The 119,346-nt window shown below is 36.7% G+C and overlaps 4 protein-coding genes across 6 annotated transcripts; all 4 read right to left on the reverse strand.

The window, feature by feature from the left end:
- Nucleotides 1–27,439: 27,439 nt before the first annotated feature.
- On the reverse strand, nt 27,440–39,153 carry LOC102955468 (NKG2-A/NKG2-B type II integral membrane protein-like). Its single transcript, XM_042993677.1, has 5 exons — nt 38,855–39,153; nt 38,452–38,529; nt 37,946–37,999; nt 37,311–37,462; nt 27,440–27,556 (listed from the first exon to the last, which is right to left on the reverse strand). Exons 1-5 carry the CDS (start codon nt 39,039–39,041, stop codon nt 27,440–27,442), a joined length of 588 nt encoding a protein of 195 aa, XP_042849611.1. The 5' UTR covers nt 39,042–39,153.
- A 1,143-nt stretch (nt 39,154–40,296) lies between these two features.
- LOC122240515 (NKG2-A/NKG2-B type II integral membrane protein-like) lies at nt 40,297–68,328 on the reverse strand. Its single transcript, XM_042993679.1, is given in 8 exon segments — nt 40,297–40,304; nt 41,260–41,401; nt 64,395–64,546; nt 65,081–65,134; nt 65,623–65,700; nt 66,090–66,284; nt 67,625–67,703; nt 68,164–68,328. Coding segments are annotated over 8 exon segments (873 nt in total).
- A 2,871-nt stretch (nt 68,329–71,199) lies between these two features.
- On the reverse strand, nt 71,200–96,682 carry LOC122240296 (NKG2-A/NKG2-B type II integral membrane protein-like). Of its 3 annotated transcripts, XM_042991757.1 has the most exons (9): nt 96,667–96,682; nt 93,534–93,610; nt 87,388–87,488; nt 84,309–84,386; nt 83,800–83,853; nt 83,167–83,318; nt 76,096–76,199; nt 75,745–75,845; nt 71,200–71,277 (listed from the first exon to the last, which is right to left on the reverse strand). In XM_042991757.1, coding segments are annotated over exons 3-9 (513 nt in total). In that variant the 5' UTR covers nt 87,410–87,488; nt 93,534–93,610; nt 96,667–96,682; the 3' UTR covers nt 71,200–71,275. The 3 variants fall into 3 exon arrangements, with proteins under 3 accessions (XP_042847691.1, XP_042847689.1, XP_042847690.1); XM_042991755.1 differs by lacking the exon at nt 71,200–71,277 and having other exon boundaries at nt 75,383–75,845; XM_042991756.1 differs by lacking the exons at nt 71,200–71,277; nt 96,667–96,682 and having other exon boundaries at nt 75,383–75,845; nt 93,534–93,639.
- Nucleotides 96,683–103,754: 7,072 nt separating this feature from the next.
- On the reverse strand, nt 103,755–113,501 carry LOC102954604 (NKG2-A/NKG2-B type II integral membrane protein-like). The gene is made up of 5 exons (XM_042993680.1): nt 113,315–113,501; nt 112,911–112,988; nt 112,403–112,456; nt 111,745–111,934; nt 103,755–103,854 (listed from the first exon to the last, which is right to left on the reverse strand). The coding sequence occupies exons 1-5, from the start codon at nt 113,499–113,501 to the stop codon at nt 103,755–103,757; spliced, it is 609 nt and encodes a 202-aa protein (XP_042849614.1).
- Nucleotides 113,502–119,346: the final 5,845 nt, after the last annotated feature.

Genomic DNA, 119,346 nt, shown 5'->3' on the forward strand with positions numbered 1-119,346 from the left:
TTATAATGTCCTTTGTTACATGGAGAAATATGGGTACCCATTTTTGGCTTTTAACTCTAATGAAATCTATGCTTATCAGTATAAAAAACACACCCAAAATTACTCAAAATAATATGGATAGTTAGAATTTACATTTTATGATATAAAGGTATATATTTAACTGCCTATTTCTAATAATGGCAAACCAAGTGACCTAAGAGAGATGGATAAATTGGAAGTCAAAAATAGTGAAAATATATTTGAAATATGATGGTAAAGTGAATTTGTTTCCAAGGATTATTTTTTATTTATTTATTTTCTCTCTCTTTTTAGTATTTATTTATTTATTTATTTATTTATTTATATGAAATTTATTGTCAAATAGGTTTCCATACAACACCCAGTGCTTATCCCAACAGGTGCCTTCTTCAATGCCCATCACCCACCCTCCTCACCCTCCCACCCCCCCCCCAACCCCCCATCAACCCTCAGTTTATTCTCAGTTTTTAAGAGTCTCTTATGGTTTGGCTCCCTCCCTCTCTTTTTTTTTTTCCCTTCCCCTCCCCCATGGTCTTCTGTTACGTTTCTCAGGATCTACATAAGAGTGAAAAAGTATGATATCTGTCTTTCTCTCTATGACTTATTTCACTTAGCATCCCACTCTCCAGTTCCATCCACGTTGCTACAAAAGGCCAGATTTCATTCTTTCGCATTGCCAAGTAGTATTCCATTGTGTATATAAACCACATCTTCTTTATCCATTCGTCAGCTGATGGACATTTAGGCTCTTTCCATAATTTGGCTATTGTTGAGAATGCTGCTATAAACATTGGGGTACAAGTGCCCCTATGCATCGGCACTCCTGTATCCCTTGGGTAAATTCCTAGCAGTGCTATTGCTGGGTCATAGGTTAGGTCTAGTTTTAATTTTTTGAGGAACCTCAACACTGTTTTCCAGAGTGGCTGCACCAGTTTGCATTCCCACCAACAGTGCAAGAGGGTTCTCATTTCTCTACACCCAAAAAACAATAATCCAGTGAAGAAATGGGCAGAAAACATGAAAAGACACTTCTCTAAAGAAGACATCCAGATGGCCAACAGGCACATGAAAAGATGCTCAATGTCACTCCTTATCAGGGAAATACAAATCAAAACCACACTGAGATACCACCTCACGCCAGTCAGAGTGGCTGAAATGAACAAATCAGGAAACCATAGATGCTGGAAAGGATTATTTTTTTTAAATAAACATATTTATTTTGGTGAGGGAAGAGGCAGAGATACTGGGAGAGAGATAAAGGAAGAGAGAGAGTATCCCAAGCAGTCCCTGTGCTGTCAGTGCAGACTCAATACCATGAACCATGAGATAATGAACTGAGCCAAAATCAAAAGTCAGACACTAAAGTGACTGAGCCACCTAAGTGCCCTTGTAGTTTTATCTCCAACCTTACACCCATTAATTACCAGAAAACAAAATTTTTAGATTAGTAAATTTGGTACAAGAGATTAGGGATACACAGCCTAGTCCTTCCTGCATTCTCCTTGGCAATAGCTGCCTGCAAAGAATACATTTTCTGCTCTGTTTCAACAATAGTAGGTTTTAAAAAGGCACCATCTTTCTCTGAATTTAGCACTAAATGGGTACTATTTACTTCTGGGATCCAAAATAACAAGTCCATTATGTTAGATACCTATGGATATTCTCACAAAGGAAGACACAGAGAAAATTACCAATTTGATCTTTAGAATAAGGGAAAGAACAGTACCTGCAACTTGATTTCAAGACAGCAAACACATATACAGAAAAAATTACTCTAGTGTCCACACATGACGTGTATTGAATTTCTCCCCTTTTTAAAATGCAAATTGCTTTGATGTATGTGATCAAAATGGTTGCCAGATAGCATTTCTGATGCCTGGCTATTTCACTGTGTGAAAGGAAGATGACAGTTATAGGGCTTTGGTTTAGCTGGAAAATGGCCTTTATTGAATATTGGCAAAAGCAAAATATGAAGAGATCACAGACAGCAAGAAGTTCATGCAGTTGGGCTTTATTATAAGGATCTTTAGGCATTATATTATTTATTGTTATTTATTGCTCAGAAAAACCCTATGAAGTTGCTACAATTAAGATCATAATGTCACAGGTGATGGCACAAAAGCATCAATTTCTTAAGCCCAGACCACTGAAATCTAGTGACTACTTGTGCCAAGAGGTACTGTTCAAATACTCTTCAAGTAACTATGAATAAGATACTATTTCTACCATATATTCCAGCAAAGGAAACAGCCAGAGCAGTTATGTAACTAAGCCAACTAAGCCCCAGGGCTAAGAGTGGCACTTAGAAATTACATGAAGTGACCAGTTTCAGGGGATCCTGGGTGGCTCAGTCAGTTGAGCATCTGACTTTGGCTCAGGTCATGATCTCACTGTTTGTGGGTTCTAGCCCTGCGTCAGGCTCTGTGCTGACAGCTCAGAGCCTGGAGCCTGCTTCGGATTCTGTGTCTCCCTTTCTCTCTGCTTCTTCCCTGCTTGCTCTCTGTCTCTCTGTCTGTCTCTCTCTCTCACTCTCTCAAAAATAAATAAACATTAGAAATTACATGAAGTAACCAGTTTCAATGCCAACGTCCTTTAACATTATACCTTCTGCTTATGCCTTATTTGATCAAGAACCATGGTGAAACCATCATGTTTGTCTCTATACAAAACTGCTTTACAAGGATTTTAGGCACACAAGAAAAAAAACAGATGGGAAGTTAAGAGAGTATTAAATTTTTAATCTATTTCCAAATAATTTTCCTTTACAAACTTATCTATCTCATGAAATATTATAAAAATATTCTTATGGCTACAATGGTAGATTAGGTTATTTTCAGTGAATCTACATTTCTTCCCTCTGACCACTTTGAGAAGAGTATAATCTACAGACAACCAATGATTTGCCATTGTGACTTGTTTTCACAATATAACGTGTGGGTAATGTGATAGGATATGAGTTCAGAGGCACTAAGTTCAGGCACTAAGAAACACATTTCTGCTAGTTGCTATCTCTGCCATGCAAGATCATATACCAGGATCTGAGCTGCATCTGTATGTAGTCTGGAGTCAAGTCCGTAAATGCCCAGACTTGATCAACCCTAACAGAGCCAAACCACAAACAGGTGAATGAAAATTAAATGCTTAATTTTTAATGTCATTGCAATCTTGGGTTGTATGAAACACAACTTTAGTAATTAGTTACAGCTACCATAAACAGTTATATTCAATTCATTTTGAATATTCATGTAATTTTTCTATAAGATAATAAGGAATATGTAGAGAGAATATAAAGAATATGTCTATCTTCACAGAAAAATGAATATGAGATATGAATGTATTTTGCAAATAATAATCGAGTTTAAACTCCTTCCCTCTTATAATTGAATTAGGGTAGGAATATTTCTGATTCATCTAATTACTCAAGTTTGCCTTGAATTCTGTCAATAACTAGCTGTTTGACCCACACAAATATCTGTACATTTTAATTTTTGGTTTTCTTCATTATTTAACATTTTATTTTTTTGCATCAAAGTGTTTTTTAGCCTGGCTGTAAAGACTGACAGAAGTGGGCACATAAAAAATTGAAAAAACTAAATGTCATCCAAAATATATGAGCCCAGTTGAGGAAAACAACATATAAGAAAGGGTATCAAAGGACACTGGTTATTATCCAATTAGAAACCAATCTCTACCTTGAAATAAATCTAATTGTTGATAGTGCTGCACTAAGAGAGATTCAGAAAATACACTAGAGTTCCATTCTTGGAGGAAGTGGGGCTGATATGAGTGGCTCTTATGCAGAAACCCTGTGGTTGTTCCATGTTAACCCCGAGGGGCCGTTCATTTAGTACTCTCATCTCCAAATCCACCCTCAGTGCCCTGTTCTCAGATAACGGTGCAAGATCCTATCCATTTTCTCTCTTTTCATCTCACATGAAGTTGACTTTTGTCAGTAAAAGACAATGGAGAGCCAGTGCAGCAGAAAGGGCTCTTCTTCCTGGCTTCATGGTGTTTTCTCTCCTTTGGCTGCCATGGTTTGATTGCCAGTTGCAGTCTTGCAAGAAGTCCTGTGTATTTGTCCTCCAGCAACTTTTTGTAGCCAGTCTGTCAGTTTCCTGTCTTCTTGTCTTGCCTTCTACTGCTCTGACAAGGAGTTCTTACTGTCTGCCAGTCACAGCCTGAGATCCTTCCTCACCAAGTTCAGCCCGAGGAGTGTGGAGCTGCTCTGTCCCAGGCCAGTCCAGTGAGCATGTCTGCCATGAAGCTGTGTGTACCCACATCATCTTCAACGACATCTGAATCCCATCTTTCGAGAGTAGACCTAGCTTCCCAGTGATCCCTCCTTTAATTCTAAGATATTCTTTGTAATTTTATTTACTTAGTAGCCTTTCCCCTTAGTAAGCTTTCCCTTATAAGTAGATAATAATTGTTTACCTCAACTTCCTTCCTTGTTTCTGTCTCCTGACTCAATTCTGACCGATACCCTTGTCACCCTGGAGTGTTCAATCCTCATTGAGGCCCTTAAAGGGCTAGAACAAATCAGCTAATTTGGAAATATAAATGAAATTATTCACTGTATTGAGAAGTTTACACTATGTTATGATTTGTAATTAATACATATTTTATTCTACTAAATAGCAAAGCATAAGAAATAAATAATATATACCGAGTATATTTTTTTACACTAATATAATTACATTTGAGAATAGTTCCATAACACCAAGAATGAAGCCTCAAGTACTATTTGGACTTTGGGCGATATATATGCATTGATGCGGATTCATCCTTGGTAAGAAATGAAACATTCTAGTGAGTGATGTTGATAATGGGAGAGGCCATGCACATGTGCAGACAAGGACAATCCAGGAAATCTCTGGAGCTTCTTCTTAATTTTGTTGTGAGCCTAAAATTACACTAAAAAATATTATCTTAAAAATTGCAAAGAATATAATCATATCGCTTTTGAAATAATGAGAGATGTATTCTTTATAAATGGTGAAATAACATTACACCAAAATGAGGTAACTAAAATGCCTGGTGCTTACAAACATATGGTCTTATTACTGAGCAGGGTGCAAAATAAGTTTTTCTTATTTGAAAATTGAAATATGGACACTTCTTGTCACTCTCTGAAGATGCTGACAACCTGAAATACAGAGAATTATACCTCATTAATCTTGCCATAAGATTGCTTATATCTCTTACTAGGGACCATAGTATTTTGAGGAATGAACCATCCATTTTGACTCATACTTAAATATCTCAATCTCAATATTTCTCATACCATTTTTCTCTGGAAAAACTTCAACTACTGTGTTTATCCGATTGTTCACACATTGCTCTTTTTGTTTCTAAGAACAATTCTTGTGAGGCATAAAATAAAAAGTTGTCAGGAGACTTACACTTTGGGAGAAAATGTTAAGGCTTTTGGCTGCACAGATGAACTATGATGGCTTCTCGGGGATCCTCTAATCCATGTAGTAGTAGAGACTAAATTCCACAAAAACTATGAGAAAACAAATTTTATTGGGAGTCAAATACAAGATCTTATACTCATTTTAATTCTGTAATAACACATAAAAGTTCATCCTTTCTTCCTTTATAAACACGTTCAAAGTATAATATAATGTTACACAGTGGACACGAAAGTATAAAATTATCTTAGTAGGACTAAGTGAAGAGGACAAACTGACCGTGAAAACAATTTCAGAGTTTAGAAAATGGATCACAGGTTAATAACTTATGAAATAGGTACATTGGAAAAAATCCTGGAGGTTCAAGGCAAAAGCACATTTGTCATCTACTCGCCTAGGATGCTCCCGTGACTCCCACCTGCCCACCCCTGGATCAGTGATAAGAAGACTGAAGCTGTTACAACTGGGAGAAGCTGCAAAGAGCAAGGGTGCTGGTGCCATAGGTGGAGACTTGATCAGCAGTAATTAACATCAAAGGTAAAAGTCACAAGGTCATAAAAATAAGCAATAAGAATTTGGAAAAAATGAACAAAACTATCAGCAGACAGACTGTAGTAGAGAAGATTCTGCCATAAATGTTTGGCAACAAAAAATAGTAAATCTAGGAAAAATGACATACAATGCATGTTTACTGAAGTATATTTTTAAAAAGTGTCTCCCTAAAAGGTAAAAAAAAAATATGAAGAGAAATTTAAAAAATCTTCCAATGAAAGGAAAGCGTAGGTCAATAGAAACATCTGCTGGGATAAGTTGTTGCACATATTAGAACAAAAGTACTTAAAAGTCATATTTAAGGGCACCTGGGTGGCTCAGTCAGTTGGGCGTCTGACTTCAGCTCAGGTCATGATCTCACAGGCCCGTGAGTTCGAGCCCCGCATCTGGCTCTGTGCTGACAGCTCAGAGCCTGGAGCCTGCTTCCCAGTCTGTGTCTCCCTCTCTCTCTGCTCCTCACCTGCTCATGCTCTGTCTCTATCTCAAAAATAAATAAAAGCATTAAATTTTTTTTTACATAATAAAAATAAAAGTCATATTTATACACATATGAAAACTATAAAGAAAACTTAGTTCAAAAATTTGCATGAATATGTGATGGCAGCAATTTAGCAAGTAGGAAATATCAATAGAGAAACAAAACTATATGAAGAAACCACAGAGAATCTGAGTGCATCATTCCATACTGGAAATGGAAAATCCACTCGAGTAGAAAAAAAAAAAAAAAAACTAATGAAAGTGAAGGAGTAACAAAATTTATTTATACCTTAGGATGAGAGAGAAAAAAGAGAACCACTTACAGAATTCAGACACTTTCAAAACAGTATCAGGAAAGCCAGCATAGGTCTAAGGAGAATATGAGAAGAACAACAGAGGCAGAAAAATACAGGACAACAATGTTAAGGCACGACGAATGAACTGCGCACTAATATAATGTAAAATATTTATAGACACCAGAGACTTAGCAAACTGCTAACAGAATGAGCACATACAAATCCACGTCTCATGACATCATAATGAAATGACCAAAGAACACTGGCAAATACAAAGAAATAGTCTTGAGGGAAGAGAGTGGATTGTGAAGTGACTTAAGTCAGCATGAAAATCAGGGATGGGTGATGCATCTTCCATCTCCATCAGCCTTACACCACATTATCTACCACAGAATCCATATCCCTGCCCTGCACACTAGTTCCGACTGAAACGGGATACAAGCAGCAAGATGAAGGAACAGAAAGACACAGACCCTAAATCCCCCATGGAAACAATACCTTAAAAATATCCAGACACAAACCGAGGTATAATCGGTCTAACCAGCTTTGATAAAGGTGCCAGGGCCATTCAATAGGGAAAGACAGCATCTTTCACAAAGGGTGTTGGGAAACTGACTTCCCTCCCACATGCAGAAGATTGAAGCTGGATGTTTCCATTTACACCGTATACTAAAATTAACTCAAACTAGACGAAAGACATAAATGTAAAGTGTAGAAGTTCCTCAAAGAAAAATTAGGGGCAAAATAAACAACACTGCATTTGGCAATGATTTCTTGGCTCTGCCACCAAAACCAGACCACAAAGGAAAGTCCATTGTAGACAAATGGGCTATATCAACCTAAACATTTCTTTGCATTAAAGGGAATGATCAACAATGAAAAGACAGAGTGGAAAAGACACTTGCAAATCATATATCAAACAGGGAATCATGTCTAAAATATATAATTAGTCTACAACTTAGTATCGACAACAACAAACACCAAGAACACAATGAAAAAATGGGCAAAGAAATTAAACAGACATATTTCCAAAGACAATATAAATTGTGAAAATCATATGGAAAGATGCTCAATATCGCTAATGATCAGAGAAAAGCAAATCAAAATCATGATTACTTATCACTTCATACTCATAAAGATGGATGGCACACAGCAGAAAATTGTTGAGTCGCCTGGTGGCTCAGTTGGTTAAGTGTCTGACTTTCAGTTTTGGCTCAGGTCATGAGCTCACAGTTTTAGGTTTGAGGCCCGCGTTGGGCTCTGTGTTGATGGTGCAAAGCCGGCTCTGGATGCTGTCTGTCTCCGTCCCTCTGCACCTTCCCTGCTTGCTCTCTTTCTTTCTCTCTCTCAAAATAAATAAATAAACCCTCTTTAAAAATGTTTCAGTGAGGAGGTCAAAAAGAAGGAGACTTACACATGGTGGTTGGGAATGCACATCGGTCAGCCGTTATGAAGACATGGATGGAGCTTCCTCCAGTGATTAAAACTACAGTTACCACAGGAGTCAGCAATCCCACATGTAAGAAACTATCTACAAGAATTGAAAGCAAGATCTCGAGGATACGTGCACACCCATGCTCAGTGCAGCAATACTCCTAAGAGCCACAGGGTAGAAGCAGCCCAAATGTCCACTGATGGATGAATGGAGAAAGAAAGTGTGGTATACACCTACCAGTGTAATATTATTCAGCCGGAAAAAGGAAGGAAATCCTATTAGAATAGCCATTTCTTCTCACTTATGGTTAGTTTGTAGGATATATCTTGGGTATGTATTAGAAGGAACTGAAATCAGTATCTCAAAAGGATATCTGCACAGCCATGCTCACTACAACTTTACTTACAATAGCCAATCTATGAAAGCAACCTAAGTATCTGCCACCCGAGAAGTGGTTACGAAGATATGTATAATGACTATAAATGTGTATATAATGTATATGTATAATGACTATGCATATATACAAATGCTATTCAGCCAAGAGAAAAAAGGAAATCTTGCCATTTGTGACAAATAGATGTCCCTTCAAGGCATTTTATTAAGTGACTTAAGTCAGAGAGAGATACACAAATACTGTATGATCTTACTTACATATGGAATCTCAAAAAACTGAACTTGTAAAGAAAACATATAGCCAAATGTTGTTTCCTGAGCCTGAGGGGTGGGGGAACTGGGGAAGTGTTGTTTAAGTTTACAAACTTGCAACTAACAGATAAAGAAGTTCTAAAGATCTAACGTACCATATAATGAAATGGTCAGCATTACTGCATTATGAATTTTGAAGTTGCTGAAAAAGTAAATCTAAATAAATAAAAACTAAAACTAAATACATATGTGACACGACAAAGGTGTTAGCTAATGCATATTACCATAGTGACCATACTGTAATGTATTAGGCAGTATTGTATGTTAATTATATGTCACGAAACACAAACAAAAGATATATTTGTTATACTTACAGCAACTACTAAGTACATAATTTAAAAACATAGCTAAGACATCAACAGAAGATTTAAAAGGGAATACTAAAATATGTGTTTAATCCAAAAGATGTCAGGTAAGGTGGAAGAAGAAAATAACACAGACATCGAGAACATTCAGCAAATGACAGACCTAAATCCAAGGATACAAATAATTATCTTAATTTGAATGAAATAAATATTATAATCAAAGTTAGAAATTGACATTCTGAATCAAAAACAAGTAAGATCCATCTATATGTTCTCTACAACGAACGAATATTCATGGGAATTAAATAAGTATTCCAAGTATAAGATAGTGTCATCCTGAATAAAAGAGTAGTATCCATCTATATGCTCCCTGTAACTGACACACTGTAGATTCAAAGGCATACATTGGTGAAAATAAAAGGATAGCAAAAAAATAGACCCTACAGACAGTAACCAAAGAAGAGAGTAGAAATGACTGTTTTAATAACAAAGTAGCTGTTAAAACAAGAAATGTTAGCCAAAATTAAAATAAACATTTCAAAATGTTCAGGCTGTCAATATAAGAGGAAGATAAAACAATTATAAACATATGTTAATCACCTAACAATAGAACCCTTAAACACATGAAATAGAAACTGACAGAATTAGAAGGATAAATAAACAATTCAATGAGTGTACTTGAAGATTGAAATCTCTTCCTTCAGTAAGTAAGAACAGATAGTCACAAAATCAGAAGGACTATGGAAGACTGTCAAAACACTAGGAATCAGCTTGATATAACTGACATGTATAGAAAGTGTTCTAGATCATAAATATGGATCAAAAATTTTTTTTAACGTTTATTTATTTTTTTGAGACAGAGAGAGACAGAGCATGAACGGGGGAGGGTCAGAGAGAGGGAGACACAGAATCCGAAACAGGCTCCAGGCTCCGAGCTGTCAGCACAGAGCCCGACACGGGGCTGGAACCCACGGACCCGAGATCATGACCTGAGCCGAAGTCGGCTGCTTAACCGACTGAGCCACCCAGGCGCCCCATGGGATCAAAAATTTAAGGATGGAAATATTCAAAGTAATTTCTCTGAAGAATAAGAAATGAGAAGAAACAATGGAAAGAAATCCAGGAAATTTCCAACGTGTGGACAGTGATACACTTCTGAAAAATTCACAGTTCAAATATGAAATCTTTGAAAATCTTATACTGGATGATAGAAATTACCTTGTACTGGTTGACAATAAACTGAGAAACATCAAAGCTTTTAGGATGAAACTAAAGTAGCGTTTAGAGACAGTTTGTACCTTTGTCAATTACACTCAAAGGGAAGAATGTTATCAATACATGATTTAAGTTGCTACCCTCTCAAAAAGCAAGAAGAGAGGAGCCAGTAGTTAAAATATGAAACACATACGTTTAGCTAAAAGTTGATTGTGGAGTATGTATAATAGAATAACTCAAAGTAGCCCCAAATGGACCAATACCCAAACATCCAAGAGCATCCGCAACAGAATTGGTGAATACATTGTAGTAGAATCCAACAACAGAACAACAAAGAGATGTGGACAATTTGCAACTGGTGCAGCTATCGGGATGAATCACACAAGTTTACCTTCACCTGACAATGCCAAAAATACAATATGCATACTGTTTGATTTCATGTATACAAACTGTTTTTAAAATGCAGAAAAGAACTTGATAGTGGCATTTTGCAGTGCTGGTAATATTGATTTTCTCATTCCATACAATGGTGACACTGAAAACTCAGCTGTCTGTTGGCATTTATAGCATATGATCCATGTGTATGTACATTATACCACAATAAAAACTATCAAGAGAATATTATGAAGAAATGCAAATATATGTAAATGTGATTTCTCTGATGCAGAAGGCACCTGAACAAAGTAATATTTATTCTTATTTTTAAAAAGCCTTTTGAATGGGGCACCTGGGTGATTCCATTGGTTAAGCACCCGACTCTTGATTTTGGCTCAGGACATGATCTCAGTGTTTGTGAGTTTGAGCTCCGCATTTGGCTCTGCACTGACAGTGGGTAAAGTGTTTGGAATTTTCTCTCTGTCCCTCTCTCTGTCTCTGTCCCCCTCATTCACTTTCTCTCTCACAGAAAATAAATAAATAAAAATAAACTTTATAAAAACCTTTGGAAGATAGAAATGAATAGGAAATATACATGCAAAGATCCTGAAGACATATAATAACTCTGAAAATGAACTTGTATAAACTCCCTGTTTAACAAAGGACAATGTTGGGGACACCTGGGTAGATCAGGCAGTTGTGCTTCTGCTCAGGTCAGGAAAGGATTGCTTCTGAAATGGAGCCCCAAGGCAGGCTCTGTGCTGACACCATGGAACCCTCTTGGGATACTCTCTCCCTCTCTTTCTGCCCCTGCCACTGTTTGCATTCCCACTGTATCAAAATAAATACATACATATTTAAAACAAAAGGAAGGTCTTTAAAGTAGAAAGCTGACATTAAAAAAAAAACATAAGGACATTAATTAAACACATAGGAAAGTGCAAAATTTGTACCCACACAATATGAAATGCGTATTTCCAAAAAATGCAGTCATTCATTGGAAAAGTATAGGCCTTTGAAAAAATGTTGTGGAAACAATGGGGTATCAAATATTATTAATAATTATATACTTCAACTATATTAAAATGCTCAAAATTAAGCACACATACATGAAAAAAAATTGAAGGTGTATTATAAAATGTGCGAGACCTACAGTTTGACAGAGATATTTTTAGACAGAATATCAAAAGCACAATCCATAAAAGAAGAAATTGATGAAATGTAGTTCATCAAGATAATATCTGCTCTTTGAAGAGAAAAGAAAGTCATAAACTTGTGAAGAAACATTTACAAATCATACATCTAATAAAAAAAAAACAAAAAAACTTGCCACCTGGGTACATAAATATTTGTCAAAATACAATGAAAAAAAGTAAAAATGTTAGCAAAATATTTCAGGAGATACTTCACCAAACACCATGTATAGATGGCCAATAAGTACAGGAAAAGATGCTGAACACTATTAACTTTAGGAGCATTCAAAATAAAACCACCCCCAGACCAGACTTCCTGTTCTGGAAAGAAAGAGTGGATAGACTTTTCCCTGTTCCTCCCACCAATGCAGCTACAATCCCTGGGCATTATACAGAAGATGACATAAGATTCAGAAAGCTAATGAGAAAGCTGACAGATCCCAGCCCTGGAGACCCAAGGAATGGCATGGTGGTGAGCTTCCTGGAATTTCCCTCTACCTCACATAGACTGGTGTCAGAGAGCCTAGCAAACCACAGACACCAACAGGTACATACCCAAGTCTCCAAAATGTTTTTTCTCTCTGCTCAAAATAACAGATAAAAGGCATGCTAGAAAGACAGGAATGTTTTAGACACTAATTGCGTGATTCTAATAAAAAACCATTGACTATCCACCAAAAAAAATCAACAGGCATGCAAGGGAAATTAAGACTTTGTCTGATAAAGGAAAACTAAGAAAATGTATCACCACCAGACCCACTCTGAAAGAACTCCTAAAGGCAATAAATGGCAAAAGAAGGCATCTTGAATCATCAGGAAGAAAGAGAGAACAAAAGAATGAATAAAACTCTCATAGGTATAATGGACTTTCCTTCACTGTGTTCTCTAAATTGTTTGATATTTGAAGGAAAATTATCAGTTGCAGCAAAATTATAAATTCCATGTGATTCTCAAAGTAAGTAGAGAAACATTTAGGACACAGTATAATTGGGACACGGTAACGGGCCATAAAGGCAAGTAAGTCTCTACATTTTACTCCAACTGCTGTGGGTTGTGACAGACTGTATAGACAGTGATCTGTGAATATATAATTATCTATATAAAGATATATAATATCCATATATTTATATAAAGGAGATTAGAGCATATGTGTACATATATAACTTCACGTATATAAAGTTATTTATTGTGCTTGCTTCGGCAGCACATATACTAAAGTTATTTATGAAGATGAGACCTACTTTGCTATAAATGATGCTCCGTCACAGAGGTAATGATGTAGAAAACTATAACCTTCACTTTTATCTCACAGCATCAGAAATATAGCATCACAAAAAATAAATTCTAACTGGATCATAAACATAATTAAAAGTTAAAAGATAAAGAAATAAAGAAAAAGGTGAGTCCAGGAAAATAATATAGGAAATAATATTCATGAACTATCAGTAACTTCTGAAATAGGTCCATAGTAATGATTGTAACACACCAAGTGCTAAGTAGGACTATGGTAACATTAAAATTCTGATCATTCCAGAGAGAGAGAAAGGGAAATAAAGAAGGAGGTGGGGATAAAGAAAAGAAAAGAAGATAGACCAGACAAAGTAACTATATGGCTTAAGGTATTATGCTGAGTGAAATAGTCAGAGGAGTCCAGATATCATATGTTTTCAATCATACTTGGATGTTGAGAAACTTAACAGAAGACCAAGGTGGAAGGGAAGGGGGAAAAAAACAGTTACAAACAGAGAGGGAGGGAGGCAACCCACAAGAGACTCTTAAATCCAGAGAACAAACTAGGGGTGGATAGAGGGGTGCGGGAGAGAGGAAAACGGGTGATGGGCATGGAGGAAGGCACTTGCTGGGATGAGCTCTGGCATCAATCAAAGGAATCTACCCCCAAAACCAAGAGCACATTGTATACACTGTATGTTAGAAACTTGACAATAAATTATATTAAAAAATAAATAAATACAATTCTGATCATTAAAAGACTCCATTATGAAAGTAAAAAATGCATGTCACAAATATTTTCATCTTAAAAACTTGAGAAAGAGCTCATATCTAAAATATGACAAAGGCTTCTAAGAGGTGAAAAAAAGGCACCATCCTGGAGAAATGGGCAAGAGACACAGCCCAGTACTTCTCTTTCTCACAAAAGAGAATGGCCTTAAGATTTACAACACAGAAAAATGGTACTGTGTATAACCATCAGAAATTATTAATTACTTTTACTGAGACTACTGAGATTTGGGTCAAAAGACTAGTTGGTACAATGGATATTTACACAATACAATAAAAGATGTAGGGAACATTTAATATATTGAAATTTCCACATGTCAATGAGTGTGCAATTTCAGACTAACGCTTACAGGGAAGTGTATTACAATTATACATAAATATAATTATGTTGTATTTATAGGTTATTTTATTATGAACCATAACATTTATATTACATAAATATGCTCTGTAAGATGTAGTTATATATAATAAAGGATTATAAATATGATATGTGGAGGAAGATATAGGAAAGAATTTTCATAACACAATTATTCATAATACCCACATAATAAAAAAGAACTATTTTACTGAGAATGGTTTGAAACTGTCATATTCATATAAGAGAGTAGTGAAATTTCACAAACTATAGACAAATGTGTTAATATAGATGGATTACAAATACCATCTGCCAGAGAAAGGAGACACATATAAAAATGCACACTGAATGATTCCATTGATATAAATCCCCCAAATAAGCAGAAATATTTCATAAAATGAAAATGGGCAGGCCTGATAAAGACTGTAAACTTCTGTCCCATGATGTGATTGGTATTTGTGTGATACTATATATTTTATAATCAATGTGCACAAATGCATAGTTTCCTTGATGTGTTGTAAAATTAAATGTGAAGTTTATTTCAGGAAAAAGAGCATTTCTAGAGAGACAGGTTTCTATGAAAAGTAAGAACTGGAAATTATCAAATGTACATTCAAGGTATAAGCATATAAATAATGTGTCATACAGTCAACATGTGGAGTATTAAAGACTTTAAAATAAATAAACTGCAAATACATATGTCACTATGGATGAACTCTACAAGCATAATATTCACTCACAAGGTTTTAATAGAATCTGGAAACATCTAAAATCTTACCTTGTCCTCTTCATCATCATAGTAGAGCAGGTTAGAATTCTTAGAAGCACAGGACGTCAAACTCTCCTTCCACGATTTTCTCTCAGTGCTAATGTAATAGCAATTGTTGGAATATGTAAGCCACTCTTTCAGACAATGACAACAGAGACATGATGGAAAGAGATTACGAGGTATTATCCAAAAAGCTTTGACTATTACAAAATGAAACTTTACATACTGTATATGTGTACACATATGTGTACATAACATATTCATATACCCTCACAAGCTGGTAAAATTAAAGTAACACACACACATACACACACACACACACACACACACACACACACTCAGAGAAGAGTCAGACTTTCATCCCCTAATTTATGTGCCCATATAAAGCAACCACAGAAATGTCCACCTCTACATGTCCTGAGAATCACTGAACACAACCATCTTTATGGAACGATTTATCTTTTATCATGTTATAGGAGGAGAAAATGTGAGGCAATTGTTAACAACGGGTACGGTGATTTTAAATGAGCATTTCTTCATATTGTTGCCTAAGAAGTAATAGTCTCCTAGAATCATTATTTCTGAAAGTTCATTAAGCGATTTTCTAATTCACTTTTTCCAAAAGAGTCTGTTATCATCTTTGCCTACTTGGAGATAGAGCTAAAATAGACAGTAGACTAATAACAGATGTTTGCAAGTGATGTTGTACCTTTCTGGATCTTTGTTTCCAGGGACGTTTTGTTCTGCTCTGGTCCTTCAGTAGCTTGAACATTAAAGTAATCTTCAAGAAACATAACATTAAATTAAGTGGATCGCAATAATTTGAATTTCTTAGTTTGAAATTTGGTATATTATTTAGAATTAGAAAACGCTGCAATAAAATTGATTTTACCAGTAAAATTTTAATAAAGTAATGAACATGAGAGGGGGAAAAGAATTCAAATGCTTAATGAACCAAATTTCACCATCTCTTACAGTATTTGGTTTAACCAATCTCAAGAATTCATTTGTATATATCAATAAAGTCTCTCATATAACTTGACTGTGAGTTATAAAAATTCTGAAAAATGTTTAATACTTCCTACAATTATGTGTAATTTCTACTTTAGATAAATTAAGAATAACTATTCCACATTTAGAGCATGCATCCATCAAAATGGGATAATAAAATTCCATATGTTATATAATATTTCAAGGAACTGATGATATTAAAGTGAAAAACTCCCTATTAGTCATTCAAACGCTGACTTACAGGGAATAACGTTTATGTTTACCACAGTGGACATCAAGACAAGGCAGATGATTCCCAGAATCTCAGCAATGTACCTCCCTGGACACAAGAGAAATGAAAACACTGACAAAAGATGCATGGAAATAATCATTAGGAAATTTACAAACAAGAGAAGCAACAACCTGCAGGGAATCAAATGTAAACCCTTGGACCCCAAACCCATATCTACAATTGTAATCTTCTCTTAGAATATACCATTGCATTGGCAGTCAACATACTACTCCATGACAGGTTGGTAAACACTCCGGATTGTAACACTGGAACAAAGTGAGTCCCCAGACTTCAAGGACACTACCATATTCCAACTTCCAGTTCTGATCCTCACAAATGAAAACTACGTGAGATCATTTCCTACTCTTTCCCTACACCTCTGCACCCCAACATCACATCCTGGAACAGATATACATGTCTGTTAAATATTTTACCTTTGCAGTGGTAGTTCTTGTCAGTCCCTTGAAGCTCCTGAGAAGCAACTTGAAGATTGAATTCCGCATGGGCCATTTCCTGCTCAGTTATTGAAATGGATCTATTAATGCTCTTAGGTTTCACTCGCCCTCTTTGTGACTCCTTAACCTGACTGAGTTCTGCCTAAGTTAGTCTTGGGTTATTCGTCTCTGCAGCTGAGTAGTGTCAGGAACAGTGCTGAATGGAACTGCCCTGAAGGTCTTGATCAAGAGTGTATGTCATGTGCTGACGACATTGAGTACAGTGACACTGAGTGGGGTGCAGGGTGAGGGATACTGCTCATTTGAAGTGGAACAATGCAAAATCTAGCTCCACTTCCCTTAGAGCTTAAATAAGTATTTCGTGACAGAATAACAGGGTTTTACAGTGACACAATGTTTGACACTGTAGTAATGGTTGGGAAAGTGTAAACAATACATGAGTGAAGAAGAAAATAATTCAAGAATAATACTGACCTCATTACAGTAAGGTCAGATCCAGGGAAACCTTTCTACACTATTAGACTAGCCAGATTAAAATTAAAGGCTGTATTAGAGAAATCCTGTTGCACCAATTTTTGTGATGGTGAAAATCCATTATTGCTTAAAAATAAAGTACTGTGAGACTAGGGAATACTAGTTTTAGCATATATAGGAATTTCCTATAATAAGTGACTTTTCTTTGGGGATTTAGATTTCTTTACTAAAAGGTAATACAATGCTATCAAGTGATATTTTAGGCTGAAACCTGTGGAATTCTGAGTTTTGTTGATTTTAAAAGGACTATTTTATATGTTGCAAAACATTATGTGACACACTAAACTTATCCAAAGCATGAACAATGGTGAAAACAAACAAACAACAACAACAAAACCCATATTTTTAAAAAACACTTATTTAACATCTGAAAATGGCAATTGATTTCATGGCAAAAATATGAAAGTATAGAATGATAAATAAAAGTGTAAATCATTTATGGAAGAATACACTTGGTGCAAATTTCTGGAAAGATCTATGATTTCAAAGGCAGTGAGAGTAGCTTTATTTCTAGAGGAATGGTACCAAATCACATAAATGAAATTTCATACTTCAGTCAATGAGGTCTGCAGTCCATGAACTCTGTAATTACTCCTGGCTCTCAAACTTACAAGCATCACCTTCTAAAAGTTACTTCATGGGTGGGAGGAGTTAAGGTGTTGGAATGGCATGGAGACGCTAATTTTGTCTCCTCCCTGTAAGGCAGCTAGAGAAGCACCAGACCATTTGGAACACCTAGGAAATTGATCTGAGGAGTGTAGCAACAACCTGCAAAACCTGAGGCATAGATGTTGGCGGTTATGCAGGGCGAGAGGTGAACTGAGGGGAGAAAAGATGAAGAGAGTAGGGAGCCATTTTCATGCAGAGAAGACAGAGAGAAAGAAAGGGGGAGAATGTGGTGCATTGGGATCCTGCAAGAAAAGCACTCCTTCCTGAAAGCAGCTGGAAAAAAGAGACAGAAAGAGTGAAAATACTCGTAGGGGACTGAAGAAGAAATCTGTCCCCCAAAACCACTGACAGGGGGAAAGGAGAGGTAGTCAGTACTGCCAGGTTTCTATAAACAGTAGAGCGGAGTCTGTTGATTCAGAGCACAGAGGTTGGTGGTGCTCTGGTGAGGAAGTGGGGCGAATCCCCAGGAGCAGGCAGTGCTGTCTGAACCGTCTATGTGCTGTAGAGAGAGAAGCTGTTCCCTGCTTGGAGTGCAGTTGGTAGTGGCCATATAGCTTCACAGTGGGCAAAGGTCCGAGCAGACCCCAGAGAGCAGCTACATTTGTTAGTAATGGGACAAAGATGCCAGAGTGCAACAAAACTGGATCTAGCTGTGTGTTGTGATTTCCTATAATCTCTGAACCTCTGCCACTGTGCAATCACATGAACATTTTCTGAGGCAAGACTGCACCTGGCCACTGCTCAGCAATACCCTCCCCAGAGAGTCAGTGCATATCGAAGCAAGCGGTCTCTGAAATGTGGGGTTCTGAAACACAACACTGTCTGAGATAAAACTCTGGAGAGAGGTTTCACCTGGAAGGTGGACAGCTTAGACATGGACAGGGTAGAGGTGTAGAGTGGGCAGAGGACTGCAGCCAAGGAGGGGTGCTTGCTGGTGGGGCAGTGAGAGCGCAAGTCCCTGTGCCAAAGACTAGGACACTGGGTGAACCCATTTCCACCTCTCCCATGCAAGCACATGGGTGCCACGCTGATCCATCACCGTAACCTAAGCACGGCCACCTAGTGAGGAATGGAGCCATTACACCAAGCCCTGCCCAACTGTGCCCTCCAAGCACACCCCCCAGAAGACCAGCACAAGTCACTCCACCTGCTTAGTGCATGAAATAGAGGAGGCTTCATCGTTTCAGTTCTAGGGGAAACTGGATGTCCCTTCATTTGGGTTTCATTGTGTTTGCTGGTTCACTTATTTGCTCATTTATGTTGCTTTTGTTATACCTTAAATTATTCCCCCCCCCTTAATTTTCTTTATTTTCTTGGATACAGAAAAAAATGGTTTTATTTTTAACTTGTTTTTTTTTATTTTTTAAGTTCCTATTTCAGATCATTTTTGTATTTTATTTTATTCTACTTTATTATATATATTTTTAATTTCTAAAATTTTTTCTTAGTTTTTCTCCTTTCCTTTCCTTTTCCTCTCTATTCTACCGAGATTTTTTTCAATATGCAGATCAAAACACTCCTAGGATCTAGCTTCCTTTATTTGATTTTTTGTTTTCTTTTCAAATTTTAATTTTTTATTTTCTTATTTTTTTTCTTCCTTCAAAACGACAAAACAAAGGACTTAACCCCAAAAGAGAGAACAGGAAGATATCACAGCCACAGACTTAGTCAACACACACAAAAGTAAGATGGCTGAACTAGAATTAATAACCACGATAATGTGAATACCAGCTGGGGATGAAAAAGCACAGAAGGCACCTGACAATCCCTTTCTGCAGAGATAGAAATAAAATCTCTTCAGGCTGATAGTAAAAATGCTACAACCAAGATTCAAAATGAATGCATGCCATGACGGCAAGGCTGCATATGGCAGTGAAGCGAATCAGTGACATAGAAGATAAAATTATGGAGAATAATGAAGCAGAAAAAAGAGAGAACAAAGGCAAAGAGCAGGATACGAGACTTGGAGAGCTCAGTGACTTAGTAGAAAGGAAAAACATCCAAAACAGAGGTGTTTCAAAAGATGAAGAGAGAGTGAAAGGGGCAGAAAGTTTAGATGAGCAAAATACCAAAACATTTTCCTAATCTGGGAAGGACACAGATGTCAAAATCCAGGAAGCACGGAGACCTCCCATTAGATTCCCCCAAAACTGACCATCACCAAGGCATATCTTAGTAAAATTCACCAAATACACTGACAAGGAAAGAATTGTGAAAGCAGCAAGGGAAAAAAGTCCTTACCCTATAAGAGAAGACACATCAAGTTTGCAGCTGATGTATCCACATAAACTTTGCAGACCTGGAAGGATATATTCAACGTGCTGAATCAGAAAAATATGCAGTCAAAAATTCTTTATCCAGCAAGAATGTCATTCAGAATAGAAGGAGTGATTAAGAGTTTCCCAGAGACACAAAAAATAAAAGAGTTCATGACGACTAAACCAGCCCTGCACGAAATTTTATGCAGGACTCTTTTAGTGGAGAAAAGACAAAACAAAACAAAAAAGACCAAAAGCAACAAAGACTAGAAAGGACCAGAGAACACCACCAGCAACATCAACTCTAGAAGGAACACAATGGTACTAAATTGATATCTTTCAGTACTCACTCTAAGTGGAAAAGGACTAAATGCTCCAATGACAAGACATAGGGTATCAGAATGGATAAGAAAAGGTATATGCTTCTTACAAGAGACTCATTTTAGACCTAAAGTCATCTACAGATTAAAATAAGGGGATGGGGAACCATCTATCATGCTAGTGGCCATCAAAAGAAGCCTGGAGTAGCTGACTTATATCAGACAAACTAGATTTAAAAATAAAGACTGTAACAAGAGTAAAAGGGCATTAAACCATTATTAAGGGGTCTATCCACCAAGAAGTTCTAACAATTGTAAATGCATATTCCCACAATGTGTGAGCACCCAAATATATATATCAATTAATTACAAACATAAATTTCATTGATGATAATACCATAAGAGTAGAGGACTTCAACACCCACATCTTACAGTAATAAACAAATCATGTAAGCAGAAAATCAACAAGGAAACACTGGCTTTGAATGACACGCTGGACCAGATGGACTTAACAGATACATTCAGAACACATCATCCTAAAGTAGCAGAATACACATTCTCTCGAGTGCACATGGAACATTCTCCAGAATAGATCACATACTGGGTCACAAATCAGCCCTCAACAAGTACAAAAACATTGAGACCATACTGTGCATATTTTCTGACCACAACTCTATGAAACTTGTAATTAATCACAACAAAACTTTTAAAGGGACCATAAATACTTGGAGATTAAAGAACATCCTACTAATATATGGATGGGCTATCCATGAAATTAAAGGGGAAACTAAAAAGTACATGAAGGACAATGAAAATGAAAACAAGATATTCCAAAACCTCTGCGATGCAGCAATGGTTGTAAGGAAGTACATAAGAATCCAGGCCTTCCTGAAGGAGGAAGAAAGGTCTTAAATATACAACCTAAAGTTACACCTAAAAAGGCTGGATAAAGAACAGCAAATAAAGTCCAAACGTAGCAGAAGAAGGGAAATAAAAAAGATTAGAGCAGAAATCTATGATATTGACATAAAAAAAAAAAAAGAACAGATAAAGGAAAGCAGGAAATTGTTCTTTGAAGTATTAACAAAATTGATAACCCCGTAGCCAGACTGGTCAAAAAGAAACACGGAAAGAACCCAAATATAATCACAACTGGAAGAGGAGATATTACAACCAACACCACAGAAATATAAACAATAATGAGAGAATATTATGAGCAATTATATGCGAACAAATGGGACAATCTAGATGAAATGGACAAACACCTAGAAATATTTAAACTACTAAAACTGAAACAGGAAGAAATGAAAATTTTGAACAGACCCATAAGCAGGAAAGAAATTGCTTCAGTAATCAAAAATCTCCCACAAACAAGATTCCAGGACTGGCTGTCCAGGGGAATTCTGCAAAACATTAAAGAAGAGTTAACCCTTATTCTTTTGAATCTGTTCCAAAAAGTAGAAATGGAAGGGAAACTTCCAAACTCACTCTACAAGGCCAACATTACTTTGATTCCAAAACCAAAGACCCCTCTAAATGAAGAAATACCAACCAATTTCCTTTGTGAACATGGATGCAAAAACTCTCAACGAAATACTAGCAAATTGGATCCAGCAATACATTAAAAGAATTATTCACCCTGATCAACTGGGATTGATTCCTGGATGCAGGTCTAGTTCAATACTGCAAGTCAGTCAATATTTTACATCACATTAATAAAAGAAAGGATAAGAACTGCAAGATCCTCCCATAGATGCAGAAAAAAAAAACCTTTCACAAAATGCAGCTCCCATTCTTGATATAAGCCCTCAAAAATATAGGGATAGAAGGAACATAACTGAAAATCATAAAGGCCATATTGGAAAGACCCACAGGTAATATTGTTGTCAGTGTGAGAAAAACTGAGACCTTTTCCCCTAAGGTCAGGGAGACGACAACAATGTCCACGGTCACCACTGTCATTCACTATAGTGTTGGAGGTCCTAGCTTCAGCAATCAGACAGCAAAAAGAAGTAAAATCATCCAAATAGGCAAAGAGGAAGTTAGACTTCCACTCTTCTCAGCTGAAATGATACTTTCTGTGAGAAATCCAAAAAATCCCACCAAAAAACTGCTAGAACTGATACATGAATTCAGCAAAGTGGCAGCGTGTCAAATCAATGGATCTCTAATATATTGCATATTCATTCTGCTTTGTTACCCTGAGTTGTTGGACTAAAGATACCAATTTCTCTGTGATGGGATTGCTGATTAGTTGTGCCTCAGGTGCATCCCACCAGCATGTATAATCTCCCACTCACTAGAGAGACAGGACAGTGGTGACACATGCCTTCTTATGGGTATAGGTAATAATTTTTGCACTGTTTTTTGTATGTATTTAGAAATGTAAAATATACTTGGGGAGAAATGGTAGGTGTTCTACATCAGAATGCATTTAGCAGCATCTCTCACTTTTCTCCATTCTTTATGGTAACAGATGCATATGTGTAGATGGGATATTCCAACATTGGAAGGGATAGGGCATTTCAGTCCCTTCTTCACCCTGGACCCTGTAGGATCCCCAAATCTAGAATTCAAACAGCCTATCTTGTCACAGCTCGACAATCCCCTGTGTATTCTTCAATTCCAAAGACACAGCCTATACAGATGCCCAAATAACACACTTTGTGAGGAGACTGGGGTTCTTGAGCAATAAGGGAAAGGACAGTAATTGCAATTTGATTTCAAAAAAACACAAAACACAGACATAGAAAAAATTACTGTAGTGTCCACACATGATGCGTATTGAATTTCTCTCCTTTTTTAAAAGCAAATTTCTTTAATGTATATGATCAGAATGGTTGCCAGATAGCATTTCTGATGCCTGGCTATTTCACTGGGTGAAAGAAAGAAGACAGTTATAGGGCTTTGGTTTTATGTAAAATGGCCTTTATTGGACATAGGGAAAAGCAAAATATGAAGAGATCACAGAAAGCAAGGACTTCATGTGCTTGGGCTTTATTTTAAGGATCTGTGGGCATTATATCATTTATTATTATTTATTCCTCAGAACAGCCCTATGAAGTTGCTACATTTAAGACCATCATGTCACAGGTAATGACACAAAAGCATCAATTTCTTAAGCCAAAACGACTGAAATCTAGTGACTACTTGTGTCAAGAGGTACTGTTCAAATACTCAAGTAAATATGAATAAGATACTATTTCCATCATATATTCCAGCAGAGAAAACAGCCAGAGCAGTTATGTAACTGAGTCCCAGGGCTAGGAGTGGGCACTTAGAAATTACGTGAAGTGACCGGTTTCAATGCCAATGTCCTTACACTTTATAATTTTCTGCTTATAACTTATTTCCTCAAAGACCATGGTGAAAACATCTATACTATCGTGTCTGTCACTGTATAAAACTGATTTACAAGGATATTTGGCACAGAAGACAAAAAAAAAAATGGGAAGTTGAGAGTACTAAATTTTTAATCTATTTCCAAACAATTTCCTTTACAAACTTATCTATCTCATGAAGTATTATTAAAAAAAATTCCTATGGCAATAATGGTAGATTAAGTTACTTTCAGTGAATCTACATTTCTTCCCTCTGACCACTATGAAAAGAATATAGTCTACAGACAACAAATGATAAGTTTGCCCCGTGACTTGTTTCGCAATATAACGTGTGTGGGAATGTGATAGGTTATGAGTTTAGAGACCAGGCACTAAGAAACACATTTCTGCTAGTTGCTATCTCTGTTATGCAAGATCATATACCAGGATCTGAGCTGCATCTGTATGTAGTCTGGAGTCAAGTCCATAAAGGCCCAGACTTGATCAACCCTAACAGAGCCAAACCACAAACAGGTGAATGAAAATTAGATGCTTAATATTCAATGTCATTGCAACCTTGGGTTGTATGAAACACAACTTTAGCAATTACTTTCAGCTACCATAAACAATTATATTCAATTCCTTTTGAATATTCACATAATTTTTCTAGAAGAGTGTAGGGAATATGTAGAGAGAATACAAAGAATATGTCTATCTTCACAGATATAAGTGCATATGAAATATGAATTTATTTTGCAAGTAATAACCGAGTTTAATTTCTTTCCCTGTTATAATTGAATTAGGGTAGGAATATCTGTGAATCATTATCTGATTACTCACGTTTGTCTTGAATTCTGGCAATAACTAGCCATTTGACCCAAACATATATCTATACATTTTTAATTTTTGGTTTTCTTATGCAACATTTTATGTTTTGCATCAAAATATTTTTTTCATTTATTTATTTTTATTTTTTTAATATGAAATTTATTGTCAAATTGGAAGCTAAGTGAAATAAATCACACAGAGAATGACAACAAATTGTTTTTTAGCATGGTTGTAAAGACTGACAGAAGTGGGTACATAAAAATTTGAAAAAAACTAAAGGTCATCCAAAATATATGAACCCAGTTCAGGAAAACAACATATAAGAAAAGTATCAAAGGCCACTGGTTATTAGCAATTAGAAACCAATCTCTACCTTAAAATAAATCTAATCTTTGATAGTGCTGCACTAAGACAGATTCAGAGAGTACACTTTGGTTCCATTTTCGGAGGAATTGGGGCTGATCTGAATGGCTCTTACACAGAAACCGTGTGGTTGTTCCATGATAACCCCAAGGGGCCATTCATTTAGTACTCTCAGCTCCAAATCCACCCTCAGTGCCTTGTTCTCAGATAACGGTGGAAGATCCTATCCATTTTCTCTCTGGTCATCTCACATGAAGTTGACTTTTGTCAGTAAAAGACAATGGAGAGCCAGTGCAGCAGAAAGGGCTCTTCTTCTTGGCTTCATGGTGTTTTCTCTCCTTTGGCCGCCATGGCTAAGTTGCCAGTTGTAGTCTTGCAGGAAGTCACATGTGTTCGTCCCACAGCAAATTCTTGTAGGCAATCTGTCAGTTTCCTGTCTTCTGGTCTTTCCTCCTGATGCTCTGACAGGGAGTTGCTCCTGTGTGCCAGTCACAGCCTGAGATCCTTCCTCACCAAGTTCAGCCCATGGAGTGTGAAGCTGCCCTGCCCCAGGCGAATCCAGTGAGCATGTCTGTCATGAAGCTGTGTGCACCCACATCGTCCTCGATGACATCTAAATCCCATCTTCAGAGAGCAGACCTGGCTTCCCAGTGATCCCTCCTTTAATTCTAAGATATTCTTTGTAATTTTATTGAACTTAGTAGCCTCCCTCTTAGTAAGCTTTCCTTTACAAGTAGATAATAACTGTTTACCTCAACTTCCTTCCTTGTTCTGTCTCCTGACTCAATTCTGACTCATACCCTTGTCACCCTGGGGTGTTCAATCCTCATCTGAGGCCCTTAAAGTACTAGAACAAATCTGCTAATTTGGAAATCGAAATGGAATTATTCACTGTATTGAGAATATTACACTAATATTATGATTTGAAATTTATATATAATTATTTTACTAAATAGCACAACATAAGAAATAAATAATATATACCGAGCATATTTTTTTTACACTAATATAATTAAATTTGAGAACAGTTCCATATCACCAAGAATGAAGCCTCAATTACTCTTTGGACTTTGGGTGATATATGCGTTGTTGTGGATTCATCCTTGGTAAGAAATGAAACATTCTAGTCAGTGATGTTGATAATGGGAGAGGCCATGCACATGTGCAGACAGGGACAATACAGGAAATCTCGGGAGCTTCTTACTTTTGTTGGGAACCTAAAATTACAGTAAAAAATGTAATAATATTTTTATCTTAAAAATATGCAGAATAAATAATCATAGCGGTTTTGAAATAATGAGAGACGTGTTCTTTATAAATGGTGAAATAACATTATACCAAAATGAGGTAACTAAAATGCCTGGTGCTTACAAACATATGGTCTTCTTACTGAGCAGGGTGCAAAATAAGGTTTTTTTCGCACGAAAATCGAAATATGGACAATTCTTGTCACTCTCTGAAGATACTGACAACCTGAAATACAGGGAATTATACCTCATTAATCTTACCATAAGATTACTTACGTCTTTTACTATGTACCATAGTATTTTGATGAATAAACCATCTATTTTGACTCATACTTACATATCTCAATCTCAAGATTTCCCATACCGTTTTTCTCTGGAAAAACTTCAACTACTATGTTTATCTGATTGTTCACATATTGCTGTTTTGTTTCTAAGAACAATTCTTGTGAGACATAAAATAAAAAGTTGTCAGGAAACTTACACTTCGGAAGAAAACGTTAAGGCTTTTGGCTGCACAGATGAACTATTATGGCTTCTATCGGAGCCTCTAATCCATGTAGTATCAGAGAGTAAATTCAACAAAAACTATGAGAAAACAAATTTTATTGCAAGTCAAATACAAGCTCTTACACTCATTTGAATTCTGTAGTAACAAATAAGAGTTCTTTCCTTCTAACTTTATAGAAACTTTCAAATTATAATATAATGTTACACACTGGACACGTAAGTATAAAGTTATCTTAGTAGGACTAAGTGAAAATGACAAACTGACCGCAAAAACAATTTCAGCGTTTAGAAAATGGATCAAAGCTTAATAACTTATGAAATATGTACCGTGGAAATTCAAGTCAGAAACACATGTGTAATCTTCTCGCCTAGGATGTTCCAGTGCCTCCCCACCTGCCCACCCCTGGCTCAGTGATCCAGAAGATTGTAGCTTTTACATTTGGGAGAAGCTGCAAAGAGCAACGGTGTTGGTGCTACAGGGAGAGACCTGATCAGCACTGGGGATGGGGATGGGTACCCACTGATGTTTCAGCTCCAAGTGCTGATATCGCTCGGTAATGATGAAGAAAACCCATACTTGTGCTGTTCAGAGGTTGTAGTGTTTGTGTCAAGCACTGTGACCCCCATAAATATAATGGAAACATACTGGATATGAGAATATAACGGAAGAGTTGATATTAGCTCTCCAACACTCTTAGCTTATGGAAAAAATATACACACATGGAGAGGAGACCAAGAGGAAGCCAGGAGAAAGTAAGAATACAGGAGACCTGAGAACTCTTAGCAACATTATGAACAGTCCCTCTCACAATCACAGACACAGGCACAGATGTCACACTGCAGAAGGTGAGTCCATACTGACTTGCAGTATTTGAACATATTGTTTCTAAAAAAAATAGTAACTAACATCAAAGGTAAAAGTCACAAGGTCATAAAAATAAGCAATAAGAATTTGGAAACAATTGAACAAAACTATCAGCAGAGAGATTTAGTGGAGAAGATTCTGCCATAAATGTTTGGCAAAAAGAATAGTAAATCTAGGAAAAATGACAAACAATGCATGTTTCTGAATTATATTTTTAAAAAGTGTCTACCTAAAAAGTAAAAAAATATGAAGAGAAATTTAAAAATGTCTTCCGACGAAAGGAAAGCATAGGTCAATAGAAACGTGTGCAGGGATAACTTGTTGCACACAGTAGAACAAAAGTATTTAGAAGTCATATTTATAAATATATGAAAACTATAAAGAAAACTTAGTTGAAATAATTGCATGAACATGTGATGGCAGCAATTTAGCAAGTAGGAAATATCAATGGAGATATAAACCTATATGAAGAAACCATAGAGAATCTCAGTGCATAAATCCATACCGGAAATGGAAAATCCACTCAAGTAGAAAAAAACTGATGAATTTGAAGGAGTAACAAATTTATTTACACCTTAGGATGAGAGAGAAGAAAGAGAACAATTTACAGAATTCAGAGACTTTCAAAAGAGTATCAGGAAAGCCAGCTTAGTTCTAAGTAGAATATGAGAAGAACAACAGAGGCAGAAAAAAAAAAAAAAAACAGGACAACAATCTTAAGGCACAACAAAGGAACAGCTTACTAATATCATTTAAAATATTTATAGACACCAGAGACTTGGCAAACTGCTAACAGAATGAGCACGTACAAATCCACGTCTCATGACATCATAATGAAATGACTAAAGAACACTGGCAAATACAGACAAAGAAATACTCTTGAGGGAACAGAGTGGATTGTGAAGTGACTTAAGTCAGTGTGAAAATCAGGGATGGGTGACACGTCTTCCACCTCCATCAGCCTTATGCCACATTATCTAGACAGAATCCATCCCTGCCCTGCACACTAGTTCTGAATGGAATAGGATATAAGCAGCAAGATGAAGGAACAGAAAGACGAAGACTCTAAATCCCCCATGGAAACAATACCTTAAAAATATCCAGACACAAACCGAGGTATAATTGGTCTAACCAGCTTTGATAAAGGTGCCAGGACCATTCAGTAGGGAAAGAGAGCATCTTTCACAAAGGGTGTTGGGAAACTGACTTCCCTCCCACATGTAGAAGATTGAAGCTCGATGTTTCCATTTACACCGTATACTAAAATTAACTCAAAGTGGACTAAAGACATAAATATAAAGTGTAGAAGTTCCTCAAGGGAAAATTAGGGGCAAAATAAACAACACTGCATTTGGCAATGATTTCTTGGCTCTGCCACCAAAACCAGACCACAAAGGAAAAGTCCATTGTAGACAAGTGTGTGATATCAACCTAAACATTTCTGTGCAACACAGGGCATGATCAACGATGAAAAGACAGAGTGGAAAAAACACTTGCAAATCATACATCAAACAGGGAATCACATCTAAAATATAAAATTAATCTACAAGTTGGTACCAACAACAACAAACACCAAAACAAAATTAAAAAATAGGGCAAAGAAATTAAAAAGGCATATTTCCAAAGACAATATAGTGAAAAATCATATGGAAAGATGCCAATGATCAGAGAAATTCAAATCAAAATCATGATGAGTTATCATCTCATACTCATTAGGATGGATGGTGTAAAAAAAAAAAAAGCTCAGGTGCCTGGGTGGCTTAGTTGGTTAAGTTTCCAACTCTTGGTTTCGACTCAGGTCATGATCGCACATTTGTGGGTTTGAGCACCGCATCAGGCTCTGTGTTGACAATGCAGAGACAGCTTCAGATGCTGTCCCTTTCCCTCCCTCTCCACCTCCCCTGCTTGCTCTCTCTCTTTCTCTCTCTCAAAACAAATAAATAACATTTTTTAAAAAAGGGTCAGTGAGGAGGTCGACCAGGAGGAGACTACACACTGTTGTTGGGCATGTAAATCGGTCACCGTTATGAAGAAGAGAATGGAGCTTCTTCAAGAAATTGAAAATACAATTACCACATGAAGCAGCCATCCCACATGTAGGAAACTATCTAAAAGAATTGAAAGCAAGATCTCAAAGATATATATACGCCCATGTTCACTGCAGCATTATTCATTAGAGCCATAGGGCAGAAGCCACCCAAATGTCCACTGATGGATGAATGGAGAAAGAAAGTGTGGTATACACATAACACTGTAATATTATTCAGTTGTAAATGGAAGGAAATCTATCACCTGCTACAACATGCATGAAATTCCAGGACATTATGCTAAGTGAAATAAGCCAGTCATACACATGAAAAAAAAAAAAAAAAACCTGTTCGATTCCACTTATAGAAAGTATCCAAAGTAGTAACAGTGATAGAAACAAGTAGAATAGTGGTTGCTCAGGTTGAGGGGAAAGTGTTGAAGGAGAATTATTGTGCAGTGAGTTGAGTTCCAGTTTTACAAGGGGAGAGCTCTAGATATCCTTTGCAACAATGTGATAGTTAGCACTCCTAACTTAAAGTGGGTGCTTCAACTGGTTACGATGGATGATCTAGTTAAATGCAATGTAAGATGTGCGAGAGTATAGGATTCCTCCTATATGACACTCTGGAAAAAGCAAAATTATGGAGACAGTAAGGTGATCAGTGGTTGTCAGGGTTTAGGGGGAAGGAAGAATGGATAGGGGGAGCACAGAGGATTTTGAAGGATGGGAAACTATTCTGTAGAACTCCATAATGTTTGATACATGTCACTATCTACTTTTCCAAACGCATAAAATGCCCAACCTCAAGAGTAAGCTTTGTAGTAAACTATGGTCTTTGGCTGAAAAAGATGTGTCAATACAGGTGTATCAGTTGTAGCAAGTGAACCACCCCACTGAGGGCTTTTGAAATTGAGAGAGTCCATGAACTGCTCCTGCATTGACACATAGACAGGAGGGGAATAGGGCATATACCGGTGCTATGTCTGAGTTTTGCTATGAACCTAAAACTGCTCTAAGACACTAGGCTATTTTTTTTAACATGGGTAATGTGTTAAATTCTATGTTATGGGGTCAAGGTATTTTCTGCAACAGCTTAAAAAATAAAATCAAAGTCAAACCCACAAAAAGAGGTGATCTTGACAAGGGCAGGAGAAAAGCAACTCATTATATTTAGGTAAATAACAATATGATTAAAAGATGAGCTCTCACTGGAAAAATAGTGAAAAAAAAAAAAGAAAGAAAGAAACCCACTACCTGTGCGCGCGCGCGCGCACACACACACACACACACACACACACACACACACACACAAAACAAATATACAAACAACCAAAACAAAGCAAAAATACCTGTCAAACAGGAATTATACATTCAGAAAATAGTTTTTTACAAAACAAGATGCATAAAGACCCCACATCAGGCACAAAAACAAACAGAATTTATTCTTACTACACCTGCCTTTCAACAATGTTCTTCAAACTACAATTAAAATGACACTAGATGGTAATGCATATCCGTAAATAGCATTAGAGATCACCAGAAATGATAAATAGGTCGGTAAATGTTTAGAACTGCGTGTGTATTTTCCCCTCTGAATTTCTTGAAAAGATAAGATAATTTGCAGCCATAATTATAACACTGTATGGTGGGATCTATACTATAAACCTTATGGTTTTTAGCATTTGTTAATGTGTGTGGTACAAAGTCTCCACGAATGCTTCCCTTCAGGTTTCCAATGTGAAAGCATGAAAGCAGAGAAGGTAAAGAGATGCATAGTTTGTGTTCAGAAACCAGTGCGAGCTGGCTTCAGTACAGCACTGTTAGAAGTACAGATTTCCACTCTCTCTGACAGTAGGTTGTTCCTTTGAAAACTTGCCTAAGCTGAAATAGTGTAAATTGAGGAGGCAAATAGCATTAATTTACATGAAAAAATTGCTGAGCATCCCTGTTCCAAAAATTCACCACCACCCTCAAAACACAAAACACAAAAAATAACGTCACTTAGGCTTTTCTGATACATCAAGACATGCCTTGTGAATGGAGAGGTACAGAAAATAAATTGAGATGAAGCACAGACACTCAATACAGTTCAAACCTACGCCTGATACTGATATACAGAGTGGATTGTTTTTTGAGAAATGAACTTGACAGGAACAGTCTTGCTCCTCGGGCTGTGAGCTGCTTCTCTAACATTAAACTAGCCCTGAACACAATGAAAGAATTGCTATGGAGAATACATGGTAAAAGAAGGCATTTTGGATCATAAGGAACAGAAAGACACAAACCCTAAATCCCCAAAGAAACAATCCCTTAAAAATATCCAGACACAAACCCATGTGTATTCAGTCTAATCAGTTTTGATAAATGTGCCAGGACCATTCAATAGGGAGAGACAGAATCTTTTACAAAAGGTGTTGGGAAACTGACTTCCCACATGCAGAAGAATGAAGCTGGATGTTTACATTTACACCTTATACTAAAATTAACTCCACCAAAACCAGACCACAAAGGAAAAGTTCATTGTAGACAAATGGGCTATATCAACCTAAACATTTCTGGGCACTAAAGGGCATGATCAACGATGAAAAGACAGAGTGGAAAAAACACTTGCAAATCATATATCAAACAGGGAATCACATCTAAAATATATAATTAGTCTACAATTTAGTACCAACAACATCAAACACCAAAACACAATTAAAAAATTGACAGAGATTTTAAAAAAACATATTTCAAAAGACAATATATATTGTGAAAAATCATATGGAAAGATGCTAATGATCAGAGAAATGCAAATCAAAATCATGATGAGTTATTACATTATACTCATTAGGATGGATTTTATAAAAAAAAAAAAAAGCTTGGGGTGCCTGGGTGGCTTAGTTGGTTAAGTTTCCAACTCTTGGTTTTGACTCAGGTCATGATCTCACATTTGTGGGCTTGAGCCCCACATGAGGCTCTGTGTTGACGATGCAGAGCCAGCTTCAGATGCTCTCCCTTCCCTCCGTCTCCACCTGCCCTGCTTGCTCTCTCTCTTTCTCTCTCTCTCACAGCAAATAAATAACATTTTTTAAAAGAGGGTCAGTGAGGAGGTCGAGAAGGAGGAGACTACACACTTTTGTTGGGAATGTAAATGAGTGAGCCGTTATGAAGACATGTATGGAGCTTCCTCAAGAAATCGAAAATACAATTACCACATGATTCAGCAATCCCACATGTAGGAAACTATATAAAAGATTGAAAGCAAGATCTCAAAGATATATATACATCCATGCTCACTGCAGCATTATTCATTAGAGCCATGGGGCAGAAGCCACCCAAATGTCCCCTGATGGATGAATGGAGAAAGAAAGCGTGGTATACACATAACACTGTAATATTATTCAGTTGTAAATGGAAGGAAATCTTATCACGTGCCACAATATGCATGAAATTCCAGGACATTATGCTAAGTGAAATAAGCCAGTCATACACATGAAAAAAAAAAAAAAACCTGCTTGATTCCACTTATAGAAAGTATCCAAAGAAGTAAAAGTGATAGAAACAACAAGTAGAATAGTGGTTGCTCAGGTTGAGGGGAAAGTGTTGAAGGAGAATTATTGTGCAGTGAGTTGAGTTCCAGTTTTACAAGGGGAGAGCTCTAGATATCTTTTGCAGCAATGTGATAGTTAGCACTGCTAACTTAAACTGGGTGCTTCAACTGGTTACAATGGATGATCTAGTTAAACGCAATGTAAGATGTGCGAGTATAGGATTCCCGCTATATGACACTCTGGAAAAAACAAAATTATGGAGACAGTATCGATCAGTGGTTGATAGTGTTTAGGGGGTAGGAAGGATGGATAGGGGGAGCACAGAGGATTTTGAAGGACGGGAAACTATTCTGTAGAACTCCATAATGTTTGATACATGTCACTATCTACTTTTCCAAACGCATAAAATGCCCAACCTCAAGAGTAAGCTTTGAAGTAAACTATGGTCTTTGGCTGGTAAAGATGTGTCAATACAGGTGTATCAGTTGTAGCAAGTGAACCACCCCACTGAGGGCTTTTGAAAATGAGAGAGTCTATGAACTGCTCCTACATTGACACATAGACAGTAGGGGAATACAGCATATATCGGTGCTATGTCTGAGTTTTGCTATGAACCTAAAACTGCTCTAAGACACTAGGCTATTTTTTTAACATGGGTAATGTGTTAAATTCTATGTTATGGGGTCATGGTATTTTCTTCAACAGCTTAAAAAAGAAAATCAAAGTCAAACCCACAAAAAGAGGTGATCTTGACAAGGGCAGGAGAAAAACAACTCATTATATTTAGGTAAATAACAATATGATTAAAAGATGAGTTCTCACCAGAAAAATAGTGGAAAAAAAAAAGAAAGAAAGAAACCCACTACCTGTGTGCACGCGCGCACACACACACACACACACACACACACACACACAACAAATAAACAAACAACCAAAACAAAGGAAAAATACTGGTCAAACAGGAATTATACATTCAGAAAATAGTTTTTCAGAAAACAAGATGCATAAAGACCCCACATCAGACACAAAAACGAACAGAATTTATTCTTACTACACCTGCCTTTCAACAATGTTCTTCAAGCTACAATTAAAATGACACTAGATGGTAACGCATATCCGCAAGAAGGATTAGAGATCACCAGAAATGATAAATAGGTTGGTAAAAGTTTAGATCTGCGTGTGTATTTTCCCCTCTGAATTTCTTGAAAAGATAAGATAATTTGCAGCCATAATTATAACACTGCATGGTGGGATCTATACTATAAACCTTATATTTTTAGCATTTGTCAATGTGTGTGGTACAAAGTCTCCACGAATGCTTCCCTTCAGGTTTCCAATGTGAAAGCACGAAAGCAGAGAAGGTAAAGAGATGCATAGTTTGGTTTCAGAAACCAGTTGAGTTGGTTTCAGTAAAGCACTGTCAGAAGTACAGATTTCCCCTCTCTCTGACAGTAGGTTGTTCCTATGAAAACTTTCCTAAGCTGAAATAGTGTAAATTGAGGAGGCAAATAGCATTAATTTACATGAAAAAATTGCTGAGCATCCCTGTTCCAAAAATTCACCACCACCCTCAAAACACAAAACACAAAACACAAAAAATAACCTCCCTTAGGCTTTTCTGATACCTCAAGACAAGCCTTGTGAATGAAGAGGTACAGAAAATAAATTGAGATGAAGCACAGACACTCAAAAATACAGTTCAAACCTACGCCTGATACTGATAGACAGAGTGGATTGTTTTTTGAGAAATGAACTTGACAGGAACAGTCTTGCTCCTCGGGCTGTGAGCTGCTTCTCTAACAGTAAAACTAGCCCTGAACACAATGAAAGGATTGCTATGGAGAATACATGGCAAAAGAAGGCATTTTGGATCATAAGGAAGGAAGAGAGGACAAACGTAAGAACAAAATTCTTACCAGGTCTAATGGACTTTCCTTCACCTCCTGTGTTTTTGAAATTGTTTGATATTTGAAGCAAAAGTATCAGTTGAAGCAAAGTTATAACATGCATGTGATTCTCCATGTAAGCAGAGAAATATTTAGGACACTTACAGTATAAATGGGACATGGTAACGGACCTTAAAGGCAAGTAAGTCTCTACATTTTACTCGAACTGCTGTGGGTTGTGATAGACTGTGTAGACTGTGATCTATGAATATCCAATCATCTATATAAAGATATATAATATCTATATTACTTATATCAAGGAGATTAGAGCACATGTGTACATATATATAACTTTATGTATATAAAGTTACAGATGAAGAAAAGACCTACTTTGCTATAAACGATGCTCCGTCAATGAGGTAATGATGTAGAAATATACAACTTTCATTCTTATCTCACAGCCTCAGACATATAGCATCACAAAAAATAAATTCTAATTGGATCATAAATCATAATGGAAAGTTAAAATATAAAGAAATAAAGAAAAAGGTAAATACAGGAAAATAATATAGGAAATTCTATTCATGAACTTTGGCTAACTTCTGAAATAGGTCCAATAATACTCATTGTAATGTACAAAACACTAAGTAGGACCATGGTAACATTAAAATTCTGATCATTAAAAGACTCCAATATGAGAGTAAAAATGCAGATGCAGGTATTTGCATCTTAAAAGCTCAAAAAAGAACTCAGGTCTAAAATATGACAAAGACTTCTGAGAAGTGAAAAGAAGACACCGTCCTGGAGAAATGGGCAAGAGACACACCCCAGCACTTCTCATTCTCACCAAAGAGAATAGCCTTGAGATTTGCAACCCAGGAAAATGGTGCTGTTTCTGACCATCAGAGCCTTTAATTAATTTTCCTGAGACTGCTGAGTTTTGGATCAAAGGCCTATTTGGTACAATGTATTTTACACCATAAAATAGAAAAATGTAGGGATAATTTAGTATAGTGAAATATACACATATCTATGACTGTGCAATTCCATACTAATGCTTACAGAGAAGTGTAGTATAATTATACATGAATACAATTATGTTACATTTATACATTATTATTTTATTATGAAAACCATACATTTATTTTAGATAAATATATTATATAATATGTCGCTATGTGCAATAAATGATTATCAATATGATATGTGGAGGAAGACATAGAAAAGACTTTTCGTAACATAATTATTCATAATAACACTTACAAAAAAGGAACTAAATTTCTGAGAATGGTTTTTAAAATGTCATATTCATATGAGAGCAGTGAATATTCACAAACTGTAGACAAGTGTGTTACTATAGATGGATTACAAGTAGCACCTGGGAGAGAAGGGAGACACACAAAAAAATGTACCCTGAATGATTCCATTGATATACAGCCCCAAAATAAGCAAAGATATTTCATAAAAGGAAAATGGGCAGGCCTGATAAAGGCTCTAAACTTCAGTCTCATGATGTAATTTAGAATTGTGTGATTCTAACTACATTGTAATCAATGTGCACAATCATATGCCTAGTTTCCTTGATGTGTTGTAAAATTAAATAGTAAAGTTAATTTCAGACAAAAGAGCCTTTCTAGAAGCAAAGGTTCCTATGAAAAGCAAGAACTGGAAATTATCAAATGTACATTCAAGGTATAAAAATATAAATAACGTGTCATAGAGTCAAACCATGGAATATTAAAGACTTTAAAAGAAATAAACTACAAATACATATAAAACTATGGATGAATTCTACAAGCATAATATTAATTGCAAGCTTTTCCTTTTTAATTTTTTTAACATTTATTTATTTTTGGGACACAGAGAGAGAGCACGAGCAGGGGAGAATTAGAGAGAGAGGGAGACACAGAACCTGAAGCAGACTCCAGGCTCTGAGCTATCAGCCCAGAGCCCCATGTGGGGCTCAAACACAGGAACCTTGAGATCATGACCTGAGCCGAAGTCGGAGGCTTAATCCACTGAGCCACTCAGGAGCCCCATTTAATGACAAGCTTTTAATAGAATCAGGAAACATTTGAAAACTTACCTTGTCCTCTTCATCATCATAGTAAGGCAGGTTAGATTTCTTAGAAGTACAGGACATCAAACTCTCCTTCCATGATTTTCTCTCAGTGCTAATGTAATAGCAATTGTTGGAATATGTAAACCACTCTTTCAGACAATGACAACAGAGACATGCTGGAGAGAGATAATACGAGATATTATCCAAAAAGCTTTGACTATTACAAAATGAAAATTTACATACTGTATATGGATACACATATGTGTACCTACCATATTCATATACCCTCACAAGCTGATAAAGTTAAAACAAAACACACACACACTCAGAGAAGAGTTAGCCTTTCATTGCCTAATTTATGTGTCCAAATAAAGCGACCACAAAAATGTCCACATCTACATGTCCCGAGAGTCAGTGAAGAAAACCATCTTTATGAAATGATTTACCTTTTATCATGTTATAGAAGGAGGAAATGTGAGGCAATTTTAACAGCATGTACGATGATTTTGAATGAGTATTTCCCCATCAGTTCTGAAAGTTCATTAAGCGATTTTTGAATTCACTTTTTCCAAAAGAATCTGTTATCATCTTTGCCTACTTGGAGATAAAGCTAAAATAGACAGTAGACTAATAACAGATGTTTGCAAGTGATGTTGTACCTTTCTGGATCTTTGTTTCCAGGGACGTTTTGTTCTGCTCTGGTCCTTCAGTAGCTAGAACATTAAAGCAATTCTCAAAAAACATAATATTAAATGAAATGAATCATAATAAGTTGAGTTTCTTAGTTTAAAATTGGGTGTGCTCTTTTACCAGAAAAATTTAATACAGTAAGGAACATGAGAGAGAAAATAATTCAAAAGTAAGAAACCAAACCTCACCATCTCTTACAATATTTGGTTTAAGCAATCTCAAGAATTAATGCGTATTTCACCATAAAGTCTCTTCTATGACTTGCCTTTGAGTTATTAAATCCAAATATATGTTTAATTCTCCCTAAATTTATTTTCTTATGTCTACTTTAGATAAACTCTAAATAATCATTGCACATTTAGAGCACACATGCATTAAAATGAGACAATAAATTCAAAGTGTTACACAATATGTTGAGGAACTAATGATCAGTAAGGTGAAAAATTCCCTTTTAGTCATTCAAACACGTACTTACAGGGAATAACAGCTATTGTTACCACAGTGGACATCAAGACGAGGCCGAGGATTCCCAAGATACCGGCAATGAGCTTCTCTGGACATGATGGTGAGTAGTAGGAAGAGAAATGCAAACGTTGAGAAGGGATGCCTGGAAACAGTCATTTAGGAGATATACAAGGAAGATAACCGACAATGCACTGGGAATCACATACAATAACCTGCACCTCAAACCCATCACTATCATTGGAATCTTCTCTCAGAATATACCAATGCATTCAATTACAATACCATATTCCAACCTCCAGCTCTGGTCCTCACAAATGAAAACTATGTGAGATCACTTCCTACTCTTTCCCTACACCCCTACACCCCAACTTCAAATCCTAAAACAGACATACCTGCTTGTATTAAATGTTTACCTTTGCAGGGAGAGTTCTTGCCATTCCCATGAAGGTCCCGAGAAGCATTTTGAAGATTTAATTCTGCATAGGCTATCTCCTCCTCAGTTACTGAAATGGAACTTTTCGTGCCCTTAGGTTGCACTTGCTGTCTTTTTGAGCCCTTAGCATGATGGAGTTCCGCATAAGTCACTCCTTGGTTGTTCATGTCTGCAGCTGAGTAGTGTCAGCTACAATGTGGATGAAACTGCCCTGAAGGTCTTGATCAAGAGTGTGTGTCATGTGCTGACGACATTGCTAGTACAGTGACACCGGGTGGGGTGCAGGGTGAGGGATGCTCCTCATTTGCAGTTGAACAGTATAAAGTCTGGTACTAACTTGTGTAGAGATTGAAATAAGTGTTTCATGATAGAATAAATGTTTTTTATTTACAATAATAGCATAATAATGCTGATTGGAAAACATGTAAAGCACTAAATTAGTGAAGAAGAAAGGAATTCATGAATAATAGTGTCCTCATTAAAGTAAGGTCAAATTCCACAGACATATTTCAACACTTTTAGAATAACCAGAGTAATTAAAATACTGTATTAGGAAAAAAGTGTTGTATCAATTTTGACAATGTTAAAACCCATTACTGTTAAAAATTAAGTCCCCTAAGATGGGAGAATATAATTTTTAGCACATATAGGAATTTCCTGTTGCAAATGACTTTTATTTGTGGTTTCAAATTGTGTTTCTAAAAAGTAATGCAGTGCTATCAAAGTGATATTTTATTTTGAACATCTGGGGAGTTCTGAGAATTGTTAAATTTAAGAAGAAATGTTTCATATGTTGCAAAATGTTACATGACACACTAAAATTGCCCAGAGCAGGAACAATAGCGAAAACAAAAAGAAACAAAGCATTTTTTACAAGAGGACTTAACATCAGAGTGACAACTGATTTAATGGCAAAGATATGAAACCATAAAATGATAAATAATAGAGTAGATCATTTATGGAAGAACACAGTTGTTACAAACTTCTAGAAAGATCTATGATTTCAAAGGCATTAGGGTAACTCTAGTTGTATAGTTATACTAAAACTCACATGAATGTAATTTCAGACTTCAGTCAAGGAGCTATGCAGTCAGTGATCTCTGGAATCATTCCTGTCTCTCCAAGTACAAAGTATCACCTTCAGAAATTATTTCGTCGGGCACCTGGGTGGCTCAGTCAGTTGAGCGGTTGGTCGAGCGACCAACTTTTGCTCAGGTCATGACCTCATGGTTCGTGGATTCGAACCCCACGCGGGGCTTGTGCTGACAGCTCATAGTCTGGAGCATGCTTCAGATTCTGTGTCTCCCTTTCTCTGTCCCTCTCCTGCTCTTTCTGTGTCTCTCTCTGTCTCTCAAAAATAAATAAACATGAAAAATTAAAAAAAAAAATTAAAAAGATTTATTTCATGTCTAGCTATCTGGTTTAGTAATCTAAAATAGGAATTAAAAGACGTACACTATAACGCATATAAAGCACTTAAACTCAATCTGAGTGGTCTAAGTTCTCAATAATGTGTTAGTGATTTTAATTATTTTTATTAAAAAATTGTTTTGTTTCCTTTTGAGAGAGAGAGAGACAGAGAGTAAGACAGACCGTGAGTGGGGAGGGTTAGATAGAGTAAGACACAGAATGTGAAGCAGGCTCCAGGCTCCGTGCTGTCAGCGCAGCATCTGATGTAGGGCTCGAACTCACAGTGAGATCATGACCCCCGCCGAATTTGGACGCCCAACCGACTGAGCCACTCAGGAGCCCCAATTTTAATTATTTGTAACACAGTACCCATTTATCATTACTGATTCATATCATTTAGACCATGTAACAATTCATTGCATAACAGTGACTTTCAGTATTGAATATCTTTCTTGGCTAAGTTTTGTTTTATTTTATAAAAAGTCTTTGGATTGTTTATAGTTAAGTTTAAATTAGCATTTTTACACAAGGTACCTCATCTTGTGTTTTATGAATAATCAAACTGCTTTCATTTATTGAAATAAATGTATGAGGAATACCATTTGACCTTTATGGTATAATGGATTAATTTTAGGGATTTATGTTTAAAGACTGGACCAATGTCGAATATATATAATATATTCTTGATGACAACTGATGACAAATCCAAATCATGTGTTCTTTGTCCTGATGCTTCTGTGATCTCACCTGAAATTATATTGATTTGCAAACCTATGCATAGGTATATGCATGTGTTGTTAATGACTTCTCCACAGGCAAGAATTTGAATATTGTAAGATCTCTAATGTATCTCATACTCATTCTTGTTTGTTACCCTGAATTGTTGGAATGCAGATACCAATGTTCTCTGTGATTTCATTGTATATTGGCTGTGCCTCAGATGCATCCCACCAGCATTTATAATCTCCCACTCACTGGGGTGACTACTAGAAAGGCAGGACCGTGGTGACACATACCTTCTGTTGGCCAGACAGTCATGCAACGTCCAGAGGGAACCAGGTTCCTCTCGTGACCAGACAGTGTCTGTGGTCTTCACAGCCTGCCGGCCCTGTGAGAGCTGAGAGTGAAGCAATAGTGGAAAAAGTAGATTTCTCATCAGTGTGTCACTTCAAATTTGAACAGGAAATTCTTACCCTTGGGCTATTTTGAAGACACTTTATCTCCTCACACACCTCTAGAATGTAGAGGCTTTGAGCTTGCAGTGTGGCATTTAGTTTGTGCCTCAGCAAATGCCTCTGACAAATTTTATGTTCCACAAGATGCTGGGGTCAGAGACTTAACCACCCAGGCTGTTCACTTACTTCCATCTGAATGACAAACACTGAGGACTTAGGCCTTGTGTAAAATATCTTATAGGTTTATGTTTTACTTTTAGGCAAATTTGCTACATCTACATATTATGTATTTCTTTTTCTTTTTTTTTAAATTTTTTTTTAACGAGCCACTCAGGGGCCCTGTATTTCTTTTTTTTATGCCCTTGATATGTCATTTCTATTTCACTGAAAATATTCTAAAATCAGCAACCCGTCGACGGGTGTTTAATTATATTTGACACTAAGAGTGAAAAATGACTACGTTTTCAATTTTTGTGTAACTGCCATAAAAACATCAATTTCTGAATGGATCTTCTCAAATTTTACCTTCATTTTTAACATACCTACATTCCATTTGTATTATTTGTAAATAGGTGATTAAAGTTTCTGCTGGAAAAAATAAATGCCTGAGGGAAGGATAAAACATTGAATAATACTGAGCCATAGCACCATTCCAGAGATTTGAATGTTAAATAATTATTCATGCTATATACTTATTCACTCTCCAATGGAAACTACGTGTCTGTGTTTAAATAGGAATATTTGCTATAAACAAACAAACAAACAAAAAACCTAAGTCTAGCTGTATAGGGGGAAAATTAATGAATGTTTAACAATTTCACTTAACTCGAAATATTGGTGTAGGGCAGAGAACGTACTTTTAAAAGACAATTAAATAACATGAACATCCAAGCAATAAAACTTTACCTCTAATTATATCTAAATTACCCACTTTGCATCAATGGAATTCTTTTCCTTTGTTTTCATTGTTGGATTTGATTTGCTAATAATTTTGGACATATCCATGTGTATGTTTCCTTTCGTGTGTAGTTCTGTTTTTTTGTGTGTGTTTGGCAAAATGGGTTGACAGTACTATTTTCATTTTCATGTATTTATTTTTCCAGATGTATAGTTGACATGTGATATTACATTAAGTTCAGGTGTAGACATAATGATTCATCATTTATACACGTTATGCTATGATCATCATGATAACTCATCGTGATCACCCATCACCATACAAAATTCATACAATGGTATGGACTCTATTCCTCCTGCTGTAATTTACATCTCTTTGAATTATTTATTTTACAACTGAAAGTTTATACCAGTTACTTTCTTTCGTTTCTTTCAGCCATCCCTCGTCCCCACTCCCCTACAGAAATCACAGCGTTGGTCTCTCTGTATATGAGTCTATTGTTTTGTTTTTTTATTTCTTGGTTTGTTTTTGTGTCAGCATCATTAGGTAAATCATATGGTATTTGCCTTTCTCTGTCTGACTCATTTCATTTAGCATAAAATCCTCTAGATCCATCAACTGTGTCAAAAATGAGGAAAACGTTTTGAGAAACCTCCATCCTGTTGCCCATTGTGACGACACCAATTTAAATTCTCACCAACAGTGCATAAGATTTCCTTTTCTCCACATGCACACCAATATTGTTATTTCATGTTTTTTGGATTCAGACATGTGGCAGGTGTTATCTCATTGTGGTTTTGATTTATGTTTTCCTGATGATTAGTGATACTGAGCATCTTTTCACATGTCTGTTGGCGATCTGCATATCTTCTTTCAGGAAATACCTATTCAGGTCCTTGGTCCATTTTTTAATCACGTGTTTGCATTCCTTTTGCGTTAAGATGTAGGAATTCTTCATATATTTTGGATATTAACCCCTTGTCGCATATATCATCTCCCATTTGGTAGGTAGCCTTTTTGTTTTGTTGACGGTTTCCTTGGCTGGGGAAATGCCTTGTGGTTTGTCATATTGTTTATTTTTCATTTTGCTGCCATTCTCTATGAAAACTGATCCAAAAGAATACCGATGAGAACGATCTCCATGAGTTTATTGCCTATGCTTTCCTTAAGAGATATTGTTTCTGGCCTTACCCTTACCTCTTTAATTCATTTTAGGTTTCTTTTCGGTTTGGTATTAACAAGTAGTCCAGTTTGATTCTTTAACACATAGTTTTCCAGTTTTATAAACACCATTCACTGAAGACTCTCTCTTCCCTTGTGTCCCTTCTTGCCTTCTTGTCACATAGCAATTGACCATAGGGCACAGATTAATTTCTGGGCTCTCTATGCCTTTCCTTTGATCTGTATGTCTACTGTTTTCCCATACTGCTTGGATTGCTAGAGCTTTGTAGGAGTTTGAAATGTAAGAGCATGTTTCTTCCAGTTTTGTTCCTGTTTCTAATGATTGCTTTGGGTATTCAGAGTTTCTTGTAGTTCCATACAAAGTTTCAGGTAATTTATTCTAGTTCTGTGAAAAAGCTATTGGTATTTTCATAATGATTACATTGAATCTATAGGTCATTTTGCATCATTGGGATATTTTCACAATATTATATTTTCCATTCCATAAGCACAGTATATATCTTCTTATTTATTTATTTGTGTCATCCTCAAATTTCTTCTAACAATAGCTTAATTTTCAACATGTAAGAATTTCACCTCCTTGATTGAAATATTCTTTGGTAATTGATTCTTATAAATGTAATTATAAATGCGATTGTTTCAATTTCTCTTTCTCACAGATTATTACTACTGTATAACATCCAAAAGATTTCTATATATTAATTTTGTTTCCTGCAACTTGACTGATTTCACCTATTATTTCTAATAGGTTACTTTGGTGTAGTGTCCCATTTTTTTTTCCAGAAAATTAAGTCATCTGTCAATAGTGACTGCTTTGCATTTTCTTTATTAGCATGGATGTCTTTTACTGATTTTTCTTTCCAGATTTCTGTGTCTAGGACCTCCAGGACTGTGTTGAATAAATGGTAAGTGTGGACTTCCTGGTCTTGATCCTGATCTGAAAGGAAAAGCTTTTGGCTCCTCACTGTTGAGAATGATGTTAGTTGCGGGCTTGTAACATATGAACTTTATTATATGGAGGGAAATTCCTTCTCTGCACACTCTGGGAAGTTTTTTCTATAAATGGATATTTAATTCTGTCAAGTGCTTTCTCTGCATCTCTTGAGACGACCACATGATTTTGATGTTTCAGTCAATTAATGTTGTGTGTCAAGTTGATGGATTTGCAGGTCTTGAAGCATCCTTGCATAAGTGGAATAAACCCATGTAATCATGGTGTTTGAACCTTTTCTTGTATTGTGAAATTCAGTTTGTTAATATTTGAGTGAGGATTGTTGAATGTTGATTAGGGATATTGGCGTATACTGTGGGGTGTGTGTGTGTGTGTGTGTTTGGTATCCTTGTTTGGTTTTGATTTTGGGGTAACTCTGTCTATATGGAATGAATTTGGTAACTTTCCATTGTCTCTGCACTGAGTGTGGAACCTGCTTGAGATCCTCTTTCTCTCTCTCTCCTGTTCCTCTCCCTTTTCAAATGCTCTCTCTCCCCAAGATAAAAATAAATAATTAAATAATATAAAACTAATGTTTTCTTGTTGTTCTGCTTGCATGATTTCTACTACCTGTCTTCCAGCTAGTTGATCCTTCTGCATCACCTAATCTGTTACTGATTCATTCTAATGTCATTTTAAATTTCCATCGTTGTACTCTTCAGGTCTGATTGTTTGTTTGTTTGTTTTTAATTTACCATTTCTTTCTTGAAGTTCTCACTGTGTTCATCTACCCTTCTCTTGGGTTTGGTGAGCATGTTGATGACCATTACTTTGAACTGGTTATCAGGTAGATGGCTTTTCTCCATGTTATGTCCATCTTTTTCTGAGATTTTATCTTTTCTTTCATTTGGAACATATTTCTCTATCTCCACATTTTGTTTGACTGCTTCTTTCTATATATAGGTAGGATTCATACAAAGCATTAATCAATGATGCCAAATAATGTAAAATTCACTATGTCTTCTAAAGTTGGAGGTACTTATATCTATTATTCCTGCATTTATTCACATTTATGTTTAAATTAAATAATTTATATTATCCTTTGTTACACAGAAAACATGGGTTCCCATTTTTGGCTTTTAACTTTAATGAAATCTATGCCTAGCACACCACTCAAAATGACTCAAAATAATATGGGTACTTAGAATTTACTTTTTATGATATCAAGTATCTAACTATTTCTAATAATGGCAAACCAGGTGACTTAGGAACGACGGATGAATTAGAAATGAACAAAAAGTGAAAATATCTTTGGAATATGATGGCAAAGTGAATTAGTTTTCAAGGACTCTTTTTAAAATAACTTCATTTATTTTGAGGGTGAGAGAGGGAGAGAGAGAAAAGAGGGAGAGGCAGAGAGAGGGAGAGACAGAATCCCAAGCAGGCTCCATGCTGTCAGTGCAGAGCCTGATGTGAGGCTCAGTGTCGTGAACCAGGAGATAATGAACTGAGCAAAATCAGGAGTCAGACACTAAACCGACTCAGCCACCCAGGCGCCCCCATAGATTTACCTCCAACTTTACACCCATTAATTACCAGAAAACAAAATTTTAATATTAGTAAATTTGGGACAAGAGAATCTGGATACACAGCTCCGTCCTCTCTGCATTCTGGGAGCCAAAATAACAAGCCCAATATGTACAACACCTATGCATATTCTGACAAGGTAGACACAGAGAAAATTACCAATTTGATCTTGATATCCCTGACTTCTGTGTGATTCTTTCTACTCTCAATTTATTCTTAATGATCATCTCCCTAATAATGTTCCATATTTATATATCTCCAGTGGTGTTGGTGGATCCCCTAACCCAAGCTCATAAATAATTTCCATGGCTTCTTATGGGTATAAGTAATAATTTTTGCACTGTTTTATGTATGTATTAGAAATGTAAAAAATACTTTGGGAGAAAACTGGGAGGTGTTCTACATCAGAATGTATTCAGCAGCATCTCTTATATTTCTCCATTCTTTATGGTAACAGATGTATATGTGTGGATGGGATACTTCAACAATGGAAGGGAAAGGACATTTCAATCCCTTCTTCACTTTGGACCCTGTAAGATCCCCAAATCTACTAATCAAACAGGCTATCGTGTCACAGCTTGAAAATCCCCTTCAAATTCTTCAAATCCAAAAGAGACAGTCTTTACATATGTCCAAATAACAGACTTTGTGAGGAGACTGGGGTTCTTGGCCAATAAGGGAAAGAACAGTAATTGCGACTTGATTTAAAAATATGAAACACATATATGGAAGAAATTACTCTAGTGTCCATACGTGATGTGTCTTGAATTTCTAACCTTTTTGAATGCAGATTTCTTTGGTGTATATGGTCAAAATGGTTGTCAGATTACATTTCTGATATCCTGCTATTTCACTGGGTGGAAGGAAGAAGACAGAACATCAGTTTTATTGGAAAATGGCCTTTACTGAATATTGGGAAAAGCAAAGTACAAAGAAATCACAGACAGGAAGAACTTAATGTTCTTAGGCTTTATTTCAAGGATCAATAGGCATCATATTGTTTATTTTTATTTATTCCTACATAAGTTGTTACAATTAAGATCATCATATCACAGGTGATGGCACAAAAGCATCAAGCTCTTAAGCCAAAACGACTGAGATCTAGTGAACACTCATGGGCCAAGTGGAACTGTTCAAATACTCTTCAAGTGACTATGAATAAGATACTATTTCTTATATTCCCTCTTATATTTGAATTAGGGTAGAAATATCTCTGAATCATTATCAAATTACTCAAGTTTGTCTTGAATTCTGGCAACAACTAAACATTTGACTGACACTGATTTCTGTACACTTTAATTTTTTGTTTCCTCTATTACTGAACATATTTTTTTTTGCCTCAAAGTATTTTTTAGCACGGTTGTAAAGACTGACAGAGGTGTGTGCATAAAAACATTAAAAAAATAAATCTTTTCCAAAATATCTGAATCCTTATGAGGAAAACAACATGTAAGACACTGGTTATTATCCAATTAGAAACCAATGTCTACCTCGAAATGAGTGTAACCTTTGATAGTGTGGCACCCAGAGAGATTCAGAGAGTGCACTTTGGTTCCATTCTCGGAGGAAGTGGGCCGATCTGAATGGCTCTTACACAGAAACCCTGTGGTTGTTCTATGATAATCCTGGGGGTCCGTTCATTTAGTACTCTCAGCTACAAATCCACCCTCTGTGCCCTGTTCTCAGATAACAGTGGAAGATCCTATCCATTTTCTCTCTTGTCATCTCACAGGAAGTTGACCCTTGTCAGTAAAAGACAATGGAGAGACAGTGCAGCTGAAAGGGCTCTTCTTCCTGGCTTCATGGTGTTTTCTCTCCTTTGGCCGCCATGGCTTGGTTGCCAGTGGCAGTCCTGCAGGAAGTCACGTGTATTCGTCCTCCAGCAAGTTCTTGTAGGCAATCTGTCAGTTTCCTGTCTTCTGGTCTTGTCTCCTGATGCTCTGACAGGGAGGTGTTCCTGTGTGCCAGTCACAGCCTGAGATCCTTCTTCACCAAGTTCAGCCCGTGGAGTGTGGAGGTGCTCTGTCCCAGGCCATTTCAGTGAGCCTGTCAGCCATGAAGCTTTGTGTAGCCACATCATCTTCAATTACATCTGAATCCCATCTTCAGAGAGTAGACCTGGCTTCAATGATCTGTCCTTTAATTCTAGGATATTCTTTGTAATTTTCTTTAACCAATATCCTTTCCTCTTTGTAAGCTTTCCCTTGTAAGTAGATAATTGTTTACTTCAAGTGTCCCTTGTTTCTGTCTCCTGACTCATTTATGGCTGATAAACTTGTCACCCTGGGTGGTTCATTCCTTTTTTGAGGTCCTTTAAGGGCTAGGACAAATTAATTAACTTGGAAATACAAATGGAATTATTCATTTTGTTGAGAATTTTTACAGTAATATTATGATTTGTATATATATATATGTATATATATACATATATGTAATTAATTTTACTAAATAACAAAAGCTTAAGAAATAAATAATATATACCTGAGTATATATTTTTTAGTTTAATATAATTAAATTTGAAAAACAGTTCTATAACACAAAGAATGAAGCCTCAGTTACACTTTGGACTTTGGGTGATATATATGCATTGATGCGGATTCATCCTTGATAACAAATGAAACATTCTAGGGAGTGAGGGTGATAATGGAAGGGGCCATGCACGTGTGCAGACAGGGGCAATAGAGGGTTCTCTGGAACTTCCTTTTAGTTTTGTTGTGAATCTAAAATTACACTAAAAAATATTATCTTCAAAATGTGCAACGAAAACAATTGTATGGTTGTTGAAGTAATGAGTGATGGATTCCTTATCAATGGTAAATAGCATTATCCCGAAATGAGGTAACTAAAATGCCTGGTGCTTACACACATATGGTCTTATTACTGAGCACGGTGAAAAATAAATTTTTTTTAGACGAAAATCGATATATGGACAATTCTTGTCAATCTCTGAAGATACTGACAACCTGAAATACAGAGCATTATATCTCATTAATCTTACCATAAGATTACTTATATCTCTTACTATGTACCACAGTATTTTGAGGAATGAACCATCCATTTTGACTCATACTTATATATCTCCATCTCAAGATTTCCCATACCATTTTTCTCTGGAAAACCTTCAACTACTGTGTTTATCCGATTGTTCACACATTGTTGTTTTTGTTTCTAAGAACAATTCTTGTGAAGCATAACATCAAAAGTTTTCAAGGGACTTACACTTCGGAAGAAAACGTTAAGGCTTTTGGCTGCACAGATGAACTATGATGGCTTCTATTGGAGCCTCTAATCCATGTTGTAGCAGAGAGTAAATTCAATAAAAACTATGAGAAAACAAATTTTACCGGAAGTCAAATACACGCTCTTATACTCATTTGAAGTCTGTAATAACAAATAAAAGTTCATCCTTTCTTCCTTTATAGAAACTTTCAAATTATAATATAATGTTATGCCCTGGACACGAAACTATAAAATTATCTTAGTAGGATTAAGTGAAGAGGACAAACTGACCGTGAAAACAATTTCAGAGTTTAGAAAATGGACCAAAGGTTAGTAAGTTATGAAATATGTACAGTGGAGATTCAAGTCAGAAGCACATTTGTCACCTTCTCGCCTAGGATGCTCCCGTGTCTCCCCACCTGCCCACCCCTGGCTCAGTGATAAGAAGACTGAAGCTGTTACAATTGGGAGAAACTGCAAAGAGCAAGTGTGCTGGCGCCACAGGGGGAGACCTGATCAGCACTGGGGATGGGGACGGGTACCCATTGAATTTCAGCTCCAAGTGCTGATTTCACTCGGAAATGATGAAGAAAACCCATACTTGTCCTGGTCAGAGGTTGTGGTGAATGTGGCAAGCACTGTGACCCCCATAAATATAATGGAAAGACAGTGGATGTGAGAATATAACGGAAGAGTTGACATTAGCTCTCCAACACTCTTAGCTTATGGAAAAAATAGACACACATGGAGAGGAGACCAAGAGGAACCCAGGAGAAAGTAAGAGCACAAGGAGACTTGGGAACTGAGAGTAAAGGTCTGAACAGTCCCCTCCCGCATTCACACACAGGCACTGAGGTCACACTGCAGAACGTGGAAGCTGTACTGACCTGCAGTGTTTGAACACATCCTTTCTTAAAAACAAAACAAAAACAAAAAAACTAGTAATTAACATCAAGGATTCAAAGTCACAAGGTCATAAAAGAAAGCAGTAAGAACATGGAAAAGTTGAAGAAAACTATCAGCAAACAGACTTTAGTGGAGAAGATGCTGCCATAAAGTTTTTACAACAAAACAATATACTAAATCTAGGAAAAATGAAACAATGCATATTTACTACACTACTTTTAAAAATGTCTACATAAAAAGTTAAGAAATGTGAAGAGAAATTGGAAAATGTCTTCCAATGAAGGGAAAGCATAGGTCAATAGAAACTTCTAATGGGGTGATTGTTGCACATATTAGAAAAAGCATTGAAAAGTCCTATTTATAAAGATATGTAAGCTCTACAGAAAACTTAGTTGAAATAAATACATGAACATGTGATGTCAGTAATTTAGCAAGTAGGAAAAATCAATAGAGAAATAAAAGTATATGAAGAAACTACAGAGAATATGAGTGAACAAATATATATCTGAAATGGAAAATTCACTAAATTTTCTAGGCAGAAAATTTGGGATGCGGTAGAAAAGAACTGATGAATTTGGAGGTGTAAAAAAATTTATTTATACCTTAAGATGAGACAGAAAAAAGAGAAGAATTTACAGAATTCAGAGACTTTCAAAACAGTGTCAGGAAAGCCAGCATAGGTCTAAGTAGAATATGAGAAGAACAACATAGGCAGAAAAAAAAAAAAGGACAACAATCTTAAGGCATGACGAATAAACAGCTTACTAATATCATTTAAAATATTTATAGACACCAGAGACTTAAGGAACTGCTAACAGAATGAGCACATACAAATCCACGTCTCATGACATCATAATGAAATGACCAAAGAACACTGGCAAATACAGACAAAGAAATACTCTTGAGGGAACAGAGTGGATTGTGAAGTGACTTAGTGTGAAAATCAGGGATGGGTGACATGTCTTCCACCTCCATTAGCCTTACCCCACATTATCTAGGACAGAATCCGTATCCCTTCCCTGCACACTAGTTCCGACTGGAACGGGACACAAGCAGCAAGATGAAGGGACAGAAAGACACAGACCCTAACTCCCCCATGGAAACTTTACCTTAAAAATATCCAGACACAAACCCACATATAATCGGTCTAATCAGGTTTGATAAGGATGCCAGAACAATTCAATAGGGAAACAATGGATCTTTTCTGAAGGGTGTTTGGAAACTGTCTTCCCACATGCAGAAGAATGAAGTTGGATGTTTACATTTACACCGTATGCTAAAATTAACTTGAAATGAACTAAACACATAAATGGAAGATGTAAAACTATAAAGTTCCTCAAAGAGAAAAAAGGGGGGGGGGGATAATAACCAGCATTGTAATTGGGAATGATTTCTTGGCTAGGCCACCAAAACCACAGAACACAAAGGAAAGGTCCATTGTAGACAACTGGGCAATATCAACCTGAAACATTCTTAGCATTAAAAGGCATGATCAGCAATGAAAATACAGAGTGGAGAAAAACACTTGCAAATCATATCTAAAACAAGGGAATCATATTAAAATATACAAGGAATCTACAAGTCACCTTCTCGCCTAGGATGCTCTCGTGTCTCCCCACCTGCCCACCCCTGGCTCAGCAAACACCAAAAATCACAACGAAAAAGTGGGCGAAGAAATGAAATACACAAACTTGCAAGGAATATATACAAATAGTGAAAAATCATATGAAAAGATGCTCAATATCGCTAATGAGCAGAGAAATGCAAATCAAATTCAATATGAGTTATCACCTTATACTCATTATGATGGATGCAACACACACACACACACACACACACACAGAAATGTGTCCGGGCGCCTGGTGGCTCAGTTGGTTAACATCTGAATCTTGGTTTTGGTTCAGGTCATGATGTCACAGTTTGTGGGTTTAGCCCCGCATCGGGTTTTGTGTTGATGGCGTAGATCTGGTTTCAGATGCTCTCTCTCTCCCTCCTTCGACACCTCCCCTGCTTGCTCTCTCTCTCTCTCTCTCTCTCTCTCTCAAAATAAGTAAATAAACATTTCTTAAAAATGTGTCAGTGAGGAGGTCGAAAAGGAGGAGACCCACACATGGTTGTTGGGAATGTAAATCAGTCAGCCGTTATGAAGACATGTATGGAGTTTCCTCAAGAATTAAAGATACAATTACCACATCATAATCAGGAATCCCACATGTAGGAAACTATCTAAAAGAATTGAAATAAAGATCTCAAAGATTATATATATATATATATATATATATATATATATATATATACCAATGCTCACTGCAGCAATATTCATAAAAGCCACGTGATAGAAGCAGCACAAATGTCCACTGATGGATGAATGGAAAAGAAAGCATAATATACACATAACACTGTAATATTGTTCAGCTGTAAAAAGGAAGGAAATCCTATCACCTGCTACAATATGGATGAAGCTCGGGGAGATTATGCTAAATGAAATAAGCCAGTCATACATATGAAATAAAAAATAAAACTCTATGATTCCACTTATATGAAGTATCCAAAGTAGTAAAAGTGATAGACAGAGCAAGTAGAATAGTGATTGTTCAGGGTTGAGGGGAAAGAGGAAAATGGGAATTATTGTTCAGTGCGTTGAGTTCCCGTTTTACAAGATGAAATTTCTAGATATCTTTTGGGCAACAATGTGATAGTTAACACTCCTAACATGTGTGCTTACGTTGGTTAAGATGCATGATCTAGCGAAATGCAATGTAAGTAGTGAGACTGTATGATTCCCACTATATGACCATCTGGAAAAAACAAAATTATGGAGACAGTAAATAGAACAGTGGTTGACAGGGTTTAGGGGGGAAAAGCATGGATAGGTGAAGGACAGAGGATTTTGAAGGACGGGAAACTATTCTGTATAACTCCATACGTGTCCTTATATATTTTTGCAAACTTTAAAACGCACAACATCAAGAGTACCTGAAAGTAAACTATGGATCTTGGGTGATAAAGAGGTGTCAGTACAGGTTTATCAGTTGTAGCAAGTGAACCACCCACTGAGGGATTTTGAAAATGAGAGAGTCCATGAACTGCTTGTGCATTGACACACAGACAGTAGGGGAATGCAGAAAACCTCTGTGCTATGTGTGAGTTTTGCTATGAAACTAAAACTCTTCTAACAAAGTAGTCTATTTTTTTAACATGGGTAATGTGGTAAATGTTGTTTTGTTGTGTTTTGTTTTCTTTGCAACAGCTTAAGAATAACATGAAAGGCAAACCAACAAAAATAGGTGATCATAGCAAGAGAAAGAGAAAAACAACTCAGTATATTTAGGAAAATAACAATATGATTAATAGATAAGTTTCACCAGGAAAATACTAAAAATAACAAAACAACAACAACAACAACAACAAAGGCAACTCCCCACACAAACACATAAAAACCCAAAACAAAAGAAAACAAAGCAAAAAGACCTGTCAAACAAGAATTATAATTCAGCAAAGCTGTCTTTCAGGAAGAAAAGATGCATAAAGACCCCACATCAAACACAAAACTTAACAATTTTTCTTAGTACACCTGCCTTTCAGAAATGTTCTTCAAGCTAAAAGTAACTGATAGATGGTAATGCATACCCACAAGAAGGAATAGAGAAACGATAGATGTGTCAGTAAATTTCAAAACCTGTGTATTTTTCTCTCTAAATTATGTTGAGAAAGAAGATTATCAAGGCCATTATTATAACACTGTATAGTCGGATGTATACCATATGCCTTATATATTTTAGCAGTTACTAATATTTGTGTTGCAAAGTCACCACGAATGCTTCATTTCAGGTCTCTAATGTGAAATCATGAATGCAGAGAAGGTACAGTTATGAATAGCTGGTGTTGGGCAACCAGTGCTAGCTGGCCTCATTACAACATGGGTAGAAGGATGGATCTTCCGTTCTCTCTGAAAGCAGATTGTTCCTATGAAAGCTTTCCGAAGCTGAAATGGTGTAAAGTGAAAAAGCAAATAACATTGATTTACATGGTAAAATGATTGAGCATTTCCTGATACAGAAAGCAACCACCCCCCCAAAACCCATAACACATATAACCTCCTTAGGCTTTTCTGACACCTCAAGACATGCCTTGTGAGTGAATACAAAAGATAAATTGAGATGAAGCACAGTCACTCAAAAATACAGTTCCAACCTATGCTTGATACTGATATACAGATTATATAGTTTCTGAGAAATGAACTTGACAGGACGAATCTTGCTGCTTGGGGTGTGAGCTGACACTAAACAGTAAAACTAGCCCTGAACACAATTTTCACTTTTCGCCTTTTGTCCTAAACGCAAAAATCCCCTTCAGATTTCTGTTGTTCAGCAAAAACTGGTATTGGTGTAGGGCTTTCAGAGAAGCAAAGTGAGATAATCCAAATTTTTGGAAAGTTGAGGCATACCTATAATAGGTGGTGGAAAGGAGCTTGTTAGTGCTAATTTAATATATTTTATCAGAAATTAGTCAGGATTCATGGGGCGTAGATGACAATCAGTTAACTGTATATGTGTAAAGAGTGCCATGAGCAAGATGGAGACTAGGAGGTCATAATGCTCATCTGCCCACAAAATCAGTCAGAACAGTAACTAAACAACTCCAAACTAAAAATGGCTCAGGGAAAGCTCTAGACAAGAAAGAAACACCAACAATCTGGTGCCGATCAAAAATCCAGGATGGTCCCATGGAAAGAAAAGGAAGCATTTGGCCTGCATGACCCAACCCTGCAGCTGAGAGCCACTTGGCACCTGGAGGAATCCCCTCATGGAGAGTCACCTCATGGAAAGAAGGGGAGCAGGAGAACACACTAAGCTTCAACTATGGGGATGTCTGCAGCTTTTGCAACAGAAGGGGCCCGTCAATTCTAATCCCAGTTGTTGGAACAGCCCAGATTGTGCCCTCTACACATCCTCCCAGAGGCTGGAGGTGTTGCTATGATGAGACCTGCCTTCAAGGGCTCCAATTCTGCTCTTAGGGATTGGTGGCCATAGCACATCATGTATACAAGACTAGAACTGCGTCTGATTTTTGCCCTCTCTTGGTCCCAGGTTAGGGCATTGTGTCACATTACTGGGGCTGTTTCCTGAGACCTGACCCCAGATCCTAAGATGTGCCTTAACTGCCACTACGGGTGCAGATATTTGCTGCCTTGAGCCCCACTCACCATGTTCCATTTAATGACCCTGTGTATTCATTGCAAAGGATGCTCTTGCTATTTGGAACTCCAAAACCTCCCAGGCTTAGACTCTGAACTGCCATGGCTAACACCTGAAGACTTTTCTCCACCTATGGTAGCTCAAGGCGCTGACCCTTCATTGGTAGGCCAGGTCACCACTGCCTTGAGTCTCTTCTCTCCGGTCCAACTGTAGGGTTCTGAATCCTCATTGCTGCTGCTATACTGCTACATCCCCAGACACACTTTCAGCGTCCACTGAAAGCCTTAGCTGTCATTGGAGACCAAGAATCTAGAGGTCTGTGTCCAGATCCCTGGGTCCTGACACATGGCTCACAAGCCACCACTGGATCGTGCTACTGCCACTTGGGAAAGAGTGGAAACTTGGACTCCCCGTCCCCAGCGTATGCTACTACCACACACTGCCCATGGCCCCAGTCACCAATGAACCTTGTCATCCAGGGCCTCTGTACTTGCTACAATCCTCTGCTAGCCAGAGTCGCAATGGTGAGCCCCTGATACACAGGTACAGTGCGTGGAATATCTACACATGTCTCCAAATGAGACCCCAGCGCCACAGCTACAACAAATGAACCTATGCACCAAAAGCCAGTTGCTTTGGTAGTTCCATCTGTGCCGATCTTGGGCAACAGATCCAATACTGTTATGAAGGCTCTGCCGTCAGCTTGCCATACCAGACCCCAAAAAGGATCATCTCACAAGATCTTCTTCCTGTAGAAAGCAGGAGACAATGGGATGACATTCTGAAAGTGGTCAAAGGGAAAAAAAAAATATCAACCAAGAATGCCTTACTCAGCAAAGCTGTCATTCAGAAATGAAGAAGAGATAAAGACTTTCCCGGCATCCTAGAGGATGGTGTATCAAAGTTTCAACTTTCGCCACAGATGGCAGTCAGGGGAAAGCAGCAGCATGACTCCAGTGGTGGTTTTTAAAGCCATGTGTCAGAAGAAATTAGATGTGCCCTACAGAAATGCTAAAAGGAATTATTCAATTGAAACAAAAAGACAAAAATTGGTAACATTAAAATATATAATAAATAGAATATCACTGTTATAGGCAAAAGGAAAAAGACCCTTGACTTTGGTGCAGGTAATGATTTCAGGGATAAGTCAGAAAAATCACAGCAAAAGAAACTAAAAAAGAAAAGAGGAACTGCATTAAACTAGAGAACTTCTGCCCAGCAAAGGAAAGAATCAAATAGTTGAGAGACATGGAGAGAAGAGAAGAAAATATCTGTAAACCAATATCAGATAAATGACTAATATCCAATATATATAAAGAACTCATACAACAGAATAAAACAAAGAGAGAAATCCAATGTAAAAAAATGGGTTAATTGCCTCAGTATACATTTTTTGAAGACATACAAATGGCCAATAAGTACATGAAAGTTGTTCAATATCAAGAATCATGGAAATGCAATCCTTTGGGATTCCAATTCCTCCAGTCTTTTGGAGGAAATGTAAATTGGTTCTGCCCCAGTGGAAAATAGTACGTCACTCTTACATATGTGTTTACAGGAAGTGATCAATGGGGCACCTGTGTGGCTCACTCGTTTGAGTGTTCAACTTCAGCTCAGGTCATGATCTCCTTGTTCATATGGATGAGCCCCACATCAGGCTCTGTGCTGAAAGCTCAGAGCCTATAGCTTCCTTTAGATTCTGTGTCTTCCTCTCTCTCTGCCCCTCCAGACCTCAAAAATATTAAACATTAAAATTATTTTCAAAATAAACAAAGTAACTGATCAGCATCTCAAAGGTATAGCTGCACACCCATGCTCATTGCAACATTATTTGCAATAGCCAAGAAATGGAAGGAGCCTGAGTATCTGGCAACCGGCATAAAGTCAAAGAGTGTGATATATATACACGTACAAACACACAGACACACACATACACTCACAGTGAAATATTATCTAACCTGGTGAAAGAAGGATATCTTGCCATTTGTAACAAATGGATGGACCTTGAAGGCATTATGGTAAGGGACGAAAATCACACAGAAATAGACAAATATTGCATTTTCTTTCACATGAAATCTGATAGACTGAACTGGTAAAAACAAAGATTAGAATGCGTTTATCAGGGACTGTGGGTTGGGGGTTTGTGAAGATGTTTAAGAATACAAATTTACGGGACTCCTGGGTGGTTTAGTCAGTTAAGCATCTGACTTCGATTCAGGTCATGATCTCATGGCTTCTGAGTTTGAGCCCCACGTCAGGTTCTGTGCTGACAGCTTAGAGCCTAGAGCCTGCTTCAGATTCTGTGTCTCCCTGTCTCTCTGAACTTCCACCGCTCCTGTCTGTCTCTCTCCCTCTTTCTCAAAAAAGAAATAAACATTGAATTTTTTTTAAAAAGAATACAAATTTATATACAATAGATAATTTTTGGAGGTGTAATGTACAACATATGATTACAGACATTGCTGTTATAAACTTCAAAGTTGCTAAGACTAATTCTTAGCTTCTCTCAACACATACAAAAAATGATAAATATGTGACATGAAAAGGTGTTATCTAACATGGCCATAGTAATCATATGCCAATACATCAATTTATCAAATGAACAGATTGTCAGCATTACATGTATGCAATGTGAGATGCCAATATCATCTCCACAAAAACAAACAAAAGATAGATTTGTAATACCTACAACTATTGCTAAGGAAATAACTTAAGAATATACTAAAGACAACAGTAGAGGAAATAAAATGGAACACTAGTGTAGCATATGTTCAATACAAAAGCTATGATGTTAAGTGGAAGAGGAAAGCAAGACATAAGCATAGAATAAATAGCAAATGGGATACCTAAATCCAAATATCCCAGGAATTATACTCATGTGAATTAAATAAATATTCCAATTATAAGATAGAAAGTGTCATCCTGAATAAAAGACTAATACCCACCTATACGCTGTCTGTAACAGACACACTGTAGATTCAAAGACACAGATAGGTGAAAATAAAGGGATAACAAAAAGTAGACCCTGCTAACAGTAAGCAAAGATGTGAGCAGAAATGGCTGTTCTAATATCAAAGCAGCTGTTAAAACAAGAAATATTAATAGAAAGTACAAGAAACATTTCCAAATGTTAAGCCTGTCAATATAAGAGGAAGATCAAACAATTATAAACATACATTATTTACCTAAGAACAGAACCCTTAAACACAGGACATAGAAACTGACAGAATTAGAAGGGTAAATAAACAATTCAATGAGTATAGCTGAAGACTGAACTCTCTTCCTTCAGTAAGTAAGATCAGCTTGTCACAAAAGCAGGAGAACTATGGAAGACTGTCAAAATAGTGGAACCAGCTTCACATAACTGGCATATATAGAAAGTGTTCTAGGTCATCCATAGGGATCAAAAAGTTTAAGGATGGAAGCATGGAAATATTCAAAGTATTTCCTCTAAAGACAAGGAAACAAATGAGAAGAAACAATGGAAACAAATCTGGGAAATTTCCTAACATGTGGGAAGTGAGAGACTTCTGAAACATTTACAGTTCAAAGATGAAATCTTGGAAAGTTATCTTGTCCTGGATGAGAGAAATCACCTTGTACTGGATGATAATAAACTGAGAATACATCAAAGCTTTTAGGATGAAGCTAAATTAGTGTTTACAGACAATGGGTACCTTTGTCAATCACACACAAAGGAAGAATGTTATCAATGCACGATCTCAATTGCTTCCCTCTCAAGCAGCAATAAGAGAGGAGCCAGGTAAGGTTACAGAAGGAAGAAATGACACACATACATTTAGCTAAAAGCTGATTGTGACGGATGTATAGTAGAATAACTCAAAGCAGCCCCAAATGACCAACACCCAAATATCCAAGAGCATCCGCAATAGAATGGGCGAATGCAACCTAGGACAATCGGACAACAGAACAGCAAAGAGATGTGGACCACTGACAACTTCATGCAGCTACATATGGATGAACCACACAAGTCTGGCTTCGCCTGAAAATGCTAAAAACAAAATATGCATACTCTCTGATTCCATTTCTATAAAGTGTTTTTAAAAGACAGACAAGAAATTGATAGGGGCATTTCGCAGTGTTGGTAATATTCATTTTCTCATTCCATGCAGTGGTGACACTGAAAACTCGGCCATCTGTTGGCACGTGTACCATGTGACCCATCTGTATGTGCCTTGTACCACAGTAAAAGTATGAGAGGATGATATATGAAGAAATGCGAAAATATTTAAAACAAGATGGAACATTGGGAAAAAATCCTACCAAATACAATCCTACCAAATCCTACCAAATACAATCCCACCTATACAAAGAACTAGAAAAAAAAATATCAAAAGTGTCTTAAAATTTCTAATGCAAGGCGCGACTGGGTGGCTCAGTCGGTTAAGCGTCCGACTTCGGCTCAGGTCGCGATCTCGTGGTGCATGAGTTCGAGCCCCACGTCGGGTTCTGTGCTGACAGCTCAGAGCCTGGAGCCTGTTTAGGATTCTGTGTCTCCCTCTCTCTCTGCCCCTCCCCCGTTCATGCTCTGTCTCTCTCTGTCTCAATAATAAATAAACGTTAAAAAAATTAAAAAAGATAAAATTTCTAATACAAATTTGTCTGTAATTCAGAAATCTTTTCACACTCAGTTAGAGAGTATTTAGATGTTTATGAATAAAGAAAAATGTAATGCCAGTTTAAAAAGCAAAAATAAATCATTGTAGGGTCAGAAAAGGAGGCTAATGAAATATGTGTCATATACATTTTGATGGGAATACTAAAAAAAGAAGGAAATTACATATCAGGACAATGATCAGTAGATTCATTGAAGTAGTGCCATTTGTATTTACATTTGAAATGCCATAAAGAATCTTCATTTATCACATTAGCAAAGAAGATCAATTGATGTGATTTCCATGATACAGAAGGTAAATGATAAAACTAATATTTCTTTTTATTTTTAAAAAACCTTTATAAAGGGGTGACTGGGAGGTTCATTGGTTGATTGTCCAACTCTTGATTTGGCCTCAGGTCATGATGTCAGGGTTTGTGAGTTTGAGCTCCACATTGGGTTCTGCACTGACAGAGCAGAACCTGCTGGGAAGTTATTCTGTCTCCATCTCTCTCTCTCTCTCTCTCTCTCTCTCTCTCTCTCTCTCTGTGACCTTCTCCCATGCACTTTCTCTCTCACACAAAATAAATAAATAAAAAATAAACATTAAATAAAACCTTTAGAAAGATAGAAATGAATAGGAAACATCCATGCAACAATCCTGAATAGGTAGCATAACTCTGAAAATGAACTTGAATAAATTCACCATTTAAAAAAGGACAATTTTGTGGGCACCTGGGTAGATCAGTCATTTATGCCTCTGACTCTTGATTACTGTTCATGGAACCTGAGATGGAGCCCCAGGTCAGGCTCTGTGCTGACACCATGGACCCTGCTTGGGATTCTCTGCCTCTCTCTCTCTGCCCCTCCCTCTGCTGGCATTCTCACTCTCTCAAAATGAATTAATAAACATTTAAACAACAAAGATGATCTTTCAAGTACAAAACAGACATAAAAATACATAAGGACATTAATTAAACAGATGAGAAAGGCAACATTTTTACCCACACAATACAAAATGCACAATTCCACCAAAATGCAAAGTCATTCAGTGGAGAAAGTAGAGTCTTTTCAACAAATGTTCTGGAACCATGGACTATCAAATATGATTAATGATTATATACTTTATACTACATTAAAGTGCTCAAAATTGATCACACATAAAAACGTTCAAATGTTTTATAAAAAATGCATGACCTACAGTTGGTGAGAGATTTTTTAGACAGAATGTCAAAAGCATAATCCATAAAAGAAGAATTGATGAAATGTAGTTCATCAAGATAATATCTACTCTTTGAAGAGGTAAGAAAGTCATAAACTTGTGAAGAAACATTTACAAAGCAAACATCTAATAAAAGACTTGCCGCCAGGGTACATAAAGAATGCTCAAAATACAATGAAAAAAGGTAAAATTATTAGCAAAAATTTTCCTTAGATACTTCACCAAATACCATGTATAGATGGCAAGTGAGTACAGGAAACGATGCTGAACACTACTAACTTTAGGAGCATTCAAAATAAAACCACCACAGACAAGATTCCTGTTTGGAAAGAAAGAGTGCGTAGACTTTTCCCTATTCCTCCCACCAATGCAGCAACTGTCCCTGGGCATTATACATAAGATGACACAAGATTCAGAAAGGTAATGAGAAAGCTGACAGATCCAAGCCCTGGAGACCCAAGGAATGACATGGAGGTGAGTTCACTGGAATTGCCCTTTACCTCACATAGACTGGTGTCAGAGAGCCTAGCAAACCACAGACACCAACAGGTACACACTCAAGTCTCCACAATGTTTTTTCTCTCCAGGCAAAATAACACAAAAATGGCTGCTAGGAAGACAGAAAAGTTGTAGACACTAACTGCATGATTCTAAAAACAAAACAAAACAAACACAAACACAAAAACAAAACATTGTTTTTTGATAAAAAAAAAAAAAAACCCATTGAGTATCCACCAAAAAAATCAACAGGCATGCAGGGGAAATCAAGACATTCTTCGATGAAGAAAATTGAGAAAATGTATCACCACCAGACCCACTCTGAAAGAACTCTTAAAGAGAAGAAAAGGCAAAAGAAGGCATCTTGAATCATCAGGAAGAAAGAGAGAACAAAAGAAAGAATAAAACTCTCATAGGTATAATGGACTTTCCTTCACTGTGTTCTCTAAATTGGTTGATATTTGAAGCAAAACTATCAGTTGGAGAAAAATTATAAATTCCATGTGATTCTCAAAGTAAGTAGAGAAATATGAGGACACAGTATAATTGGGACACGGTAAGGGGCCATAAAGGCAAGTAAGTCTCTACATTTTACTCCAACTGCTGTGGGTGGTGACAGACTGTATAGACAGTGACCTGTGAATATGTAATTATATGAAGATATATAATATCCATATTTTGTATATAAAGGAGATTAGAGCATATGTGTACATATAGAACTTCATGTATATAAAGTTATTTATGAAGATGAGACCTACTTTGCTATAAATGATGTTCCGTCACAGAGGTAATGATGTAGAAAACTATAACCTTCACTTTTATCTCACAGCATCAGAAATATAGCATCACAAAAAATAAATTCTAACTGGATCATAAACATAATTAAAAGTTTAAAGATAAAGAAATAAAGAAACAGGTGAGTCCAGGAAAATAATATAGGAAATAATACTCATGAACTATCAGTAACTTCTGAAATAGGTCCATAGTAATGATTGTAACACACCAAGTGCTAAGTAGGACTATGGTAACATTAAAATTCTGATCATCCCAGAGGGAGAGAAAGGGAAATAAAGAAGGAGGTGGGGAAAAAAAGAAAGATTGACCAGACAAAGAAACTATGTGGCTTAAGGTATTATGCTGAGTGAAATAGTCAGAGAAGGACAGATATCATATGTTTCCACTCATACTTGGATGTTGAGAAACTTAAGAGAAGACCAAGGTGGAAGGGAAGGGGGAAAAAATAGTTACAAACAGAGAGGGAGGGAGGCAACCCACAAGAGACACTTAAATCCAGAGAACAAACTAGGGGTGGGTAGCGGGGTGGGAGGGAGAGGAAAATGGGTGATGGGCATGGAGGAAGGCACTTGCTGGGATGAGCACTGGGGGGTTGTATGTAAGCAATCAATCGCGGGAATCTACCCCCCCAAACCAAGGGCACACTGTACACACTGTATGTTAGCAAACTTGACAATAAATTATATTAAAAAATAAATAAATACAATTCTGATCATTAAAAGACTCCATAAAGAGTGTGAAAAGGCATGTCACAAATATTTTCATCTTAAAAGCTCGAGAAAGAGCTCGTATCTAAAATATGACAAAGGCTTCTAAGAGGTGAAAAAAGGCACCATCCTGGAGAAATGGGCAAAAGACACAGCCCAGTACTTCTCTTTCTCACAAAAGAGAATAGCCTTAAGATTTACAACCCAGAAAAATGGTACTGTGTATAACCATTAGAACTTATTAATTAATTTTACTGAGACTACTGAGCTTTGGATCGAAAGACTAGTTGGTACAATGGATATGTACACAATACAATAAAACATGGAGGGAAAATTTAATATTGAAATTTCCACATGTCGATGACTGTGAATTTCAGACTAACACTTACACGGAAGTGTATTACAATTATTCATAAATACAATTATGTGATATTTATACGTTATCGTTTTATTATGAAAACCATAACACTTATATTACATAAATATGCTCTGTAATATGTAGTTATATATAATAAAGGATTATAAATATGATATGTGGAGGAAGATATAGAAAAGACTTTTCATAACACAATTATTCTAATACCCACAAATGTAAAAGGAACTAGATTTCTGAGAATGGTTTTTAAACTGTCATATTCATATAAGAGAGTAGTGATATTTCACAATCTATAGACAAATGTGTTGATATAGATGGATTACAAATACCATCTGACAGAGAAAGGAGACACACGTAAAAATGCACACTGAATGATTCCATTGATATAAAGCCCCCAAATAAGCAGAAGTATTTCATAAAATGAAAATGGGCAGGCCTGATAAAGGCTCTAAACTTCTGTCCCATGATGTGATTGTTATTTGCGTGATTCTATATGTTTTGTAATCAATGTGCACAAATGCCTAGTTTCCTTGATGTGTTGTAAAATTAAATGTGAAGTTTATTTCAGGAAAAAGAGCATTTCTAGAGACACAGGTTTCTATGAAAAGTAAGAACTGGAAGTTATCAAATGCACATTCAAGGTATAAGAATATAAATAATGTGTCATAGAGTCAACATGTGCAGTATTAAAGACTTTAAAATAAATAAACTACAAAAACATATGTAACTACGGATGAACCCTACAGGCATAATATTCACTCACAAGCTTTTAATAGAATCTGGAAACATCTAAAATCTTACCTTGTCCTCTTCATCATCATAGTAGAGCAGGTTAGAGTTGTTAGAGGCACAGGATGTCAAACTCTCATTCCATGATTTTCTCTCAGTGCTAATGTAATAGCAATTGTTGGAATACGTAAACCACTCTTTCAGACAATGACAACAGAGACATGCTGGAAAGAGATTACGAGGTATTATCCAAAAAACTTTGAATATTACAAAATGAAAATTTACATACTGTATATGGATACACATATGTGTACATAACATATTCATAGACCCTCACAAGCTGGTAAAATTAAAGGAAAGCACACACACACACACACAAACACACACACTCAGAGAAGAGTCAGACTTTCATCCCCTAATTTATGTGCCCATATAAAGCAACCACTGAAATGTCCACCTCTACATGTCCTGAGAATCACTGAACACAACCATCTTTATGGAATGATTTATCTTTTATCATGTTATAGGAGGAGAAAATGTGAGGCAATTGTTAACAACAGGTACGGTGATTTTAAATGAGCATTTCTTCATATTGTTGCCCAAGAAGTAATAGTCTCCTAGAATCATTATTTCTGAAAGTTCATTCAGTGATTTTCTAATTCACTTTTTCCAAAAGAATCTGTTATCATCTTGCCTACTTGGAGATAGAGCTAAAATAGACAGTAGACTAATAACAGAATTTTCAAGGGATGTTGTACCTTTCTGGATCTTTGTTTCCAGGGACGTTTTGTTCTGCTCTGGTCCTTCAGTAGCTTGAACATTAAAGTAATCTTCAAGGAACATAACATTAAATTAAGTGATCACAATAAGTTGAGTTTCTGAGTTTGAAATTTGGTATATTATTTAGAATTAGAAAACGCTGCAATAAAATTGATTTTACCAGTAAAATTTTAATAAAGTAATGAACATGAGGGGGAAAATAATTCAAAAGCTCAATGAACCCAACTTCACCATCTCTTACAGTATTTGGTTTAACCAATCTCAAGAATTCATTTGTATCTATCAATAAGGTCTCTCATATAACTTGCCTTTGAGTTATACAAATTCTGAAAAGTGTTTAATACTCCCTTAAACATTATGTGTTGTTTCTATTTTAGATAAATTCAGAATAACTACTCCACACTTAGAGCATGCATGCATTAAAATGAGATAATAAAATTCCATATGTTATATAATATTTCAAGGAACTGATGACATTAAAGTGACAAATTCCCTAGTAGTCATTCAAACACTGACTTACAGGGAATAACGTTTATTTTTACCACAGTGGACATCAAGACAAGGCAGATGATTCCCAGAATCTCAGCAATGTACCTCCCTGGACACAAGAGAAATGAAAACACTGACAAAAGATGCACGGAAATGATCATTTAGGAAATTTACAAACAAGAGAAGCAACAACCTGCAGGGAATCAAATGTAAACCCTTGGACCCCAAACCCACATCTACAATTGTAATCTTCTCTTAGAATATACCATTGCATTGGCAGTCAACATACTACTCCATGACAGGTTGGCAAACACTACGGATTGTAACACCGGAACAAAGTGAGTCCCCAGACTTCGAGGACACTACCATATTCCAACTTCCAGTTCCGATCCTCACAAATGAAAACTACGTGAGATCATTTCCTACTCTTTCCCTACACCTGTGCACCCCAACTTCACATCCCGAAACAGATATACCTGTCTGCATTAAATGTTTTACCTTTGCAGTGGTAGTTCTTGTCAGTCCCTTGAAGCTCCTGAGAAGCAACTTGAAGATTGAATTCCGTATGGGCCATTTCCTGCTCAGTTATTGAAATGGATCTATTAGTGCTCTTAGGTTTCACTCACCGTCTTTGTGACTCCTTAACCTGACTGAGTTCTGCCCAGGTTAGTCTTGGGTTGTTTGTCTCTGCAGCTGAGTAGTGTCAGGCACACTGCTGAATGGACCTGCCCTGAAGGTCTTGATCAAGAGTGTATGTCATGTGCTGACGACATTGCTAGTACAGTGACACTGAGTGGGGTGCAGGGTGAGGGATACTGCTCATTTGAAGTGCAACAATGCAAAATCTAGCTCCACTTCCCTTAGAGCTTAAATAAGTATTTCGTGACAGAATAACTGGCTTTTACAGTGACACAATATATGACACTATAGTAATGGTTGGGAAAGAGTAAACAATACATAAGTGAAGAAGAAAATAATTCAAGAATAATACTGACCTCATTAATGTAAGGTCAGATTCCAGGGACACCTTGAAACACTATTAGAATAGCCAGATTAAAATTAAAGGCTGTATTAGAGAAATACTGTTGCACCATTTTTTGTGATGATTGAAAATCCATTATTGCTTAAAAATAGAGTGCTGTAAGACTAAGAAATACTAGTTTTAGCACATAGAGGAATTTCTGTAATAAGTGACTTTTCTTTGGGGACTTATATTTCTTTACTAAAGAGTAATATAATGCTATCAAGTGATATTTTATGTTGAAAATTGTGAAGTTCTGAGATTTGTTGAATTTTAAAAGGACTATTTTATATGTTGCAAAACATTATGTGACACACTAAACTTATCCAAAGCATGAACAATGGTGAAAAAAAAACAAACAACAACAACAACAAAACCCATAGTTTTAAAAGCACTTATTTAACATCGAAAATGGCAATTGATTTCATGGCAAAAATATGAAAGTATAAAATGATAAATAAAAGTGTAAATCATTTATGGAAGAACACACTTGGTGCAAGTTTCTGGAAAGATCTATGATTTCAAAGGCAGTGAGAGTAGCTTTAGTTCTAGAGGAATGGTACCAAATCACATAAATGAAATTTCATACTTCAGTCAATGAGGTCTGCAGTCCATGAACTCTGTAATTACTCCTGGCTCTCAAACTTACAAGCATCACCTTCTAAAAGTTACTTCATGGGTGGGAGGAGTTAAGGTGTTGGAATGGCATGGAGACGCTAATTTTGTCTCCTCCCTGTAAGGCAGCTAGAGAAGCACCAGACCATTTGGAACACCTAGGAAATTGATCTGAGGAGTGTAGCAACAACCTGCAAAACCTGAGGCATAGATGTTGGCGGTTATGCAGGGCGAGAGGTGAACTGAGGGGAGAAAAGATGAAGAGAGTAGGGAGCCATTTTCATGCAGAGAAGACAGAGAGAAAGAAAGGGGGAGAATGTGGTGCATTGGGATCCTGCAAGAAAAGCACTCCTTCCTGAAAGCAGCTGGAAAAAAGAGACAGAAAGAGTGAAAATACTCGTAGGGGACTGAAGAAGTAATCTGTCCTCCAAAACCACTGACAGGGGGAAAGGAGAGGTATCAGTACTGCCAGGTTTCTATAAACAGTAGAGCAGAGTCTGTTGATTCAGAGCACAGAGGTTGGTGGTGCTCTGGTGAGGAAGTGGGGCGAATCCCCAGGAGCAGGCAGTGCTGTCTGAACCGTCTATGTGCTGTAGAGAGAGAAGCTGTTCCCTGCTTGGAGTGCAATTGGTAGTGGCCATGTAGCTTCACAGGGGGCAAGGGTCCCAGAGAAGAGCTACATTTGCTAGTACTGGGACAAAGATGCCAGAGTGCAACAATAATCTGGAGCTAGCTGTGTGTTATGATTTCCCATTATCTTTGAACCTCTGACACTGTGCAATCACATGAACATTTTCTGAGGCAAGACGGCACCTGGCCGTTGCTCATCAACACCCTCCCCCAGAGAGTCAGTGCAGATTGAAGCAAGGGGTCTCTGAAACATGGGGTTCTGAAACACAACACTGTCTGAGATAAAACTCTGGAGAGAGGTTTCACCTGGAAGGTGGACAGTTTAGACATGGACAGGGTAGAGGTGTAGAGTGGGCAGAGGTCTGCAGCCAAGGAGGGGTGCTTGCTAGTGGGGCAGTGAGAGCGCAAGTCCCTGTGCCAAAGACTAGGACACTGGGTGAAGCCATTTCCACCTCTCCCACGCATGCACATGGGTGACACACTGATCCACCACGGTACCTATGCACTGCCACCTAGTGGGGAATGGAGCCATTACACCAAGCCCTGCCCAACTGTGCCCTCCAAGCACACCCCCCAGAAGACCAGCACAAGTCACTCCACCTGCTTAGTGCATGAAATAGAGGAGGCTTCATCATTTCATTGATGTCACTTCATTCGGGTTTCATTCTGTTTGCTGGTTCACTTATTTGCTCATTTACGTTGCTTTTGTTATACCTTAAATTATTCCCCCCCTTAATTTTCTTTATTTTCTTGGATACAGAAAAAAATGGTTTTATTTTTAACTTGTTTTTTTTATTTTTTAAGTTCCTATTTCAGATCATTTTTGTATTTTATTTTATTCTACTTTATTATATATATTTTTAATTTCTAAAATTTTTTCTTAGTTTTTCTCCTTTCCTTTCCTTTTCCTCTCTATTCTACCGAGATTTTTTTCAATATGCAGATCAAAACACTCCTAGGATCTAGCTTCTTTTATTTGATTTTTTGATTTCTTTTCAAATTTTAATTTTTTATTTTCTTAATTTTTTTCTTCCTTCAAAACGACAAAACAAAGGACTTAACCCCAAAAGAGAGAACAGGAAGATATCACAGCCACAGACTTAGTCAACACACACAAAAGTAAGATGGCTGAACTAGAATTAATAACCACGATAATGTGAATACCAGCTGGGGTTGAAAAAGCATAGAAGGCACCTGACAATCCCTTTCTGCAGAGATAGAAATAAAATCTCCTCAGGCTGATAATAAAAATGCTACAACCAAGATTCAAAATGAATGCATGCCATGACGGCAAGGCTGCATATGGCAGTGAAGTGAATCAGTGACATAGAAGATAAAATTATGGAGAATAATGAAGCAGAAAAAAGAGAGAACAAAGGCAAAGAGCAGGATACGAGACTTGGAGAGCTCAGTGACTTAGTAGAAAGGAAAAACATCCAAAACAGAGGTGTTTCAAAAGATGAAGAGAGAGTGAAAGGGGCAGAAAGTTTAGATGAGCAAAATACCAAAACATTTTCCTAATCTGGGAAGGACACAGATGTCAAAATCCAGGAAGCACGGAGACCTCCCATTAGATTCTACAAAAACTGACCATCACCAAGGCATATCTTAGTAAAATTCACAAAATATACTGACAAGGAAAGAATTGTGAAAGCAGCAAGGGAAAAAAGTCCTTACCCTATAAGAGAAGACACATCAAGTTTGCAGCTGACGTAGCCACATAAACTTTGCAGACCTAGAGGGATATATTCAACAGCTATTTCAGAAAAATATGCAGTCAAAAATTCTTTATCCAGCAAGAATGTCATTCAGGATAGAAGGAGTGATAAAAAGTTTCCCAGAGACACAAAAAATAAAAGAGTTCATGACGACTAAGCCAGCCCTGCACAAAATTTTATGCAGGACTCTTTTAGTGGAGAAAAGACAAAACAAAACAAAAAAGACCAAAAACAACAAAGACTAGAAAGGACCAGAGAACACCACCAGCAACATCAACTCTAGAAGGAACACAATGGGACTAAATTGATATCTTTCAGTACTCACTCTAAGTGGAAAAGGACTAAATGCTCCAATGACAAGACATAGGGTATCAGAATGGATAAGAAAACAAGGTATATGCTTGTTACAAGAGACTCATTTTAGACCTAAAGTCATCTACAGATTAAAATAAGGGGATGGAGAACCATCTATCATGCTAATGGTCATCAAAAGAAGCCTGGAGTAGCTGACTTATATCAGACAAACTAGATTTAAAAATAAAGACTGTAACAAGAGTAAAAGGGCATTAAACCATTATTAAGGGGTCTATCCACCAAGAAGATCTAACAATTGTAAATGCATATTCCTACAATGTGCGAGCATCCTAATATATATATCAATTAATTACAAACATAAATTTCATTGGCGATAATACCATAAGAGTAGAAGACTTCAACACCCACATCTTACAGTAATAAACAAATCATGTAAGCAGAAAATCAACAAGGAAACACTGGCTTTGAATGACACGCTGGACCAGATGGACTTAACAGATACATTCAGAACACATCATCCTAAAGCAGAATACACATTCTTCTTGAGTACACATGGAACATTCTCCAGAATAGATCACATACTGGGTTACAAGTCAGCCCTCAACAAGTACAAAAATATTGAGACCATACTGTGCATATTTTCTGACCACAACTCTATGAAACTTGAAATTAATCACAACAAAACTTTTGAAAGGACCATATTTACTTGGAGATTAAAGAACATCCTACTAAAATATGGATGGGCTATCCACGAAATTAAAGAGGAAACTAAAAAGTACATGGGAGACAATGAAAATGAAAACAAGACATTCCAAAACCTCTGCGATGCAGCAATGGTTATAAGAAGGAAGTACATAACAATCCAGGCCTTCCTGAAGGAGGAAGAAAGGTCTTAAATATACAACCTAAAGTTACACCTAAAAAAGCTGGATAAAGAACAGCAAATAAAGTCCAAAAGCAGTGGGAAAGGGGAAATAAAAAAGATTAGAGCAGAAATCCATGATATTTACATTTAAAAAAAGAACAGATCAAGGAAAGCAGGAAATTGTTCTTTGAAGGATTAACAAAATTGATAACCCCGTAGCCAGACTGGTCAAAAAGAAACTCGGAAAGAACCCAAATAAAATCACAACTGGAAGAGGAGATATTACCACCAACACCACAGAAATATAAACAATAATAAAAGAATATTATGAGCAATTATATGCAAATAAATTGGAGAATCTAGACGAAATGGACAAACACCTAGAAATATTTAAACTACTAAAACTGAAACAGGAAGAAATGAAAATTTTGAACAGACCCATAAGCAGGAAAGAAATTGATTCAGTAATCAAAAATCTCCCACAAACAAGGTTCCAGGACTGGCTGCTTGTCCGGGGGAATTCTGCAAAACATTAAAGAAGAGTTAACCCTTAATCTTTTGAATCTGTTCCAAAAAGTAGAAATGGAAGGGAAACTTCCAAACTCACTCTACAAGGCCAACATTACTTTGATTCCAAAACCAAAGACCCCTCTAAAATGAAGAAATACCAACCAATTTCCTTTGTGAACATGGATGCAAAAACTCTCAACGAAATACTAGCAAATTGGATCCAGCAATACATTAAAAGAATTATTCACCCTGATCAACTGGGATTGATTCCTGGATGCAGGTCTAGTTCAATACTGCAAGTCAGTCAATATTTTACATCACATTAATAAAAGAAAGGATAAGAACTGCAAGATCCTCCCATAGATGCAGAAAAAAAAACCTTTCACAAAATGTAGCTCCCATTCTTGATATAAGCCCTCAAAAATATACGGATAGAAGGAACATAACTGAAAATCATAAAAGCCATATTGGAAAGACCCACAGGTAATATTGTTGTCAGTGTGGGAAAAACTGAGACCTTTTCCCCTAAGGTCAGGGAGATGACAACAATGTCCACGGTCACCACTGTCATTCACTATAGTGTTGGAAGTCCTAGCTTCAGCAATCAGACAGCAAAAAGAAGTAAAATCATCCAAATGGGCAAAGAGGAAGTTAGACTTTCACTCTTCTCAGCTGAAATGATACTTTCTGTGAGAAATCCAAAAAATCCCACCAAAAAACTGCTAGAACTGATACATGAATTCAGCAAAGTGGCAGCGTGTCAAATCAATGGATCTCTAATATATTGCATATTCATTCTGCTTTGTTACCCTGAGTTGTTGGACTAAAGATACCAATTTCTCTGTGATGGGATTGCTGATTAGTTGTGCCTCAGGTGCATCCCATCAGCATGTATAATCTCCCACTCACTAGAGAGACAGGACAGTGGTGACACACGCCTTCTTATGGGTATAGGTAATAATTTTTGCACTGTTTTTTGTATGTATTTATAAATGTGAAATATACTTGGGGACAAAATGGTAGGTGTTCTACATCAGAATGCATTTAGCAGCATCTCTCACTTTTCTCCATTCTTTATGGTAACAGATGCATATGTGTAGATGTGATATTCCAACATTGGAAGAGATAGGGCATTTCAGTCCCTTCTTCACCCTGCACACTGTAGGATCCCCAAATCTAGGATTCAAACAGGCTATCTTGTCACAGATTGACAATCTCCTTTGTATTCTTCAATTCCAAAAGACACAGCCTATACAGATGCCCAAATAACACACTTTGTGAGGAGACTGGGGTTCTTGAGCAATAGGGGAAAGGGCAGTAATTGCAACTTGATTTCAAAAAAAAACGAAACACAGACACCGAAAAAATTACTCTAGTGTCCACACATGATGCGTATTGAATTTCTCTCCTTTTTTAAAAGCAAATTTCTTTAATGTATATGATCAGAATGGTTGCCAGATAGCATTTCCGATGCCTGGCTATTTCACTGGGTGAAAGGAAGAAGACAATTATAGGGCTTTGGTTTTTATGGAAAATGGCCTTTATTGGACACTGGGAAAAGCAAAACATGAAGAGATCACAGACAGCAAGAACTTCATGTGCTTGGGCTTTATTTTAAGGATCTGTGGGCATTATATCATTTATTATTATTTATTCCTCAGAACAGCCCTATGAAGTTGCTACATTTAAGACCATCATGACACAAAAGCATCAATTTCTTAAGCCAAAACCACTGAAATCTAGTGACTACTTGTGTCGAGAGGTACTGTTCAAATACTCAAGTAAATATGAATAAGATACTATTTCCATCATATATTCCAGCAGAGAAAACAGCCAGAGCAGTTATGTAACTGAGTCCCAGGGCTAGGAGTGGGCACTTAGAAATTTCATGAAGTGACCACTTTCAATGCCAATGTCCTTACACTTTTTAATTTTCTGCTTATAACTTATTTCCTCAAAGACCATGTTGAAAACATCTATACTATCATGTCTGTCACTGTATAAAACTGATTTACAAGGATATTTGGCACAGATGGCAAGAAAAAAAAACCAAATGGGAAGTTAAGAGTACTAAATTTTTAATCTATTTCCAAACAATATCCTTTACAAACTTATCTATCTCATAAAGTATTACTTAAAAAAATATTCCTACGGCTCTAATGGTAGATTAGGTTATTTTCAGTGAATCTACGTTTTTTCCCTGTGACCACTGTGAAACGAGTGTAGTCTACAGACAGCAAATGATAAGTTTGCCCCCGTGACTTGTTTCACAATATAACGTGTGTGAGAATGTGATAGGTTATGAGTTCAGAGACCAGGCACTAAGAAACACATTTCTGCTAGTTGCTATCTCTGCTATGCAAGCTCATATACCAGGATCTGAGCTGCATCTGTATGTAGTCTGGAGTCAAGTCCATAAAGGCCCAGACTTGATCAACCCTAACAGAGCCAAACCACAAACAGGTGAATGAAAATTAAATGCTTAATTTTCAATGTCATTGCAATCTTGGGTTGTATGAAACACAACTTTAGGGATTAGTTACAGCTACCATAAACAATTATATTCAATTCCTTTTGAATATTCACATAATTTTTCTAGAAGAGTGTAGGGAATATGTAGAGAAAATACAAAGAATATGTCTATCTTCACAGATATAAATGCATATGAAATATGAATTTATTTTGCAAGTAATAACCGAGTTTCATTTCTTTCCCTCTTATAATTGAATTAGGATAGGAATATCTGTGAATCATTTTCTAATTACTCACGTTTGTCTTGAATTCTGGCAATAACCAGCCTTTGACCTACACAAATATCTGTAGATTTTAATTTTTGGTTTTCTTATGTAACACTTTATGTTTTGCATCAAAGTTGTTTTTTATTTTTTTTATTTTTTAATTTTTTAATGTGAAATTTATTGTCAAATTGGAAACTAAGTGAAATAAGTCACACAGGGAAAGACAACAAAGTGTTTTTTAGCATGGCTGTAACGACTGACAGAAGTGGGTACATAAAAAATTGAAAAAAACTAAATGTCATTCAAAATACATGAACCCAGTTGAGGAAAACAACATATAAGAAAAGGTATCACAGGACACTGGATATTATCCAATTAGAAACCAATCTCTACCTTGAAATAAATCTAATCTTTGATAGTGCTGCACTAAGACAGATTCAGAGAATACACTTTGGTTCCATCATCAGAGGAAGTTGGCCAATCTGAATGGCTCTTATACAGAAACCCTGTGGTTGTTCCATGATAACCCCGAGGGGCCATTCATTTAGTACTCTCAGCTCCAAATCCACCCTCACTGCCCTGTTGTCAATAATGGTGCAAGATCCTATCCATTTTCTCTCTGGTCATCTCACATGTTGACTTTTGTCAGTAAAAGACAATGGAGAGCCAGTGGAGCAGAAAGGGCTCTTCTTCCTGGCTTCATGGTGTTGTCTCTCCTTTGGCCGCCATGGCCTGGTTGCCAGTTGCAGTCCTACAAGAAGTCCTGTGTACTGGTCCTCCAGCAACTTTCTGTAGCCAGTCCGTCAGTTTCTTGTCTTCTGGTCTTTCCTCCTGATGTTCTGACAGGGAGTTCTTCCTGTTTGCCAGTCACAGCCTGAGATCCAGCCTCACCAAGTTCAGCCCGAGGCGTGTGGAGTTGCCCTGCCCCAGGACAATCCAGTGAGCATGTCTGCCACGAAGCTGTGTGTAGCCACATCGTCCTCGATGACATCTAAATCCCATCTTCAGAGAGCGGACCTGGCTTCCCAGTGATCCCTCCTTTAATTCTAAGATATTCTTTGTAATTTTATTGAACTTAGTAGCCTTTCCTCTTAGTAAGCTTTCCTTTACAAGTAGATCATAATTGTTTACCTCAACTTCCTTCCTTGTTTCTGTCTCCTGACTCAATTCTGACCGATAGCCTTGTCACCCTGGAGTGTTCAATCCTCATTTGGGGCCCTTAAAGGGCTAGAACAAATCAGCTAATTTGGAAATAGAAATGGAATTATTCACTGTGTTGAGAATTTTACATTAATGTTATGATTTGTAATTAACATATTTTATTCTAATAAATAGCAAAGCATAAGAAATAAATAATATATACCGAGTATATTTTTTACACTAATATAATTACATTTGAGAACAGTTCCATAACACCAAGAATGAAGCCTCAAGTACTCTTTGGTCTTTGGGTGATATATATGCATTGATGCGGATTCATCCTTGGTAAGAAATGAAACATTCTAGTGAGTGATGTTGATAATGGAAGAGGCCATGCGCATGTGCAGACAGGGACAATCAAGGAAATCTCAGGAGCTTCTTCTTAATTTTGTTGTGAGCCTAAAATTACACTAAAAATATTATCTTAAAAATATGCAAAGAAAATAATCATATGGGTTTTGAAATAATGAGAGACGTATTCTTTATAAATGGTGAAATAACATTATACCAAAATGAGGTAACTAAAATGCCTGGTGCTTACAAACGTATGGTCTTCTTACTGAGCAGGGTGCAAAATACATTTTTTTTTCATGAAAATTGAAATATGGACAATTCTTGTCACTCTCTGAAGATGCTGACAACCTGAAATACAGAGAATTATATCTCATTAATCTTACCATAAGGTTGCTTGTATCTCTTACTAGGTACCATAGTATTTTAATGAATAAACCATCCGTTTTGACTCATATATCTCAATCTCAATATTTCTCATACCATTTTTCTCTGGAAAAACTTCAACTACTGTGTTTATCCGATTGTTCACACATTGCTGTTTTTGTTTCTATGAACAATTCTTGTGAGGCATAAAATAAAAAATTGTCAGGAGACTTACAGTTCAGAAGAAAATGTTAAGGCTTTTGGCTGCACAGATGAACTATGATTTCTTCTCTGGGAGCCTCTAACCCATGTAGTAGCAGAGAGTAAATTCAACAAAAACTATGAGAAAATAAAATTTATTGGGAGTCAAATACAAGCTCTTATACTCACTTGAATTCTGTAATAACACATAAAAGTTCATCCTTTCTTCCTTTCTAGACACTTTCAAATTATAATGTTACACAGTGGACACGAAAGTATAAAATTATCTTAGTAGGACTAAGTGAAGAGGACAAACTGACCGTGAAGACAATTTCAGAGTTTAGAAAATGGATCACAGGTTAATAACTTATGAACATTGGAAAGATTCCTGGAGATTCAAGGCAGAAGCACATCCATCATCTTCTCACCTAGGAGGCTCAGTGTCTCCCCACCTACCCACCCCTGGCTCAGCGATCAAGAAGACTGAAATGTTACAACTGGGAGAAGCTGCAAAGAGCAAGGGTGCTGGTGCCACAGGGGGAGACCTGATCAGCAGTAATTAACATCAAAGGTAAAAGTCACAAGGTCATAAAAATAAGCAATAAGAATTTGGAAAACATTGAACAAAACTATCAGTAGACAGACCTCAGTGGAGAAGATTCTGCCATAAATGTTTGGCAACAAAAAATAGTAAATCTAGGAAAAATGACATACAATGCATGTTTACTGAAGTATATTTTTACAAAGTGTCTACCTAAAAAGTAAAAAAAAAAAATATGAAGAGAAATTTAAAAATGTCTTCCAACGAAAGGAAAGCATTGGTCAATAGAAACGTCTGCTGGGATAAGTTGTTGCACATATTAGAACAAAGGTACTTAAAAGTTATATTTTGGGGTGCCTGGGTGGCTCAGTTGGTTGGGCGTCTGACTTCGGCTCAGGTCATGATCTCACAGTCCGTGAGTTCGAGCCCCGTGTCTGGCTCTGTGCTGACAGCTCAGAGCCTGGAGCCTGCTTCCCAGTCTGTGTCTCCCTCTCTCTGCTCCTCACCTGCTCATGCTCTGTCTGTCTCTCTCTCTCAAAAATAAATAAAAGCATTGAAATTTTTTAAAATAATAAAAATAAAATTGATATTTATAAATATGTGAAAACTATAAAGAAAACTTAGTTGAAATAATTGCATGAACATGTGATGGCAGCAATTTAGCAAGTAGGAAATATCAATACAGAAATAAAACTATATCAAGAAACCACAGAGAATCTGAGTGCATAAATCCATACTGGAAATGGAAAATCCACTCAAGTAGAAAAAAACGGTGAATTTGAAGGAGTAACAAAATTTATTTATACCTTAAGATGAGAGAGAAGAAAGAGAACAATTTACAGAATTCAGAGTCTTTCAGAACAGTATCAGGAAAGCCAGCTTAGGTCTAAGTAGAATATGAGAAGAACGACAGAGGCAGAAAAGACCAGGACAAAATTTAAAATACTTATAGACACCAGAGACTTAGTCAACTGCTAACAGAATGAGCACGTACAAATCCACATCTCATGACATCATAAATGAAATGACCAAAGAACACTGGCAAATACAGACAAAGAAATACACTTGAGGGAAGAGAGTGGATTGTGAAGTGACTTAATTCAGTGTGAAAATCAGGGATGGGTGACACGTCTTCCACCTCCATCAGACTTACGCCACATTATCTAGGACAGAATCCATATCCCTGCCCTGCACACTAGTTCCGAGTGGAATGGGATACAAGCAGCAAAATGAAGGAACAGAAAGACACAGACCCTAAATCCCCCATGGAAACAATACGTTAAAAATGTCCAGACACAAACCCCCGCATAATCAGTCTAACCAGGTTTGATAAGGGTGCCAGGACCATTCAATAGGGAAAGACAGCATCTTTTACACAAGGTGTTGGGAAACTGACTTCCCACATGCAGAAGAATGAAGCTTGATGTTTCCATTTACACCGTATACTAAAATTAACTCAAAATGGACTAAAGACATAAATGTAAGGTGTAGAAGTTCCTCAAAGAAAAATTGGGGGGGGGGGAATAAACAACACTGTATTTGGCAATGATTTCTTGGCTCTGCCACCAAAACCACAGAGCACAAAGGAAAAGTCCACTGTAGACAAATGTGTGATATCAGCCTAAATATTTCTGTGCACTAAAGGGCATGATCAACGATGAAAAGAAAGAGTGGAAAAAACACTTGCAAATCATACATCAAACAGGGAATCGCATCTAAAATATAAAATTAATCTACAAGTTAGTACCAACAACAACAAACACCAAAACACAATTAAAAAATAGGGCAAAGAAATTAAAAAGGCATATTTCCAAAATCAATAAAAATTGTGAAAAATCATATGGAAAGATGCTAATGATCAGAGAAATGCAAATCAAAATCACGATGAATTATCACCTCATACTCATTAGGATGGATGGTATAAAAAAAAAAAAAGCTCAGGTGCCTGGGTGGCTTAGTTGGTTAAGTTTCCAACTCTTGGTTTCGACTCAGGTCATGATCGCACATTTGTGGGTTTGAGTCCTGCATCAGGCTCTGTGTTGACGATGCAGAGCCAGCTTCAGATGCTGTCCCTTTCCCTCCCTCTCCACCTCCCCTGCTTGCTCTCTCTCTTTCTCTCTCTCTCTCAAAACAAATAAATAACATTTTTTAAAAAAGGGTCAGTGAGGAGGTCGACCAGGAGGAGACTACACACTGTTGTTGGGCATGTAAATCGGTCACCGTTATGAAGAAGAGAATGGAGCTTCTTCAAGAAATTGAAAATACAATTACCACATGAATCAGCAATCCCACAGGTAGGAAACTATCTAAAATAATTGAAAGCAAGATCTCAAAGATATATATACACCCATGCTCACTGCAGCATTATTCATTAGAGCCACGGGGCAGAAGCCACCCAAATGTCCACTGATGGATGAATGGAGAAAGAAAGCGTGGTATACACATAACACTGTAATATTATTCAGTTGTAAATGGAAGGAAATCTTATCACCTGCCACAATATGCATGAAATTCCAGGACATTATGCTAAGTGAAATAAGCCAGTCATACAGATGAAAAAAAAAAACCTGTTTGATTCCACTTATAGAAAGTATCCAAAGGAGTAAAAGTGATAGAAACAAGTAGAATAGTGGTTTCTCAGGTTGAGGGGAAAGTGTTGAAGAAGAATTATTGTGCAGTGAGTTGAGTTCCAGTTTTACAAGAGGAGAGCTCTAGATATCCTTTGCAACAATGTGATAGTTGGCACTCTTAACTTAAAGTGGGTGCTTCAACTGGTTACGATGGATGATCTAGTTAAATGCAATGTAAGATATGCGAGAGTATAGGATTCCCGCTATATGACACTCTGGAAAAAACAAAATTATGGAGACAGTAAATTGATCAGTGGTTGACAGGGTTTAGGGGGAAGGAAGGATGGATAGGGAGCACAGAGGATTTTGAAGGACGGGAAACTATTCTGTAGAACTCCATAATGTTTGATACATGTCACTATCTACTTTTCTAAACGCATAAAATGCCCAACCTCAAGAGTAAGCTTTGAAGTAAACTATGGTCTTTGGCTGATAAAGATGTGTCACTATAGGTGTATCAGTTGTAGCAAGTGAACCACCCCACTGAGGGCTTTTGAAAATGACACAGTCTATGAACTGCTCCTGCATTGACACATAGACAGTAGGGGAATACAGCATATACCGGTGCTATGTCTGAGTTTTGCTATGAACCTAAAACTGCTCTAAGACACTAGGCTATTTTTTTAACATGGGTAATGTGTCAAATTCTATGTTATGGGGTCATGGAATTTTCTGCAACAGCTTAAATAAGAAAATCAAAGTCAAACCCACAAAAAGAGGTGATCTTGACAAGGGCAGGAGAAAAACAACTCATTATATTTAGGTAAATAACAATATGATTAAAAGACGAGTTCTCACTAGAAAGATAGTGGGAAAAAAAAGAAAGAAACCCACTACCTGTGCACACACACACACACACACACACACACACAAAACAAACAAACAACCAAAACAAAGCAAAAATACCTGTCAAACAGGAATTATACATTCAGAAAATAGTTTTTTAGAAAACAAGATGTATAAAGATCCCACATAAGACACAAAAACGAACAGAATTTATTCTTACTACACCTGCCTTTCAACAAAGTTCTTCAAGCTACAAGTAAAATGACACTAGATGGTAATGCATATCCGCAAGAAGAAATAGAGATCACCAGAAATGATAAATAGGTCGGTAAATGTTTAGATCTGCATGTGTATTTTCCTCTCTGAATTTCTTGAAAAGACAAGATAATTTGCAGCCATAATTATAACACTGTACGGTGGAATCTATACTATAAACCTTATGGTTTTAGCATTTGTTAATGTGTGTGGTACAAAGTCTTCATGAATGCCTCCCTTCAGGTATCCAACGTGAAAGCATGAAAGCAGAGAAGGTAAAGAGATGCACAGTTTGTGTTCAGAAACGAGTGGGAGCTGGCTTCAGTACAGCACTGTTAGAAGTACAGATTTCCCCTCTCTCTGACAGTAGATTGTTCCTATGAAAACTTTCCTAAGCTGAAATAGTGTAAATGAGGAAGCAAATATCATTAATTTACACGGAAAAATTACTGAGCATCCCTGTTCCAAAAATTCACCACCACCGCCAAACACAAAACACAAAAAATAACCTCCCTTAGCCTTTTCTGATACCTCAAGACAAGCCTTGTGAATGAAGAGGTACAGAAAATAAATTGAGATGAAGCACAGACACTCAAAAATACAGTTCAAACCTACGCCTGATACTGATAGACAGAGTGGATTGTTTTTTGAGAAATGAACTTGACAGGGACAGTCTTGCTCCTCGGGCTGTGAGCTGCTTCTCTAACAGTAAAACTAGCCCTGAACACAATGAAAGGATTGCTATGGAGAATACATGGCAAAAGAAGGCATTTTGGATCATAAGGAAGGAAGAGAGGACAAACGTAAGAATAAAATTCTTACCAGGTCTAATGGACTTTCCTTCACCTCCTGTGTTTTCGAAATTGTTTGATATTTGAAGCAAAAGTATCAGTTGAAGCAAAGTTATAACATGCATGTGATTCTCCATGTAAGCAGAGAAATATTTAGGACACTTATAGTATAAATGGGACACGGTAATGGACCATAAAGGCAAGTAAGTCTCTACATTTTACTCGAACTGCTGTGGGTTGTGATAGGTTGTGTAGACTGTGCTCTATGAATATACAATCATCTATATAAAGATATATAATATCTATATTACTTATATCAAGGAGATTAGAGCACGTGTATATATATATATATATATATATATATATATAAAACTTTATGTATATAAAGTTACTGATGAAGAAAAGACCTACTTTGCTATAAATGATGCTCCGTCAATGAGGTAATGATGTAGAAAAATACAACTTTCACTCTTACCTCACAGCCTCAGACATAAAGCATCACAAAAAATAAATTCTAATTGGATCATAAATCATAATGGAAAGTTAAAATATAAAGAAATAAAGAAAAAGGTAAATACAGGAAAATAATATAGGAAATTCTATTCATGAACTTTGGCTAACTTCTGAAATAGGTCCAATAATACTCATTGTATGAACAAAACGCTAAGTAGGACCATGGTAACATAAAAATTCTGATCATTGAAAGACTCCAACAGGAGAGTGAAAATGAAGATGCAGGTATTTGCATCTTAAAAGCTCAAAAAAGAACTCAGATCTAAAATATGACAAAGACTCCTGAGAAGTGAAAAAAAGACACCGTCCTGGAGAAATGGGCAAGAGACACAACCCAGCACTTCTCATTTTCACCAAAGAGAATAGCCTTGAGATTTACAACCCAGGAAAATGGTACTGTTTCTAACCATCAGAACCTTTAATGAATTTTTCTGGGACTGCTGAGTTTTGGATCAAAAGCCTATTTGGTATAATGTATTTTGCACCATAAAATAGAAAAATGTAGGGATAATTTAGTATAGTGAAATATACACATATCTATGTGCAATTTCCTGCTAATGCTTACAGAGAAGTGTAGTATAATCATACATGAATATGATTGTGTTACACTTCACACATTATTATTTTATTACGAAAACCATACATTTATTTTACATAAATATATTATATAATATGTCACTATGTGTAATAAATGATTATCAATATGATATGTGGAGGAAGACATAGAAAAGACTTTTCCTAACATAATTATGCATAATACCCACTTACAAAAAAGGAACAAAATTTCTGAGAATGGTTTTTAAAATGTCATATTCATATGAGAGCAGTGAATATTCACAAACTGTAGACAAGTGTGTTAATATAGATGGATTACAAGTAGCACCTGGGAGAGAAAGGAGACACATAAAAATGCACCCTGAATGATTCCATTGATATACAGCCCCAAAAGAAGCAGAGATATTTCATAAAAGGAAAATGGGCAGGCCTGACAAAGGCTCTACACTCCTGTCTCATGATGTAATTTAGAATTGTGTGATTCTAACTACACTGTAATCAGTGTGCACAATCATATGCCTAGTTTCCTTGATGTATTGTAAAATTAAATAGTAAAGTTAATTTCAGACAAAAGAGCATTTCTAGAAGCACAGGTTCCTATGAAAAGCAAGAACTGGACATTATCAAATGTACATTCAAGGTATAAAACTATAAATAATGTGTCATAGAGTCAAACCATGGAATATTAAACACTTTAAAAGAAATAAACTACAAATACATATAAAACTATAGATGAATTCTACAAGCATAATATTAATTGCAAGCTTTTTCTTTTTAATTTTTTTAACATTTATTTACTTTTGAATCACAGAGAGAGAGCACAAGCAGGGGAGAAGCGGAGAGAGAGGGAGACATAGAATCTGAAGCAGGCTCCAGGCTCTGAGCTGTCAGCACAGAGCCCGATGTGGAGCTCAAAGTCACGAACCTTGAGATCATGACCTGAGCCGAAGTCGGAGGCTTAATCCACTGAGCCACTCAGGAGCCCCGTTTAATGACAAGCTTTTAATAGAATCAGGAAACATTTGAAAACTTACCTTGTCCTCTTCATCATCATTGTAGAGCAGGTTAGAGTTGTTAGAAGCACAGGACGTCAAACTCTCCTTCCATGATTTTCTCTCAGTGCTAATGTAATAGCAATTGTTGGAATACGTAAACCACTCTTTCAGACAATGACAACAGAGACATGCTGGAGGGAGATAATACGAGATATTATCCAAAAAGCTTTGAATATTACAAAATGAAAATTTACATACTGTATATGGATACACGTATGTGTACCTACCATATTCAAATACCCTCACAAGCTGATAAAGTTAAAACAAAACACACACACACTCAGAGAAGAGTTAGGCTTTCATCTCCTAATTTATGTGCCCAAAAAGGAACCACAAAAATGTCCACATCTACATGTCCTGAGAGTCAGTGAACAAAATCGTCTTTATGGAATGATTTATCTTTTATCATGTTATGGAAGGAGGAAATGTGAGGCAATTGTTAACAGCAGTTACGGTGATTTTGAATGAGTATTTCCCCCTCAGTCCGGAAGATCATTGAACGATTTTTGGTTTCACTTTTTCCCAAAGAATCTGTTATGATCTTTGCCTACTTGAAGATAGAGCTAAAATAGACACTAAACTAATAACAGAATTTTGCAAGGGATGTTGTACCTTTCTGGATTGTCGTTTCCAGGGATGTTTTGTTCTGCTCTGGTCCTTCAGTAGCTATAACATTAAAGCAATTCTCAAAAAAACATAATATTAAATTAAATGAATCATAATAAGTTGAGTTTCTCAGTTTAAAATTGGGTGTGCTATATTACCAGAAAAATTTAATAAAGTAATGAACATGAGAGAGAAAATAATTCAAAAGCTTAAAAAACCAAACCTCACCATCTCTTACAATATTTGGTTTAAGCAATCTCAAGAATTAATGCGTATTTCACCATAAAGTCTCTTCTATGACTTGCCTTTGCGTTATTAAATCCAAACATATGATTAATTCTCCCTAAATTTATTCTCTTATTTCTACTTTAGATAACCTCTAAATAATCATTCCACACTTAGAGCACACATGCATTAAAATGAGACAATAAATTCAAAGTGTTACACACTATGTCGAGGAACTAATGATCAGCAAGTTGAAAAATTCCCTTTTAGTCATTCAAACATGTACGTACAGGGCATAACAGCTATTGTTACCACAGTGGACATCAAGACGAGGCAGAGGATTCCCAAGATACCGGCAATGAGCTTCTCTGGACATGAAGGTGAATAGTAGGAAGAGAAATTCAAACACTGAGAAGGGATGCCTGGAAACAATCATTTAGGAGATATACAAGCAAGAGAACCGACAATGCACAGGGAATCACATAAAATAACCTGCACCTCAAACCCATCACTATCATTGGAATCTTCTCTCAGAATATACCAATGCGTTCAATTACAATACCATATTCCAACCTCCAGCTCTGGTCCTCACAAATGAAAACTATGTGAAATCCTACTCTTTCCCCACACACCTGCACCCTACCTTCACATCCTAAAACAGATATACCTGCTTGTATTAAATGTTTACCTTTGCAGGGAGAGTTCTTGCCATTCCCTTGAAGGGCCCGAGAAGCATTTTGAAGATTTAATTCTGCATAGGCTATCTCCTCCTCTGTTACTGAAATGGAACACTTCGTGCCCTTAGGTTGCACTTGCTGTCTTTTTGAGCCCTTAGCATGATGGAGTTCCGCATAAGTCACGCCTTGGTTGTTCATGTCTGCAGCTGAGTAGTGTCAGCTACAATGTGGATGAAACTGCCCTGAAGGTCTTGATCAAGAGTGTGTGTCATGTGCTGATGACATTGCTAGTACAGTGACACCGTGTGGGGTGCAGGGTGAGGGATGCTACTCATTTGCATTTGAACAATATAAAGTCTGGTACTAACTTCCGTAGAGAGAGAAATAAGTGTTTCATGATAGAATAAGTGGATTTTCAGATGGATGCAAAGTTCCTGGTTTTGAAGATGGGACAAGAAAGCCATAGCAGGGAAATACGGGTGGTCTTTAGAAGCTAGAATATGTAGGGAAATGGATTGTTTCTTAAAGCCCCCAGAAAGAAATTCAGCCCCGCTGACTCCTTGATTTTAGACCACTGAAACCTGTGTCAGGCTTTTGACCTAAAAAACTATAAGTAATAAATTTTTATTGTTTAAAAAAAAAGAATAAGTGGATTTTTACGATAATAGCAGAATAGTATTGGTTGCAAAACATGTAAAGCACTAAATTAGTGAAGAAGAAAGGAATTCTTGAATAATAGTGTCCTCATTAATGTAATATCAGATTCCACAGACATATTTCAACACTATTAGAATAACCAGATTAATTAAAATGCTGTATTAGAAAAAAAGTGTTGTATCAATTTTGACAATGTTAAAACCCATTACTGGTTAAAATTAAGTCCCCTAAGATGGGAGAATATAATTTTTAGCACATATAGGAATTTCATGTTGCAAATGACTTTTATTTGTGGTTTGAAATTGTGTTTCTAAAAAGTAATGCACTGCTATCAAAGTGATATTTTATTTTGAACATCTGCAGAGTTCTGAGAATTGTTAAATTTTAGAAGAAATATTTCATATGTTGCAAAATGTTACATGACACACTAAAATTGCCCAGAGCAAGAACAATAGTGAAAACAAAAAGAAACAAAGCATTTTTTACAAGAGGACTTAACATCAGAGTGACAACTGATTTAATGGCAAAGATATGAAACCATAAAATGATAAATAAAAGGGCAGATCATTTATGGAAGAACACAGTTGTTACAAACTTCTAGAAAGATCTACGATTTCAAAGGCAGTTAGGGTAACTCCAGTTGTTTAGTTATACTAAAACTCACATAAATGTAATTTCAGACGTCAGTCAAGGAATTGTGCAGTCAGTGAACTCTGGAATATTCCTGTCTCTCCAAGTACAAAGTATCAGCTTCAAAAATTATTTCGTGGGGCACCTGGGTGGCTCAGTCAGTTGAGCGGTTGGTCGAGAGACCAACTTTTGCTCAGGTCATGATCTCATGGTTCGTGGATTCGAACCCCACGCGGGGCTTGTGCTGACAGCTCACAGTCTGGGGCATGCTTCAGATTCTGTGTCTCCCGCTCTCTGTCCCTCTCCTGCTCATTCTGTGTCTCTTTCTGTCTCTCAAAAATAATAAACATGAAAAATTAAAAAGAATAAAAATTAAAAAGATTTATTTCATGTCTAGCTATCTAGTTTAGTAATCTAAAATAGTAATTAAAATACGTACAATATAACGCATATAAAACACTTAAACTCAATCTGAGTGGTCTAAGTTCTCAATAATGTGTTAGTGATTTTAATTATTTTTATTAAAAAATTGTTTTGTTTCCTTTTGAGAGAGAGAGAGACATAGACAAAAAGACAGACCGTGAGTCGGGAGGGTTAGAGAGAGTAAGACACAGAATGTGAAGCAGGCTCCAGGCTCCATGCTGTCAGCACACAGTCTGATGTAGGGCTCGAACTCACAGTGAGATCATGACCCCCGCCGAATTTGGACACCCAACTGACTGAGCCACCCAGGAGCCCCAATTTTAATTATTTGTAGCACAGTACCCATTTATCATTACTGATTCATAGCATTTAGATCATGTAACAATTCTTTGCACAAGAGCGTCTTTCAGTATTGAATATCTTTCTTGGCCAAGTTTTGTTCAATTTTATAAAAAGTCTTTGGATTGTTTATAGTTAAGTTTAAATTAGCATTTTTACGCAAGGTACCTCGCATTTTATGAAGAATCAAACTGCTTTCATTTCTTGAAATAAATATATGAGGTATTACATTTGACCTTTATGGTATAATGGACTCATTTTAGGGATTTATGTTTAAAGACTGGACCAATGTCGAATATATATAATATATTCTTGATGACAACTGATGACAAATCCAAATCATGTGTTCTTTGTCCTGATGCTTCTGTGATCTCACCTGAAATTATATTGATTTGCCTATATTTATAGGTATATGCATATGTTCTTAATGACTTCTCCACAGGCAAGAATTTGAATATTGTAAGATCTCTAATGTATCTCATACTCATTCTTGTTTGTTACCCTGAATTGTTGGAATGCAGATACCAATGTTCTCTGTGATTTCATTGTATATTGGCTGTGCCTCAGATGCATCCCACCAGCATTTATAATCTCCCACTCACTGGGGTGACTACTAGAAAGGCAGGACCGTGGTGACACATACCTTCTGTTGGCCAGACAGTCATGCACCGTCCAGAGGGAACCAGGTTCCTCTCATAAGCAGACAGTATCTGTGGTCTTCACAGCCTGCCGGCCCTGTGAGCGCTGAGAGTGAAGCAATAGTGGACAAAGTAGATTTCTCATCAATGTGTCACGTCAAATTTGAACAGGAAATTCTTGCCCTTGGGCTATTTTGAAGACACTTTATCTCCTCACACACCTCCAGAATGTAGAGGCTTTGGGCTTGCAGTGTGGCATTTAGTTTGTGCCTCAGCAAATGCCTCTGACAAATTTTATGTTCCAGGAGATACTGGGGTCAGAGACTTAACCACCCAGGCTGTTCACTTGCTTCCATCTGAATGACAAACACTGAGGACTTAGGCCTTGTGTAAAATATCTTAGAAGTTTTTGTTTTACTTTTAGGCAAATTTGCTACATCTAGATATTATGTGTTTCTTTTTCTTATGCCCTTGATATGTCATTTCTATTTCACTGAAAATACTCTAAAATCATCAACCCGTAGACGGGTGTTTAATTATATTTGACACTAAGAGTGAAAAATGACTACATTTTCAATTTTTTTGCGACTGCCATAAAGACATCAATTTCTGAATGGATCTTCTCAAATTCTACCTTCATTTTGAATATACCTACATTCCATTTGTATTATTTGTAAATAGGTTATTAAAGTTTCTGCTGGAAAAATAAATGCCTGTGGGAGGGAAAAAACATTGAATAATATTGAGCAATAGCACCTTTCCAGAGATTTGAATGTTAAATAATTATTCATGCTATTTACTTATTCATTCTCCAATGGTAACTAGGTGTCTCTATTTAAATAGGAATATTTGTTATCAACAAACAAACAAACAAAAAACCTAAGTCTAACTTTGTAGGGGAAAATCAATGAGTGTTTAACAATCTCACTTAAGTCAAAATATTGGTGTAGGGCAGAGAAAGTACTTTTAAAAGACAATTAAATAACATGAACATCCAAGCAATAAAACTTTATATCTCAATTACCTACTTTGCATCACTGGAATTCTTTTCCTTTGTGTTCATTGTTGGATTTGATTTGGTAATAATTTTGGGCATATTCACGTGCATGTTTCCTTTGGTCTATAGTTTTGTTTGGTGTTTGGCAAAATTGGTTGACAATACTATTTTCATTTTCATGTATTTATTTTCCCAGATGTATAGCTGCCATATAACATCACATTAAGTTCAGGTGTAGACATAATGATTCATCATTTACACACATTATGCTATGATCATCATGATAACTCATCGTGATCACCCATCACCATACAAAATTAATACAATGGTATGGAATCTATTCTCCATGTTGTAATTTACATCCCTGTGAATTATTTATTTTATAACGGAAAGTTTGTACCACCTACTTTCTTTTGTTTCTTTCAGCCACCCTCGTCCCACTCCCTTACAGAAATCACAAAGTTGGTCTCTCTGCATGTGAGTCTATTGGTTTGTTCATCTGTTGGTTTGTTTTTGTTTTGACATCATTAGATAAATCATATGATATTTGCCTTTCTCTTTCTGACTCATTTCATTTAGCGTAAAACCCTCTAGATCCATCAACTGTGTCAAAAATCAGGAAGATGTTTGGAGAAACCTCCATCCTATTGCCCATTGTGATGACACCAATTCAGATTCTCACCGACAGTGCATAAGATTTCCTTTCCTCCACATGCACACCAATATTTGTTATTTCATGGTTTTTGGATTCAGACATGTGGGAGGTGCTATCTCATTGTGATTTGATTTATGTTTTCCTGATGATTAGTGATACTGAGCATCTTTTCACATGTCTGTTGGCGATCTGCATATCTTCTTTCAGGAAATACCTATTCAGGTCTTAGGTCCATTTTTTTTTTTTTCAACGTTTTTTGTTTGTTTGTTTGTTTTTTTTTTTTTTTTAATTTTTGGGACAGAGAGAGACAGAGCATGAACGGGGGAGGGGCAGAGAAAGAGGGAGACACAGAATTGGAAACAGGCTCCAGGCTCCGAGCCATCAGCCCAGAGCCTGACGCGGGGCTCGAACTCACGGACCGCGAGATCGTGACCTGGCTGAAGTCGGACGCTTAACCGACTGCGCCACCCAGGCGCCCCTTAGGTCCATTTTTTAATCATGCGTCTGCATTCTTTTTGTGTTAAGATGGAGGAATTCTTCATATATTTTGGATATTAACCCCTTGCCGGATATATCATTTGCAAATATCATTTCCCATTCAGTAGGTAGTCTTTTTGTTTTGTTGATGGTTTCCTTGGCTGGGGAAATGCCTTGTGGTTTGTTATATTGTTTATTTTTCATTTTGCTGCCATTCTCTATGAAAACAGATCCAAAAGAATACTGAGGAGAACTATCTCCATGAGTTCATTGACTATGCTTTCTTTAGGAGTTGTTGTTGCTGGCCTTACCCCTACCTCTTTAATTCATTTTAGGTTTCTTTTGGGTTTGGCGTAAACATGTAGTCCAGTATTATTCTTTAGCATATAGTTTTCCAGTTTATAAACACCATTTACTGAAGACTCTCATTTCCTTTTTGTCCCTTCTTGCCTTCTTGTCACATTTAATTGTTCACATAGACACACATTTATTTCTGGGCTTTTTACTCCATTCCTTTGATCTATGTGTCTATTGTTGTCCCATACTGCTTGGATTGCTAGAGCTTTGTAGTAGTCTTTGAAATGTAAGAGCATGTTTCTTCCAGTTTTGTTCCTCTTTCTAATGATTGTTTGGATATTCAGAGTTTCTTGTAGTTCCATACCAAGTTTCAGGTAATTTTTTCTAGTTCTGTGAAAATGCTATTAGTATTTTTATAATGATTACATTGAATCTATAGGTCATTTTGCATAATTGGGATACTTTCACAATATTATATCTTCCATTCCGTAAGCACAGTATATATCTTCCTATTTATTTATTTGTGTCATCCTCATATTTCTTCTGACAATAGCTTAAATTTTCAGCGTGTAAGAATTTCTCCTCCGTGGTTAAAATATTCTTTGGTAATTGATTCTTATAAATGCGATTATAAATGGGATTGTTTAATTTCTCTTTCTCACAGACTATTACTACTGTATAAAGTCCAAAAGATTTCTATATATTAATTTTGTTTCCTGAAACTTGACTGATTTCATGTATTCGTTCTAATATGTTACTTTGGCGTAGTGTCTCATTTTTTTTCTAGAAATTAAGTCATCTGCCAATAGTGACTGCTTTGCATTTTCTTTATTAGCATGGATGTCTTTGACTGACTTTTCTTTTCAGATTTCTGTGTCTAGGACCTCCAGGACCGTGTTGAATAAAGTGGTAAGTGTGAATTTCCTGGTCTTGATCCTGATCTGAAAGGAAAAGCTTTTGGCTTTTCCCTGTTGAGAATGATGTTAGTTGCGGGCTTGTAATATATGAACTTTATTATATGGAGGGAAATTCATTCTCTACACACTCTGGGAAGTTTTTTCTATAAATGGATGTTTAATTCTGTCAGCTACTTTCTCTGCATCTCTTGAGATGACCACATGATTTTGATGTTTCAGCAGTTAATGTGGTGTGACAGGTTGATGGATTTGCAGGTCTTGAAGCATCCTTGCATAAGTGGAATAAACCCATGCAATCATGGTGTTTGAACTTTTTCTTGTATTGTGGAATTCAGTTTGCTAATACTTGAGTGAGGATTGTTGCATGTTGATCAGGGACATTGGCATATACTGTGGGGGGTGTGTGTGTGTGTGTATGTCTGTGTGTGTTTGTTTGGTTTCCTTGTTTTGTTTTGGTTTTGGGGTAACGCTGTCCATATGGAATGAATTTGGAAACTTTCCAATGTCTTCAGTTTTGAGACTAATTTAGGATGCAGAGGTGTCAACTCCCTTGAAAAATTTTGTAGAATTAGGACGCCTGGGTAGCTCAGTCAGTTGAGACTCTAACTCGTGATTTCCACTCAGGTCATGATCCCAGGATCAAGGGTAGGAGCCCCACGTCCAGCTCTGAACTGAGTGTGGAACCAGCTTGAGATCCTCTTTCTCAATCTCCCCTGTCCCTCTCCCTTTTCAAACTCTCTCTCTCTCTCTCTAATATAAAAATAAATAACAATAAAATAAAATAAAACTAATGTTTTCCTGTTGTTGTTCTGCTTGCATGATTTCTACTACATTGTCCTCCAGGTAGATGATCCTTCTGCATCACCTAATCTGTTATTGATTCATTCTAATGTAGTCTTTAATTTCCATCATTGTACTCTTCAGGTCTGATTGTTTCTTTGGTTACATTTTCCATTTCTTTGTTGAAGTTCTGTGTTCATCTACCCTTCTCTTGGGTTTGGTGAGCATGTGGATGATCATTACTTTGAACTGTTTATCAGGTAGATGGCTTATCTCCGTGTTATGTCCATCTTTTTCTGAGATTTTATCTTTTTTTTTCATTTGGAACGTATTTCTCTATCTCCTCGTTTTGTTTGACTGCTTCTTTCTATATATAGGTAGGATTAATCCAAAGCATTCATCAATGATGCCAAATCATGTAAAATTCACTAATGTCTTCTGAAGTTGGAGGTACTTACATCTATTATTCCTGTACTTATACACATTTACGTTTTAAATTAAACAATTTATATTGTCCTTTGTTACACGTTTAAACATGGGTTCCCATTTTTGGTGTTTAACTTTAATGAAATCTATGCCTAGATGTATAAAAAACACCACACTCAAAATTACTCAAAATAATATGGGTAATTAGAGTTTACTTTTTATGATATCAAGTATCTAACTATTTCTTTTATAAACATTTTTTTTTCAACATTTTTTTTATTTTTTTATTTTTGGACAGAGAGAGACAGAGCATGAACGGGGGAGGGGCAGAGAGAGAGGGAGACACAGAATCGGAAACAGGCTCCAGGCTCCGAGCCATCAGCCCAGAGCCTGACACGGGGCTCGAACTCACGGACCGCGAGATCGTGACCTGGCTGAAGTCGGACGCTTAACCGACTGCGCCACCCAGGCGCCCCTCTAACTATTTCTCATAATGGCAAACCAGGTGACCTAGGCACGATGGATGAACTAGATATGAAAATATCTTTGGAATATGATGGCAAGGTGAATTAGTTTTCAAGGACTCTTTTTAAAATAACTTCATTTATTTTGAGGGTGAGAGAGAGAGAGAGAGAGAAAAGAGGGAGAGGCAGAGAGAGGGAGAGACAGAATCCCAAGCAGGCTCCAAGCTGTCAGTGCAGACTCTGATGTGAGACTCAGTGTCATGAACCAGGAGACAATGAACTGAGTCAAAATCAGGAGTCAGACACTCAACCGACTGAGCCACCCAGGTGCCCCTAGAGATTTGTCTCCAACTTTACAACCCATTAATTACCAGAACAGAAAATTTTAATATTAGTAAATTTGGGACAAGAGAATCTGGATGCACAGCTCAGTCCTTTCTGCATTATGGGAGCCAAAGTAATGAGCCCAATATGTACAATACCTATGAATAATCTCACAAGGTAGACACAGAGAAACTTACCAATTTGATCTTGATATCCCTGACTTCTGTGTGATTCTTTCTACCCTCAATTTATTCTTAATGATCATCTCCCTAATAATGTTCCATATTTATATATCTCCACTGGTGTTGGTGGATCCCCTAACCCAAGCTCATAAATAATTTCTATGGCTTCTTATGGGTATAAGTAATAATTTTTGCACTGTTTTATGCATGTATGTAGAAATGTAAAAAATGCTTTGGGAGAAAACTGGGAGGGGTTCTACATCAGAATGTATTTAGCAGCGTCCCTTATTTTTCTCCATTCTTTATGGTAACAGATGCATAGGTGTGGATGGGATACTCCAACATTGGAAGGGAAAGGACATTTCAATCCCTTCTTCATGTTGGACCCTGTAGGATCCCCAAATCTACTAATCAAACAGGCTATCGTGTCCAGCTTGAAAATCCCCTTCAAATTCTTCAATTCCAAAAGAGACAGTCTTTACTTATGTCCAAATAACACACTTTGTGAGGAGACTGGGGTTCTTGGCAATAAGGGGAAAGAACAGTAATTGCAACTTGATTTCAAAATATGAAACACATATATAGAAGAAATTACTCTAGTGTCCATACATGATGTGTATTGAATTTCTCACCTTTTTTGAGGCAGATTTCTTTGGTGTATATGGTCAAAATAGTTGTCAGATTACATTTCTGATATCCTGCTATTTCACTGGGGGGAAGGAAGAAGACAGAGCATTTTATTGGAAATTGGCCTTTATTGAATGTTGGGAAAAGCACAGTACGAAGAGATCACAGACAGGAAGAACTTAATGGACTTAGGCTTTACTTCAAGGATCTATTGGCATCATATTGTTTATTTTTATTTATTCCTACATAAGTTGTTACAATTAAGGTCATCATGTCACAGGTGATGGCACAAAAGCATCAAGCTCTTAGGCCAAAATGACTCAGATCTATTGAACGCTCATGGGCCAAGAGGTACTGTTCAAATACTCTTCAAGTAACTATGAATAAGATACGATTTCTTCCATAATTTCTAGCAGAGGAAACTGAGTCAGAGCAGTTACATAACTGAGCCCCAGGACTACAAGTGTGCACTTAGAAATTTCATGAAGTGACCGCGTTCACTGCCAATGTCCTTACTTTACACCTTTATGCTTATACCTTATTTGTAAGTTGTTCAAGGACCGTGGTGAAAGCACCTATACCATTATGTCTGTCACTGTAGAAAACTGCTTTTGAGGATTTTCAGCACAGAAGAAAAAGACCCAGTTGGGAAGTTAAGAAAGTACTAAATTTTTAATCCATTTCCCAATCATTTTCTTTTGCAAACATATCTTTTAGAAACTATCCATATTTTCTTTTACAAACTTATCTAAATCAAGCAATATAATAAAAAAACATTCCTATGGCTATAGTGGTAGATTAGGTTATTTTCAGTGAATCTACATTTCTTCCCTCTGACAATGTTGAAAAGAGTATACTCCACAGACAACCACGAGAAGTTGGCCCATGTGACTTGTTTTCACAATATAATGTAAGGATGTGATCACTTGTTTTCACAATGTAATATGAGTGGGAATGTGATAGCTCATGACTTCAGAGACCAGGCACTAAGAAACACATTTCTGTTAGCTGTTATCTCTGCTATAAAATCATAGACCAGGCAGCCCGATCTTCTCAAAATGAAATCTATACAGGGATCTGAGCTGAACGTGTATGCAGTCCGGAGTAAGGTCCAGCCTTGATCAGCTATAACATGTAGTCTGGAGTCAAGTCCAGCCTTGATCAGTTATAACATAGCCAAACCGCAAACAGGTAAATGAAAAATTAATGTGTAATTTTCAATGTCATTGCAAACTTGGGTACTATGAAACACACTTTAGTAATTACTTACAGTTCCCATTAACAACTATTCAATTCATTTGGAATATTGATATAATTTTTCTAGAAGACTATAAGGATTATGTACAGAGAATATAAAAAATATGTCTCACTTCACAGATATAAATATGTGTGAAATATGAATTTGGTTTACAAATAATAATCAAGGTTAATCTCTTTCCCTCTTATAATTGAATAAGGGTAGAAATATCTCTGAGTCGTCAACAAATTCCTCAAGTTTGTCTTGAATTCTGGCAATAACTAAACATTTGACCCAAACTAATTTTTGTACATTTTAATTTTTTGTTTTCTCTATTACTGAACATTTTATTTATTTGCCTCAAAGTATTTTTTTGCACGGTCGTAAAGACTGACAGAGGTGTGTGCATGAAAACATTAAAAAATAAATCTTTTCCAAAATATATGAATCCATGTGAGGAAAACAACAAATAAGATACCGGTTATTATCCAACGAGAAAGCAATCTCTACCTCAAAATGAGTTTAACCTTTGATAGTGTGGTACCAAGAGAGATTTGGAGAGTACACTTTGGTTCCATTATCGGAGGAAGTGCGCCGATCTGAATGGCTCTTATACAGCATCCCTGTGGTTGTTCTATGATAACCTCAAGTGGCCGTTCTTTTAGTACTCTCAGCTCCAAATCCACCCTCTGTGCCCTGTTCTCAGATAACGGTGGAAGATCCTATCCATTTTCTCTCTTGTCATTTCACATGAAGTTGACTTTTGTCAGTAAAAGACAATGGAGAGCCAGTGCAGCAGAAAGGGCTCTTCTTCCTGGCTTCATGGTGTTGTCTCTCCTTTGGCCGCCATGGCTTGGTTGCCAGTGGCAGTCTTGCAGGAAGTCACGTGTATTCGTCCTCCAGCAAGTTCTTGTAGGCAATGTGTCAGTTTCCTGTCTTCTGGTCTTTCCTCCTGACGCTCTGACAGGGAGCTCTTCCTGTCTGCCAGTCACAGCCTGAGATCCTTCCTCATCAAGTTCAGCCCGTGGAGTGTGGAGCTTATCTGTCCCAGGCCAATCCGGTGAGCCTGTCATCCGTGAAGCTGTGTGTAGCCACATCGTCTTCAATGACATCTGAATCCCATCTTCAGAGAGTAGATCTGGCTTCAGTGATCTGTCTTTTAATTCTAGGATATTCTTTGTAATTTTCTTTAACTACTATCATTTCCTTTTAGTAAACTTTCTCTTAAGTGGATAAATGTTTACTTCAAGTGTCCCCTTGTTTCTGTCTCCTGACTCATTTCAGACTGATAACCTCATCACCCTGGGTGGTTCAATCCTCATTTGAGGTCCTTTAAGAGTTAGGACAAATTAATTAATTTGGAAATACAAATGGAATTATTCACTTTGTTGAGAATTTTTACAATAATATCATGATTTGTAAAATATATATATATATATATATATATATATATATACAGACATATACATATAATTAATGTTACTAAATAGCAAAAGCTTAAGAAACAAATAATATATACCTCAGTATATATTTTTTACATTAATATAATTAAATTTGAGAAACAGTTCTATACCACAAAGAATGAAGCCTCAGGTACACGTTGGACTTTGGGTGATATAGATGCATTGATACGGATTCATCCTTGATAAAAAAGGAAACGTTTTAGTGAATGATGGTGATAATGGAAGACCCCACGCACGTGTGCAGACAGGGGCAATAGAGGGTTCTCTGGAACTTCCTCTTAGTTTTGTTGTGAATCGAAAATTACACTAAAAAACATTATCTTCAAAATGTGCAACGAAAACAATTGTATGCCTGTTGAAGTAATGAGTGATGGATTCCTTATCAATGGTGAAACTGCATTATACCAAAATGAGGTAACTACAATGCCTGGTGCTTACAAACATATCGTCTTCTTACTGAGCATGGTGCAAAATTAATTTTTTCTGTACGAAAATCGATATATGGACAATTCTTGTCGATCTCTGAAGATACTGACAACCTGAAATACAGAGAATTATATCTCATTAATCTTACCATAAGATTACTAATATCTCTTACAATGTACCACAGTATTTTGATGAATTAACCATCCATTTTGTCTCATACTTATATATCTCAATCTCAAGATTTCCCATACCATTTTTCTCTGGAAAACCTTCAATTACTGTGTTTATCCGATTGTTCACACATTGTTGTTTTTGTTTCTAAGAACAATTCTTGTGAGGCATAAAATCAAAAGTTGTCATGGGACTTACACTTTGGAAGAAAATGTTAAGGCTTTTGGCTGCACAGATGAACTATGATTGCTTCTCTGGGAGCCTCTAATCCATGTAGTAATAGAGAGTAAAGTCAACAAAAACTATGAGAAAATAAAATTTATTGGGAGTCAAATACAAGCTCTTATACTCATTTGAATTCTGTAATAACACAAAAAGTTCATCCTTTCTTCCTTTGTAGACACTTTCAAATTATAATATAATGTTACACAGTGGACACCAAAGTATAAAATTATCTTAGTAGGACTAAGTGAAGAGGACAAACTGACCGTGAAAACAATTTCAGAGTTTAGAAAATGGACCAAAGGTTAGTAAGTTATGAAATATGTACAGTGGAGATTCAAGTCAGAAGCACATTTGTCACCTTCTCGCCTAGGATGCTCCCGTGTCTCCCCACCTGCCCACCCCTGGCTCAGTGATAAGAAGACTGAAGCTGTTACAATTGGGAGAAACTGCAAAGAGCAAGGGTGCTGGCGCCACAGGGGGAGACCTGATCAGCGCTGGGGAAGGGGACGGGTACCCATTGAATTTCAGCTCCATGTGCTGATTTCGCTCGGAAATGATGAAGAAAACCCATACTTGTCCTGGTCAGAGGTTGTGGTGTTTGTGTCAAGCACTGTGACCCCCATAAATATAATGGAAAGACACTGGAAGTGAGAATATAATGGAGGAGTTAACATTAGCTCTCCAACACTCTTAGCTTATGGAAAAAAAAGACACACATGGAGAGGAGACCAAGAGGAACCCAGGAGAAAGTAAGAGCACAAGGAGACTTGGGAACTGAGAGTAAAGGTCTGAACAGTCCCCTCCCGCATTCACACACAGGCACTGATGTCACACTGCAGAACGTGGAAGCTGTACTGACCTGCAGTGTTTGAACACATCCTTTCTTAAACAAACAAACAAACAAACAAACAACTAGTAATTAACATCAAGGCTTCAAAGTCACAAGGTCATAAAGGTAAGCAATAAGAACACCGAAAAATTGAAGAAAACTATCAGCAGACTTCAGTGGAGAAGATGCTGCCATAAAGTTTTACAACAAAAAAACATAGTAAATCTAGGAGAAATGAAACAGAATGCATATATACTAAGCTGTATTTTAAAAAGTGTCTACATAAAAAGTTAAAACATCTGAAGAGAAATTGGAAAATATCTTCCAACAAAGGGAAAGCATATGTCATAGAAACTTCTAATGGGGTAATTGTTGCACATATTAGAAAAAAGCATTGAAAAGTCCTACTTATAAAGATATGTAAACTATACAGAAAACTTAGTTGAAATAATTACAGGAGCATGTGATGGCAGTAATTTAGCAAGTAGGAAATATCAATAGACAAATAAAAGTATATGAAGAAACCACAGAGAATCTGAGTGAACAAATACATACATGAAATGGAAAATTCACTAAATTTCCTCTACAGAAAATCTGGGATGCAATAGAAAAGAAATGATGAATTTGGAGGGGTAACAAAATTTATTTATATCTTGGGTTGAGACAGAAAAAAGAGAAGAATTTACAGAATTCAGAGACTTTCAAAACAGTGTCAGGAAAGCCACTTTCAGGCTAAGTAGAACGTGAGAAGAAAAGAGGCAGAAAAAAAAAACAGGACAACAATCTTAAGGTACGACGAATGAACAGCTTACTAATAATATTTAAAATATTTATAGACACCAGAGACGTAGCAACTGCTAACAGAATAAGCACGTACAAATCCACATCTCATGACATCATAATGAAATGACCAAAGAACACTGACAAATACAGACAAAGAAATAGTCTTGAGGGAACAGAGTGGATTGTGAAGTGACTTAAGTCAATGTGAAAATCAGGGATGGGTGACACGTCTTCCACCTCCATCAGCCTTACGCCACATTATCTACCACAGAATCCATACCCCTGCCCTGCACAATGGTTCCGACTGGAACAGGATACAAGCAGCAAGATGAAGGAAAAGAAAGACACAGATCTTAAATCCCCCATGGAAACAATCCCTTAAAAATATCCAGATACAAACCCACGTATAATCGGTCTAATCAGGTTTGATAAGGATGCCAGAACGATTCAATAGGGAAACAATGGATCTTTTACAAAGGGTGTTTGGAAACTGACTACCCACATGCAGAATAATGAAGTTGGATGTTTACACTTACACTGCATACTAAAATTAACTCCAAATGAACTAAAGACATAAATGTAAGATGTAAAACTATAAAGTTCCTCAGAGAAAGAAGGGCGGATATTAAACAGCATTGTATTTGGCAATGATTTCTTGGCTATGCCACCAAAACCACAGAGCCAAGAGGAAAAGTCCATTGTAGATAAGTGGGCAATATCAACCTGAAACTTTTCTGTGCATTAAACGGCATGATCAGCAATGAAAATACAGAGTGGAAAAAAAACACTTACAAATCATATATCAAACAAGGGAATCATATCTAAAATACGTAAGGAATCTACAAGTCAGTAATGACTACAGCAAACACCAGAAACACAATTAAAAAATGGGTAAAGAAATGAAATACACAAAGTTCCAAAGAATATCTACAAATGGTAAAAAGCATATGAAAAGATGCTCAATATACCTAATGAGTAGAGAAATGCAAATCAAATTCACGATGAGTTATCACCTTACACTCATTGTGATGGATGCAACATGCACACACACACACACACACACACATACACACACAAATGTGTCGGGGCACCTGGGTGGCTCAGTTGGTAAAGTCCGAATCTTGGTTTTGGTTGAGGTCATGATCTCACAGTTTGTGGGTTTAGCCCTGCATCGGGCTTTTGTTGATGGCGTAGATCTACTTTAAGATGCTCTCTCTCTCCCTCCTTCGGCACCTCCCCTGCTTGCTCTCTCTCTCTCTCAAAATAAATAAATAAACATTTCTTTAAAATGTGACAGTGAGAGGGTCTAAAAGGAGGAGACTCACACACGGTTGTTGGGAATGTAAATTGGTCAGCCCCTATGAAGACGTGTATGGAGCTTCTTCAAGAAATTAAAAATACAATTACCATATGAATCAGCAATCCCACATGTAGGAAACTATCTAAAAGAATTGAAAGCAAGAAATCAAAGATATATATATACACCCATGCTCACTGCAGCATTATTCATTAGAGCCACGGGGTACAAGCCAACCAAATGTCCACTAAGGGATGAATGGAAAAAGAAAGCTTGGTATACACATAACACTATAGTATTATTCAGCTGTAAAAATGAGGGAAATCCTATCACCTACTACAGTATGGATGAAACTCCAGGACATTATGCTAAGTGAAATAAGCCAGTCATGCATACGAAGTAAAAAATAAAACTGTATGATTCCACTTATATGAAGTATCCAAAGTAGTAAAAGTGATAGACAGAGCAAATAGAATAGTGATTGCTCAGGGTTGAGGGGAAAGAGGAGAAGGGGAATTATTGTTCAGTGCGTTGAGTTCCCGTTTTACAAGGTGAAGTTTCTAGATATCTTTTGGGCAACAATGTGATAGTTAACACTCCTAACATGTGTGCTTACGTTGGTTAAGATGCATGATCTAGTGAAATGCAATGTAAGATGTGAGACTGTATGATTCCCACTATATGACCATCTGGAAAAAACAAAATTATGGAGACAGTAAAGAGATCAGTGGTTGACAGGGTTTAGCGGTAAGGAAGGATGGATAAGTGGAGCACAGAGCATTTTGAAGGACAGGAAACTATTCTGTTAACTCCATACGTGTCGTTATATATTTTTGCAAACTTTTAAAATGCACAACATCAAGAGTAAACCTGAGAGTAAACAATGGACTTTGGGTGATAAAGAGGTGTCAGTACAGGTTTATCAGTTGTAGCAAGTGAACCGCCCACTGAGGGATTTTGAAAATGAGAGAGTCTACGAACTGCTTGTGCATTGACACACAGACAGTAGGGGAATGCAGAAAACCTCTGTGCTATGTCTGAGTTTTGTTATGAAACTAAAACTTCTCTAACAAAGTAGTCTATTTTTTTAACATGGGTAATGTGGTAAATGTTGTTTTGTTGTGTTTTGTTTTGTTTGCAACAGCTTAAGAATAAAATGAAAGGCAAGCCAACAAAAATAGGTGATCATAGCAAGAGAAAGAGAAAAACAACTCAGTATATTTAGGAAAATAACAATATGATTAATAGATAAGTTTCACCAGGAAAATACTTAAAAAAACAAAACAACAACAACAAAAAAAAAAACCAACTCCCCGCACACACACATAAAAACCCAAAACAAAAGAAAACAAAGGAAAAAGACCGGTCAAACAAGAATTATAATTCAGCAAAGCTGTCTTTCAGAAAGAAAAGATGCATAAAGACCCCACATCAAACACAAAACTTAACAATTTTTCTTAGTACACCTGCCTTTCAGAAATGATCTTCAAGCTAAAAGTAACTGATGTAGATGGTAATGCATACCCACAAGAAGGAATAGAGATCAGCAGAAACGATAGATGTGTCAGTAAATTTCAAAACCTGTGTATTTTTCTCTCTGAATTATGTTGAGAAAGAAGATTATCAAGGCCATTCTTATAACACTGTATGGTCGGGTGTATACCATATGCCTTATATATTTTAACAGTTACTAATATTTGTGTTGCAAAGTCACCACGAATGCTTCATTTCAGGTCTCTAATGTGAAATCATGAAAGCATAGAAGGTTCGTTGATGAATAACTGGTGTTCAGTAACCAGTGCTAGCCGGCCTCATTACAACGTGGGTAGAAGGATGGATTTCCCGTTCTCTCTGAAAGCAGATTGTTCCTATGAAAACTTTCCGAAGCTGAAATGGTGTAAAGTGAAAAAGCAAATAACATTGATTTACATGGAAAAATGATTGAGCATTTCCTGATATAACAAGCAACCACCCCCCCAAATCCCATAACACATATAAACTCCTTAGGCTTTTCTGACACCTCAAGACACACCTTGTGAGTGGATGCACAAAATAAATTGAGATGAAGCACAGACACTCAAAAATAAAGTTCAAACCTATGCTTGATACTGATAACACAGAGTATACAGTTTCTGAGAAATGAATTTGACAGGACGAATCTTGCTGCTTGGGGTGTGAGCTGACACTAAACAGTAAAACTAGCCCTGAACACAATTTTCACTTTTCGCCTTTTGTCCTAAACACAAAAATCCCCTTCAGATTTCTGTTGTTCAGCAAAAACTGGTATTGGTGTAGGGCTTTCAGAGAAGCAAAGTGAGATAATCCAAATTTTTGGAAAGTTGAGGCATACCTATAATAGGTGGTGGAAAGGAGCTTGTTAGTGCTAATTTAATATACTTTATCGGAAAGTAGTCAGGATTCATGGGGCATAGATGACAATCAGTTAATTGTATATGTGTAAAGAGTGCCATGAGCAAGATGGAGACTAGGAGGTCATAATGCTCATCTGCCCACAAAATCAGTCAGAACAGTAACTAAACACCTTCAAACTAAAAACGGCTCAGGGAAAGCTCTAGACAACAAAGAAACACCAAAAATCTGGTGCCGATCAAAAATCCAGGATGGTCCCATGGAAAGCAAAGGAAGCATTTGGCCTGCATGACCCAACCCTGCAGCTGAGAGCCACTTGGCACCTGGAGGAATCCCCTCATGGAGAGTCACCTCATGGAAAGAAGGGGAGCAGGAAACCCACTAAGCTTCAACTATGGGGATGTCTGCAGCTTTTGCAACAGAAGGGGCCTATCCATTCTAATCCCAGTTGTTGGAACAGCCCAGAGTGTGCCCTCTACACCTCCTCCCAGAGGCTGGAGGTGTTGCTATGATGAGACTTGCCTTCAAGGGCTCCAAATCTGCTCTTAGGGATTGGTGGCCATAGCATGTCGTGTATACAAGACTAGAACTGCGTCTGATTTTTGCCCACTCTTGGTCCCAGCTTAGAGTATTGTGTCATATTACTGGGGCTGTTTCCTGAGACCTGACCCCAGATCCTAAGGTGTGCCTTAACTGCCACTATGGATGCAGATATTTGCTGCCTTGAGCCCCACTCACCATGTTCCATTTAATGACACTGTGTCTTCATTGCAAAGGATGCTCTTGCTGTTTGGAACCCCAAAACCCTCCAGGCCTAGACTCTGAACTGCCATGGCTAACACCTGAAGACTTTTCTCCACCTATGGTAGCTCAAGACTCTGACCCTTCATTGGTAGGCCAAGTCACCACTGTCTTGAGTCTCTTCTCTCCGGTCCAACTGTAGGGCTCTGAATCTCATTGCTGCTGCTATACCGTTACATCCCCAGACACACTTTCAACTTCAAAGCCTTAGCTGTCATTGGAGACCAAGAATCTAGAGGTCTGTGTCCAGAACGCTGGGTCCTGACACATGGCGTTCACAAGCCACCACTGGATCATGCTGCTGCTTTCTTGGAACTGCCACTTGGGACAGAGTGGAAACTTGGACTCCCCATCCCCAGCACATGCTACTACCACGCACTGCCCATGGCCCCCAGCCACCAATGAACCTTGTCATCCAGAGCCTCTGTACTTGCTACAATCCTCTGCTAGCCAGAGTCACAATGGTGAGACCCTGAGACACAGGTACAGTTTGCATGGAATATCTACACATGTCGCCAAACGAGACCCCAGTGCCACAGCCACAACAAATGAACCTATGCACCAAAAGCCAGTTGCTTTGGTAGTTCCATCTGTGCCTGATTGTGGGCAACAGATCCAATACTGCTAATAAGGCTCTGAGGTCAGCTTGCCGTACCAGACCCCAAAAAGGATCATCTCACAAGATCTTCTTCCTGTAGAAAGCAGGAGACAATGGGATGACATTCTGAAAGTGGTCAAAGGGGAAAAAAAAATATCAACCAAGAATGCCTTACTCAGCAAAGCTGTCATTCAGAAAAGAAGTAGAGATAAAGACTTTCCCGGCATCCTAGAGGATGGTGTATCAAAGTTTCAACTCTCGTCACAGATGGCAGTCAGGGGAAAGCAGCAGCATGACTCCAGTGGTGGTTGTTAAAGCCATGTGTAAGAAGACATTAGACATGCCCTACAGAAATGCTAAAGGAATTCATTCAATTGAAACAAAAAGACAAAAATTGGTGACATTAAAATATATAACAAATATAAAATCACTGGTATAGGCAAGAGGAAAAAGACCCTTGACTTTGGTGTAGGTAATGATTTCAGGGATAAGTCATAAAAATCACAGCAAAAGAAACTAAAAAAGAAAAGAGGGACTGCATTAACTAGAGACCTTCTCCCAGCAAAGGAAAGACATAGTTGAGAGATCATAGAGAAGAAAATATCTGTAAACCAATATCAGATAAGGGACTAATATCCAATATATATAAAGAACTCATATAACAGAATAAAAACAAAGAGAGGAATCCAATGTAAAAAAATGGGCTAAGTGCCTCAGTATACATTTTTCTGAAGACATACAAATGGCCAATAAGTACATGAAAGGTGTTCAATATCAAGAATCAGGGAAATGCAATCCTTTGGGATTGCAATTCCTCCAGTCCTTTGGAGGAAATGTAAATTGGTTCTGCCACAATGGAAAATAGTATGTCACTCTTACATATGTGTTTACAGGAAGTGATCAGTGGGGCACCTGGGTGGCTCATTCAGCTGAGTGTTCAACTTCAGCTGAGGTCATGATCTCTTTGTTCATGTGGATGAGCCCCACATCGGGCTCTGTGCTGAAAGCTCAGAGCCTATAGCTTCCTTTAGATTCTGTGTCTCCCTCTCTCTCTGCCCCTCCTCCCCTCAAAATAATAAACATTAAAATTTTTTTCAAAATAAACAAAGTAACTGATCAGCATCTCAAAGGTATAGCTGCACACCCATGCTCATTGTAACATTATTTGCAATAGCCAAGAAATGGAAGGAGCCTGAGTATCTGGCAACTGGCATAAAGTTAAATGCATACACGTACAAACACACAGGCACACACATACACTCACAGTGAAATATTATTTAACCAGGTGAAAGAAAGAAATCTTGCCATTTGTAACAAATGGATGGACCTTGAAGGCATTATGGTAAGGGACGAAAATCACACAGAAATAGACAAATATTGCATTGTCTTTCGCATGAAATCTAATAGACTGAACTGGTAAAAACAAAGATTAGAATGCGTTTATCAGGGACTGTGGATTGGGGGTTTTTGAAGATGTATAACAACACAAATTTATGGGACTCCTAAGTGGTTTAGTCAGTTAAGCGTCCGACTTCGGTTCAGGTCATGATCTCATGGTTTCTGAGTTTGAGCTGTGCTCAAACAGGTTCTGTGCTGACAGTTTAGGACCCAGAGCCTGATTCAGATTCTTTGTCTCCCTCTCTCTCTGAACTTCCGCCGCTCATGTCTGTCTCTCTCCCTCTTTCTCAAAAAATAAATAAACATTGAATTTTTTAAAAAAAAGAATACCTATTTATAGCTAGTAGATCATTTTTGGAGGTGTAATGTACAACATATGCTTACAGACAACATTGCTGTATTATAAACTTCAAAGTTGCTAAGACGAATTCTTAGCTTCTCTCAACACATACAAAAAAATGTTAAATATGTGACATGAAAAGGTGTTATCTAACATGGCCATAGTAATCATATGGCAATACATAAATTTATCAAATGAACAGATTGTCAGCATTAAATGTATGCAATGTGAGATGCCAATATCATCTCCACAAAAACAAACAAAAGATAGATTTGTAATACCTACAACTATTGCTAAGGAAATAACTTAAGAATATACTAAAGACAACAATAGAGGAAGTAAAATGGAACACTAATGTAGCATATGTTGAATAAAAAAGATATCAGGTAAAGTGGAAGAGGAAAACAAGACATAAGTATAGAATAAAGAGCAAATGGGATACCTAAATCCAAATATCCCATTAATTATACTCATGTGAATTAAAAAATATTCCAATTATAAGATAGAAAGTGTCATCCTGAATAAAAGAGTAATATCCACCTATATGCTGCCTGTAAAAGACACACTATAGTCTCAAAGACACAAATAGGTGAAAATAAAGGGATAACAAAAAGTAGACCCTACTAACAGTAAGCAAAGAGGTGAGCAGAAATGGCTGTTCTAATATCAAAGCAGCTGTTAAAACAAGAAATATTAATACAAAGTAAAAGAAACATTTCCAAATGTTAAGGCTGTCAATATAAGAGGAAGATCAAACAATTATAAACATACATTATTTACCTAAGAACAGAACCCTTAAACACATGAAATAGAAACTGACAGAATTAGAAGGAGAAATAAACAATTCAATGGATATATCTGAAGACTGAAATCTCTTCCTTCAGTAAGTAACCAGCTTGTCACAAAAGTAGGAGGACTGTGGAAGACTGTCAAAACTGTGGAACCAGCTTGACTTAACTGACATATATAGAAAGTGTTCTAGGTCATCCATAGGGATCAAAAAGTTTAAGGATGGAAGCATGGAAAGATTCAAAGTATTTCCTCTGAAGACAAGGAAATAAATGAGAAGAAACAATGCAAAGAAATCTGGGAAATTTCCTAACATGTGGAAAGTGAGTGACTATGAAACATTTACAGTTCAAAGATGAAATCTTGGAAAGTTATCTTGTACTGGATGACAGAAATTACCTTGTACTGGATGAAAATAAACCTAAAATACATCAAAGCTTTTAGGATGAAGCTAAAGTAGTGTTTATAGACAGTGGGTACCTTTGTCAATCAAACACAAAGGAAGAATGTTATCAATGCATGATCTCAATTGCTTCCCTCTCAAGCAGCTATAAGACAGGAGCCAGGTAAGGTTATAGAAGGAAGAAATGACACACATACATTTAGCTAAAAGCTGATCATGAAGGATGTATAGTAGAATAACTCAAAGCAGACCCAAACGACCAACACCCAAATATCCAAGAGCATCCGCAATAGAATGGGCGAATGCAACCTAGGACAATCCGACAACAGAACAGCAAAGAGATGTGGACCATTGACAACTTCATGCAGCTACATATGGATGAACCACACAAGTTTGGTTTCGCCTGAAAATGCTAAAAATAAAATATGCATACTCTCTGATTCTATTTCTATAAAGTGTTTTTAAAAGGCAGACAAGAGTTGGTAGGGGCATTTCGCGGTGTTGGTAATATTCATTTTCTCATTCCACGCAGTGGTGACACTGAAAACTCGGCCATCTGTTGGCACGTGTACCATGTGACCCATCTGTATGTGCCTTGTACCACAGTAAAAGTATCAGAGGACGATATTATGAAGAAATGCGAATATATTTAAAACTAGACGGAACATTGGAAAAAATCCTACCAAATACAACCTGTGAACCAAAAGAAATAGATATAAAAACATCAGAAATGTCTTAAAATTTCTAATACAGGGGGCGCCTGGGTGGCTCAGTCGGTTGAGCCTCCGACTTCGGCTCAGGTCACGATCTCGAGGTGCGTGAGTTCGAGCCCCGCCTGACAGCCTCGAGCCTGGAGCCTGTGGATTCTGTGTCTCCCTCTCTCTCTGACCCTCCCCCGTTCATGCTCTCTCTCTGTCTCAAAAATAAATAAACGTTAAAAAAATTTTTAAAAATGTAAAATTTCTAATACAATTTTTTCTGTAATTCAGAAAAATTTTCACACTCAGTTAGAAAGTATTTAGATGTTTATGAATAAAGAAAAATGTACTGCCAGTTTAAAAAGCAAAAAGAAATAATTGTAGGGTCAGAAAAGGAGGCTAATAAAATATGTGTCATATACATTTTGATGGGAATACTAAAAAAAAGAAGGAAATTACATATCAGGACAATCATAAGTAGATTTATTGAAGTAGTGCCCTGTTGTATTTACATTTGAAATGCCATAAATAATCTTCATTTATCACATTAGCAAAGAAGATCAATTGATGTGATCCGTGACACAGAAGGTAAATGATAAAACTAATATTTCTTTTTATTTTTAAAAAACCTTTCTAAAGGGGTGTCTGGGCAGTTCATTGGTTGAGCGTCCAACTCTTGATTTGGGCTCAGGTCATGATGTCAGGGTTTGTGAGTTTGAGCTCCACATTGGGTTCTGCACTGACAGAGAGGAACCTGCTGGGAAGTTATTCTGTCTCCATCTCTCTCTCTCTCTCTCTCTGACCCTCTCCCATGCACTTTCTCTCTCACACAAAATAAATAAATAAAAAATAAACATTAAATAAAACCTTTAGAAAGATAGAAATGAATAGGAAACATCCATGTAACGATCCTGAATAGGTAGCATAACTCTGAAAATGAACTTGAATAAATTCACAGTTTAAAAAAGGACAATTTTGTGGGCACCAGGGTAGATCAGTCATTTGTGCTTCTGACTTTGATTACTGCTCATGGTTCCTGAGATGGAGCCCCAGGTCAGGCTCTGTGCCAACACCATGGACCCTGCGTGGGATTCTCTGCCTCTCTCCCTCTCTCTCTCTGTCCCTCCCTCTGCTTGCATTCCCACTCTCTCAGAATAAATTAAGAAACCTTTAAAATAAAAATGACGATCTTTAAAGTACAAAACAGACATAAAAATACATAAGGACATTAATTAAACATGTGAGAAAGGGCAACATTTGTACCCACACAATATGAAATGCACAATTGCACAAAAATGCAAAGTCATTCAGTGGAGAAAGTATAGTCTTTCCAACAAATGTTCTGGAAACAATGGAGTATCAAATATGATTAATGATTATATACTTTATAATACACTAAAGTGCTCAAAATTCATCACACATAAAAAAGTTCAAATGTTTTATTACAAACGCATGACCTACAGTTGGCCAGAGATTTGATAGAGATCCATAGAAGAAGATATTGATGAAGTGTAGTTCGTCAAGATAATGTCTGCTCTTGGAAGAGAAAAGACAGTCATAAACTTGTTAAGAAACATTTACAAACCATGCATCTAATAAAAGACTTGCCGCCAGGGTACATAAAGAATTCTCAAAATACAATGAAAAAAAAGTAAAACTATTAGCAAAATATTTCAATAGATACGTCACCAAACACCATGTATAGATGGCAAGTGAGTACAGGAAAATAGGTCCAACACTATTAATCTTAGGAGCATTCAAATGAAAGCCACCCCAGACCAGACTTTCTGTTCTGGAAAGATGGAATGGATAGACGTTTCCCTACTCCTGCCACCAATACAGCTACAATCCATGAGCGTTATACATAAGATGACATAAGATTCAGAAAGGTAATGAGAAAGCTGACAGATCCCAGCCCTGGAGACCCGAGGAATGACGTGGTGGTGAGCTCTCCAGAATTTCCCTCTACCCCACGTAGACTGGTGTCAGAGAGCCTAGCAAACCACAGACACCAACAGGTACACACCCAAGTCTCCACAGTGTTTTTTCTCTCCGGTCAAAACAACAGAAAAAAAGGCGTGCTAGGAAGACAGAAAATTTTAGACACTAATTGGGTGATTCTAATAAAAAAAAAAAAACACTGTTTTTTTAATAAAAAAAATAAAAAAAATAAAATGCATTGACTATCCACCAAAAAAATCAACAGGCATGCAGGGGGAAATCAAGACATTCTCCGATAAAGGAAAACTGAGAAAATGTATCACCACCAGACCTGCTCTGAAAGAACTCCTAAAGAGAAAAATTGGTAAAAGAAGGCCTCTTGAATCATCAGGAAGAAAATGAGAACAAAAGAAAGAATAAAACTCTCATTAGGTCTAATGGACTTTCCTTCACTGGGTTTTCTAAATTGTTTGATATTTGAAGCAAAATTATCAGTTGAAGCAAAATTGTAACATCCATGTGATTCTCAATGTAAGTAGAGAAATACTTAGGGCACTTACAGTATAAATAGGACACGGTAAGGGTCCATAGAGGCAAATAAGTCTCTGTGTTTTACTCAAACTGCCGTGAGTTGTGATGGGCTGTATAGACTGTGATCTATGAATATACAATTATCTGCATAAAGATATATAATATCTATATTCTTTATATGAAGGAGATTAGATCATATGTGTACCTATATACAACTTTAGGTATATGAAGTTGTTTATGAAGAAAAGACCTACTTTGCTATATGATGCTCTGTCAATAAGATCATAATTTAGAAAAACATAACCTTCACTTTTATCTCACAGCATCAGAAATATAGCATCACTAAAAATAATTTCTAATTGGATCATAAACCATAATTAAAACCATAAGGCATCCTTAAAACCATAAAGAAATAAAGAAAAAGGTAAATCCAGGAAAGTAATAGAGGAAATCATATTCATGAACTTTGGCTAACTTCTGAAATAGATCCCTAATAATCATTGTAAGACACAAAACGCTAAGTAGGACCATGGGAACATTAAAATTCTGATCATTAAAAGACTCCAATATGAGAGTAAAAATGCATGTCACAAGTATTTGCATCTTAAAATCTCAAAAAAGAGCTCGTATCTAAAATATGACAGCGACTTTTAAGAAGAGAAAAGAAGACACTGCCCTGGAGAAATGGGCAAGAGACACAACCCAGCATTTCTTATCCCATAAAACAGAATCGCCTTAAGCTTTACAACCCAGGTAAATGGTATTGTTTATAACCATCAGAACTTACTAATTAATTTTATGGAGTTTGGGATCAAAGGATGATTTGCTATAATGTACATTTACACAATAAAATAGAAAAATGTAGAGATAATTCAATATATTGAAACATACACATATCCATGACTGTACAAGCTCATACTAATGGTTACAGAGTAGTGTAGTATGAACATATGTAAATACAATTATGGTATATTTATACACTTTTATTTTATTATGAAACCAATAACATTTATATAACTTAAATATACTATGTAATACGTCGCTATGTGTAATAAATGATTATAGATATGATAGGTGGAGGAAGACAAAGAAAAGACTTTTCCTAACATAATTATTCATAATACCCACATGGGAAAAAGGAACTAAATTTCTGAGAATGGTTTTTAAAATGTCATATTCATAGGAGAGCAGTGAAAATTCTCAAACTATAGGCAAATGTGTTAATATAGATGGATTACAGGTAGCACCTGGGAGAGAAGGGAGACACACATAAAAATGCACCCTGAATGATTCCATTGATAAAATCCCCAAAATAAGCAGAGATATTTCATAAAATGAAAATGGGCAGGCCTGATAAAGGCTCTAAACTTCTGTCTCATGATGTAATTTAGAATTGTGTGATTCTAAGTCTATTGTAATCAATGTGTACAATCATACGCCTAGTTTCCTTGATGTGTTGTAAAATGAAATAGTAAAGTTAATTTCAGACAAAAGAGCATTCCCAGAAGAACAGGTTTCTATGAAAAGCAAGAACTGGAAATTATGAAATGTACATTCAAGGTATAAAAGTATAAATAATGTGTCAGAAAGTCAAACCATGGGATATTAAAGACTTTAAAAGAAATAAACTACAAATACATATAGAACTATTGATGAATTCTGGAAGCATAATATTAACTGACAAGCTTTTAAAATTTTTTTTAATGTTTATTTATTTCTGAGAGACAAAGAGAGAGCATGAGCAGGGGAGAAGCAGAGAGAACAGGGAACTCATTATCTGAAACAGGCTTCAGGCTCTGAGCTGTCAGCCTGACAGAGCTTGATCAGGTGCTCGAACTCACCAACCTTGAGATCATGACCTGAGTAGAAGTCAGATGTTTAATAGACTGAGCCACCCAGGCGCCCCATTAACTGACAAGCTTTTAATAGAATCTGGAAACATTTGAAAACTTACCTTGTCCTCTTCATCATCATAGTAGAGCAGGTTAGAGTTCTTAGAAGCACAGGACGTCAAACTCTCATTCCACGATTTTCCCTCAGTGCTAACATAATAGCAATTGTTGGAATACGTAAATGACTCTTTCGGACAATGACAACAGAGACACGCTGGAGAGAGATTACGAGATATTATCGAAAAAGCTTTGAATATTACAAAATGAAAATTTACATACTGTATATGGATACACATATGTGTACATAACATATTCATATATCCTCACCAGCTGGTAAAATTAAAACAAAACACACACACACACACACACACACACACTCAGAGAAGAGTCAGGCTTTCATCCCCTAATCTATGTGCCCAAATAAAGCAACCACAAAAATGTCCATCTATACATGTCCTGAGAGTCACTGAACAAAATCAGCTTTATGGAATGATTTATCTTTTATCATGTTATAGGAGGAGGAAATGTGAAGCAATTGGTAACAATGGCTATGGTGTTTTTAAATGAGTATTTCTTCATATTGTTGTCTAAGAAGTAGTACTCTCCTATAATCATTATTACCTACCTTAAGATAGAGATAGAAAGACACTAAACTAATAGAATTTTGCAAGGGATATTGTACCTTTCTGGATCATTGTTTCCAGGGATGTTTTGTTCTGCGCTGGTCCTTCAGTAGCTAGAACATTAAAGAAATTCTCAAAACACATAATATTAAATAAAATAAATCATAATAAGTTGAGTTTCTTAGTTTAAAATTGGGTGTGCTATTTTACCAGAAAAATTGAATAAAGTAATGAACATGAGGGGGGAAATACTTCAAAAGCTTAAAGAACCAAACCTCACCATCTCTTACAATATTTGGTTTAAGCAATCTCAAGAATTAATGCATATTTCACCAAAAAGTCTCTTGTATGACTTGCCTTTGAGTTATTAAATCCAAATATGTGTTTAATTCTCCCTGTATTTATTCTCTTATTTCTACTTTAGATAACCATTAAATGATCATTCCACACTTAGAGCACACATGCATTAAAATGAGATAACAAATTCAAAGTGTTACACAATATGTCGAGGAACTAATGATCAGTAAAGTGAAAAATTCCCTTTCAGTCATTCAAACACGTACTTACAGGGGATAACAGCTATTGTTACCACAGTGGACATCAAGACGAGGCAGAGGATTCCCAAGATACCGGCAATGAGCTTCCCTGGACATGAAGGTGAGTAGTAGGAAGAGAAATGCAAACACTGAGAAAGGATGCCTGGAAACAATCATTTAGGAGATATACAAGCAAGAGAACCGACAATGCACAGGGAATCACATACAATAACCTGCACCTCAAACCCATCACTATCATTGGAATCTTCTCTCAGAATATACCAATGCATTCAATTACAATACCATATTCCAACCTCCAGCTCTGGTCCTCACAAATGAAAACTATGTGAGATCACTTCCTACTCTTTCCTTACACCCCTACACCCCAACTTCAAATCCTAAAACAGACATACTTGTCTGCATTAAATGTTTTACCTTTGCAGGGAGAGTTCTTGCTATTCCCTTGAAGGTCCCGAGAAGCATTTTGAAGATTTAATTCTGCATAGGCTATCTCCTCCTCAGTTACTGAAATGGAACTTTTCGTGCCCTTAGGTTGCACTTGCTGTCTTTTTGAGCCCTTAGCATGATGGAGTTCTGCATAAGTCACGCCTTGGTTGTTCATGTCTGCAGCTGAGTAGTGTCAGCTACAATGTGGATGAAACTTCCCTGAAGGTCTTGATCAAGAGTGTGTGTCATGTGCTGACGACATTGCTAGTACAGTGACACCGTGTGGGGTGCAGGGTGAGGGATGCTCCTCATTTGCAGTTGAGTAAAGTAAAATCTGGTACTAACTTCCACAGAGCTTCAAATAAGTGTTTTATGATAGAATAAATGTTTTTTTTACAATAATAGCGTAATAATACTGATTGGAAAACATGTAAGGCACTAAATTAGTGAAGAAGAAAGGAATTCATGAATAATACTGTCCTCGTGAATGTAAGGAGTTTCCACAGGCATATTTCAACAGTATTAGAATATCCAGGTTAAAATTTAAATGTTGTATTAGAAACAAAGTGTTGCACCAATTTTTTGACAATGTTAAAGCCATTATTGGTTAAAAATGAAATGCTCTAGACGGGAGAATATTATTTTTAGCATATATTGGAATTTCCTGTTGCAAATGACTTTGATTCAGATATCTAAAATAAAATATTGCTTTGCTATCAAAGCAATATTTTATTTTGAACATCTAAGGAGTCGTGAGAATCGTTAAATTTTAGAAGAAATATTTTATATGTTGCAAAATGTTACATGACGCACTAAAATTACCCAAAGCAGGAACAATGGTGAAAACAGAAAGAAACAAAGCATTTTTTAAAAGCGGACTTAACATCAGAAAGTGACAACTGATTTAGTGGCAAAAATATGAAATCATAAAATGATAAATAAAAGGGTAGATCATTCATGAAAGCACACATTTGTCACAAGCTTCTAGAAAGTTCTATGTTTTCAAAGGCAGTGATGGCAGCTCTAGGTGTATAGTTATGCTAATAAATCACAGAAATGTAATTTCAGACTTCAGTCAAGGAGCTGTGCAGTCAGTGAACTCTGGAATTACTCCTGTCTCTCCAAGTACAAAGTACCACCTTTAAAAATTATTTCCTGTCTAGCTATCTGGTTTACTAATCTAAAATAGGAAATAAAATATGTAAAATATAATGCATATAAAGCAGTTAAACTCAATGTCTCTGTTGTAGAGTCTCAATAATATATTAGTTATTTTATTTTTTTAACACCATAACCATTCATCATTACTGATTCACATCGTTAGACCATGGAAGATAATTCATCACACAGGAGTGTCTTTCAGTATTGAGTAACTTTCTTGGCCAACTTTTGTTCAATTTTATAAAAGATTCTTTGGATTCTTTACAGTTAAGTTTAAAATAACATTTTACAGAGAGTACCTCACTTGCATTTTATGAAAAATCAAACTGCTTTCTTTTATCGAAGTGAATGTGTGAGGCATTACATTTGACCATAAAGGTCATAAAGATATATCATAAAGATATAACGGATTCATTTTAAGAATCTATTTTTGAAGGCTGGGTAAGCATTGAATAATGTGTAACACATCCTTGATGACAATTGACGACAAATCCAAATTAAGTGTCCTTTGTCATGATGCTTATGTGACCGCACCTGAAATTCTATTGACATGCAAACCCAATTTTGCATATGCATATGTTCTTCACTACTTCGCTACAGGTAAGAATTTGAATATTTTCAGATCTCTGATATATTTCATGCTCATTCTTGTTTGTTACCCTGAATTGTTGGAATACAGATACCAATGTTCTCTGTGATTTCATTGTATATTAGCTGTGCCTCAGGTGCATCCCACCAGCATTTATAATCTCCCACTCACTGGGGTGACTACTAGAAAGGCAGGACCGTGGTGACACATACCTTCTGTTGGCCAGTCACACATCGTCCAGAGGGAACCAGGTTCCTCTTGTAAACAGAAAATATCTGTGGCCTTCACAGACTGCTGGCCCTGTGGGACCTCCGAGTGAGGCAATAGTGGAAAAAGTAGATTTCACATCAATGCGTCACTTCAAATTTGAACAGGAAATTCTTACCCTTGGGCTATTTTGAAGACACTTTATCTCATCACACACCTCCAGAAGCTTTGAGCTTGCAGTGTGTCATTTAGTTTGTGCCTCAGCAAAGGCCTCTGACAAATTTTATGTTCCACAAGACATTGGGGTCAGAGACTTGACCCCCAGGTTGTTCCCTTGTTTCCACCTGCATGACAAACACTGAGCATTTAGATAGGCCTTGTGTAAAATATCTTTGATGTTTAAGTTTTATTTTTAGGCAAGGTTGCTACATCTACATATTATGTGCTTCTTTTTCTTATGCCCTTGATGTGTCATTTCTATTATACTGAAAATATTCTAAAATCATCAACCTGTCCACAGGTATTTAATTATATTTGACACTAATAGTGAAGAATGACTACATTTTCAATTTTTTTTAACTGCCATAAAGACATCAATTTCTGGATTTATCTGATCAATTTTTCTACCTTTGTTTTTAATATATCTACATTCTATTTGTAATGTATGTAAATAAGTTATTGAAGCTTCTGCTGGAAAAAATAAATGCCTGTGGGAAGGATAAAACATAAAATAATATTGAGCAGCAGTACCATGCCAGAGATTTGAATATTAAATAATTATTCATGCTATTTACTTATTCATTGTCCAATGGTAACTAGGTGTCTGTATTTAAATAGGAATATTTGTTATAAATAAAAAAAGCCTAAGTCTTACTATGTAGGGGAAAAATTAATGAATGTTTAACTATTTCACTTAACTCAAAATACTGGGGCAGGGCAGAGAAAATACTTTTAAAAGACAATTAAATAACATGAGCATCCAAGCAATAAAACTTTATATCTAAATTAACTACTTTGCATCAATGGAATTCTTTTGCTTTTTGCCATTGTTGGATTTGATATACTAATAATTTTGGGTATATTTACCTATATGTTTCTTTTGGTCTGTAGTTCTGTTTTGTTTTGTTCTTTGTAAAATGGGTTGACAATACTATTTTCATTTTCATGTATTCATTTTTCATGCTGTATAGTTAACATAGGATATTACATTAAGTTCAGGCGTAGACATAATCATTCATCATTTATACACATTATGCTATCATCATCGTGATAATCAGCATGATCACCCATCACCATACAAAATTAATATAATAGTATTGACTATATTCTCTATGTTGTAATTTACTGTGGGAAATAAGCTTAGGAATCCCTTGGGCTTACACCAATGGGTTAACAAGGCATAAAGAAATACAAAGCCAAAGGACACTCCCATGTGAGTTTGGGTAAACAAGACAAGGCAACCATGAATAGGGAAGTGCAAAGGCAACCCAGAATAGAGAGGGGGTGCAGGGCCCCTGGAATAGAGAGGGAGGGGCAAAGGCCCCAAAATAGGGAGAGGCAAAGGCACCAATATAGAACGTAGGTATATGAAATACACAAGATTAGATATTCAGGGTGGAGACCCAATTTAGTACTAGAGCAGGAAGATGCTTTCACAAGAAGAAAGGGCCAAGTTAGGTAAACAGGTAAGTTGGGTTATAGCTCACAGTGCTCCAGGTGAAGCAGCCCAGAGCAGAGATGATTAACAAAAAAAAAGGTGCCTTGTTAACTCTGAGGGTATTTCCCCTACCTGCCTCATCCCCTAGACTAGCTAAGATATACAGAGGTGATGCCTCATGTCCGCTGTAAACCACCTTCCTCCCGACTGCCAGGCGCCCAGATTTTGTTTTGTTTTAACCCAAACCCCTAACCCCAAATATCTTCAAGAACCCCTTTCCCTCACATCCACAAGTTAATGTTCCCAGATTCATTGTCTCTTTGTGCACATCCATCACCATGTTTGTAAGCCTTCTGATTGTAATAAAAATGGGGCAAGGACCCTTATTCGGAGCTCTTGTGTTTTCCTGGACATTATCCATCTCTCATTTTCCATCCTGTGTCCCCCTCTCTTGTTAGAAAAGAGAGAACTTCAGACCCAGAGTCTACAACAATTTACATTCCTGTGAATTATTTATTTTACAGCTGAAAGTTTGTGCCACTTACTTTCTTTCAACCATCCCTTGTCCCCACCCCCCTACGGAAATCAACAGCTTTGGTCTCTCTGTATATGAGTCTATTTATTTTGTCTGTTTATTTGTCTGTTTCTTTGTTTTTGATTTGACATCATTAGGTAAATCATATGGTATTTGCTTTTCTCTGTCTGCTTCATTTCATTTAGCATAAAACCCTCTTGGTCCATCAATGGTGTCAAAAAATGAGAAAAGTTTGTGAGGAACCTCCATATTGTTACCCATTGTGACTATATCAATTTAAAATCCCACCAACAGTCCGTACAATTCCCTTTCTCCACATTCACACCAATATTTGTTATTTCATGTGTTTTTGATTCAGACATGTGTGAGGTGCTATCTCATTATGGTTTTGATTTAATTTTCCTGATGATAAGTGATACTGAGCATCTTTTCACATGTCTGTTGGTGATCTGCATGTCTTCTTTTAGGAAATATCTATTCAGGTCCTTGGTCCATTTTTTAATCACGTGTTTATATTCCTTTTGTGTTAAGATGTAGGAATTCTTCGTATATTTCGGATATTAACCCCTTGTCCGATATATCATTTGCAAATATCATCTCCCATTCAGTAGGTTGCCTTTTTGTTTTGTTGACAGTTTCCTTGGCTGGGCAAATGCCTTGTGGTTTGGTATATTTATTTTTCATTTTGCTGCCATTCTCTATGAAAACAGAACCAAAAGAATAATGATGAGAACTATCTCCATGAGTTTATTGCCTATGCTTTCTTTAGGAGTTATTGTTTCTGGTCTTACCCCTACATCTTTAATTCATTTTAGGTTTCTTTTGGGTTTGGTATAAGCAAGTAGTCAAGTTTGATTCTTTAACACATATTTTTCCAGTTTTATAAACACCATTTACTGAAGACTCTCTTTCCCTTGTGTCCCTTCTTGCCTTCTTGTCACATTTAATTGATCACATAGACACAGATTTATTTCTGGGCTTTTTACTCCATTCCTTTGATCTATGTGTCTATTGTTGTCCCATACTGCTTGGATTGCTAGAGCTTTGTAGTAGATTTTGAAATATGTTTCTTCCAGTTTTTTCCTCTTTATGATGATTGCTTTGGGTATTCAGAGTTTCTTGTGGTTCCATACAAACTTTGAGGTATTTATTCTCGTTCTATAAAAATGCTATTAGTATTTTCATAATGATTACATTGAATCTATACATCATTTTGCATAATATGGATATTTTCACAATATCATATCTTCCATTCCATAAGCACAGTATATATCTTCTTAGTTATTTCTTTGTGTCATCCTCAAATTTCTTCTAACAATAGCTTAAACTTTCAGCGTGTAAGAATTTCACCTCCTTGGTTAAAATATTCTTTGGTAATTGATTCTTATAAATGCAATTATAAATGCAATTGTTTTAATTTCACTTTCTCATAGTTTGTTACTACTGTATAGAAGTGCAACAGATTTCTCTTTATTTTGTATCCTGCAATTTAACTGATTTCATTTATTAGTTCTAATATGTTTCTTTGGTGTAGTGTCTCAGTATATTTTTTTTTCTAGAGAATTATGTCATCTGCAAATAGTGACTGCTTAGTACTTTCTTTATCAGCATGGGTGTCTTTTATTTATTCTTCTCTGATTTCTGTGTCTAGGACCTCCAGTATCGAATAAAAGTTGAATAAATGCTGTAAGAGTGGACTTTCTCATCTTGATCCTGATGTGAAAGGAAAAGCTTTTGGATTTTCACTGTTGCAAATGATGTTAGTTGTAGGTTTGTAAGATATGAACTTTATTATATGGTGGGACATTCCTTCCCCACACACATTCTGTGAAGTATTTATTATAAATGAATGTTGAATTTTGTCAAGTGCT

This window comes from Panthera tigris, chromosome B4 (genome assembly GCF_018350195.1).
Source record: "Panthera tigris isolate Pti1 chromosome B4, P.tigris_Pti1_mat1.1, whole genome shotgun sequence".
Taxonomy (NCBI): domain Eukaryota; kingdom Metazoa; phylum Chordata; class Mammalia; order Carnivora; family Felidae; genus Panthera; species Panthera tigris.

Excerpts from the sequence above, each read along its gene's own strand:
- LOC102955468 (XM_042993677.1), bottom strand. The coding sequence starts at position 39,041 with ATGAACAACCAAGGAGTGACTTATGCGGAACTCCATCATGCTAAGGGC. Across the intron at positions 38,000-38,451 it reads AACAATAGCTGTTATTCCCT|CTACTGAAGGACCAGAGCAG; the intron begins GTAAGTACGTGT and ends TTAATGTTCTAG. Across the intron at positions 37,463-37,945 it reads GGAAACAAAGATCCAGAAAG|CATGTCTCTGTTGTCATTGT; the intron begins GTACAACATCAC and ends ATCTCTCTCCAG.
- LOC122240296 (XM_042991755.1), bottom strand. The coding sequence starts at position 87,409 with ATGACTGTCTGGCCAACAGAAG. Across the intron at positions 84,387-87,387 it reads GACTGTCTGGCCAACAGAAG|AGAAGCTCATTGCCGGTATC; the intron begins GTATGTGTCACC and ends CTTCATGTCCAG. Across the intron at positions 83,854-84,308 it reads AACAATAGCTGTTATGCCCT|CTACTGAAGGACCAGAGCAG; the intron begins GTACGTACATGT and ends TTAATGTTATAG.
- LOC102954604 (XM_042993680.1), bottom strand. The coding sequence starts at position 113,501 with ATGAACAACCAAGGCGTGACTTATGCAGAACTCCATCATGCTAAGGGC. Across the intron at positions 112,989-113,314 it reads CAAGAACTCTCCCTGCAAAG|GGAAGCTCATTGCCGGTATC; the intron begins GTAAAACATTTA and ends CTTCATGTCCAG. Across the intron at positions 112,457-112,910 it reads AACAATAGCTGTTATCCCCT|CTACTGAAGGACCAGCGCAG; the intron begins GTAAGTACGTGT and ends TTAATGTTCTAG.